General features: G+C 42.5%; 4 protein-coding genes and 2 pseudogenes across 4 annotated transcripts; 2 read left to right on the forward strand and 4 right to left on the reverse strand.

Moving 5' to 3' along the window:
• The first annotated feature begins 18,941 nt into the window (after positions 1-18,941).
• On the forward strand, positions 18,942-111,107 carry PSTPIP2 (proline-serine-threonine phosphatase interacting protein 2). Its single transcript, XM_012440789.2, has 15 exons — positions 18,942-19,046; positions 52,666-52,766; positions 70,459-70,536; positions 77,873-77,907; positions 84,941-85,047; positions 90,654-90,716; positions 94,653-94,751; positions 95,327-95,372; positions 96,334-96,413; positions 100,541-100,639; positions 102,529-102,625; positions 102,748-102,829; positions 103,905-103,939; positions 105,887-105,944; positions 109,190-111,107. The coding sequence occupies exons 1-14, from the start codon at positions 19,014-19,016 to the stop codon at positions 105,934-105,936; spliced, it is 1,005 nt and encodes a 334-aa protein (XP_012296212.1). The 5' UTR covers positions 18,942-19,013; the 3' UTR covers positions 105,937-105,944; positions 109,190-111,107.
• LOC105709013 (methylosome protein WDR77-like) lies at positions 23,534-25,657 on the forward strand (annotated as a pseudogene).
• LOC105709014 (small ribosomal subunit protein eS26-like) lies at positions 45,536-45,862 on the reverse strand. Its single transcript, XM_012440791.2, has one exon. It carries the CDS (start codon positions 45,860-45,862, stop codon positions 45,536-45,538), a length of 327 nt encoding a protein of 108 aa, XP_012296214.1.
• On the reverse strand, positions 62,143-64,278 carry LOC105709011 (RNA polymerase-associated protein LEO1-like). Its single transcript, XM_064378980.1, is given in 1 exon segment — positions 62,143-64,278. A coding segment is annotated over 1 exon segment (2,001 nt). The 3' UTR covers positions 62,143-62,277.
• On the reverse strand, positions 65,648-67,643 carry LOC105708977 (U3 small nucleolar RNA-associated protein 18 homolog; annotated as a pseudogene).
• LOC135276088 (heterogeneous nuclear ribonucleoprotein A1-like) lies at positions 82,846-83,451 on the reverse strand. The gene has a single exon (XM_064379464.1). The coding sequence runs from the start codon at positions 83,449-83,451 to the stop codon at positions 82,897-82,899; it is 555 nt and encodes a 184-aa protein (XP_064235534.1). The 3' UTR covers positions 82,846-82,896.
• Positions 111,108-112,635: the final 1,528 nt, after the last annotated feature.

Genomic DNA, 112,635 nt, shown 5'->3' on the forward strand with positions numbered 1-112,635 from the left:
ACTTGTATAGTTACTGTAGGCAGGAAAATAATAGGACAGCTAAAATTCTCAGGGAAATGAAAAAATTGCTAGGAACAAAAGCTGAGAAGATAGAATGCATAGGATAATGAAAACGTGGCAATATTTATTTTGTTTTGAGACAGGATCTCCATCTCTCACCCAGGCTGGAGTGCAGTGGTGTGATCTCAGCTCACTACAGCCTCTGCCAGCCAGGTTCAATCAATTCTCCCACCTCAGCTTCCTGAGTAGTTGGGGTTACAGGCACATACCACCATGCCCAGCCAATGTTTGTGTTTTTCGTAGCGTGAGGGTCTTAACCATATTGTCCAGGTTGGTGATGAACTCCTGGGCCCAAGTGATCCTCCTGCCTTGGTCTCCCAAAGTGCTGGGATTACAGGTGTGAGCTACCACACCCGGCCATCTTTTAATATTTTAACAGCTACTTTATTTCTTCTGTTATTAGCTTTTCATAGCCTTTGTTCATTGTTAATTTTTGTTTTTTTTACTGATTTATAAAGGCTTTTGTCTGTAAGGGTCATGTGTGATCATGTTCTGAAGTATTTTTCCTAAGATTCCTCTTCCCTTGCCATTTTATTTTGTTGATGAGGATTTGCTATATTGAAACTTCATTTTTATCCATCTCTCTGCCTCCATTAAGTCAAAATATATGTATATAGGCTCCAATATCTTTGGTAGTAAAGGGGGAGTTCTCAAAGTACTCAGTTAAGTCCTTTTCAGTATTTAGAACACTGAACTTGATAGCAACTTGTCATTTCTGATCTTGACTCTTGCTTTATAGCTATATGACTTGAGAATCATTTCTGGATCTGATTTTCCTTTTCTGGAATAAGAAAGTTACTTTTAGTTAGAAGGTTCTGCACATTTTGATTTTTTTTTTTTTTTTTTTTTTTTTTTTTTTGAGATGGAGTTTTGCTCTTGTTGTCTGGGCTGGAGTGCAATGGTGTGATCTCAGCTCACCACAACCTCCACTTTCTAGCTTCAAGTGATTCTCCTGTCTCAGCCTCCTGAATAGCTGGGATTACAGTCATGTGCCACCATGCCTGGTTAATTTTCTATTTTTAGTAGAGATGGGGTTTCTCCATGTTGGTCAGGCTGGTCTTGAACTCCTCACCTCAGCTGATCCACCTGCCTCGGCCTCCCAAAGTGCTGGGATTACAGGCGTGAGCCACCGCACCTGGCCATTTTGATCTTAATAGTTATCTTCCTTAACATGTCCTATATTAAGACTTCCCTATGCTTCCCTTGTTTTAGGCCAGTACAACCTCATTTTCCTGTGTTTTTTGCTTGCTCTCTACTATCTTACACATTCATGGTTTAGGGCCTACTTCAAGTGTCATCTGGAGGTGTACAGTGACAGGCCATATACAGCTAGTGGCATACAGTGGAACTGTTGGAGCATTTTATACCTAGTGTCAGCAGTGATTCCTGCTTTGGAGAAAAATACTTCGAGTGGCTAATGGATTAGAATTAATTTATTACTGGGACTATGTATTGTTTATTTGTTGACTGGATCTCCTGGCCCACTCCTGGCACATAATAACTCAAATGAAGATAACCATGTTTGTCCTTTATAAATCAAATTTCAAATATTAACTACTGGTCTGGTCTGATGTGACCTTTTTTTTTTTTTTTTTTTTTGAGATGGAGTTTTGCTTTCGTCGAGGCTGTAGTGTAATGGTGCAATCTCAGCTCACTATAACCTCCTCCTGCCTCCCGAGTTCAAGTGATTCTCCCGTCTCAGCCTCCTGAGTAGCTGTGATTACAAGTGTGCACCATCCTGCCTGGCTAATTTTTGTATTTTTAGTAGGAATGGATTCACCCTGTTGGCCAGGCTGGTCTTGAACTCTTGACCTCTGGTGATCCACCCGCCTCGGCCTCCCGAAGTGCTGGGATTACAGGCATGAGCCACTGTGCCTGGCCGACCCTGACTCTTAAAAAAAAAGTTGTGCTGGAAGACTTCAAGAGCTCCCCTAAAACTGTATAGCTCTTTCCCTGGTGCCTTTGCTGAACTATAGAGTCTAGCCCTTTCTGTTAAAGTAGTGAACCATGAGATTCAAATACCTGCTTTTTACTAAGTACTTAGAGACTAATGACTTAGGAGCCCTTATAGGCACCTGGCTGTTTTTATCAGGCGGGCCTAAATACACTGCCAAGTGGCCCTTCTGTGTGGCAACCAAATGGCTGCCATAAAATTGTGTGTCTGTATGCATTTGTCTTATCACTGAGTGGGTGGTGAACATTTGAGAAATAAGGCACTTGATCTTTGAAATGTGAAGTTTTATGGCTTTCAGACTTGTGTTTTAAAAACTTAACTATGAGGTCTTGTCTTTTTCACTCTCCTGAAAATCTCTTAGTGTCTCAGCTATATGGTCTGTGATTGCAAGAATATTAAGCATATCTGAAGTAGTACTTAGTTCAGCTATTAATTGAGCATCATCTGTGAGATGAACACTTAAAAAGGATTCAAAGATGAGTAAGACACAAAAGGACTCTATCAGTAACTTACCTGAGTAAGGAGGGAGAACAAAAGACCAGTTCATCATGACTTGTAAATACTGTATAATTACTACACAGAAATACAACTAAGATGGAATAACCACTACAAAGTGCCATTTGCATTAAAAGATCTATGTTTAATGGTAGAACTAGAAAAGAACTTACGGAGCAATTGACCTTTGGCAAGAGTTACAAGGCTGTGGGACTTTTGACTGACTTTATGAAAATACTCAGATGTAAAGAAAAGTTGAAAGAATAGTACAAATAATACCCATTTACCCATCATCAGCATATACCACTTGTTAATATTTTGGTGCATTTTCTTTCTTATTTTTCTAGTGAATCATTTGAGAATAAGCTGTAGACGTCTTGACACTTCATCTCAAAAATTTCATCGTAGCCAGGCATGGTGGCTCACGCCTATAATCCCAACACTTTGGGAGGCCAAGGCAGGTGAATCTTATGAGGTCAGGAGTTCGAGACTAGCCTGGCCAACATGGCAAAACCCCGTGTCTACTAAAAAATACAAAAATTAGCTGGGTGTGGTGGTGCACACCTGTAATCCTAGCTACTCCAGAGGCCAAGGCAGGATAATCACTTGAACTCGGGAGGCGGAGGAGGTTGCAGGAAGCCGAGATTGCGCTATTGCATACTCCAGCCTGGATGAGAAGAGTGAAACTCTGTCTCAAAAAAAACACAAAAAACAAAAAACTGTTAACAAAGTATAAGTGTCTTTCCCTTTCAAGGCACACAGGTAGTACAGGTAGTATTCTTAATCTTAGCATATAGGGGTCGGGTGCAGTGGCTCACACCAGTAATCCTAGCACTTTGGGAGGCAGGTGGACCACTAGAGGTCAGGAGTTCGAGACCAGCCTGACCAATATAGTGAAACCCCGTCCCTACTAAAAATACAAAAAATTTTGTATTTTTACAAAATATGTGGTGATGGGCGCCTATATTCCCAGCTACTCAGGAGGCTGAGGCAGGAGAATTGCTTGAACCTGGAGGGTGGAGGTTGCAGTGAGCTTCATACCACTGCACTCCAGCCTAAGAGAAAGAGCGAAACCCCATCTCAAAAAACAAAGTTACGGTCTCCTTTATTCTAGCCTGGGTAACAAAATGAGACCCCCATCTCAAAAAAGAAAAATAAAAGTTCAGTCTCTTGTTTCCTAAGAGTAAAGGCATTCTTCTAAATAACCGCAATACCATTATTATATCTAATAAAATTAATTCAACAATATGCAGTTCATGTATTTCTCCAATTGTATCCCAAGCATTTTTTTTTTTTTTTTTTTTTTTTTTAGATAGTGTCCTGCTAAGTTGCCCACGTTAGCCTCAAACTCCTGGGATAAAGCAATTCTCCCACCTCCCACAGAGTAGTTGGGACTACAAGCATGTGCTACTGTCCCTGGCACCACTGCATCTGGCTTCCGAGAATCTTTTATAATGGTTACTTTTTTAAAACCAAATCCAAGCCACGTTTACCTATGACATTGACTTTGTGTGTTTTAGTTTCCTTAAGTACAGATCTTTGAATACCCCATTCATTGTCTTTTGTTGGCTTTTGTTTCCATGACTGAATTTTGTGAGGAGTTGACTAGTCCTACACATCACATTTTGAATTTGATTAGAGATTCAGATTCAAGATAAACATTTTTGGTAGGGACACATGTGACAAGATACATTTTTTTCTGTAATTTTAATAAGCATTCTTTAGTGTAATACTTTGGGATTATGTGAATATCTTGTTCCCCAAACACATTTTACTGAATGGTATAGGACATACTAGATCCTTCCTGAAGAAGTTTTAACATTGGGAGTTATAAAATGGTGATTTTACAATTCTTTTCTACATTTACTAGCTGCATTCTTCTCTCAAAAGCGTTTTTGTTTTTTTTTTTAAGACAGGGTCTTGCTCTGTCATTCATGCTGGAGTGCAGTGGTGTAATCTCAGCTCGCTGCAACTGCCTCTTAGGTTCAAGCAATTCTCCTGCCTCAGCCTCCTGAGTAGCTGGGATTACAGGCGCACGCCACCACGCCAAGCTAATTTTCGTATTTTTAGTAGAGATGGGGTTTCACCATGTTGACCAGGCTGGTCTCGAATTCCTGACCTCAGGTGATCGACCTGCCTCGGCCTCCCAGATTGCTAGGATTACAGGCGTGAGTCATCGCACCTGGCCAACAGGAAAGCTTTCTTATATCAGTGTGGACTCACAGATTTTTTAAAAATTTAATGTATTATAGCATCGATTAGATTTTGACAGAGAATGAAGGTCAAGGGCGTTAAAGGTTGACCTAGCTACATACACAAAGGAATGAAAGTCGTTTATTTTGGGAACAGTGACTTCACCTGCTTGCAGCATATGGATTATATGTGTTAAAAGAAAAACTTTTTAGACAAATTTAACAGTTTAATTGAGCAAAGAACAATTCTCGAAGTGGACAATCTCACCAGGACCAGAACAGGTTCAGAGCAACTCCAGTGCTGCTGCATGGTCACAGACTATGGCAGAAGAAGGAAAATGATGTAACAAAATGGAAGTGAGGCACAGAAGGAGCTAGATTGATTGCAGCTGGCATATGCCTATTTGAATACAATTTGAACAGTTGGCTGCCTGTGACTGCTTGATGCATGGCTACTGTGACTGAAACTCATCTACTTGTTACAAGAGTAGGTTATTAATCTGTTTACACATCCAGTTAAGTTACAATTCATTATGTATGGAGAAACGTTTAGGTCAAACTGAAGTATGAAGGCAGCTTTAGCCTAAACAATTTCACAATTATCCTCTTGGTCAACCTCTTGAAACTGACATTTCTCAAAATTGAGATGTTGACCAAAACTTTAGGCATTGATGTCACTGTGTCACCATTGTAAATGTACTTATTTGGTCTCAAATCCCACTGGGAAAGAGCAAGAACAGTGGGCTTTGTAAGGGGGGTACAAGGATTTGTGTTCCCACCTTACAAAGTTGGCTTTCTGTTTTGTAAAGTTCAGAGCAGGTGAGACTTCCTTATGTTGGAATCTCCTGTTTTCAGGAGCCAAAACAACAACAAAAACCCCTGATCTGCTTTGGGATATATCTGCCTCCTTTAAAGTTTCCGTTGGATTACATCACATTTAGCATGAGTTACTTCATTTTGGCTTGGTCTGGTGTCTTAGGACACCGTGCATGAGCTCAGTCCAAAACAATGGCCTCCTGTAATTTTGTTTAACAATTCTCTCCTTTTGGTCAGGTTCTCACTTAGGTGACAGCGTGACTAAAACACAGGGCTTTTAGTGCCACTCCCAGTTACCATCATTTTGGGTTTCCAATCTCAGCACATTATTTATAGGTTACAGTGTTCTTGGGGTCACGCATTTCTTTGAACTCATTTTCTCGTTCCAGTCAAAGACCATTTGAAATTCTATGAATGGCTACACGCAAACATTTAAAACTTTTGGGAGAATACAGCACACCAGGGAGACAACTATTGTGACTATCAGAAGGATGATACCAAGAATTTGCAGTATGCTCCTTAACCAGGGGCCCCATGAACCAAAGCAAGTAAAATCAAATAGATCAAAGAATGAGCCAAACAAAGAGTCCACTCATTTTAACCAAGCTGGCTATTTGTTAATCCTCTGCAATCAAGTCTCTATAATGCGTGATGTATTCATCCACGTGCAACAAGAAGTGTTACCAACTGCACAGATTCTTCCCTGTTCAGCTAGTAGGTGGTCTAGAGCAATTCTGTTATCTAGTACAACTTTATTTTTTCCCTAACCACTAGACTACTAGGGATCTAGTACAACTTATTATTTTATTTATTTATTTATTTATTTATTTATTTATTTATTTATTTATTTTTGAGATGGAGTCTCGCTCTGTCATCCAGGCTGGAATGTAGTGGTGTGATCTTGGCTCACTGCAACCTCTCTGCCTCCCCGGTTCAAGTAATTCTCCTGTCTCAGCCTTCTGAGTTGCTGGGACTACAGGCACATGCCACCATGCCTGGCTAATTTTTGTATTTTTAGTAAAGATGGTGTTTCATCTTGTTGGTCAGGCTGGTCTCAAATTCCTGACCTCAGGTGATCCACCTGCCTCGGCCTCCCAAAGTGCTGGGATTACAGGTGTGAGCCACTGCGCTCAGCCTTTATTTTATTTTTGAGACAGGACAGTAATCTGTAGCCCAAGCTGGAGGGTAGTGGTGCAATCATAGTTAACTGCAGCCTCAGTCTCCTGGGCTCAAGTGATCCTCCTGCCTCAGCCTCCCAAAGTGTTGGGAATACAGGCATGTGCCATCGTGTCAGGCTATTTTTTTTTTTCAATTTTTAGCAGAGATAAGTTCTTGCTATGTTGTCCAGGTTGGCCTGGAACTCCTGGACTCAAGTGATCTTCCCATCTCAGCCTCCCAAAGTGTTTGGATTACAGGCATGAGCCACTGTTCCTGGCCTAGTACAACTTTAGCAAGAGAATTTAAAGAAGTGTGTTGTGTAAACAAAGCATAGCTGTTGCAGTAGCATTTGCTATAGAGCCTATTATAAATGATACATTTTAAATCATAGCCTCATTTATACTTACTCCAAGCCATGGGAAAAGGGACCTAGCGAATAATGCCCATACAGAATGGTGAAGGCCTCCTGACAATGTCCTCTTTAACCTATGATGTAGATTAAGTGGACCAATGTGGTATTTCTGACTGACGATGGGACAACAAAGATATCATTAACATCCATCAAGGCATAAAGCTGCCCATGTGTAAAGCTGGCTGCAAAATTTTCCACAAATAAAAGTATACCCTGGCCAGGTGCAGTGGCTCACGCTTGTAATCCTAGCACTTTGGGAGGCCGAGGTGGGTGGATCACCTGAGGTCGGGAGTTTGAGACCAGCCTGACCAACTTGAAGAAACCTTGTCTCTACTAAAAATACAAAATTAGCCAAGTGTGGTGGCACATACCTGTAATCCCAGCTACTAGGGAGGCTAGGGCAGGAGAATCGCTTGAACCCAGGAGGCAGAGGTTGCGGTGAGCCGAGATTGCGCCACTGCACTCCAGCCTAGGCAACAAGAGTGAAACTCCATCTGAAAAAAAAAAAGTATACCTCATGGGGTGCACAAGACCCTTTTTCCAATTCAATTGTTCATAGAGGCATAAGCAAGAAAAAAAAATTGAGAGCTAAGAGTCACATGATGGCAGAGAAGTTCTAATTTGTGATCTTGGGAAAGCTGTCCACATCTAGAATGTCATCTGTCTCTGGGGAGAAACTTACCTAGTTAGCTTTACTTTAAGGCGTCCTTTGGGTGTACAGTTCTAAGAGTCTGAAGGCCCCTCTAAGTTGTGAGATTACAGATCTAGGGTTTGAGGTCCTGAAGTTTGGCTGCAGTGTGTTTGGCAAGGGAAGTCTTTCTCTAATGGTTTCTGGAAGACCCAATGTCCAGGTTCTAGCTCATAAAGAGTTTACTTGTTCTCAGGTGATGGATTATGAAAAGCTTCCTTCATGTAGTAAAAATACACCCTCAAAATGCATTAAAGCCTTGCAATATCTAGTTTTGTTAGAGTTCAGGAGCTGAAGATACACGAGTTTCTATTATTAGGGGCATAGGTCTTCCAGTGACTATTTCATAAGGGGTCAACTTATGTTTTCCATGGGAAATGGATCTGATTGTAATCAATCTGCAATATCTTTGACTAAAGCAATCCAGTTGATTCAGTTAGCTTTGTATAGTGCTTTTGTTTTATTTTATCTATTTACTTTTTTTTCCTCTTTTTTTGCAACCGAGTCTCTCTATCACCCAGGCTGGAATGCAATGGTGCAATCTTGGTTCACTGCAACCGCTGCCTCCTGAGCTCAAGTGATTCTCCTGCCTTAGCCTCCCAGGGAGCTGGGATTACAGGTGCCTGCTACTGGGCCTGGCTAATTTTTGTATTTTTAGTAGAGACCGGGTTTTGCCATGTAGGCCAAGCTAGTCTTGAACTCCTGACCTCAGGTAATCTGCCTGCCTTGGCCTCCCAAACTGCTGGGATTACAGGTGTGAGCTACTGTGCCTGGCCTATTTGTTTACTTTTTTTGAAGACGGACTCTTTCTCTGTTGCCCAGGCTGGAGTACAGTAGTGCAATCTCAGCTCGCTGCAATCTCCGCCTCCCAGGTTCAAGCAATTCTCCTGCCTCAGCCTCCCAAGTAGCTGGGATTTACAAGTGCACACCACCTTGCCCGGCTAATTTTTGTATTTTAGTAGAGATGGAGTTTCGTCATGTTGGCCAGGCTGGTCTTGAACTCCTGACCTCAAGTGATCCACCTGTCTCAGCCTCCCAAAGTGCTGTTATTTACAGGTGTGAGTCACCATGCCTGGCCTATATAGTGCTTTTATATCTGTAATACTTCATCTAGCTGTTTCGAAGCTTGTCCAGTGAAACAAGTATCTTTGTCCCTGGTGATCTCTCTGGACATGCCCATGAAGGAAAGATATTTCCTAATAACCCTTTAGCTACGGTTATAGCATCAGCCTTTTTGCATGGGAAAGCAGAAAACAACCAGAAAACATGCTCTGAAAATGGCAATTAAATGAAATCCCTCTGTAAATGTTCAGGTAGCCCATCAGGTAGCAGAAATGTACCTGAAATTTCGATTGTCTTTCCAAGATTCTGGGATGGATGTGACAAACCAAATATTGGTCATAAATCATTTTAGCAATTTAGGACAGTCACCACACACAAACACACACACTCATTATTTGGATTATTTTATCCCTTCCATGATGATCCACCGATTGCAGAGCTTTTAATAATGGAAGCATTAAAGTCTCAGGAAAGACCAGGTGGCCATCTAGGCTCTCCATGAGTCCATGCTTAACACTGGATTTATATCTTCTTTTAAAAAATTTAAAAATATTTTGTACAGATTGGGTCTCACGATGTTGCCCTGGCTGGCCTTCATTGATTCTCCCACCTTGACCTCCCAAAGCACTAGGATTACAGGAATGAGCCATCATATCTGGCCTGCATCCTCCTAAATACCAATTTTGTTTCTCTAATTCAGGTGCATAGCACTATTTATTAAATGGGCTATCGTAAGTAATATGACTTGGACCATGAAGTTCATTCAAATTGCATATATAAACAATTTCAGTTCTGGCTAATTTGGCATGAAAATAGAGCAAATTATTATCTTGATATTCAATTAGTTTTTATCCCTGAGACCTCGATCACACTGGGGTCACCACCTGAGATGTCGATTACCACCTGCAGAGGTCTGTCCTGCAGACCCTCACTCAACGACTGGATGAAAGAATATACTCTCACACTTAGTACTGTGATTTGAGTGGACTAGGGATGGTTATCAACTGCTTTCAGAGGGTGATTGCAGCTAACTGACAGCCACTTGCTGCTTCTCCTCACATTTATTCAGTACGGATTTAATAACAGAGGTTCTTTTTTTTTTTTTTTGATTTGGAGTCTCACACTGTCTCCCAGGTTGTAGTGCAGTGGCGTGACCTCAGCTCACTGAAATCTCTGCCTCCTGAGTTCAAGCAATTCTCCTGCCTCAGCCTCCTGAGTAGGTGGGATTACAGGCATGTGCCACTACACCCAGCTAATTTTTTTTGCATTTTTAGTAGAGACAGGGTTTCACCTTGTTGGCCAGGATGGTCTCGATCTCCTAACCCTGTGATCTGCCTACCTCGGCCTCCCAAAGTGCTGGGATTACAGGTGTGCGGTGCCCAGCCAATAACAGAGGTTCTAAGTCAACATGCTTGTGGATAGATAACATGGTTTAAAGAGTGGTTTTACTAATGATTAAAGCTTTTGGTTCTGGGGCCCAGAGTAAACACCATTAATGGGTAATTCCCCTTTGACCTCCCCCTGAGAGGACCATCCAGCACAAAGTTTACATGAGCAAACAAATTAGAGTAGAGACAAAGAAATGTGGGGTAAACAGACCTAACTGGGGAAGTTTTTATTGTCCCTATCTTTTACACTAAGTTAAGGTAATGGACTGGGTGCCTTCAGGCTGTTCCATTAAAACCTCTGGCCTTCCAAAAGGTTTGAGACTATAATCTATAACTTTCCCTAATAGTTCCCTAATATTTTGCCAGCCACCCTGAGTGAATCTCAACATATCCTGCTTGTATTATCAGTTTTATAAACCAGGCAGTTTCTTCATTAGAGTTCTGAGACTTCTTATCCAGTCAAAATAATATGATCCTAAAGTTACTGGAAACCTGTCTTCAGGAGTGTTTGTCAGGGTCCATTCCATCCTTTCCATGAATCTCCTTGAAGACACACTTTAGGATTTTACTTGCTTGCAAAGAGGTTTTAGAAAATGCATTGAAATTAAGCACTTAACTGGGGAAATGACTTAAAATGGTCACGGTAAAGACACAGTTGACAAAGAAATTTGGTTATTTCTGTGCCTGCAATAATTTAATTACCATAATTACATGATAATATACCAAGAAATATCAGAATTTTAGAAATCTCATATAATTTTGAAATATATATAACAACATATCCATAAAAATGTAACTCAAGGTCAAACATCATTCCTTGTCAGTGCTTCCTAGGTTATTTATTTATTATATATTATGTATTTATTTTTTGAGACGGAGTTTCACTCTTGTTGCCTAGACTAGAATGCAATGGTGAGATCTCAGCTCAGTGCAACCTCCACCTCCCAGGTTCAAGCAATTCTCCGGCCTTAGCCTCCTGAGTAGCTGGGATTACAGGCATGAGCCACCATGCCTGGCTAATTTTGTATTTTTAGTAGAGATGGGGTTTCTCCGTGCTTGGCAGGCTGGTCTTGAACTCCCAACCTTAGGTGATCCACCTTCCTCAGCCTCCCAAAGTGCTGGCATTACGGTCATGAGCCACCGCACCCAGCTCACCAGAGAATTTCTAAGAGGCATGGCTAGTTCACTGGACCAGGGCATTCTGACGAGAGTCTGAGTTCCTCCCCAAAGCAAAACCTGGACTCCAGCTGGCAGTGTTAATGCTGTGCGTGGCTGACCACTGATGGGCAAGAGGAGACACAGCAGTGCCTCACAGATCTGAGTTGCAAGGGAATCTCCATTCAGACCCAGAGGTGGCGTCTGGGCTAGGTAGGAACTCCTGCCACTTGTTGGTGACGTGGCCCTACATAGGGCTCCGAGATTAGGTTATAAAAATAATACGGCCTCTGTCTGAGTTTCTTTCTCTCTCAGTCAGATCCCTTGCTCTGAGGAAGGCAGGTTGCCATGTTGTGAGCAGTTTTATGACAAAGTCCATGACACTGTGACGTTTACCTAAGGCAAACAGCCAGCAAGCGGCTGGCTGACAACCACAGGAGTTAGCTAGAAGTGGATTCTCCAGTTCCTGGTGGGGCTCGGGCTTACTGCAGCCACCGACAGCCTGCTTACCACTTCATGAGAGGCCCTGAGCCAGACTCACCCAAGTCTAAAATCCCTAGCCCTGAGAAACTGTGGGTGATAATAAATGTTTCTTGTTTTAAGCTGCAACTTTGAAGTAATGTATTTTGCAGCAATAGGTAATGAATACGCATTGCGTGGGATGATTTCTTACCTTTTGAAGTCAGCAAGTCCCTGTAACTATGAGGTAGCTCGGACTGCTCCGAGGTTCTTCCAAGTCACATCTGTGTTGCACTGATCCTGGATGGGGAAGGGCTTTTAAGCAAAACAGGCAATGGAAAAAATGACAGAGGACGTAAATAGACAGGATTGCATAAACATGAAAACTGGGCCCCCAGAAATCTGATTAAATAAAAATTAATGTAGTTCACTTAAATCAATGTTTATTGAGCACCTATGATGTGCTAGGTAGCGTGCTAGGCTGTGAAACACAGAATGAGACATGTTTGCAACAAAAATGGCAAACTGGTTAAAAAAAATTAAAAAAACCAAGACTTTCTTTTTCTTTTTTTTTTTTTTTTTGAGCCAGAGTCTTGCTCTGTCACCAGGCTGGAGGGCAGTGGTGCAATCTCAGCTCTCTGCATCTTCCACCTCCCAGGTTCAAGGAATTCTCCTGCCTCAACCTCCCAAGTAGCTGGGATTACAGGCATGTATCACCACACCCAGCTAATTTTTGTTATTTTAGTAGAGATGGGGTTTCACCATGTTGGCCAGGCTGGTCTCGAACTCTTGACCTTGTGATTCACCCACCTTGGCCTCCCAAAGTACTGGAATTATAGGCGTGAGCCACTGCACCCGGCCAAAAAAAAAAAAGATCACCGAACAGAATAAGAGCCTTTAACCGAAAGAAAAAAAAAAACACTTTTGGCTGGTCCAATGGTAGTGGATTATCAGAATTTATTAACATTAGTGTCACTAAAGTTGATGTATAGTCCCCCACTGCTAAATTTGACTGGCTTTAAAAAAGAAAAAAAAAAAAGAAAAATCTAACAAAACTTCTATAGATAAATGGGCAAAGGACAAAGACAATTCCCAAAAGATGGCACAGCCTCAAAAAACAAGCATATGAAAATCCTGATGGAATAGTGATTAAAACCATGCAAATTAAAGCATAATGAGAGTGTTTCCATGATCATATAACAAGGATCATGGATGGTGTTATCCAGTGTTTCTGAAAAGGCAGGGATACCGCTCTACACTACTGAGAGTATAGACTGATACAACTTTTGAGGAAAACTATTTGGCAGTGTATTTCAAGAACCTAAAAAATGTTTATATTCTTTAACCTGTAATTCCACTATGAGTAATTTTTCTTCTTGAGACAAAGTCTCATGTTATCGCCCAGGCTGGAGTGCAGTGGCATGATCTTGGCTCACTGCAACCTGTGCCTCCCAGGTTCAAGCAATTCTTCTGCCTCAGCCTTCTGGGTAGCTGGGATTACAGGCACCTGCCACCATGCCTAGCTAATTTTTGTATTTTTAGTAGAGGTGGAGTTTCATCATGTTGGCTAGGCTGGTCTTGAACTGCTGACCTCAAATGATCCACCCACCTCGGCCTTCCAAAGTGCTGGGATTACAGGTGTGAACCACCACCCCTGGCCTCCACTATGAGTAATTTTAAAAATGATTTACATAAAAGATGTTTATCACAGTAATAGTTCCAAAATCATTAGGGAAATGCTAAGTACATACTGGTATATCACTTGATGGGAAATCATGCAAACATTAAAAATGATATTGATGAGTCTTTTTTTTTTTTGGAGACGGAGTTTCGCTCTTGTTACCCAGGCTGGAGTGCAATGGCGTGATCTTGGCTCACTGCAACCTCCACCTCCTGGGTTCAGGCAATTCTCCTGCCTCAGCCTCCTGAGTAGCTGGGATTACAGGCATGTGCCACCATGCCCAGCTAATTTTCTGTATTTTTAGTAGAGACGGGGTTTCACCATGTTGACCAGGATGGTCTCGATCTCTTGACCTTGTGATCCACCTGCCTCGGCCTCCCAAAGTGCTGGGATTACAGGCATGAGCCACTGCGCCCGGCCCTGATGAGTCTTTTTTCATTTCTTCGGGTTTATAATAAACTACAGAGTATAAATTCTAAGGCCAAAAAGGGCATGGGATGAAACTTAGGGTTCTCTTCCTCCTCTCAGGCCCCAGACTGAACCAACACTTCCGTTCAAAATGTGTGTGTGTGTGTGTGTGTGTGTGTGTGTGTGTGTGTCTTCTCCTCATTTTAGTGGCAGCTTATTTTGCCTTTTGTTTTTCACTTATTAATATATGTGAGTAATTTTTTTTCTCGAGACAAAGTCTCACTCTGTCGTCCAGGCTGGAGTGCAGTGGCGGGATCTTGGCTCACTGCAACCTGCGCCTCCCAGGTTCAAGCAATTGTTTCATATCAATAGGCAAAGAACTTCCTCATTTTTTATGCTTGAATATGATTTCATTGGATCAGTATATGACAATATATTGAGCTAGGACTCCCTGGATAGACATTAATTATTTCAAGTCTTTTGCCAAAATAACCACACTGCCGTGCATAGCTGTATCATATTTTACTTTGCATACATGAGAATATATTTGAAGGGGAAGTTTTTTGACATGGACAAAAGGTAAGGGCATTTTACATTTTGATGACATGGCCAAATTTCTCTTCACAGAGATGTTATGTTATATGTTATGTTATGTTGTTATGTTATTGAGACAGAATCTTGCTCTGTCACCAGGCTGGAGTGCAGTGGTGCAATCTTGGCTTACTGCAACCTCCACCTCCCAGGCTCAAGTGATTCTCCTGCCTCAGCCTCCTGAGTAGCTGGGATTACAGGCACTACGCCACCACCGCCCAGCTAATTTTTGTATTTTTTTTTTTTTGAGACGGAGTTTCGCTCTTGTTACCCAGGCTGGAGTGCAATGGCGCGATCTCGGCTCACCACAACCTCTGTCTCCTGGGTTCAGGCAATTCTCCTGCCTCAGCCTCCTGAGTAGCTGGGATTACAGGCACGCGCCACCGTGCCCAGCTAATTTTTTGTATTTTTACTAGAGACGAGATTTCTCCATGTTGGCCAGGCTAGTCTCAAACTCCTGACCTCAAGTGATCCGCCCACCTCAGTCTCCCAAAGTGCTGGGATCACAGGCATGAGCTACCCAACGTGGCCCTTCATAGAGATTTCCAATTTTTTTTCTTTTTATGAGATGAAGTTTTGCTCTTGTTGCCCAGGCTGGAATGCAATAGTGTGATCTCGGCTCACTTCAACCTCTGCCTTCTGGGTTCAAGCAATTCTCCTTTTTGAGCCCCCCAAGTACCTGGGATTACAGGCATGCACCACCATGCCTGGCTAATTTTGTATTTTTTAGTAAAGATGGGGTTTCTCCATGTTGGTCAGGCTGGTCTCGAACTCCCAAACTCAGGTGATCCGCCAGCCTTGGCCTCCCAAAGTGTGGGGTTATAGGCATGAGCCACCATGTCTGGCCATCAGATTTTCAATTTTTACATGCAAGATTGCTTATAAAGTGGCCAGCCCTAGATGCTATCAAACTTTTTGTTAGGAAATACATATTTTGTGACTTTAGAAAATACTTATGAAATATTAAGTTAAAAAAGCAAGACTCAAAGTTTTACATACAGTAAGAACTTACTCATGCAAATATGTTTTTATTTTTTTCTTCTTTCTTTCTAAAGAAGAAAAATATATGTTTTTGAAAGAGATTATGCCAAAATATTCACAGTGATTATCTTAAATGCATTATTCGCCTTAAATGTATTAAATGATTTCATTATTTCAGAATTGCTATAGTACTATTGTTTGACTTTGTTAGTGTCTTAGTATGTTTTCTGTTGCTTATTACAGAGTATCTGACATTGGGTAGTTTATACAGGAAAATAATTTGTTTCTCACAGTTATAAAGGCTGAAGTCCAAGATTGTGGAGCTGTATTTGTGGGGGCCTTCTTGCTGGTAGGGACTCTGTGGCACAGGGCATAACATGGCAAGGGGTTGATTGTGCTATCTCAGGCCTCTCTTACACTTCTTTTTTTTTTTGAGATGATGTCTCACTCTGCCCAGGCTGGAGTGCAGTGGCATAATCTTGGCTCACTGCAGACTCCACCTCTTGAATTCAAGCGGTTCTTCTGTCTCAGCCTCCTGAATAGCTGGTACTACAGGCGTGTGCCACCACACCCAGATAATTTTGCATTTTTAATAGAGATGGGGTTTCATCATGTTGGCCTGGCTGGTCTTGAACTTCTGACCTCAAGTGATCCACCCGCCTCAGCCTCCCAAAGTGCTGGGATTACAGGTGTGAGCCACTGCGCCCAGCCATCTCTTCTTCTTCTTATAAAGCCACCAGTTTCATTCCCTGATTACTCATTCATCCATGAATGAGACTAGTGGCCTTCGTGACCCCATCACCTCTTAAAGACCCGACCTCTCTCAGTACTGTCACGTTTCAGATTAAGTTTCAACAAGAATTTTTGGAGGGGGCAATATTCAAACCATAGAAGTTAGTAAAATATCATAAATAGGTTATAGTACCTCGGATATAACACACATTTTGTTTGTCTTTTTACTCACCATACCTGCCCGAAAGATGAACTTGATAAATGTTTGAGGAATGAAGAATTATTTTCCAGCAGCGCGGATGACCATTTGCAGTTTAAAATTTTGCCACCAGATGGCGGAAGAGGGATAAAATTCGGGGAGCGTAGGGTTATGAGTCACGAGAATCAAGCGCAATGTACTGTGAAAGCTTGTGAAACGTTCTAGTAACTTTAAAATAATACGTGTAGCAGGGCGCAGTGGCTCACGACTGTAATCCCAGCACTTTGGGAGGCCGAGGCGGGTGGATCACCTGAGGTCAGGAGTTGAGACCAGCCTGACCAATATGGTGAAGAGACAGGTGACCCTGTCTCTACTAAAATTACAAAAATTAGCAGGGTGTGGTGGCGTGTGCCTGTAGTCACAGCTACTCAGGAGGCTGAGGCAGGAGAATCGCTTGAACACGGGAGGCGGAGGTTGCAGTGAGCTGAGATCATGTCACTGCACTCCATCCTGGGCGACAGAGCAAGACTCTGTCTCAAAATAATAATAATAATAAATTTATTAAAAAGTAAAATGTGTGAACAATCTTGTATGTTCTTCACATGTACCCCAAAACCTAAAATGCAATAAAAAAAGAAAAAAAAATTAAAATGTGTGAATTAGAATTGTATCGAAACTATTTTTCCTAAAACTTCTAAGAAAAACCTTAGTGGTGTCTTCAGCTCTCCTGCTTCTATGTCTCCAGTTAGTGCTATTTCTTACCCCCTGCAGTTAAGCCTAGCTTCCTGGTGCCTACCTTGGCTTCTGCTACCCCTTCACAGTTCTGCCAGGCTTCTTTGCCTTCCTTCTGACTTCACTGCTTTGAAAGGATGTGAGCAAGTAGGTAAATGGACGCATCCCTTGGAGAGACCCAGGGCTGGAGGCTACCTGTCCGTCTTTGCAGTTGTGGATGACTTCACTGGCGGGAGTTCATCTGAGTGGGGCTGGGGCAGTGTTACGGAGCAGAGCTTGTATCAGGTGCTTCCCGTCACTCCGGCAAGTGCCCTTTCACTGTCTGCGCCCAGCTAGAACCTGCTCCAGGGGTGAATGCTTGCTTCTCCAGGCTGGGCTGCTGCCAGTCTTGGCACCCTTGATGTTTATCCTCACCTCCTTGAGCACCTATTCTTCGGCCCAGGATGGATCGGTCCCAGGAAGAACTCTGTCTTTGCTTCTGTTTAGAAGGCAGAGCTCTATCTGACCTTGAGCTATTCATCTCTTAAATAAACTGTGATCTTGGGCAAGTCATTCAACCTCTCTGGGCCTCAGGTTGGGCTCCAGGCCCGTCGCACCAGGCAGTACTTTGTCACAGGGCCCTGCATTACTGTTCAAAGTAATGACGGCTGGGCGCGGTGGCTCATGCGTCTGGGCTCCTCACTCTGGGAGGCCGAGGCGAGCGGATCACCTGAGGTTGGGAGACCAGCCTGACCAACACGGAGAAACTAAAGTTAGCCGGGCATGGTGTTGGGCACCTGTAATCCCAGCTACTCGCGAGGCTGAGGCAGGAGAATCGCTTGAACACAGGAGGCGGAGGTTGCAGTGAGCGGAGATGGCACCATTGCACTCCAGCCTGGGCGAAAAGAGTGAAACTCTCTCTCAAAAGAAAGGAAAGAAAGAAAGAGAGAGAGAGAAAGAAAGAAAAGAAAAGAGGAATGGCAAAAACCGCAGTTACTTTTGTACCAATCTAATACAATGCAGAGACGGGTCTGACTCGCCCTTGGATTATATTTGTGAGGGTGCAAGAGTGAAGGGAGAAGAAGGAAGCTCGGGCCCCTCCTGCTGGGGTGGAATGGGCAGGAAAGGGTCTTGTCTCTGAGAATGGGAAGGGAGTCATAGAGCAGCTGAGCTCCTGGAGGTCCTGTAAGGACCCCATCAAGTGACTAGAGTCAAGAAGAAACAGCAGCAATGACCTCTCCATGACATTTTAGACTTAAACGTGACCCAGTCATTGAAAACACCTGCAACAACAAAAAGTGAAACGTGCCTCAGGGCCTGATTTGCAACAGGTGCTGGTGGAGCAGCCATGACTCCAAGGCGTCTACCCCTTTAGCGATTGCGGGCGTAGTGGGCCCGCAGGCTTTCTGGAGCTTACACCGGGTCCTCGCGACCACCATCTGATCAGATCCCTTCCATCACCCCGCAAAGCCTGGATTTCCTTCGGTCCAGGGGGCCTTGTGGGCAGGAACCCAAGTCAGGACCAGCTATTTCCGATCCCCAAAGGCTTCCAGGAGGAGGCAGCTAGCTTCGGGCTGATATATTGCTCTTGGCCTGACACTGCGGGGCTTTAAGTGGGCCTGCGTCCCGGCGCGGGCTACAGCCCCTGGCCCGGTGAGAGCGGCGGGTCCCGCCCAGGTCCGGCAAGTGGAGCGCAGAGCGCCGACGGCGGCCGTCGCAATCGGGAGTGGTTTAGGACCCGGGGGCGGCTTCCCTGCGCGAGTGTGGAACGCAGAAGTTGAGGCTGCGGGGCCGCGGGCAGTGGCAGTCAGGCCTCCCCGCGCGGCGCCATCTGCGGCCCGGCTCTCCTCCGCGCCCCGACTCGTGCCGCGATGACGCGCTCACTGTTCAAGGGAAACTTTTGGGTAAGTCGCGCGGCCGACAGCGGCTCGCGGGGCTCCGGACCCGGCGCGGGCGGGAAGTCAGCGCGGCGGGCGGGCGCCCCAGCTCCGGCGACACTCAGTGACCCGGCGCCGGGGGGCTCGGCGGAGCGCGCCCGTGACGGGATCGGGGCCCCAGTCCCGCTGCTCGAGGGGCAGACCCGGAGCGGACGCCGGGCTGCTGTTCCCTCTTTGTCCCGACCCGCTACCCCTGCGAGTCCCAGAGGCTCGGACTCCGGGGCCCACCCTCTGCCGCCCGCGCGGTCAGCAGCGCGTGCCCCTGAGGACGCAGAGAGCCGAGACACCTTAGAGTGAGAACATCAACCCCTCACCTCACAGGCAAAACGGAGACCCCAAGGGAGGCGAGACCCGTCCGGCAAGAGTCTCTGCCGGCCCCTAGAGCTGAGCCCTGAGAGGATTTGGGGGGACCTGAGGTGGGGGCTTGTGAGTTTCACCGGGTTGGCAGCAGTAGCTGCCCCCCTAACGCCGCCCCCCGCCCCCTCCACGGGATCGTCTTTTCCTGGAAACGTGCGGCGTCGAGGGCTTCCCTTTGCTGAAGCTTGCCCTGTCTGACAGCCCTGTTTCCTGAGCCCTCTCCCCAGGCCATTGCCTCGGCCCATCCGTCCAGAACCCACAGCGGGGGCTGATGGTGTTGGAGACCCTATATGCTGGAGGGGTACTACAGCCCGGTAGGGCCAGCCCAGTCTGGAGGGAACAGGTCTGCCTGTCCCCCTCCTCTCACTCCCCAGGGGCCCCTCAAGATCCATGCCCCCTCATTCAGAGGAGTTGTCCTCATCCCTTTAAGACAGGAGCAAGAGGCCTCAAGGTTGACTGCAGCTGCCAAGGGGACCGGACTCCTTATGGGGCTCCTGCTTGCCCCGCAGGTAGCTTCACAGCTGCCTAGATGGTTCCTCTACCCGACGTGGGCTGCAGTATGGAGAAACCTGGCTGGGGACCTTAGGAGCACAGTTTAGACTCTGCCTATGAGTCCATTCACTGGAGTTTGTGAGGTTCTCCTGGGGCACTGCTCACCCTAGGGTGCAGGCTGTCAGGAGCCTCACAGAGGAACCAAGGGTGCCACAGCTGGCTCTCATAGGAGGCCTGGGAGTTTTTCAGGTAGAATGGAGGACTATGGGGTCCCATGCCAGGCTCTATATAATACAAACTGGAGAATGAGATGTTCCTTATTTCTTCCCCAGAAATAAGGAAGTCAGCAGAGGAACTGGTTTGTGGAGAGAGAAGGAGGAGGAAGACGTGATATTAACCGTATTTACATCAGGCACAGTGGCCTGTAATCCCAGCACTTTGGGAGGCTGAGCTAGGAGGATCGCTCAAGGCCAAGAGTTCGAGACCACCTTGGGCAACATAGCGAGACCACTGTCTCTACAAAAAAAAAAAAATCTTAAAAATTAGCTGGGCATGGTGGCATGTGCCTGTAGATACAGCTACTTGGGAGGCTGAGGCAAGAGGATTGCTTGAGGCCAGGAGTTTAGGTTGCAGTGAGCTATGATCATATCACACTGCACTCCAGCCTAGACGACAGAGTGAAAGCTTGTCTCAAAAACAAACAAACACACAAACAAACCGAACGAAACAACACATTCCTTAGTATTTAGCCATAGTTGTTGCACTGGCAAGGCCAAGGCCAGGAGGGTGCTAAGCCCCCACCAGCCTCTGCCCCTCAAGCACCATGCCAGGGATGCTGGATATGGGGTGGTCTTAGCAGAGAGGGTGACAGGGTGAAGACGGGGTTCCAGGCCGCAGAGTTTGAAGTATTTTAATATCTTCACAGCCAGTACAAACATGTCAGTGAGTACTCTCTAATGTCTGGTGGGTGACATGCTGGGTTTGAGGGGCTGATGGAGATGGCCCCACCCCTTGGGAAGGATGTCCAGTTTTGAGAGCTCATGGAACAGCATGAAGCCTCTGAGGTGGGCTGTCTGGGTTCGAATCCAGTTCTGCCCCTTACTAGCTAGGTGACCCTGGGCAGCCTGCTTCCATCTGCAGGCCTGTTGTTCCATGCATAAAAATAGGGATAATATCTGGGAGTGGTGGCTCATGCCTGTAATCCCAGCACTTTGGGAGGACGAAGTGGGCGGATCATGAGGTCAGGAGTTCGAGACCAGCCTAACCAACATGGAGAAACTGCATCTTTACTAAAAATACAAAAATTAGCCGGATGTGGTGGTGGGCGCCTGTAATCCCAGCTACTCGGGAGGCTGAGGCAGGAGAATCACTTGAACCCGGGAGGTGGAGGTTGCAGTGACCCGAGATCATACTACTGCACTACAGCCTGGGTGACAGAGTGAGACTCTGTCTCAAAAAAAAAAAAAAAAAATGGGGATAATAACAGTGTCTACTCCATAGAACTGTTGTGAGGATTAAACTTGAGAGTTCAGTACAGTGCCTGACACACAGAGAGCACCCGTAGTTGCCAGCTATTATTATCAGCAGCAGAGATGATAAGTAAAAGAAGTGAGTGATGGTTATTCAAAGAGAAAGTGAAGAGATTGGAAGACCACAAAGAAGCATTCTTAGTGAATGCCTCTGTTGATGGAGGAGGAGAAATGGGACAGAGAAATAGAGGAAGGGATGAAGGGATACATCCAGGAAAGAGCCATCACAGGTCCAAGAGAGGGACATTCCAAGCAAGGTGAGAGGACTATGGTCAAACATGTTTGTACATGTTCCTGAAAAGGTATGAGTCAACACACATTTCATAAATACATGTGTTTGTTTTTTTTTTTTGAGACAGAGTCTCACTCTATCACCCAGGCTGGAGTGCAGTGGCACGATCTTGGCTTACTGCAACCTCTGCCTCCCAGGTTCAAGCGATTCTCCTGCCTCAGCCTCCCGAGTAGCTGGGATTACAGGCATGTGTCACCATGACTGGGCTAATTTTTTTGTATTTTTTTAGTACAGCCAGGGTTTCACAGTGCTGGCCAGTCTGGTCTTGAACTCCTGACCTCGTGATCCGCCCACCTTGGCCTCCCAAAGTGCTGGGATTGCAGGCATGAGCCACCACATCCGGCCAAATAAATGTATTTAAATGCTCCATGAAAATGTTTATTTAAATAAACCTTCAATGAATCTGCTTCAATCTGTTTAAAATTGGGATTGGAGCTGGCATGCACCTGTAGTCCCAGGTACTGAGGAGGCTGAGGCAGTAGGATTGCTTGAGGCCAGCTTGGGCAACATAGCAAGACCCTTTCTCTAAAACATTTAAAAATACATGAATAGGCCGGGCGCGGTGGTTCACGGCTGTAATCCCAGCACTTTGGGAGACCGAGGCGGGTGGATCACGAGGTCAAGAGATCGAGACCATCCTGGTCAACATCGTGAAACCCCGTCTCTACTAAAAATACAAAAAATTAGCTGGGCATGGTGGCGCATGCCTGTAATCCCAGCTACTCGGGAGGCTGAGGCAGGAAGAATTGCCCTGAACCCAGGAGGCGGAGGTTGTGGTGAGCCGAGATCACGCCATTGCACTCCAGCCTGGGTAACAAGAGCAAAACTCTGTTTCAAAAAAGAAAAAAAAAAAAAATACATGAATAAAACTGGGATCAGCCCTGGATGAATTTGCATGCTATTGGTACACACCTGTGTGTTGTTTCTCTCCCTCTCTTCCCTGTGTATACCTCCTCTGTGGCGCTTTGGTTAAGCAGTGCTGTATAATTTTTCTTGATTAACTTTGATTGTACCTTGTCTGAATAAGACAGTGATGATGGTTTCTACAGATCCAGGGAAACAGCCAGGCCACAATGAGAAAAATTCCAGTTTTGGGGACCGTCAGACAGCAGTATCCTTCAGATATGGGCGTGTACAGGCGACAGTAGAACCTGTTCTGGAAGGGGTGGATGAAAGCAGTGTTTTCTCACCCCTGGGGATTTCCAGGCTCCTCACTTGGGTGTGAGGTCCAAATCGTCCCTGAACCCCCTGTAGATACTTATTCTTCCTGGGCCTTCCTGATTCCCAAGGCTCTTGGTGTAGACTGGCTTCCAGTTGCTGTTTCAGCAACCTTGTTCCGGTAGTGGGCAGGGCCTCTCTCTGCCTGGAGATTGACTAGGGTGAGTCTTGGGGCTGTCTGAACTGGCTAATTGCTCTGCTGTCAACACAGGGCTGTCTCTCTTATCCAAACCTTTGACCAGATTGGAATCTTGTCATTCTGGAGCCTTAGCAGAGATGTTGCATCTGGCTTTGCTCAATGGCTTTTCTCTACAGCTTTTCTCTATTCAGTCATCTCTTGGTATCTGCAGGGGATTGGTTCTAGGACTCCCTTGCAGGTACCAAAATTCATGGACACTCAAGTCCTTTCTTTTCTTTTTTCTTTTTCAATGTAGAGATCAGGTCTTGCTGTGTTGGCCAGGCTGGTTTCAACTCCTGGCCTCAAGCTATCCTCTTGCCTGGGCCTCCCAAAGTGCTGGGCCTGGCCTCAGGTTCTTTCTATAAAATGGTGTAGTATTGAGCACCACATGGGGTTTGCTGCTGGAGCTGAGTCTCCGGCCGGTGTCCAGTTTGATTTTGAGTCTAGGTTGGAGTCGGAACCGTGGAGGTGCGAGGAAACCCCGCCTCCCCTAGCGCCCCCGGCGGCCCGGGAGTGGAACCTTCCCCCTAATGCGCCCTCTTGCATGGAAAGGCAGTTGGAGGCTGCGTGGTACTGGTCCGATGGGGCGCTTCTCCTCGGGGCCTCCAGCCTGAGTGGCCGCTGCTGGGCCGGCTCCCCCTGGCTTTTTAAGGACCCTGTGCCGCCCCCAACAAAGGCTTCTGCTCCGCCAGAGTTCAAAACGGAGGCTAGAGTGGCTGACCTCACTTGGGTTGGGGAGAGAGATATTGTAGTGGCCTCTGATTCAGGTGCTGTTGAATTGTGGGAACTGGATGAGAATGAGACACATTGTCAGCAAGTTCTGCAAGTGTGAGCATGATGACATTGTGTCTACAGTCAGTGTCCTGAGCTCTGGCACACAGGCCGTCAGTGTAGCAAAGACTTCTGCATCAAGGTTTGGGACCTTGCTCAGCAGATGGTACTGAATTCATACTGAGCTCATGCTGCGCAGGTCACCTGTGTTGCTGCTTCTCCCCACGAGGATTCTATGTTTCTTTCATACAGTGAGGACAATAAAATTTTATTTGGGATACCCGCTGTCCCAAGCCAGCATCACAGATTGGCTGCAGTGCCTCTGGCTGCCTTCCTACCTCACTGGCTTGGCATCCTCAGCAAAGTGAAGTCTTTGTCTTTGGTGATGAAAATGGGATTGTCTCCCTTGTCGACACCAAGAGTATAAGCTGTGTCCCGAGCTCAGCTGTACATTCCTGGTGTGTCACTGGGCTGTCCTCCCCACACAGTGTTCCTTTCCTGGCCTATCTCAGTGAAGACTGCTCACTTGCTGTGCTGCTCAACCCTTTCTGAGGTGTCTAGAAGGGGAGCCCACAGAGACTTTGTGAGAGATGCTACTTGGTCCCCGCTCAATCACTCGCTGCTTACCGCAATAGGCTGGGACCATCAGGTCGTCCACCATGTTGTGCCCACAGAACTTCTCCCAGCCCCTGGACCTGCGAGTGTTGCTGAATAGATTGGATTTAAGACAAAAAGCAAGTCCCCCATGAGTGTCCACTTCTTTGCCCTGCCCCCTCAACTTGTGAGTCAACACAGGAACCTTCTATAGTATGCTGATACTAGGTCTCTGCCATTAATAGGCATCGTCTCTCAGCCTGAGGGAGGCTGGATTCTGGGATCCTGTAGTTACAGGGAGGAAAAGCTTTCTTAAAAATGGAATGTACGTGCGTCTGAGCGTGTGTGTAGAGCTGTAGTTTTTGGTGGTGGCAGGAAGAAAAAAATCCATCCTACATCTTCCCTAAGCACTGCTTCTCCCTCTCCCCCAAAAACAGTTGACAAAAGGATTTTATGCTTCCCATGTAGCTGTCTATGAGGAATTGGCCATGTCTGGGTGGGTTATGGATGTGGGCATCCCTTGGTTCTTGGACGCAGCTCTTATGCTACTCATAGAGATGGGATTGATTTTATTTTTTTATAGTGGTTAACTCACTATTTTGAGAAATGCTTCCAGTCACAAAAATCCAGCCCAGTTCACTTTGAGGAAGAAGCAGGACTTGGTATGGTTTTACACAACTCCTTGCCATTAAACTGAATCAGAAATCCATTTTCTGGCTGAATAAAAAGTTTGGCTTGCCTGTGTAATGCCCACTGCCATCCCTCCAGCTTTCCAGTGGTGGGGCGTATATTAGAAAGGAGTGTTTTTCTGTCATAGATGCCATGGGGGAAAGTTTGGGGATGAAGGAAAGCTTAAAGGCATTTCAAGTTAGAAGACTGACACAGACTATTGAGAAATCTTTGCCACTTTTCCCACCCCAAAATAGCCTGGGGCCTGACATCTTCTGCCCTGGGCCCCTTTCTCTTGATGTGAAAAGTCTGAATGCAATATTTATAGACTTTTAAGGTTTTAAAATCCAGCATCAGGAAGAAAATCAGAAATACTGGTTGGTGAAATAAAGAGTTTAGGCATTGTTGGCCTTTTTTGAAAAAATAAATAAATAAATAAATAAAATGATGTAGTATTTGCAGGCAACCTGCATACATCTTCTTGTATACTTTTTTTTTTTTGAGACAGAGTATTGCTCTGTCTCCCATGCTGGAGTGCAGTGGCCCGATCTCAGCTCACTGCAACCTCAACTTCCGGGTTCAAGTGATTCTCCTGCCTCAGCTTCCCAAGTAGCTGGGACTACAGGCGTGTGCCACCACACCCAGCTAATTTTTATATTTTTAGTAGAGACAGGGTTTCACCATGTTGGCCAGGATGATCTGACCTTGTGATCCACCTGCCTTGGCCTCCCAAACTGCTGGGATTACAGGCACGAGCCATCATGTCCTGCCCCTGTATACTTTAAATAATCTCCAGATTGCCTGTAATACCTAATACAATGTTAATGCTATGTAAATAGTTATTTACACTGTATTTTTTATTTGTATTTTTAATTGTTAGGTTATTTTTTAATTTTTGGTATTTTTCATCTGTACTTGGTTGACTCCATGGATACAGATATGAAGAGCTGACTGTACAGTGCTCTAGATAAATATAGGAGGCTACTTTAAAAAAAATAAGGAATGCAGGTTAATACAACAGATTCTCCATGCTGACCCCATAGTGTATTTTGTACAATGTTAGGCTGCAATTTTTAAATACTCTCTTGGATTTTATGAAAAGAAAAACTTCAGACTAGTTAAATTTAGCAGAGTTTATCTGAGCAAAGAAACTATTCATGAATCAGGCAGCACCCTGAACCAGTAAAGGTTCAGAGAGCTCCACCCAGGAAAGGTGGACAGGCAGTACTTAGAGACAGAAAAAGGAGGTGACACAGAAATAGCCTGATTGGTTACAGCCGGGTGGTTGCCTTATTTGGACTTGTCTGGGCAGTCTGCAGCCTGGGATTGGCTGAAAGCTCAGCTGTTATGATTGACAGAGACCTAGCTACTTGTTACAAGAATATACTCTTAGTTAGGTTACAGTTTGTTTACACACTAAGTTAGGTTGTAGCTTGCTATTTATGGAGGCAGCTTTAGGCCAAATTTAATTTGATAATCTGGTCCCTAGAAACACACCAGGAGGGCTACGTCCTATTGTCTTGCCTAGTGGCAAAAGGCAAGATAGAGTCATGAACAATTACCCACTCTCCCATACATTCTTCCCAGAGCAGCTGGAGGGAGCTAGCTTTAAAATAATTGCCAAAAACCTTTTATCTTGTTTATCTTGAACATTTAATAAGAGAGCCATAGGACTTGTCTGTTAAAGAAAATAAAAAATTCTATTATAATACATAAACATGTGACATGAATTCATTGGTAAGATTTTAAAAAAGAAATACATAAAAAATGCATTAAATGGCCAGGTGTGGTGGCTTACACCTGTAATCCCAGCACTTTGGGAGGCCAAGGCGGGTGGATCACCTGAGGTCAGGAGTTTGAGACTAGCCTGGCTAACATAGTGAAATCTTGTGTCTACTAAAAATACAAAAATTAGCTGGGCATGGTGGTGGATGCCTCTAATCCCAGCCAATCAGGAGGCTAAGGCAGGAGAATCACTTGAACCTGGGAGGCAGAGGTTGCAGTAAACTGAGATTGTGCCACTGCACTCCAGCCTGGGCAAGAGTGAGACTCCATCTCAACAACAACAACAAAAAAAAGTGGATCCTTCAAGTATCTATTTCTGGAAACTCAAGACAGAACTCATCATTGCCCAGCCATTTTACCACGTTTCTCTAATAAGATCACTCTTTCCTTTTCTGCAGTGATAATTTCATGCCTTTTCCACTCAAGCCTCCATTCCCTCCCACAGTCTCACTGTGTTTTGGTGATCTTGCCTCTACTCCATTGAGAAACCAGACAGCAGGGCTGGGCATGGTGGCTCACACCTGTAATCCCAGCACTTTGAGAGACTGAGGCAGGTGGATGACTTGAGGTCAGCAGTTCTACACCAGCCTGGTCATCATGGTAAAACCCCATCTCTACTAAAAAGAAAATACAAAAATTAGCCAGGTATGGTGACGTGTGCCTGTAGTCCCAGCTATTTGGGAGGCTGAAGCAGGAGAATCACTTGAATTTGGGAGGTGGTGGTTGCAGTGAGCTGAGATTGCACCACTGCACTCCAGCCTGGGCAACAGAGTGAGACTCTGTCTCAAAAAGAAAGAAAGAAAGAGAAAGAAAAAAGAAACCAGAGCAGCTGGTGAAAGCTTACTTACCTTCTGTATAAGTAGGATTCAGTTTGGCTGCAAGTAAAAGAAAAAAACCCAAGACAACAGTGGCCTAGACAAGGAAGAGGTTTATTTCTCTCTCATCTACAAGCCCCTAGTTGATCATGCCAGAGCTGGCATGGCTGCCCTTGGGGTGAGGACCCACACTTCTGCCTGCTTACTCCAGTGGTAATTCAATGACTGGCATATGACAGATTCTCAGTAATACCTGCTGAATGCCTGAAAAAGACATTAACCAAGAGGAGGAAAAACTTTTGATATGTAGAACCAGGATGATTTCCTAACGACAGGGCATAGTCTCAGTGCTCCCAATATCTAAGGGTGCTAGTTTCACTCTATCAGTCATAGCTATTGTCTTTTTTTCCTGCTCATTTAATAAGCAAAACTTGGTGCCGTATTCAATTTTCATTTGCGTTTTTATCACCAGGGAGAGTGCACATTTGGTTATTTTCTTACATTTCCTCTTTTACCAATTTTTTTTTCTTCCTTGTGCTTTGCTTATAAATTTATATGTGTATTTAAAAATATATATTCTTGTATATATACAAATATATGTGTGTGTGTATGTGTGTGTGCGTAATTCACACGTTCTAACATCCAGTATAGGCATGACACAAAGAGAGGCAATCCTCAGGCCCTCAAGGTTTTATGCTGGACATTCCTGGGTTTGATTTCCAGTTCAGCTTCTTTCAGGATGAGGAATGTGTGTGTCCTTGTTCAAATTGCTCAGTTTTTCTAAGCTTTGCATCCTCATCTATAAGATGATATATGTATATGGATTTTGAAAACACTTTATACAATCAAGTTTATCGATCTGATGTTTTGTGATTTCATCTATTATACATCAAGGTTTTCTACAGCCTGAGTTTTACTCAATATGTGTCTTTCGATTGAGGGCTGTGGCTCATGACTGTAATCTCAGCATTTTGGGAGGCCAAGGTGGAAAAATTGCTTGAGTCCAGGAGTTCAAGACCAGCCTGGACAATATAGTGAGACACTGTCTCTACAAAAAATTGTTAAAAATTAGCCAAGCATGTTGGCGAATACCTGTGATCTCAGATACTCAGGAGGCTGAGGCAGAAGGATCACTTGAGTCCATGCGGTTGAAGCTGCAGTGAGCCATGATTGCACCACTGCACTGCAACCTGGATGACAGAGCAAGACTCTGTCTCACTAAAAAATTTGTCTTTTGAGTATGAGGGCTTATGTATTCTGACATTTACAGAAGTCAGAGACCTGTGTGGACCTGCAAAATGAGGAGAAAGTGGATTTCTGCCCTCAGGGTCCTGCATTCTTGTTAAGGAAGCAAACAAAGATATAGGACACTGCTGGGAAACAGATCGACCTACTCTCTTTCAGTCTAAAAAGAGTGCTTTGCCAGGGCAGGATTCTGGGACAAGTCTGACTGGGTGGGTGCAATGGGGTCCCAGTCCTTGAAGAATGCTAAAATGGCACCAGGTATGCAACAAGATGGGGAAATCGTTGTTTCCAGAATACCTCTCAGGGAGGGGATGGTGTGGCACTGGGCTGGAAGGAAGACGAATAAGCTGCTCAGGGCAGGGAGACTGAGACCCCATCCCTGCCTGAAGTGTATGCCCTCTAAGGGGCAGGAGCCTAACTAACTTCTGAGCTTAGTTGTGCGGAGTGAGGCATGCAAACTGAACTGCAAGGGAAAGCTGTCTTTATGGCATGTCTTCTCTACACTTGCCCTTTAGTGCTCGGTCTCTGCTTCTATTTGAACATTACTATTTAAAGAATAGCTGTTGGAAGTGATAGTTTCATAAGTGGCCATAAATATTCGAAAACCCTAGAAATATGGGCATCTAAGTCCCTTCACTGCTCCAAACCTTGGTGGCCCCCACTCTTAGAACCTGCTCTGAGTCCTTATTACCAAATACAGATATTGTTTTTTCTGTCCCAGGAGATCCAGATCCTGCCCTATAAGACCTGAGCTAAGGATTCCAAAAGACCTAAGCTTTCAGGAATAAAAAGTATTAACTCAGGCCTTTGTCAGCGTTTCCACAGATGGCCAGATCTGGGCACTGTTGATTTGTCCTGTGGGCTGTCTGTCTCAAGCTCAGGCTTCCTCATCTACCTGTCTTATGTTAGGGCCTAACTATTTAATCACCTGTCCACAAGGTCCAGTGGTTGACCTTGACTGTGACCAGCCACAGCCCAGGGCCACTGCCTTGGCTGGCAGGCCTCTCCCTGGCTGACACAGACTGGTACTGCCTTCCCTGGGCAGTGTGGGCAGGAAGTTTGTGGATAAGGGACCTTGATGCTCCTGCCAGGTCCCCTGAATCTCCATCTCATCTGCTCCCTTTGACTTAGAACTATTATTTCTCAGTGCAAAGCAGCGTCATTTGGCTCATAAAATTTACGTATAATTTTTTTTTCTTTTGGTGAAATGGAGTCTTGCTCCCTCGTCCAGGCTGGAGTACAGTGACGTGATCTTGGCTCCCTGCAACCCCTGCCTCCCAGGTTCAAATGATTCTCCTGCCTCAGCCTCCAGAGTAGCTGGGATTACAGACATGTGCTACCACACCTGGCTAATTTTTGCATTTTTAGTAGAGATGGGATTTATATCATGTTGGCCAGTTTGGTCTTGAGCTCCTGACCTCAAGTGATCTGCCCACCTTGCCCTCCCAAAGTGCTGGGATTATAGGTGTGTGCTACCGTGCCTGTCCTCACGTATGATTTTTCTTAATATGTATCTATTGGTGCATTCCGTATCTCTTATCTGCTAACCACTGACTGTTAGTCATCTCTGCTGTTTTTTACATGTCATTGTCAATTAGTAATGTAATACTGATGTCAGAGATAGAGTACCATAGACTACAAGGCACCTGCCTGTGAGCGCATGGCCCTTCCCTGCAGAAACTAAGTGGAAAGGACCAAGACCAAAGGGCTCAGCAAGTTATCATAGAAGCCTGTCTGCTCTCAGAGGGCAAAGAAACTAGTCCTCTGGGTGGAGCTTCAGATGGGGATACTGGAAGCCTGGAAAGACTAGCTACCACCCTCCCCCACCATGTAAAGTCTGAGTGTACAAAGACTGCAGCCATTTAGAGGGAATTGTGATTGATTCTGAGAGACCAGGAAATGGAGAGGGAAAGGCCACCAGCCAATGGCAGCCACAGCCCTCCTACCCTTGCCAGGAGTCATTTGGGGTCTACATGCTACTGTACTCAGACTAAATGAGTGACTTGCCCAAAGACACCCAGCTAACCACTCTGGACTTGAGCTTCCTGTTGTGTGGTGAGGATAATGATATCTGGCAAGCCGAATTTTAGGACTACAATGTGTTTCAAATGATAAAGTAAGTCATAGTTGTGTTAAGGAGGTGGAATTGTGGGCAATGTGTTAGTATGTCCACAGAATAGTATCTTCACAGTTGAATTAATTTTTAGAAATTTAGATAATGAATGAAAATGATGAGTGGAAATCACTTTCAAAAATTTAAAGGATTGTAGTGAAATACCATAGTGAAATAGAGTCTGTAATCCCTAGAAATTATGATTTCAAACAAGCACTAGGAAAGATATTTGAAATATGATAATATTATAAAGATATTTAAATGATGATTTAAAACAAACACCAGGAAAGGCACAAATATTAAGTTTAAAAGAAAGTTACTACAACAATTTGGAAAATAAAACCTCATATTTATTTATTTATTTAATTACTTATTTATAAGAGACAGAGTTTCGCTCTTATTTTATTTTATTTCTATGTATTTATTTGCAAGAGACGGAGTTTCACTCCTGTTGCCCAGGCTGGAGTGCAATGGCACAATCTCGGCTCACCCCAACCTCTGCCTCTGGGGTTCAAGCAATTCTTCTGCCTCAGTCTCCCAAGTAGCTGGGATTACAGGCATGCACTACCATGCCTGGCTAATTTTTTTTTTTTTTTTTTTTTTTGTATTTTTAGTAGAGATGGGATTTCACCATGTTGGTCAGGCTGGTCTCAAACTCCTGACCTCAGGTGATCCACCTGCCTTGGCCTCCCAAAGTGCTCCTATTACAAGCGTGAGTCACCGCCCCTAGGCTAGACCTAATTTTTATTAAAAAAAAAAAAATAAAGACAGTCATATGTCACTAGGAAAATGTCTGAGGGTTACATAGCAAATATTAACTGTTGTTTTCTCTGGAATTTTAAACAATTAGAAAAATATTATTTTCTTTTTGCTTATCTATACTTAAAACTTTTCTATAATAAAATAAATATAACTTTTAAAATAAAGAATTAAGACCCAGCGTGGTGGCTCACGCCTGTAATCCCAGCACTTTGGGAAGCTGAGGTGGGCAGATCACTTGAGGTCAGGAGTTCCAGACCAGCCTGGCCAACATGGCGAAACTGTGTCTTTACTAAGAATACAAAAATTAGTTGGGCATGGTCGGGGGGCATCTGTAATCCCAGCTACTCAGTAGGCTGAGGCAGGAGAATTGCTTGATCCTGGGAGGCAGAGGTTGTAGTGAGCCAAGATAGTACCACTCCACTCCAGTCTGGGTGACAGAGTGAGACTCTGTCTTGAAAAAAAAAAAAAAGGACCAGCCTGGCCATCATGTTGAAACCCTGTCTCCACTAAAAATATAAGAATTAGCTGGGTGTGGTGGTGTGTGGCTGTAATCCCAGCTACTCAGGAGGCTGAGGCAGGGCAATCGTTTGAACTGGGGAGGTGGAGGGTGCAGTGAGCCTAGAACATACCACTACACTCCAACCTGGGCGACAGAGGGAGACCCTGTCTCAAAAAAAGAAAAAAAAAAAAAAAAAAGAATTAGGAGGATTTTCCCCATAAAGTATTAAAAGAAGAGCAAGTATATCTGTTCAGACCATAGAATAAAAACCAAACCTGCACTTTGTACCCAAACCCAGATGGAAGTGGACCAGCCTCCCAGGCAGTGTCCTGGGTCCTGGGTCCTGGCCACCTGCCTGTGACAAGGCCACAACCTTTTCCTTGAGGGCACAGAGGGTCCCACCCTGCTGGTGACAGACCTGCCTACTGAAAATTATCCTGCAGGTAGGCCTTTCCTCAGCACCCCCACCTTTAAGCAGAGAACTCCCTGTGAATTCCATGAGCCATTTGTTTTTCATTTTTATTGGTACCTTAAAAAAGTAGGAATGTAACACATGCTTGTTGTAAAATAACAAAACAATACAGATGTACATATAGAGTAAAAAACTATAAAAGTCCCTCTTTTAGCCTTCACATCCCAACCTCCAGGGATAAATTACTCATAGAAAAAGTTGTTTTTTTTTTTAATTAACATTAAACATTTTCAATTAACTTGCAATTTCTTGGGATAAAGAGGTTAGCCAAGGTTTCCCAGTAGCAGTTGTGAAATGCATCCCAGCTTTTACTTCTGCAGGGATGTGGTTAGGTCTTCGAAGTTATATGATGTCATAAGCCTTCAAGATTTGTTACACTTTGCTTATCTGGCTCAACTAGAGGATAGGTCAAAATTGTATTGTGGTAGGAATGTGACATAGTAGTCAAAAGCTGTTTGGAATTTCTATGGGTTGGACCCAAACATTGTACGGAGTGAGAAGGAACACAAGTCAGCTGGTGAAGCAATGTTGGACATTCCCCTGGGTTTGACCTAGTTCAAGTTCCTAGCTCCTAGTTCTATATTTGCTTTTGACAGTAGTGGCAGCACATTTGTTGTTTGTCCTGGCTTGCTGTCTTGGCTTTGCTATTTAGGCTGCTGAGGTTTGGTGTCTCTGTTCCTCTGGTCCCATATTTGGGGACCTAGTTCCAGTTTTGAGTATAGCCACTTCCTGGCACTTGCCTGCCTCCCCGTTCCTGTCTTGGGCATGCCTGTGGTCCTCAGGGAATGCCATAATCAGGAGAAGACCTGTGGGGTCTACATTTCACACTTCTTGGACACATCACTGATTTCACCCTGTAATATGATGCATCACTAATTTTACCCTGTGATAGATGTGGTGGTTCACCACTAAGGGATAGCCAACAGAACTTCAACTTGTTTTTTATTAACTGGAAAAGTCTGAACATTAGCTTTAGTAAAATGCTCAGAAGTGGTTGAATGTTTATAAATTAAACACCTTCAATTACCAGATTTTCTCTTTCAATGGAATTGTGAATTGAATTTCTCATGTCCCCAGGGGTTTGGGGTTTTTCTGTGACTTGGATCATGTTGATGTTTAGATAGGTAATGTTGGACGTTAATCAACTTTCTGAACATTGAAATCTACTAACTCTTTTGCCTTCTGCATTAAATTTCCAGGGATAATGGTCTTTCAAAAAGCCATGACCTCAACATACATAATAGAAAATAACCTGTGTTGTTTTCAGTTTTATGTTCAATTTTTTTTTTCTTGAGACAGGGTCTTGCTCTGTCACCCAGGCTGGAGTACAAAGGTCATGATCTTGGCTTACTGCAACCTCCACCTCCCGGGCTCAAGCAATTCTCCCACCTCAGCCTCCTGTGTAGCTGGAATTACAGACACGCATCACTGCACCCAGCTAATTTTGTGTTTTTGGTAGAAACAAGGTTTCACCATGTTGCCCAGCCTGGTCTTGAACTCCTGTCCTCAAATGATCCTCCTGCCTTGGCCTCCCAAAGTGTTAGGATTACAGGTATGAGCCACTGCATTTGGCCTTATGTTCAATTTTTGTTGTATGAATCCAAACAGGCCAGGTGTGGTGGCTCACGCCTGTAATCCCAGCTCTTTGGGAGGCTGAGGCAGGTGGATCACCTGAGGTCAGGAGTTCGAGACCAGCCTGGCCAACATGGTGAAACCCTGTCTCTACTAAAAATACAAAAAATTAGCTGGGTGTGGTGGTGGGTGCTTGTAATCCCAGCTACATGAGAGGCTGAGGCAGGAGAATGGCTTGAACCTAGGAGGTGGAGGGTGCAGTTAGCCGAGATCGTGCCACTGCACTCCAGCCTGAGCGACAGAGTAAGACTCCATCTCAAAGAAAAAAAAAAAGAATCCAAACAGTTCAAATAGAGAGGTTGTCACTAGTACATGTATAATGTGTCCCTTTCTTTTCTTTGCAGTTACCTATAATAGACCTGTACATGAACAAGTATGGGCTCATTTATAATGGGCTCATATTTGTAACTTTCATTTTTCTCCTAACAATATGTTGTATCTTATTATGTTTTATTCTGATATCTGTTTAGTTTTCCATCATGTGATTGTACATAATTTATGTAAATGACCTTTATTGCTGAATATTTAGGTTGATTCCAATTCTTTGTTACTGTCATTTTAATGTATTTTATGTTTTGAGAAAGGGTCTCATTCCGTCGCTTAAGCTGGAGTGTGTTGTGCAATGATAGCTCACTGCGGCCTCGACCTCCCACCTTAGCATTTCAGGTTGCTGGGACCACAGGTGCATGCCACCATGCCTGGCAAATTTTAAAAATTTTTTGTAGAGGGGGGTTTTGCCATGTTTCCTAAGCTTGTGTTGAACTCCTGGGCTTAAGTGACCCACCCACACTGGCCTCCCAAAGTGTTGGAATTATGGGCATGCGTGAACCACTGTACTTGGCCAATTTTTGATTATTATGATGCTGCACTGAACATCCTGGTGTGTGAATCTTTCCACTTTTGTGTAGTTATTCTGTAAGATAAACTCACTATCAAAGGCTATACATACTTAAAATTTTAATGCATAGTCCTAATTTCCTCCTCAAAAGGTTATGCCAATGTTCAATACTGCCAGGAGAATTTGACAGTAACTTGCCAACTTGGAAATTTTCAACCTTTCCTAATTTGATGAGTGAAAAATTATATCCTGTTTGTTTGCATATATTTGATTATTAATATTTATTCTCTTATTTAAACATTGCTTATTGGCTGTTTGTTTTTCTTTTTAGGGTGTTGCCTGTTTATATCTCTTACCCACTTGACAAAATTTGTTGTTCATTTTTTTGCGTTTGTTTTTTGAGACAACATAACTCTCTGTTGCCAGGATGGAGTGCAGTGGCGTGATCTTGGCTCACTGCAACCTCCGCCTCCTGGTTCAAGTGATTCTCGTCCTTAGCCTCTCGAGTAGATAGTATCACAGGCATGCGCTACCACACCCAGCTAATTTTTGTATTTTTAGTAGAGATGAAGTTTCACCAGGTTGGCCAAGATGGTCTCCATCTCCTGACCTCGTGATTCACTCACCTCGGCCCCCAAAGTGCTGGGATTAAAGGCGTAAGCCACCTCGCCCCGCCGGTTGTTCATTTTTATGGGATTGATTTTTAGGGCTATTTATGCACATTAATCTTTGATTAAATATTATTGCTCTTTTCCCCCCTATTTGTCATGTCTTTTTATATGGTTTGAATGTCTTTATTTTTAACTTTTATTTTAAGTTCAGGGGTACAAGTGCAGGTTTGTTACATAGGTAACAAACTTGTGTCATGGGGGTTTTTGTATAGAGTATTTCATCACTCAGGTATTAAGTCTAGTACCCATTAGTCATTTCTTGTGATCATCTCTCTCCTCCCACTCTCCACCCTCCAAAAGGCCCTAGTGTTGCTCCCCTTTACGTGTCCATGTGTTCTTATCATTTAGCTCCCACTTGTAAACGAGAACATATGGTATTTGATTTTCTGTTCTTGTGTTAGTTGGCCATTATGTTGAATTTCAATGTTTTTCATTAAAGAAATTTAGATTTACTCTTGTAAATGTATTAGAAAGAATTCCTATATGCTCTTCACTTGGATTCCTCAAAAGTTAACAATTATTTTTAATTCTCTCCCTCTCTCTCTTCACACAAACACACACACACACACACACACACACACTTTTTTTGGAACCATTTGGAAGTAAAGAAGTAGGCATTATTTCCCTTTATCCACAAACATTTCAATGTGTATTTTCTAAATATAAGAATTTTTTTTTTTTTTTTTGGAGATGGAGTCTCACTTTGTCGCTTAGGCTGGAGTGCAGTGGCATGATCTTGGCTCACTGCAACCTCCGCCTCCCGGGTTCAAGCAGTTCTCCTGCCTCATCCTCCTGAGTAGCTGGGATTACAAGCGTGCACCACCACGCCTGGCTAATTTTTGTATTTTTAGTAGAGACGAGGTTTCACCATGTTGGTAAGACTGCTCTCAAACTCCTGACCTTGTGATCTGCCCGTCTCAGCCTCCCAAAGTGTTGGGATTACAGGCATGAGCCACCACGCCTGGCCAATATAAGGATATTTTCTTATTACACAATCACAATACAATGACAAATTAGGAAATGACATGAATATAATTCTATTAGCTAATATGTAGACCCTACTCAAATTTCCCCAGTTGTTCCAATAATTTCCTTTCCAGCCAAAGAAGAAAACATTTTCCATTCAGGATTCCACGTGGCGTTTAGCTGCCAGGTCCCCTCCGTCTGTTTTAACCTGGAATAGTTCCTCAGTCTCTTTACAACCTTAGCATTTTTGAAGAGTACAGGAGAGTTACTTTGTAGGATGTGCCCCGATCTGAGTTTGCCTGTTTCCTGATGATTAGATTCAGGCCATATGTTTTGGCAGGAACATGGCAGTGTTCCTCATGTCCCTTTGACATCTCTCCCTCTGCATTACACCCTTCCCAGGTAGCCACTGATCTGCTTTCTGTCACTATAGATCAGTTACCTTTTCTAGAATTTGTATAATTGGAACACAGTAGGTACTTTTGTTTGCTTGGCTTCTTTCACTTATACTTATTTTGAGATTTATGTATGTTGATGTATGTATTAATAGCTTATTCCTTTCTATTAGTGAATAGTATTCTGTTTTATGGACATATCACTGTTTATCCATAGACTTGTTTTGTTTTGTTTTGTTTTGTATTGAGACAGGGTCTCACTCTGTCGCCCAGGCTGGAGTGCAGTGGCACAATCACAGCTTATCACAACTTCCACCTCCTGGCTCAAGCCATCCTCCTACCTCAGCCTCCTGAGTAGCTGGGACTATAAGCCTGTGCCATCATGCCTGGCTAATTTTTATATTTTTTGTAGAGGTAGGGTTTAGCCACATTGCCCAAGCTGGTCTTGAATGCCTGGACTCAAGCGATCTGCCTGCCTCGGCCTCCTAGAGTGCTGGGATAACAGGTGTGACCCATCATGGTCAGCCTGGACTTATTAATGGACATTTGGGTTGTTTCAAGTATTTGGCTATTACAAATTGAGCTGCTATGAATGTTCATGTATAAATCTTTGTATGGTGGTTTTCTAAATCTATCTATATAATAAAACTGGCATTTTTATTTATAGATTTTCTAAATCTATCTATATAATAAAACTCTCCTCTTCCCACCATGTTAGCCTGGGTTCATGGATTCTTATTTTATTTAATGCATTATAATATGTTACCATCTTTTTTTTTTTTTTTTTTTTTGAGATGTAGTCTCACTCTGTTACCCAGGCTGGAGTACAATGGCATGATCTCAGCTCACTGCAACCTCTGCCTCCTGGTGAATCAAACTATTCTCCTGCCTCAGCCTCCCAAGTAACTGGGATTACAGGTGTGCGCCACCATGCCCGGCTAATTTTTGTATTTTTAGCATAGAATAGGTTTTACCATGTTGGTTGGGCTGGTCTTGAACTCCTGACCTCAAGTGATCTGCCCACCTTGGCCTCAAAGTGCTGGGATTACAGGCATGAGCCACCATGCCCGACCATTACCATCATTATAATCTTGATGTCCAAATTGTCCTAGATTTGGACAGTGGGGAGCTCTTTTAAACTGGATCCTGTTTCCTTTTGATATATCCTCGTCATTCTTTGAGCACTTCCTTGCTAACTGGCACAAGATGTTACAGACTTAGTAGGTAATTTTCCTGCCCCAGTTCTGGAATCTGCCATTTCTCCAAAAAGTCCTGGTTCCATTAAGCAGTGAATAATATTTAGAAACTAAGATTTGTACTCTAGGTAAGCTCACTGCCATTTGTATGTTTCCAGGATTTCCCAACAGACAGAGCTAGGATATACGTTTATGCATAATGATACCTCCAATTCCATTTCAACGTCATAGGGTTTATTCTAGACTTCCCTCACTTGTAGTTTTCATTCCCTTCTCATGGTGTGCTGGCAGATGTTTAACACTGGCTGTCCAGTGGATAAAAAGCCTGATAGGCAATATTTGCCAGCATTCATGGTATAAAAGCTCCCTTCCAATGGTCAGTTTCAAGCTGACATTAATGAATGGAGAATTAGAAAGAGATGTGTAATAATTGGTTCTCACTAAGTAAGCCAGCTCTAGCATGCCACTGTTCCTTTCTCTATGAGAAACCTGTCTCCCATTATCCACAATAAGCAGTTTCAGAATTGCCAACCATACTATTGTGAAAAGCAAGCTAGAGTTCAATATTTGTACTTATTTTTTTTTTTATCTTTGGCTAGGAGTACATAGTCAAAATACTGTGACGAAAATCACTTAGGTTGGCTGGGCACAGTGGCAGATCATTTAAATTTAAAAAGAAATCCCAAAATTTTGATTTTAACTGGGATTGGTTTATTTTATTTTATTTTAATTTTTTAATTTTTTTAAGAGGTGGGGTCTCACTGTGTTGCCTAGGCTGGAATGCAGTGGCTATTCACAGGCCTGATCCCACTACTGATCAGCACGGGAGTTTTAACCTGCTCTGTTTCTGAGCTGAGCCACTTCACCCCTCCTTAGGCAATCTGGTGGTCCCCCGCTCCTGGGAGGTCACCATATTGATGCCGAACTTAGTGTAGACACCCGATTGGCATAGCACACTACAGCCCAGAACTCCTGGACTCAAGCGATCCTTCAGTCTCAGCCTCCCGAGTGGCTGGGACTACAGGCATGCACCACAGCGCCTGGCTAACTAGGATTGTTTTAACTTTCTAGATTTATTTGGGTAGAATTGAATCTTTCCAACGTTGGATTTTTCCATCTTCATCTAGGACCTTATTTCTAGGCTGTATTGAGGCCTTCCTCTGTGTTCTTCGGCAATGTTTGGTAGTATTGCTTCAAAAGACTCATTTCTAGGCTGCTCCGCCTATGGAGTAGCCATTCTTTTATTCCTTTACTTTCCTAATAAACTTGTTTTCACTTAAAAAAAAAAAGACTTATTTCTAGGCATTTTCAAGATTTTCTTGATATTTTGAATAGGATCTTTGTCTTTTAAATTACGTTTTAAAAGGTTCTTGTTGACATATAAGAAGGCTGTTGCTTTTTTGTGTATTTTGTTCCCAGTTTTTCACTTTAATCTCTGGTTTTCTAAGTAGGTGCTTGTATTAACAATTTCTGATATTTTGGTCTCTGTCTGTAGTGAGAAGTTGGGAAAGGCATTGCCCAGGAAGTGGAGGGCATTTAGAGGGCCTCAGAGCTGTGCTGACCCTTTTTTTCTTTAACTTTTTACTGTGAAAACTTTGAAGACTGCTGGGGACAGTGCCCTTTGCTGTTCTGGTTTTCATGCCCATGTTAGGCGCCTGATACGGGGTGGAGTCCTCGAATCATCTGCGGCCTTGGCACAAATGTCAGAACCAGCTGCTCTGCTTCCTCCTGGAGTGGGGCAGGCCACTGGCTGGGTTCCCAGCGACCTCCAAACACCCTGCTGATTTCTCTGAGGCAGCTCCAGTTTCAGCCCCTGCTGATGGAGAACTTGGGGTTTAAGTTCTAGGATTTTGTTGGAAAAGTTTGTATACTTCCTTCTTTGTCTTGTCTAGGCTGGAATACTGTCTTCTGACCTTTGTCTATCTAGTCCTGTCTGCTTTTTCTATTACAGAAATTCCTACAAATCTCTGGTTTCCTCACTGGGCTGTTTCTTGTTTTCTGTTGTTGCTGTGGATTATGCGTTATTTCAGTGTGGCTTGGGAACAGATGTGGGATAAACAAAAGAGTTTGAGTTGCCATTAAGGAATGGAGGTAGGGAGAAAGACTTCAGATTATAAACACAGTATAAGTATATTGTAGAAAGTTTAGAAAATGTAGAAAAGTGCTAAGAAGAAAATTACTTTCAGTATTTGGTACGTATTCTTCTAATCTTTATTTATTTTTCTAATGTGTTCTTGGGTTGCACACTTCCTCAGTTTCTACTTTCACTTAACTTATTTTGAATCGAGTGAAGTTGCCTTTTTAAATGACCTGCTGACTCTAGAGTAGGGACATTTAGACACGTGAAAATGTCAAGTGTGGATCTAGCCTACATGACGCTGAGGATTTTCAAGGGTTGTAGGAAGCGAGGTGGGCAGATTGTGGGTTTGTAGAATATCACTGAAGCAGGAACCGGGGTGGAATTTCATGCTGGTCTGCGCTTTTCACTACTATTATTTAAGAAGGTTGAAGGACACAACCATTATAGTGACTTTGACCTTAGGAGAACATAACTCAACATACTGATGTGCTGACAGTCATTTTCATATCTATTGCTAAGCTGTATCTGACACTTCTCTACCTGCTTCCCAGATGACAACACACACATTTTTGAATAATAGGCTACGTTTATTTCACTATTGTTTGCTTTCAGTGAAAAAATTCACATGATCCAAACACATCCTTTTTTGCTAACGTGCCTGGTCTTGAAAAATTCAAATGTGTCTTCCTTCATTCTTTTAATTCTTGAAGCAGTTGACAAACTCAAAGTACGTGATCTCCTTTAATCCTTTCAACAATCCTCATTTTACAGTCTAGTAAATTAACAGTAATAGAGATTGAGCCTTTAGCTCAAAGTCACATAGCATGTGAATAGTAGAATCGGCACTCAAATTGAAGTGTGGCATGAAAGCCTGGGTGTTTTCCATCTAGAATTGCAAGGAAATGGACTAATGGACAAAAAGCTAGATACGGTCCTTGCCCTCAAATAAGAGAACCTAAGTAGTAGAGTGGTTTAGAAATTCAGAGTATTGTCTGTTTGAAAATGCAGATTTTGAGCCTCAAAGGCCTGTCCTTTATAGGAAGATAATAATGATACCTATGTCATATGATTGTGGTAAGGATTCAACAAGATATTCCATGCAAAATACTTGATATGCTATTTGGCACACAGCAAGTACTCAATGTATATTAGACAGAATTTTTTTATTTTAATTTTTTTTTTGAGGCAGAGTCTCCCTCTGTTGCCCAGACTGGAGTGCAGCGGCGTGATCTTGGCTCACCACAACTTCTACCTCCTGGGTTCAAGTGATTCTCCTGTCTCAGCCCCCCAAATAGCTGGGACTACAGGAGTGCATCACCATGCCAGGCTAATTTTTGTATTTTTAGTAGAGATGGGGTTTCACTATGTTGGCCAGACTGGTCTTGAACTCCTGACCCCATGATCCGCCTGCTTTGGCCTCCCAAAGTGTTGGGGTTACAGGCATAAGCCACTGCACCTGGCCCTAGACATAATTATTAATATTAATTAATAATAATTAATCCATATATGCAGAATTTGATGCATTTGGTTTTATCTCATAGGGTGGTAAGTAAATAGGAAAGAAAGATCAAGGTGGCAGCATAGGGAGGTAAAATGAACTTCCTGGTCTTTATCCCATCTGCTATTGTCTTATAGCTGTTAATAAATAACTGAGAGATTTGGATCATATTGTTAGTTGAGAGTTACAAATTTTCATAGCAGTTGGAAGCAGTGATAGGGGAAGCGGATAAGGAAGGCTTCCTAGTGTCGTTTCCTCCACCTGTAAAACATAGAAAGAGCTCCTGTCTCACTGTGTTTATGGAACATGTTGTGGTTCTTGAATGCAAAGTGCAGCACACTTACATACCCTATGCCCAGGCACCAAACAAACTGCAGCCTTTGTATGAAATGCAAAGTAACTGGCCTCCTTCCTGTTCTAGTGGGGCTCTCTGGGCTTCCCAAAGCCATCATTGCCAATTTGCATGTTTTGCTCAAGATGGGAGGTTTTTAAAATGAAATGCAAACCATGGAGGGTCTTCTCTGGCCTCTTCTTTGCACTCTGAGAGTCATTCTCTCACCTCCCCATTCCGTAGTGTTCTTTATTTTCACAGACCTGCATCCTGCTTTCTTCTTCTTGGAAGCTCCTCTAGGCAGGAACCATGATGGTTCTTTGTCTTTTGTATTTTTTTTTTTTTTTTTTGAGATGGAGTTTTGCTCGTTACCCAGGCTGGAGTGCAATGGCGCGATCTCGGCTCACTACAACCTTCGCCTCCTGGGTTCAGGCAATTCTCCTGCCTCAGCCTCCTGAGTAGCTGGGATTACAGGCACGTGCCACCATGCCCAGCTAATTTTTTGTATTTTTAGTAGAGATGGGGTTTCACCATGTTGACCAGGATGGTCTCGATCTCTTGACCTCATGATCCACCCGCCTCGGCCTCCCAAAGTGCTGGGATTACAGGCGTGAGCCACGGCGCCCGGCTGTCTTTTGTATTTTGTATGGCCACAGTTGTCAAACTGGATTCCAGTCACTTGGAAGGCATATAGAAAGGCAGAGAGTGGGCCGGGCACGGTGGCTCACACCTGTAATCCCAGCACTTTGGGAGGCTGAGGCAGGCAGATCACCTGAGATTGGGAGCTCAAGACCAGCCTGACCAACATGGTGGAACCTCGTCTCTAGTAAAAAAACAAAATTAGCCAGGCGGGCTGGCACATGCCTGTAATCCCAGCTACTCAGGAGGCTGAGGCAGGAGAATTGCTTGAACTCGGGAGGAAGAGGTTTCGGTGAGCTGAGATTGCACCATTGCACTCCAGCCTGGGCAATGAGTGAAACTCCACCTCAAGAAAAAAAAAAGGTGAAGAGTGTCATGCCCCACCCGAGGTTCAGAATTAGCAGGTCTGGGTTGGGACTGAGGGGTCTGCATGTTTAACAAGCTGCCTGAGTGATTCTAGCCTAGTGGTCCCTGGAGCCCAAGTCTATAGAGACTGTATAGCAGACATCATGATAGGAGTGGGCTGGAGATGCAGCACAGAACTAGGTGTGTGATGCTCAGCAGTGGTGCCTGTCATCCTGATGGTGGCTTTGGAGACTGCAGGTGCTGTTTGCCTCCCCTCTACTCCCTACACTTCTGCCCAGAGGCCATGGCAGGATAGAAGAGGTAGAAAAGGAGCATAGAAATAAGTTCTCAGAGGCCTGCAGAATGGATTGAGTAGAGGCTTTCCCCGCCAACAGATTTATGCAGTTATTCCAGAGCCGTTTGTTGGAATGACTGCCATTTTCCCATTGAATAACTTTGACAACTTTGTTGAAAGTCAGTTGACCATATATAAGTGAGGTCAACTGACTTTCAACAAAGAACAGAATAGAATCCAGAAATATAGTGACCATATATAAGGATTCTATTTCTGGATTCTATTCTGTTCTATTGGTCTATTTGTCTATCCTCTGAGAGGTACCATACTGTTTCAATCACCATAACTTCAAAAAAAGTTGTTTTCTTTTTGTTGTTGTTGCTGAGGTAGGTTCTTGCTCTGTCGTCCAGGCTGGAGTGCAGTGGTGCAAAGCTCACTGCAGCCTCAACCTCCTGGGCTCAAGTGATTCTCCGGCTTCAGCCTCCTGAGTAGCTGGGACTACAGATGTGGGTGTGCACCACCACACCTGGGTCGAGAAGAATTTCAAAGTCAGGTGGTATGAGTCCTCTAGCTTTGTTCTTCTTTAAATTATTTTTTTCTTTTCATTTTTTTTTATTGCATTTTAGGTTTTGGAGTAAATGTGAAGAACGTGCAAGATTGTTGCATAGGTACACACATGGCAGTATGATTTGCTGCCTTCCTCCCCATCACCTATACTCCCATGCTATCTCTCCCCAACTCCCCACTCCCTGCTGTCCCTCCCCTATTTCCCCTCAACAGATCCCAGTGTGTGATGCTCCCCTCCCTGTGTGCATATGTTCTCATTGTTCAACACCTGCCTACGAGTGAGAACATGCGGTGTTTGATTTTCTGTTCTTGTGTCAGTTTGCTGAGAATGATGGTTTCCAGGTTCATCCATGTCCCTACAAAGGACATGAACTCATCATTTTTTATGGCTGCATAGTATTCCATGGTGTATATGTGCCACATTTTCCCTGTCCAGTCTATCATCGATGGGCATTTGGGTTGGTTCCAGGTCTTTGCTATTGTAAACTGTGCTGCGATGAACATTCGTGTGCATGTGTCCTTATAGTAGAACGATTTATAATCCTTTGGATATATACACAGTAATGGGATTGCTGGGTCAAATGGAATTTCTATTTCTAGGTCCTTGAGGAATCGCCACACTGTCTTCCACACTGGTTGAACTAATTTACACTCCCACCAACAGTGTAAAAGTGTTCCTATTTTTCCACATCCTCTCCAGCATCTGTTGTCTCCAGATTTTTTAATGATCGCCATTCTAACTGGTGTGAGATGGTATCTCAATGTAGTTTTGATTTGCATTTCTCTAATGACCAGGAATGATGAGCATTTTTTCATATGTTTGTTGGTCTCATGTATGTCTTCTTTTGTAAAGTGTCTGTTCATATCCTTCGCTCACTTTTGAATGGGCTTGTTTGTTTTTTTATTGTAAATCCATTTTAGTTTGTTGTAAATTCTGGATATCAGCCCTTTGTCAGATGGGTAGATTGCAAAAATTTTTTCACATTCTGTTGGTTGCCGATTCACTCTAATGACTGTTTCTTTTGCTGTGCAGAAGCTCTGGAGTTTGATTAGGTCCCATTTGTCTATTTTGGCTTTTGTTGCCAATGCTTTTGGTGTTTTGGTCATGAAGTCCTCATAGGCAATATCAAGTACGATTTCCATTTTATTTTTCTCCAGAGAATAGTTGTCTTCAATCTTTTACTCAGCTCCTTACATGGGTTTTGGTGGGGGTCATGGGGCAGCACCCGCAGGTCTAAATCGGGGTGGGGGTATTCGATCCTTGCGGGCTTCATGAGATCGATTCCTGACTACTTTGCTGTGAATTGCACAACTCACACGGTAATGTAGCTTCACATAGAGCTTGGAAAGTACATAGGCATCAAAGACGCTCGCTTCAGAAATATCCCTGACTGTTGCAGTCTCCATTATGTTTCGAATGATGAATTTCTTAATGGTCTTGTCCTTGGGCACACATCGGGCACAGTTCATGCAGCGAATAGGCTGAACACGGCCGTGGCCCTTTTTGGCACGACCGTTGTTCCTTCTTTTCTTTGTCATCTTGGAAGCTCACCGCAAAGAAAGAACTTTTTCTTTTGCCTATTCTAGGTCCTTTATAATTCCTTATACATTTTAGGCTTAACTTGCAAATTTCTACAGAAAAGACTTTTGGGATTTTGATGGAACTGTGTTAGATCTATACATCAATTTGGGGAAACTGGTATTTTAACAATATTCAGTCCTTCAATCCACAAGCATGGTATATATCTACCTTTATTTAGGTCTTCTTCCATTTTTTTTTTCGTGGTACTTTTTTGTTGTTTTCAGTGAAGAAATCTTGCAAAACTTCTTGTGTTATCCTTGTATAGTTTATCTTTTTCATGCCATTATAAATAAATGTTTACATTTTTTCTTTCCTTTTTTGCCAATGGTATATAGAAATACTATAGATTTTTGTATATTGACCTTGTTTCCTGTAACCTTGTTAAACTTACTAGTTTTAGTAATTCTTTTGTAAACTTCTTAGAATTTTCTATGTCCATAATCATATTGTCTGCAAATAAGGCAGTTTTACTTTTTCCTTTCCAATATGTATGTTGTTTACTTCTTTTTCTTGCCTAACACTGGCTAGGACATTCAGTGTGTTGAATAGAAGTAGTGAGAGCAGTCATCCTTGCCTTGTTCCTGATCTTAGAAAGGAAGTACTCAGTCTTTCACCATTAAGTAGATGATGATACTGTTTTGTAGATACTATTTGTCAGATTGAGGACATTCCATTCTCTTAATAATTGGTTGATTTTCTATTGTGAGTTGGTATTGAGGTCTTTCATATACTTTTTCTGCATCTATTAAGATGATTATACGACATTTCTTATATTTTTCTGTTAATATGGTGAGTTATATTAATTGCCTTTCTTGAACTCCTGACCTCAGGTGATCCACCCACCTCGGCCTCCCAAAGTGCTAGGATTACAGGCATGAGCCACTGTGCCTGGCCCTATTAATTGCCTTTCAAAAGTTAAACTAGGCTGGGCACAGTGGCTCATGCCTGTAATCCCAGCACTTTGGGAGGCCAAGGTGGGTGGATCAGTTGAGGTCCAGCCTGGCCAACATGGTGAAACCCCATCTCCACTAAAAAAATACAAAAATTAACTAGGTGTGGTGGCAAGTGCCTGTAATCCCAGCTACTTGGAGGCTGAGGCAGGACAATTGCTTGAACCCGGGAGGCATAGATTGCAGTGAGCTGAGATCACCCCACTGCACTCCAGCCTGGGCAACAGACCCAGACTCTGACTCAAAAAAAAAAAATTTACCTTGGGTTATTGAGCTACCACTTGATCATAATGTGTTATACTTTTTGGCAAATGCTTTTTTAAAATTATACTTTAAGTTCTGGGGTACATGTGCAGGTTTGTTACATAGGTATACGTGTCCCATGGTGGTTTGCTGCATCCATCCCCCATCATCTACATTAGGTTTTTCTCCTAATGTTAGCCGACCCCAATCCCCCCACCCCCTGCTATCCCTCCCCTGGTTCCCCCACCCCCCAACAGGCCCTGGTGTGTGATGTTGCCCTCCTTGTGTCCATGTGTTCTCATTGTTCAACACCCACTTATGAGTGAGAACATGTGGTGTTGGGTTTTCTATTCTTGTGTCAGTTTGCTGAGAATGATGGTTTTCAGCTTCATCCATGTCCCTGGAAAGGACATGAACGCTTCCTTTTTTTATGGCTGCATAGTAATCCATGGTGTATATGTGCCACATTTTCTTTATCTAGTCTATCATTGATGGGCGTTTGGGTTGGTTCCAAGTCTTTACTATTGTAAACAATGCCTCAATAAACATACATGTACATGTGTCTTTATAATTGAATGTTTTATAATCCTTTGGGTATATACCCAGTAATGGAATTGCTTAGTCAAATGGTATTTCTGTTTCTAGAAGGAATTGCCACACTGTCTTCCACAATGGTTGAACTAATTTGCACCCCCACCAACGGTATAAAAGCATTTCTATTTCTCCACATCCTCTCCAGCATCTGTTGTCTCCTGATTTTTTAATGATCACCTTTCTAAGTGGAGTGAGATAGTTGAGATACTTCTCAATGTGGTTTTGATTTGCATTTTTCTAATGAACAGTGATGATGAGCTTTTTTCATGTTTGTTGACTGCATAAATGTCTTCTCTTGAGAAGTGTCTTCTCAAAAGACATTTCTTTGCCCACTTTTTGATGGGGTTGTTTTTCTTGTAAATTTGTTTAAGTTCTTTGTAGATTCTGAATATTAGCCGTTTGTCAGATGGGTAAATTGCAAACATTTTTTCCCATTCTGTTGGTTGCGGTTTCACTCTAATGATAGTTTTTTTTTGCTGTGCAGAAGCTCTTAATTAGATCCCATTTGTCTATTTTGGCTTTTGTTGCCATTGCTTTTGGTGTTTTAGTCATAAAGTCCTTGTTTGGCAAATGTTTTTATATCTCTGCTTATGAGAGATATTTTTCTGTAATTTTTTAAAAACAATGCCCTTATCTTTTTTTGGTAACAGGGTTATGCTACTCTCATAAAACGAGTTCAGAAGTATTTTTCTATTTTCTGAAAGGCTTTGAGTGCAATTAGTGTTACTTTTTTCCTTAAATGTTTGATAGACTTCAACAGTGAATTCATCTGAGTCTCATGTTTTCTTTGTGGGAAAGTGTTAAATTATGTATTCAATTTCTTTAAAGATACAGGGCTATTCATATATCTGTTTTTTATGTCAATTTTGGTAATTTGTGTCCTTCAAAGATGTTTCATCATAATTCATAATATTCCCTTATTTTAACATCTGTAGAATATTCATTGAAATCTGTATTAATGTTCCCTCTTTCATCCTGATAGTGGTAATTTGTGTTTTCCCTATCTATCTTGTTTTTTGGTCAATTTAGCTGTGGGCTTATTGGTTTTATTAAACTTTTCAAAGGATGAGTTTTTGGTTTTATTAATTTTCTCTATTTGTACATTTCTATTTCATTGTGTTCTACTGTTTTTATTTCCTTTCTTCTATTTACTACAGATTTAATTTGTTCTTCTCTTTCTAATTATGAAAGTGAAAACTTAGCTCATTAATTTTAAAACCATTGTTTCTTTTCTTATATAAGCATTTATAGCTATAAGTTTCCCTGTTTTGCCGTATCTCACATATTTCGTTTTTTTTTTTTAATTTTTGCTATCAATTGGTTTGAAATATTTTCCAATTTCTCAGGTGAGTGCTAGCAGTTTTATATTTTATTTTATTTTAGATGGAGTCTCACTCTGTCGCCAGGCTGGAGTGCAGTGGCACCATCTCAGCTCACTGCAACCTCCACCTCCTGGGTACAAGCGATTCTCCTACCTCAGCCTCCTGAGTAGCTGGGACTACCGGCACGCACCACCACACCCAACTAATTTTTGTATTTTTAGTAGAGATGGGGTTTCACCATGTTGACCAGGATGATCTTGAATTCCTGGCCTCACGTGATCTGCCTCCCTTGGCCTCCCATAATACTGGGATTACAGGCATGAGCCACTGTGCCTGGCCAGTGCTAGTAGTTTTAAAAGACTCAATTTAAATTTTATTTATTTTCATCTCTGATGACCCTAACCTGTCATCCCTTGTCTACTGCATTCATTACATATTTTCTCTGTATAGTCTTCAATACTAGTTTCTGATTTTCCTTGTGCACACATTTATTTTATGTATATGTCTTTTACTAACTCTCTAAATGAATGGTAGGAACCGATTGCAGGAACTCTATCTTATGCTGGCTTTGTAAACTTTTAGTACTTCATATTAGTTGATATGTAATTAACAGACATTTCTCAAACACGGTTAATATGGAAACTACTGTGGATGGTAGTTTGGGCATAATCCAGATACCCTTCAAGGAGTTAATTGATTTTTTAAAAGATGTTAACTCATGATACAAAATAGTCCATGCTAGAGGACGTCTTGGTGTATCGTGCAGCCCTTTTTCTTGCCTGGCCCTCCTATTTTTATTTTTGTCAGTCAACTTACCACCCGTGTTCTCTGAGTACCATAGGCAGGAGTTTGCAGACCAAGTCCTCCAGCACTTTGAATATGCCCTTCAGCACTTTTTGTTTTCTTCTGGGGGTTTCCTTTCTTGGTTGCGTCTGCAGTCCAGCCACTCCTCTCAGGCAGCAATTCTGGTTTTTTAAGGGCTGGCAGCTGGGAGGTCTGTGGCTTTGGTTTGTGTTTCCAGGAAACCCTGGCCCGGTTCCACCCGTGCTGTCCCACTCAAAGAGCTTCCACATCCTTAATTAAGAAAAAGGGGCTGGGTATGGTGGCTCATGCCTGTAATCCCAGCACTTTGGGAGACTGAAGCGGGAGGATCACTTGAGCTCAGAAGTTTGAGACCAGCCTGGGCAACACAGCAAATCCTCACCTCTACTAAAAAAGAAAAAAAAAAAAAAATAGCCAAGTATGGTGGTGTGCCTATAGTCCCAGCTACTTGGGAGGCTAAGGCAAGAGGATTGCTTGAGCCCAAGAGATCGAGGCTGCAGTGAGCGGTGTTCATGCCAGTGCACTCCAGCCTGGGTGACAGAGTGAGGTCCTGTCTCAAAATTAAAAAAGAAAGAAAGAAAGAAAACAGGAAGCCCAGTGTCCTCCTCTGGGAAGAGCAAAGACTTTTGTCTACAAACCAGTTTTGACACTGACCATTTGGGACTCTTTCATTGATCACTCAGGAATCTGTTCATTGTCTGTTCTGATACATCTGGCAGCAAGCACAAGAGGCCTTTTCATTCGGTAGAATTTTACTGTAGGCCTTTGATGTGAATGATATTAAGATAGATTTTTTTTGGGGTGGGTGTGAGGGAGTTCAAGACTTGAAAGAAGCTGCGAGCACTTGCAGTAGAGTTGGGGCAGAAAGGTATTCACAGTCATGATAGCGAACAACAAATTCAGATGCTGGGGACTCTGAGAATCTAGAGAAGGGAGAACTGGGGCTGCTCAGAGAAGACTTCCAGAAAACCTGGGAATTGGGGGTCTAGATCTGGATTCAGGAGAGGATAATGTAAGCATCCTCTTAGAGCTGCTACTAGCGCTGCATTTCAGGGGCAGTTAGATGCCTTCCTGGCTAAGACAGAGGGGTATGTATCGAGGAGACCAGTGCACAAGTGAAGCTTTGGTGGAAGCTGCTTGGGCTTTCTAAGATTTGCTCAAACATCAGTCACAAAGCATAGAATTAAACATTTCTAACTTAGATTCATAACCTGTGAAAATTATGATGCTTTTATAGGTCCGTTTAAAAAGTGCAAGGCAACATGGCTTGTTAGGTTGCCAAGTTGAAATCAGCCCCAGGCCCCTGTCCTGCTGGGTCTTTCTGGGACTGCTGTCTGCTCAACTAGGCCATCATAAGTGGCAGCAAATGGAAGAGAGAAATTCTGCTTTTCTGGTATCCACGGCTGGGTAGAGAGGTATCTTTAGAAACCCCTCATCCCATACAGAGCCATACTTCCTTCTGCAAACGGGCTGGGAAGGACTGGTTTACCTTGGCTAGGATGGGGTGGATGAGTTCAAAACTCCCCAGGGCACACCCAGAGGCCAGCTAGCCAACCTCTCAGGGACTATAGTCTGAAACAGACAACCCACTGTATGCATTCGGGGGTAGAAACTAGGGAACCAGCCTCCTTAGTGGACACTTTGGAGTGTTATTTAGTATACTGATTTGTTGGTTTGGGGCCTTGTTGGTTTGATTTTTAAAATGTACTGCGTCTGAGGCTATTGATTTGGGGGACTTAGCCTGCTCCCTCCAACCTTGGAGAGGACAGTAGAATAAAATACAAATAAACTGCTAATTAAAAATTTTGGCCAAGCATGGTGGCTCATGCCCAGCACTTTGGGAAGCCAAGGCAGGCAGATTGCTTGAGGTCAGGAGTTCAAGACCAGACTGGGCAACATGGAGAGACCCTATCTCTACTAAAAATACAAAAAATAAGCCAGGCCTGATTTTGGGCTTGAGTAGAGGATCCATAGAGAGGCCTCGGCCCAGCCAGCTCCCTCACCCATGTGCCTTTGATTCATCTGTTACTTCCAGTTTTGTGGCCCTTCAGTCTCATCAGTTACAAAACTCTTTCACAGCTACATGTGTTTCTACTTCTTTCATTGTTCTTCTTGGCTACCTGTGTCTTGGAGGTAAAGTGTTACCGAACTGAACTTGGGTTTGCTCACTCGGCACAGCAAAGCCAAACACTGACACAAAGGTTTGCAGTTACAGAAAGAAAGGCATTTATTGCAGGGTGCCAAGCAAGGAGAAGGGACATGATGGCTTACAGGCAAGAGTTTTTAAAGGTAGGAATGAGTGGGGATTCCAAAGTGAGTTAGGGACTGAGGAATTTCTGGAACTTCCTCATCCGTTTTCTGGTTCCAATCTGTCAAAGGTCAGCATGAGTGTGATCAGCATTTGTCATCGAATGAGAGTCCTGGTTTCTGAAAAACAACTCAAGGATGTATATAAGATGTTATCTTTGTTTTTATAGGGAACCAAATATCTTGTGACCATGGCTTACTTGGGTGGCTATAGTTGAAGTTATTGAAGTTATTATTATCTTCTTATTTAGTGGATTATTCATTCAGTTTCCTAATTTCTGGTTGCAGGGCTAGGCTAGATGCCTGGAATTTTCCTTGAAGGAATTGAAACATGTTCCTTTATCTCCATGGTAAGGGTGGAGCAGCCTGACAGGCTCCTAAGGTGGGGTCCCTGCGCCATCTCAAAGTGAGTCAGCAACGTTCCATTGCTGGCTTCCCACCTTTTCTGCCCCATCTTCTAGCTGGCCTTGGGGCTGCCTTCCATTCCTTTCCTGGTCTGACCCCATGTTGTCTTTTCCCCAGAGTGCAGACATCCTCAGCACCATCGGCTACGACAGCATCATCCAGCATCTGAACAATGGCCGCAAGAACTGCAAAGAATTTGAAGACTTTCTAAAAGAAAGGTACGATGCTCTGTCCTCTCTGAAGAGGTCAAGAGGGGGGCCAAGATGTCCCCACACGGACAAGGAACAATGTCCTATTTTTCATTTGTGTTTGATGCTCTGAAGACCCTCTACTCTAGGTTATGGAATGACACCTGAGAAGTATATGATACTTCTGTCCTGAAGTTCTTAGAAACCAATTTGGCACATAAGATTTATGATGAAACTGTGAACAAATTGTAGTAAGAAACAAAATATACTTAGTAGTGTGTTAGAAATAACACCGAAAGACCCCATGGGAGGAGACTGCTGAGGGTTGGCAAAGAAGAAAAGGAGAGGAAAGGAAAGAGGAAGGAGAGAGGGAGAGAGGGAGGAAGGGAGGGAGGGAAGGGAAGAAAGGAAGAAGAAAATAAAGAGAGGGGGTGGCTTCATGGAGGAGCAGGTCCTTGCGGTGGCCCTCAGAGGGTGAGGTGGATTTGACAGGTGAAGAAGTACCTGGATATCTGGGAGAACAGCAAGCTTGAGGTGCGAATCACATGGCCCAAGTGGTTAGAGGGAGGCAGATTCCAGCTCAGAGACCAGGAGGATGAGGAGCCATGGGAAAGCTGTGGAGCTGATCACAAAGCTCCTGGGGGTGCCAGGGCATGGTGATCCATGGGTAACTGGCATGGTTCACAGGATTTTCTTTTCTTCTTCTTTTTAAAAATGGATAAGACTTTTTTTCTTTAAAGAAACTTAGTTTTGTGGAAACTTATTCTCCTAGAATATTCCATTTTACAGAGGTTCTAGATGAAGGAATATAAGAGGATTTGGAGCCAAAGATCAGGATCCTTGCCAAGATGAATCTTAATTAATTTGAAAATTAATGAACAGGTTCTATTTGTAAGGCAGTAAGTGAAAGGCTCAGAACCGAGAGATACAGACATCAAAGCATTTTCCATCAACTCTCCCTTTCTACTCAAGAGAAGATTAGGTAATGATCAAACTTACTCACACTGGTTGCCCGGCCCTTGGTTGGTGAGGCCTGTCTCCTTGAGTCATCCCAAAGATCCAGAGGACCTGGAGGCCTGAGGAGGGGCGAACCGAGAGAGGCTTGGCCACTGTCAGCACCGTGAAGCTGGCTGCTGCTCCTCCCCCTTTAAGGAAGCAGCTCCCTTCTTTTCTACCCAAGATGGTTGACAGTGTTGACCCTCAGTTAAAAAGTGTGACCTGCTTTTTACAAACACTGGTGGGGAGCTTCTTCCCTCCTTCAGCAGTGCTAGGATAGAGTTTCATAAGCATGAAGGATCTAGAGATTGCAGAAGACTCTGCTTTTTTTCTGTTCCTCCCCCAGTTATGGCTTTTATAAATTTCCTCCTGGGAATCAAATGGCCTTGGAATACATCTGCAGAAGTGGCCTTGGAGTACATCTGGGAAGGAAGTGCCTGTTGGCTCAGAGCACCCAGCACTGCCTGCCTCGCAGGACCATCCAAGGGTCCCCTGACACAGTGGGGTTTGTCTAAATCAGTGGCTTCCGTACTTTTTTGAATGTGACCCTCAATAAAAAATACATTTTATGCAGCCACTCAGTACACACATGCATAAACAAAACAATGAAACAGGACTACCCTGTTATTTTATCCAATTGTATTTAATTTAAAAATGCTAGTCTTCCAGCTATCCAGATGGCTGAAGTTGGGGGATCACTTAGCCCAGGATTTCAAGGTTGCAATGAGCTATGATTGCACCACTGCACTCTAGCCTGGGTAACAGAGTGAGATCCTGTCTCTAGGAAAAAAAAATGCTGGTCATAATCTACTGAATTGATTTATGGCTCAAATGAGTTGTGACCCACAGTTGAAAAACACTAGTCCAAATAGAACCCCCGAAGCTACGATCTGACTTTCATTTTTTTTTTTGAGACGGAGTGTTACTTTGTTGCTCAGGCTGGAGTGCAGTGGTGCGATCTTGGCTCACTGCAACCTTTGCCTCCCAGGTTCAAGCAATTTTCCTGCCTCAGCCTCCTGAGTAGCTGGGATTACAGGCGCATGTCACCACACCCAGCTAAGTTTTGTATTTTTAGTAGAGACAGGGTTTTACCATGTTGGTCAGGCTGGTCTCAATCTCCTGACCTTGTGATCTTCCTGCCTCAGCCTCCCAAAGTGCTGGGATTATAGGAATTAGCCATCGTGCCTGGCCTAAGATCTCATTTTTAAAAATGATTCACAAAAATACATAAGAGGAGGAGCTATAGGGAGAATAAAAACTATTGATTATTTATATTGTATTTCTGGTATGGTTCTCTTTTCCTCCCGGGGTTTTATAGCAGAAAGAAGTCAGTCTCATGTTTTCCAGTTTTGGGGAAGAATCTGCAGACATTAGATCAGAGTGTCAGATAGGCACGCCCTGGGTGTTGGGATGCAGCCCCCGAGCGTGTGGCCTGCTTGGCTTTGGCCTTCGTTCCTTGTGGCACGCTTGCAGGAAGGAAGCTGCTGTCATTGAGCCTGTGTGTTTGTTCCTCCACTGCGTCCTGTTCAAGGGTAATTCATGTGCAGAAGGACAGTCCTCTAGGTGTGGTGGCCCAGGTTTCCTCTTGTTCCGGTGGGCGCAGGATGCTTTTGGGAACTGGGACCCCGTCGGCTGTGTTTGTGCCATAATCTAATATGACTGAAACATCCTCCTTGAGTTTTAAACATTATTTGACTGAGTTGTCATAAATTATATGTAGAACCCTGGGATATTTGTGGTTCTTAGAAATGAAAGGCAAATACACACAAATACAGGGACAGAGATAACAGACTGTCATATGTAATAATTATTTTTGAACAACCACTTCTTGTCCAATGTCATACATGATTTATTATTTTGAGTTCATCAAATTTAATACACATACATTTATAAAACTTTTACATGGTACATGGCTAAACATGCCCTATATCGAATGGAGTACTTTTAAGACTTTCCAAAAGTGTCAAAGTTTTACCATGGGCCTCTTGAATTTCTGGCAGTTTAACCTGCCCAGAAAGCGGCAAGGGTAAGGGGGAGATACTGTACCTCCTGGTGAGCTCCCTCCCCCTGCTCTTCCCTGGATGGAACCCAGCACTGCGCTCCTCTGTGCCACATTTTACCTCCATTACGGAAACTAGGAAATAGCCTTTTCCTTGGCTGTACCTAGAGAGATTGCAGTAAATTCATCTGCACTCATGTGGGGATGGACAGAACGATCACTCCAGTGCAAGGAGCCACTCCACGTGCTGCCCTGGAGGGGCAGGAAGGCTGCTTTTCTTACTACCTATAGGGCAGATCCTTGCATCCAGGGCAGACATATAAAAATAAGGTCATGCTGGGCTCAGTGGCTCACACCTGTAATCCTAGCACTTTGGGAGGCCGAGGCAGGTGGATCACCTGAGGTCAGAGTTCGAGACCAGCCTGGGCAACATGGTGAAACCCCATCTCTACTAAAACTACAAAAAATTAGCCAGGTGTGGTGGCACATGCCTATAGTCCCAGCTACTTGGGAGGCTGAGGTGTGAGAATTGCTTGAACCCAGGAGGCAGAGGTTGCAGTGAGCCAAGATTGTACCATTGCACTCCAGCCTGGGCAACAGAGTGAGACTCGGTCTCAAAATAATAATAATAATAATAATAATAATAAGTTTAGCTCAGAGGGTAGCTAGAGGTGATTAAATGAGATTATATAATAGCTGCAGTTTATTGAAGGCTTGCTAGATACATAGGGCAGATTCCAGGGTCCAACTTTCCTAGATTTGAAACCATATTACCCCTTATTACTTGTCTGATGTTAGGCAAATTCCATAATCTCTCTGAACCTGTTTCTTCAATTGTAACATAAGGATGAGAAAAGTTATACAGCGTTATTGTAACAATTGTTACAAATTAATAATTGTTAACAATTGTTAATAACTACTATGATTAATTGTTATAATTGTTAATATTATAACATATTAACTGTAAGTTACAAAACAGAGTAACAAAGACTCCATCAGTAAATTGGTAAATTGTAAATTTATTTAGTTTACCCTTCTCTCAGCTGGAAGAGCATAACAGTAATAGCGGTGATACTGGCAACCACAGCCAACATCTGAATAGCTACATAATATAACCATAACATTGAGGCTTACACGTCCCTTTGGCTCTTACATTGGCTTCACAAGGTTTCTTTGCACAGAAGTGTAGCTTTGTAGATGAGGTTTAAGTAATTTACCAGGGGAATCTAGAAAGTGACAGAAGCCAGAATGGCTCCGGTGGGTGGTGAGGATGGGGATCTCACACAACTCCTGTGTTTATGACTCATCAACACTGGCAAAAGGGCTGGTGGGTATCTGGGGAGATGGGCTACTTCCCAGTACAGACACACTCTCCTTCTCTTTTCTGTCTGTTTACACAGTCTCACTCATTATACCCACTCTCTCTATTTCAGTCAGATAGATTTATTGGTGAGCACGCTTTGGATGTCTCTGCCTGTATCTTTACTTGAGTATTTCCTTACCTAGAAAGTCCTCCTTTTTCCTTGATGCCTAAGTAAATTCTCTGCATCTTTCCAAGTCCCGGTAAAATTTTCTTCTTGTTTTTCTCCTTCCCTCCCCTCCCTTCTGTCTCCTCTCCTCTCCTCTCCTCTCCTCTCCTCTCCTTTCTTCTCCTCTCCTCTCCTCTCCTCTCCTCTCCTCTCCTCTCCTCTCCTTTCTTCTCCTCTCCTCTCCTCTTCTCAGCCAGGTGGGAGTACAGTGGTGCGATCTCAGCTCATTTCAACCCCCACCTCCTGGGTTCAGACAATTCTCATACCTCAGCCTCCCAAGAAGCTGGGATTACAGGCATGTGCCACCACATCCAGCTAATTTGTGTATTTTCAGTAGAGATGGGGTTTCTCCATATTGGTCAGGCTGGTCTTGAACTCCTGGTCTCAGGTGATCCGGCCCCCCTCAGCCTCCCAAAGTGCTGGGATTACAGGTGTGAGCCACTGTGCCTGGCCTTATTGCTCTTTAAAGGAAATATTTTACATAGAACTTTAGTCTGAAGTCTTTCAACTGGTTAACAATTAAAATGAAGCCATCTTGTCCCTGGTAGCCCAAGCCCATGGACTCTCCCACCTTCAGATCCCCAGATGTGGCCAAATGTAATATAATGAGCTCCTGATATGAGCAGGAAATGAGAACTATAAAATTAAAGTTAATATAAAATTAAGATTAACATTAAGGTTAATCAGCTGATTATATTACTAGCTGCTGTTTATTGAAGGCTTACTCTATGCAAGCTACAATGTGTTTTTTTTTTCTTTCTTTCTTTTTTTTTTTTTTGAGATACAGTCTTGCTCTGTCACCCAGGCTAGAGTGTAGTGGTGTGATCTTGGCTCACTACAACCTCTGCCTCCTGGGTTCAAGTGATTATCCTGCCTCAGCCTCCCAAGTAGCTGGGATCACAGGTGCCCACCACCATACCTGGCTAATTTTTGTATTTTTAGTAGAGACAGGGTTTCACCGTCTTGGCCAGGCTTGTCTCAAACTCCTGACCTCGAGATCCACCCACCTCAGCCTCCCAAAGTGCTAGGATTACAGGCGTTAGCCACCATGCCCAGCCTACAATGTGTTTTGTATCAATTATTTAATTCTCATAAAAACCCTGTATGGTAAGTTTTCTCATCCTTATCTTATAATTGAAGTAATTGAGGTTCAGAGAGGTTATAGAACTTGCCTAAGGTCAGACAGCAAATAAGTGGTAGATATGGTTTCAAACCTAGAAAATGTGGGTCCTGGAATCTGTGCTATTAATCACTACACTATGCCCAGTACAGTGGCTGGTATACAATACATAGCAGGCAAATGGTACCCACTGACCTTAGGCGAGTTCCATAACCATTACTAATATTGTTATATTAGGTGTAGAAGGCAAGTAGGGAATATATCATTAGCTTCTGTTTACAAATAGGAACAGTGAAGTTTAGTAAGCTTTAAATGACTTGCCCAAGATTACAATATCAGTAAGTGATAAAGCCAGGTACGGTATCTGATGTTTTTTCCACTTTATTTAATGGTACCTTCATGTCTGATGGTTTTTCCACTTTATTTAATGGTCTCCTGAGAAGGTTGGGTATATTCTACGAAGGACAATAGAAACTTGGCAGCCAAGTCAATTCTCTTAATTGTGTGTTGCAATGGGGTCCTGAGTAGGGAGGAGGGAAGCATGCTTTTGGAACCGCTTTATGCCCAGAATTCTTTGCCACATGTAGAACAGCAGCTACACCTGTGCTCTGGGGAATCCACAGCCCCAGTGCCTCGGGACTCTGTACTCTTCCCCATAAGCTACTGTACGTCCCATGATAAACCTGCCCTGGTTACAGCTCTGTTTCCGGGACCCTCACTGTGGTTGGCTGTTTCTCAGGACAGCTTTAAGAAGGACAGATTGACAGGTGGGAATGACAGATTTCTTTGTGCATTAGCTGGCCACGTCACAGTCAAGCCATTATGTACTATATTAGTTTTTTAGGGATGTTGAAACAAATTGCCTCTAACTGAATGGCTTTAAATAACAGAATTTATTCTCTCACAATTCCATAGGCCAGAAGTCCCAAATCAAGATGTTGTCAGAATCATGCTGTTTTGAAGTCTTTAGTGGAGAAAGTGTCCCATTCCTTTCTCTTGGTCTTTGGTGTCATCAGCAATCCTTGGCATGTCCTGCCTTGCAGCTGCGTAACTCCCATGTCTTCCTCTGTCATACTGTGGTGTCCTTTCCCTGTCTTCACATTGTCTTTTTTTTTTTTTGACACGGAATCTCACTCTGTTGCCCAGGCTGGAGTTCAGTGGCACCATCTCGGCTCACTGCAACCTCAAGCAATTCTCCTGCCTCAGCCTCCCGAGTAGCTGGGACTACAGATGTGTGCCACCACATCCAACTGATTTTTGTATTTTTGGTAGAGACCATGTTTCACCATGTTGACCAGGCTGGTCCTGAACTCCTGACCTCAGGTGATCCACCTGCCTTGGCCTCCCAAAGTGCTGGGATTATAGGCGTGAGTCACCACACCCAGCCCACATCATCTTCTTATAAGGACACCAGTCATACTGGATTAAGAGTCCACCCTACTCCAGTATGACCTTATCTCAATGATTACATATACAATGACCCTATTTCCAAATAAGGTCACCATCTAAGATGCTGGGGGTTGGGACTTTGGGAGGAACACCTGTGCCCAAAAGAATATACTGGAAGCTAAGAGTGACATCAGAAATAGAGTAGTGGGATGGGAGTTCAGACACCTGGACAGCCTTCTAATCCTGGCTTCCTCACTAACCAGCGCTGATATTATTCAAGGCCTTAGAATTTACTAGGTTCCAGTTTCCTTAGCCATAAAATTTGGATTGTACGAGATGTTCTATGAGAGCCCCTTGGATATAATAACATGAATCTTTCCAAGGAACTTATCATTCAGTTGAGGTGCTGTGAATGGCATATCCAGTAAAATTGAGCAAAATATTTAAGTGTCAGGTTTTATGGCAAAAGGATTTCATCTTATCCATTCACTCTGATTTTGGGGCTACTTGTCGTACTAGATTGAGGATCATCCTGAGGCTGCTTTCAAGCCTGATGGAAAAGGCCATATCTGATGATGTTTGTCATGCGTTGTTTTTCTTTTCTTTTTTGAGATGAAGTTTCCCTATTGTTGCCTAAGCAAGAGTGCAATGGTGTGATCTCGGTTCACTGCAACCTCTGTCTCCCAGGTTCAAGCAATTCTCCTGCCTCAGCCTCCTGAGTAGCTGGGATTACAGGCACATGCCACCACGCCAGCTAATTTTTTGTATTTTTAATAGAAACGGGTTCATCATGTTAGCCAGGCTGGTCTCTAACTCCTGACCTCAGGTGATCCCCCTGCCTTAGCCTCCCAAAGTGCTGGGATTACAGGTATGAGCTACTGCACCTGGCTCTTCTCTTCTTTTCTTTTTTCTCTCTTTTTCTTTCCTTTCTCTCTCTCCCTCTCTTTCCTTTTCTTTCTTTTTTCTATTTTCTTTCTTCTCTTTCTTTCTCTTTCTCCTTCCTTCCTTTTTTCCTCCCTCCCTTCCCTCCCTCCCTCTCTCTCTCCCCATCCTTCTTTCTCTTTCTTCTTCCTTCCATTTTTCCTTCCTTTCTTTTTTCCTTCTTTCCTTTTTTCCTTCCTTCCTTCCCTCCCTCCCTCTCTCCCTTTCTTTCTTCTTTCTCTCTTTTTCTTTCTCCTTCCTTCCTTTTTTCCTTCCTTCCTTCCCTCCCTCCCTTTCTTTCTCTTTCTCTCACTCTCTTTTTTCTTTCTCTTTCTCTCTCCCTTTCTTTCTTTCTGTCTTATCTCTTTCTTTTTCTTTTCTTTCTTTCTTTCTTTCTTTTTTTTTTTTTGAGATACAGTTTTGCTCTGTTGCTCAGGCTAGAGTGCAGTGGCATGAACATGGCTCACTGCAGCCTTGACCTCCCAGGCTCAAATGATCCTCCTGCTTCAGCCTCCACCACCAAGTAGCTGGGACTACAGGTGTGTGCCACCATGCCCAGCTAATTTTTGTGTATTTCATAGAGACAGGTTTTGCCATCTTGTCCAGGCTGGTCTCAAACTCCTGAGCTCAAGCAATCCACTTGCCTCAGGCTGCCAAAGTGCTGGGATTACAAGTGTGAGCCATGACGCCTGGCCTGTCATGGGCTGTTGAAAGGAAAATGGCAGATAGATTATTCCTGGTCTGGGAGTTTGGATAGAAGAGAGGTAAAGGGAGCTGAGGTTTTTAAGGAAAGCTTGTGAAATGTAGCCAGCTAAGTGCTAAGAGGTATGGTATTTCCTCTTCTGTTTCTTGTACTATTTTGTACATTTTCGTCTAAGTCCTTGTTCCATGATAGTAAACTAAAATATTGCTTTGCATCTGTCTCCTCTGCTAGATTATGAGCTCCATTAGGCAGGTCTCATATTTCAGTTATCTCCGCGTTCTTAGCACCTGGTACGATGCCTAGCACATTGTGGATGTTCAATAAATGACAAATTGATGATCAGACGAGATAGGAAATTCAGATAGGTGGTAGGAGGGTGATCTAGGTAATGGCCTACTTATTCAAGCTTGATTTCTGTGATGTTCTCGTAATTCCCTCATTGCCTGCCTGGACCCACTGCTTCCCATTTACTGGGGAAACACCCTCTCAACCCCAGTGGTCGTTCCCTGGTTTCATGAGGCTGAGACTCTAGTTTCACTTCCATTAAAGCTGCTTGTTTTCTCCAAAAAGCACACCGTGATGCTTGCTGGAACTCATTACTTCCCAGGTTCTAGGAGAACATCTTGTGTCATGCGGAACAAGATGTTGCCTACGGTATGTTTAGATTCACGATAGCTTCCTCTTAGAAGAAAGAGACCGAGTGAGTGACTTCTTGTTCTGGAAACAACAAAATATTCTTTTTTTTTTTTTTTGCTTTTAGATTTTTTATTACAATTAAAATTACACAAAAGCAAATCAATTCATTTCAATCAAAATAACTCATGTTTACATATTTATAATAATCTGTACAATAAAATATATAAAACGTTTTCACATTTCATACTTCAATCATCTTCTTCTTCCTCTTCATCACTGATCACGTACTTCTTATGCTTTTTATTTGCTTTATCATCATCTTCTGCTTTTCTCTTTCCAGAAGGTTCACCTTCCTCATCACTCGTAAGTTTCTTTGCTTTGAGTAATCTTTGAGCCTTGTCTTCTTCTGATCCCTCATCACTGTCTGATGAATAGATTCTGGCTCGTTCCTCTCGAATGCCCCCTTTATATCGGTTTTTAATGGCAGCCCAGCTGATGGACTCCTTGCCTTCCTCCTCCTCATCGTATCAATCAGGTTCCAGGTAACTGGCGCTCAGCCCCCTCTGGTGCTGTTTCTCTCTCATTCGGCACTGCTGAGATTCCCTACGTATGGAAGCCCTCAAACGTTCTTCTTCTTTCTTAATCATTTCTATGCGTTGGCATTCAGGGTCACGGCCAGCCATTGGCAAGATTCTAATCTTCTGTGTCTTTGAACATCTATCTGCAAGTGACAGAGTCATCTTTCTATGTGTGGCACTGTCTGTAGAGTGAGGTCTGAAGGTGAGTTTCGTTTTAAAGACGGCTTGTCCCTGTAGACCAGTACTTTGTCTTATAAAAAGATGATTGTGGTTGCCCTGCAGTGGGGCTTTGTACACATCAAACACTTCATTGCCTAAATGCAGGGACATGCTTCCATCTGACCACTTGACTATCCGAGCATTGCTTTCTTTAATTTCATTTCCTTCTTCATCCCGGCGTATCCTCCATCTTATAGTATTTTCTACCTTTAATTTTAACCTGGTTCTACCTTCTTCATCCAGCATTTCTTCATCTTCAAATTCATCTTCATAATACTGAGGATCAAAAGGTCTGGGCTCTACACTGAGAAAGTTGGGCAGTTTAACAAAATATAAGTCATTTCCTAAATCAGTGTTTACTTTGGGTATTTCTACTTCTGTTCTGGTCTCAGGAATTGGCTCCTCTTCCTGTTGATCCTGAGGCAATCCATTTTCATCAACAGGCTGTCCTGGAGTAGGTGGCTTGTCTTCTCCATCACTCCCTGAAGAGATATCATCTGCACCTCCAAATAGATTCATGGTTCCACCATTATCTTTTGGCACCTCAGTGTCGCTATCTGCTTCTGAATCAGATGCAATTGCATTCTTGCGTTTCATTCGTAAAACTTCATCTTCACTATCACTGCCTCTTGCAGATTCTGATTTATGGTCCTGTTCCTCTTCATCATCTGAATGCCTGTGTTCTTCATCTGAGACCTGTGGCCTTTCATCATCAGAATTTTGCATTTTCTCCTCATCAGACAGCTGTGGTTGTTCTTCATCATCGGAATTCTGTTTGTCATCATCATTATCAGAAGCTACCTGCTGTTCATCATCAGAATTAGCCTTTTCCTCCTCAGATAGCTGTTGTCTCTCATCATCGGAAAGCTGAGGCCTCTCCTCGTCATCTGTGTTCTGCATTTTCTCATCATCATCAGAATTCTGCAGCTTATCTTCATCAGATCCTTGTGCTCTCTCCTCATCATCAGAATTTTGTATTTTTTCATCATCTGACTGGTCACTTTTATCTTCTCTGCCCCATTTTTCATCATCTGAATGTGCTTTTTCAGAACCTTCTGCTTCTGAGTGATGGCTCCCTCCATCAGATCTGTGGCCTTCATCTTCATCATCATTAGGGGCTTCTGATCCACTGTGCTGATCTACATCTGAGGGGTCATTGTCCTCATGGTCAGATCACTCAGAAGCTTCTGATCTATTGTCTGATCTTTCAGAATGATTATCACTGCCACTATGATGAGAAGCTCCCTCATCCTCACTGTCATCTCCAAACAGTTCCTTATTACTTGGTTGTCTTGAATCACCTCTTTCATCCTGATCACTTTCACTTCCAGAGGCATTACTGCCAGAGGCAGCATTCTCTTGATCAGAATCTGAGTGAGATCCAGAATCAGAATCTTTACACTCAGCTTCGCTGTCGGCGTCGCTCCCGAAGAGATCCTCCATATCCGCCATTGTCGTTCACGTCTCACAACAAAATATTCTAAAGAAATCTTAATGGATAGAGGATAAAAGGATAAAATGCCTGTATATTATATATTTTTTAAAAATGAAAATGGCCTGAATGTCTTTTTACATGGAAAAATATTAAATGTTCATTGTAGCATGTTATAAATTCTTACATAGATATAGTGAACAGAGATTCAGAAAGATAGAAATAGTTGCTAGGAAGTTAAGATGCATCTTTTTCTATAACTAGAGTCAGCTTCAGGTGCACTTTATATTGTCAGAAGCTGGAAAAAACTTTAGGAGTTGAAGAATAGAGGCCTGAGAAGAAACAGAATTCTTGCTCAAACTGTAGTACTGAGCACTGTCTAAGATCAGAAAGGCAGGAAGGAAAAATCACTTGTATGGTCTCAGAGCAGTAGATGGGGCTGCCCACAGTACCAGGAGCAGATGAAACCAAATCCCTCAACAACCATGCAAATTGACCTCTGCCAGAAAAGGAGGGAAGGAAAGAATGAAGAAAGATATCAAGGCAAAAGCAACTAAAGAACCAGAGCCCATAACTCAAGAAAAGACAAAGCCAATCCAACATCTGGATGACTGATCCCAAGTTGAAAATTTACCCAAAGGAATAGTGGAAGTATTCAGAGATATAATACAGGAAAAATGACATGAAAGGAAGGACTAAATAGATCTGAAGGGCACACTATGAACCAGGAAACTCTGATACACAGTAATCAATACTGATTATGATTATATAAGGATCAATGTCAACACACATCCTGGCTAAGTTATTGAATTAAATAAAGAATTCTTCAAGTATCCAGGAAGGAAAAAACAAGTTGTCTATACAGAAATAATCAGGGGAAATTTGGGATGGCCCCAGGCTTCTGTATGATGACAGAAGCCAGTGGAACAAGTTCAGCTAAGTTCTGAGGAAACATTTAAGAACATTCAGTACACCAGTGAGGTTGTCAGTCCAATATAAAGGCCACAGGTAAATAGTCTCAAATATAAAAGAACTCAGGGAATACTGAGCCCCTTCCTACCCTTGAGGTATTTTGGCAAAATATTATGTAGTGAGAAAATTTAGTCAAGCAAGAAATGAATCTAAATTAAAACATTCAGGATGAATAATTATGGTAACAGGACAATTATTGAGCCTCAAATTCATTTTAATACATAGTTCAGACTAAACAACTTGAGGAAATATGATTGGAGAACGGAATACGTTACACACAAATGAAACAAGACGTCAACAACCCTGAGGAGGTGGAAGTACAACAGTGCTCATTATCTAACACCACGGCATGCTGTCGCACATCTAAAATGCTCAAAAACAGAAACAAATTGTTAAAATGTTTTAATATCACTACCCTCTTACTTTTTTTTCAAACAAAAGCTGCCACATGTTTATTAAGATACTAGTGGCTCTTAAGCACAGCTGGCTCTATAAGTCATTTTCCATATATTATCACATATTCGGGAAAGTCTCTGGGATGATATATCAAGACAGGCTTCTCTTGTGACTCAACTGGACGTCAGTCTCTTTAGAGGTCTGAGTAATGGTGCAACCTATACATCAGGGCCTTGCCTTTTTCATTCCCCAAGGCAAAGTATCCACTTTTGGGAGAAAAATCCATGGTATGAATGTGAGAAGTATTCTTCTTTTTAATGACTGGGAAGTTTGAAAATACTGTACAGGAAGGAAGATGAATCAATCTGACTGCTTCTTTCATTTTTTTTCTGAAGCAATTGCCAATATTTCTGTAGAAGGATTGAAGGTCAGAGAAGTAACACCTGTAACCAATTTCATTATAGCTTTTACTGGCTTTGGGTTTGTTTCCTGGAGACAAGAATCTTGATTGTATATATTTACCACTCTGCAATTAGAACTACAAGCAACATTCTGTCCTTTCCTAGATGTGGCAATGCTTAATCCATATAAACTGCCTTCATTAGCAAATCTGTTAAAGCACTTCCTTGAGTTCACATCCCAAACATAAACTTCTCCATCCCCTGAAGAGGCGTATACTTTCTTACTATCTGAAGAGAACGTGGATGCTGCAACCCTTCCATTAATTTTCATGCTTCCAATCAGTTCTTTGGTCTTCACTGAGAGCAAATGCAAATGCCCAGCAATGCCATTTAAGAGGAAGAAGGATCCATCTGGGGAGTTCAAAGCTCCTCACTATCTTCTTTCAAAGCTCTCACCTGATACACAAGAATTAACTTTCCAGCTAGCATGTCATAGACATAAAGAGCCTTGCTGTGGGTACTTGTGGCTAAAACTTCTTCCCCATTAGCACTAAAACAAGCCTTAAAGATGGGGAATCGGCCGGGCATAGTGGCTTATGCCTGTAATCCCAGCAGTTTGGGAGGCTGAGGGGGGCAGATCACAAGGTCAAGAGATTGAGACCATCCTGGCCAACGTGGTGAAACCCCCTCTCTACTAAAAATACAAAAATTAGCTGGGCATGCTGGGGCGCGCCTGTAGTTGCAGCCACTCGGGAAGCGGAGTTTGCAGTGAGCTGAGATCGTGCCGCTGGACTCCAGCCTAGCCACAGAGCAAGACTCCGTCTCAAAAAAAAAAAAAAAAGGGGTGGGGAGACATTTCTCCAAATAGATAATCTGGATTTTAGGATTTGTTTTTTCCATCAACCTGAAATAGTAATCTAGCGACCACCACAATCTGTGCACAAGGGTGGAACTGTGCAGATGAGATCCGAGCCGCAGTAGGATGTTCAGCATGAACATGCTGGCAGATTTTCAAGATTCCTCTTGGCAGAGAAGCTGATGCGGATATGCAATTCCCAGTCCTTTGCGACAAATCATCTCATCCTGTTCACTTTCATCAGCTGAAGACATTTTCCGCCTATGAGTCTCTGCCCAGGCAGGTACTCCTCCCATGGCATGCTGGAATACTTCTTTAAGTCTCGTTTTAAGGTTGTCTTTTGAAAGTTCACTTTCGCTAGCATTTTTCATCCTATTTTTCCAAAACCGATTGTGTCAACCATTTCCTCATCTTCATCCGCCCACACTGTCTTCTTTTGAGGTGGAAAATTACCTTTTGCTTCATTCTCTACTTCGGAGTCACCCGAGTCTTTATGTCCTTGAACCCGCGGGCCCTGCACACGCCGCAGCAGCGCGTCCTCGTGGTCCTCGACGTCGCTGAAGACCAGCTCCTCCAGGCTCCGCTCCACCGCCGCTTCCTTCTCCTCCAGCGTCAGGCAGTTCCGTTGCCTGAGCCGTCTCTCCTCCTCCTCTGCCGTGCTCGGCTGGGATGAAGGTGCAGCCTTTTGGGGTGGCCCGCCCAGCCCTGCTCCTGCTTTCCAGCCCGGCCTCGTTCGGGGCTTCCGCTTCGACTTCGCCCCAGTTCAGCTCCTCAGTCCCGGTGGCATCGTTAGGTTTCTTTTCCTTCTTTTCTTTTTCTTCTTCTTTTTCTTTTTTTTGAGAAAGCCTGTTGCCCAGGCTGGAATGCAGTGGTGCAATCTCGGCTCACTGCAACCTCCACCTTCCAGGTTTAAGCAATTCTCCCACCTCAGCCTCCCAGGAAGACAGGCAGGCGCCAGCACGCCTGGCTAATTTTTGTATGTTTAGTGGAGGCGAGGAGTTTCATCATGTTGGTCAGGATGGTCTCGAACTCCTGACCTCAGGTGATCCACCCGCCTCGGTCTCCCAAAGTGCTGGGATTACAGGAGTGAGCCACTGTGCCCGGACATGTGGTCTTATTCTTTAAAAATTATTTGTTGCATGTATCTGTTCATCCATTCTATTTATATACCTGCAGAAAGAAATCCCCGTTACAGTCATCACCAAATGTTAATACTAGTTAGTTTTAGTTGGTGGAAGTTTGGGCTGTTTTCTTCTTTGTACTTCTCCTTCCTATCATAGCATCCTTGAACTCCCAGGTTTAATTGACCCTCTTGCCCCAGCCTCCCCTAGTAGCTGGGGAGGTACAGGTATGCACCTGGACAGGTACGCACCACCACACCCGGCTCATTTTATTTATGTATTTATTTAATTTTGTAGACTCGAAGTCTTGCTATGTTGCCCAGGCTGCTCTTGAAATCCTGGCCTCAAGCAATCCTCCCACCTTGGCTTCCCAAAGTGCTGGGATTACAGGCATGAGCCGCAGCACCCATGCCCAGCCTGTACTTTTCTTCATGCTTATTTTCGAGTAATGAGAATGTATGATTTTAATAAAATGAATAAAATAGTTATTTTGAAAAGACAAATGACAGAATGGGAGAAACTTTGTAACATGTGTAAGAATAAATTGTATATACATAAAGAACTTCTATCAAGTAATAAGAATAAGGCAAAATATTCAGTTAAGAAATTGGATGACAACTTACAGAAGAAGAAATGCAAATAAACAATAAACATATAAAATGATGCACAACCACCCTAGAAATCAGGGAAGTGCAAATTAAAAAAGAGATTCTTCTTTTTTTTCAACCTCCCTCTCACACTGGTAACAATTTTAAAAGATTATTTATATGCACTGTGGGTCAGCATTTCTGTAAATGGGAGCTCCTATACACTTTTTGTGGAAGCATAAATTGACAAGGCTTTTTTGGAGGCCACTTTGGCAATAGTTTTCAAAAATTTAAAATGCATTATTTCCCTGACCTAGTAAGTTCACTTTCTCAGAACTCTTAGAAAAGCACTCTCAAGCCAGTTGCTATGGTTCACACCTGTAATCCCAGCACTTTGGGAGGCTGAGGCAGGTGGATAACCTGAGGTCAGGAGTTCAAGACTAGCTTGGCCAACATGGTGAAGCCCCATCTCTACGAAAAATACAAAAATTAGCCAGGTGTGGTGGCGCATGCCTGTAGTCCCGCCTATGTGGGAGACTGAGGCAGTAGAATTGCTTGAACCTGGGAGGCAGAGGTTGCTGTGCACCAAGATCGCGCCACTGCACTCCCTGGGTGGTAGAGTAAGACACTCTCAGAGATGCTCATCGATATATGTCCACGGATGTTCAGATGTTTATTTAGTTTTTTTTTTCTTTTTTTTGTGGTAGGGCAAACTGGAACTAATTCAGGAGACTTTGTACTATAGATGTAAAGACATGTAAATACAGAGAAAAGGGACTGGAACGCTAACTACAAATCTTGGCAGGGGCTTCCCCTGGGGAGAGCGGTGGAGCTGGAAGAGAGTGGGAAGGTGCTGGCTTGTTTTAGACTATCTACTTTTGTGGTGTTGCAGTCTTTTACTGTGAGGATATATTCATTTATTACTTATATAATTTTTTAAAATCTGAAGAAAAAAGTTGGGTAGATGAGCCCAAATCACTCCATCCTAATCGTATAGTTTAGATAAGGCTGGGCTGGGACAAGAAGTGAAGATGTGACAAAACCAGTGGGGAGAAGGGAAAGGGGAAGGAGGATGTTTAGTGCTGAGACTGACCCTGCAATGCCGAGTAACAATCAGTGTTTTTATAGGGCGTGCTGACTGCAGAGTTTCTATCCTGAAATCCTCCTTCCTTTGGTACAGTTTAGTTGCATATTTGAATTGCCTATGAATGAAGAACTCTATAGCATGATAAAGGGCACTCTTAAAAAAGATGGAAGAGCGCTGGACATTTCTTATTCCACTTAAACAAATGTTTAGTTTTGCTGTAATGTTCACATAATGTCCACGTTAGGGACTTCCAACTGGAGAAGACCACTGTAGAGATGAGGGCCACCGATTTTTTTCTTTTTTTTGAGATGGAGTTTCACTCTGTCATCCAGGCTGGAGTGCAGTGGTGTGATCTGAGCTCACTGCAACTTTTGCCTCTGGGGTTCAAGCAATTCTCCTGCGTCAGTGTCCCTAGTAGCTGGGACTACAGACATGCACCACCATGCCCAGCTAATTTTTGTATTTTTAAAAAAATTTTTGGTAGAGACAGAGTTTCACCATATTGGCCAGGCTGGTCTCCAACTCCTGACCTTGTGATCTGCCTGCCTCGACCTCCCAGAGTGCTGGGATTACAGGCATGAGCCACTGTGCCCGGCCCTGGGCCACCGATCTTTTTTCAGTTGTTCCCCATCGTAGAGGCAGTCTTGCATTTTAGAGACTGTTGTTGAATCTGAGCTTCTATGGTCACAGGTGCAGTTTGCTTTCCAGGGGAGGGTCATTGTGTCTTAAGGAAGAGTTAGCTCTGAGAAGGACCCATAACCCTCTCTTCTATTCCCTTAGGGCAGCAATTGAAGAGAGATATGGCAGAGATCTGCTCAGCCTCTCTAAGAAGAAGCCATGTGGACAATCTGAAATCAAGTACGTACCAAGTTTTTTTCTGGTTTTCAGGTTGGTTAATAATGCCTCGTAGCCCCCTCGATTCAGCAGACAGAATTACCAGGAGGTTGAAGTGTGCTGGCTGAAAAAAAAATATTTTTTTGGGAAATGAGATCTCACTATTTTGTCCAGGCTGGGCTCAAACTCAAGATCCTCAGTCAGGTTCAGTGGCTCATGCCTGTAACCCTAGCACTTTGGGAGACTGAGGCAGGTGAATTGCTTGAGCCCAGGAGTTTAAGACCAGCCTTGGCAAGTTGGCAAAACCCCACCCCTACTAAAAATAGAAAAATTAGCTGGATGTGGTGACCCATGCCTGTAGTTTTAGCTACTTGGGAGACTGAGGTGGGAGAATCATTTTAGCCCAGAAGGTAGAGGTTGCAGTAAGTCGAGATCATGCCACTCCATTCCAGCCTGGGTGTCAGAGCAATATTCTGTCTCAAAAAAAAAAAAATCCCTGTGCCTCAGCTGCCCGAGTCACTGGAACTGTAGGTGCATGTCATTATACTTGGCCTGAAATAAACTGTTTTGTGGTTTTCTTATTTTCAATTGTGAAAAATCTAGACAAGCAGAAAAATGGCTAAAATGGACTGAAGCCACAACCTGTTATTAATACCTTCTAAGTTTTCTTGAAGTCTTTTTATATGTACACTTTTTCATAGATAGGGTTATGTTATATATATTTATACTAGAAATTTAATAGAAGGGCTTCTTATTTGTGTGTGTGTGTATTGTATGTGTGTGTGTTTTAGAAGCAAGAGAAGACAAAAGGAAGGGCAATGTCCTATTTGCCCCCATTAGGACCTCTGAGGGGACACAGACCTCTCGGCATCTCTGCAAGTGTTGATAGCAGAGATGCCCAGAGGTCTGTGTTGATATTATTTTATAGTATCTATTGTATGTAAAATACCTAAAAAATTATATATATGTAAAATTATGTATAAAATATAAAACTATACATATATTTTTTGGTTTGTGATAACTATAGGAGATTTGCATCATTAAAAAACTTTTAAGTTTAGGGGTACATGTGCAAATTTGTTATATAGGTGAACATATATTATGGGGATTTGTTGTACATATTATTTCATCACCCAGGTATTAAGCCCAGTACCCATTAGTTATTTTTCCTGATCCTCTTCCTCCTCCCACCTGCCACCCTCTGATAGGCCCCAGTGTGTGTTGTTCCCCTCTATGTGTCCATGTGTTCTCATCATTTAGCCCCCAGTTATAAGTGAGAACATGTAGTATTTGGTTTTCTATTCCTGTTTTAGTTTGCTAAGGATAATAGCCTCCAGCTCCATCCATGTCCCCATGAAGGACATGATCTCATTCTTTTTGTATGGCTGCACAGTATTCTATGGTGTAGATGTACCACGTTTTCTTTATCCAGTCTATTATTGATGGCCATTTAGGTCAATTCCATGTCTTCTTCGCATCATTTTATAATGGTCACCACCCACGTATGATTTCTGTATCATGATTTTTTTTTTTATTTTTCAGTCATTCATTGAATACTTTGAGGATACAGAAATGACCAGGACATGATGCCTACTTTGGGAATACACTCCCTCTTTTTTTTTTTTGAGATAGAGTCTTGCTCTGTTGCCCAAATGGAGTGCAATTGCATGATCTCGGCCTACTGCAACTTCCGTCTCCTGGGTTCAAACAATTCTCCTGCCTCAGCCTCCTGAGTAGCTGTGGTTACAGGCACGTGCCACCATGCCCGGCTAATTTTTTGTATTTTTAGTAGAGACAGGGTTTCACTATGTTGGTCAGACTGGTCTTAAACTCCTGACCTTAATTGATCTGCCCACCTCAGCCTCCCAAAGTGCTGGGATTATAGGCATAAGCCACCGTGCCTGGCCCAAATTTTCAGTTCTAATGTTGACCATTGTCACAGAGATGTCATTGTATGTAGGCTCTGGCAGTAATGGATTTTAAAAATGTCAGTGCATATTGATCTTTCCAATTCTAATTTAACTTTATAGGGCTTTACGTAATGTTTATGTTTGTATTTCTTTCCTCTTATATTGAAGACCTGACAATATTAGTATAATTATTTGCCTTATTTGGTAATATGTATATAAAATCATTTAAAAATAATATCAATATTGCTACTAACAATAAAGCTTTTGAATAAAGCTTAAGATTTCTTTGCAGTTCCTTTTGATCTTAGACCATAGTAGGGCACTTAAACATTTATTTTCTCTGTAGGATCATTAACCAGTTTTACTGATAGATAAGTTTATTTACTTCAGTTTGTTTTAAATTATAGGGATTGTTTTCTTTTTCCTTTTCATTTAGTTTTATGTTTTTTGAATATGTAAAACATTTGCATGTCCAAGGGTCCAGACTACATCAACTTAGACAAGTTTCACTGTAATTCAGGAATGATTTAGAACATTTTATGGAAGATAAGTGGGCCAGATGACCAAAAAACACTTGTTTGTTTATGAAGAAAACTTAAGCTATTGGCAGTATACCCAAAAACTTTTGAGGTGATATGATGGAAAATGGCCATATTCTCTCTACTACTTCTTGCAAAAGATATTTAGCAGAATAAATCTGACCCGGAATGATATTTCTTATTTCCTTACATATTTAACGTTTGCCCTGTTACTTGGTAAATTCAGAGGGACTGTAACACAGTCTTTTCTGTGGCTTGATAAAAGCCCATCAGTTTCTTCTAAGAGTATACCTCTGAGTATACCTCAGAGAGGAAGTGGCAGTAAGATATAAGAACTGGAACTGTTTCCAAGGCTAAAATGAAGCTCTGTTTAGGTGACTTGTTTTTGTCACCCCATGACATGATCTTCAGGAAGATGTTCTAGAGGACAGTGGATGATTTTGCTTATCCAGGGGACTAGCTAGGATTTTTCACCTCATTGGCTACCCTGAGAGGCTGAAGCCTATGATGGGACCTGTTAGGGCTTAAGGCCAATGCGCTTTTTAAAAGCGTGATAGAATAGTTTCCTTTTCCACAGTGGAGGAGAACACCATGGAGAAGAGAGGGTGAATGATGCTAGGCCGCCATTCCCATGGTTCAGATTTCACACCTGGATTGTCATTTTGTCCCAAATCGGAGGAACGGCAATGAAATGATGATGTGATAACAAAACTGATGACAAATGACATGAAGATGGGGCTGGTCTTTTGGGGCCCTTCAGTCAGTCACTTGTGATGGGAGAAAAAATTTTAAAATTGAGACAGACAGTGTAGCTGTAAGACTGACCTTTCAACCCTATGACTCACTATAGGGAAAGAATTCCAGTTATATCTCCTATCATACCTGTCTTTCTTTTTCCATTATTTGAAGACAAACGAGCATCACTGAAGAGTGGATTTATTAATTCCAGTTGACCATTGGTGCATTTGTTTGAATATGGACACTTTTAATTTTTATTTTATTTTGGAGATGGAAGTCTCGCTCTGTTGCCCAGGCAGGAGTGCTGTGGTGCAGTCTTGGCTCACTGCAACCTCTGCTTCTGGGGTTCAAGCAGTTCTTGTGCTTCAACTTCTCAAGTAGCTGGGATTATAGGCACATGGCACCACATCTGGGTAATTTTTGTATTTTTAGTGGAGAAGGGGTTGCACCATGTTGGCCAGGCTGGTCTTGAAATTCTGACCTCAAGTGATCCTCCCACTTTGGTTTCCTGAAGTGCTGGGATTACTGGCATAAGCCATTGCACCCGGCCTGGATATGGACAGTGTTATAATGTGTTGTACTCTTTGAAAAATTGTATATAAGATGGGTAAAGTGAATGGAGAATGTGCAGTTAAGCTGTGCTGCTTAATGTATTTGTAATAAGTGGTGCAAATGTTCATACGAGGAAAGGCAGAGAGAAATAAGAACATTTGTTTTGAGATAAATAGAGTGGGAAAGGTGAGGTAGCTGAAAGAAGGGGACAGTTGGAAAATACAGGGCCTTTAATTTCTAGAATAGCAGAATTTGCCATATATACATACATATATGTATATAATGATGCATTATGTTATGCAGCTGTGGTAGGGGACCATAAGTTTACAAAATCCCAACCCTCTTTGGGTAGGTGGGATTTGGAGCTCAAAATTACCAAATTTCATCAGAGTGGTCTGAAGAATCCTAAGCAAAAAATTTAGTTTAGAGTGGTCCTGGGTGTCAGCAGAAGCAATAAATAGCAGAAATAGTCATGCAAAGACTGTAGATACTAGAAATAATGATCCAAAAAACAAGTACATATAGTATGTTTAAAGAAAAGAGTGGGGCCGGGCGTGGTGGCTCAAGCCTGTAATCCCAGCACTTTGGGAGGCCGAGGCGGGTGGATCACGAGGTCAAGAGATCGAGACCATCCTGGTCAACATGGTGAAACCCTGTCTCTACTAATACAAAAAATTAGCTGGGCATGGTGGCGCGTGCCTGTAATCCCAGCTACTCAGGAGGCTGAGGCAGGAGAATTGCCTGAACCCAGGAGGCGGAGGTTGCGGTGAGCCGAGATCGCGCCATTGCACTCCAGCCTGGGTAACAAGAGGGAAACTCCGTCTCAAAAAAAAAAAAAAAGAAAGAAAAGAGTGAATTAAGAGCATGAGTAGGGTGACTTTCAGAGCTATCCAAGAAATTTTGAAAGGGAATCAGATAGAACTTATATAAATAAAATATAAAATACTTAAGAATTCAGTAGATGTGCCGGGCGCGGTGGCTCACGCCTGTTATCCCAGCACTTTGGGAGGCCGAGGCGGGTGGATCACGAGGTCAAGAGATCGAGACCATCCTGGTCAACATGGTGAAACCCGTCTCTACTAAAAATACAAAAAATTAGCTGGGCATGGTGGCGTGTGCCTGTAATCCCAGCTACTCAGGAGGCTGAGGTAGGAGAATTGCCTGAACCCAGGAGGCGGAGGTTGCGGTGAGCCGAGATCGTGCCATTGCACTCCAGCCTGGGCAACAAGAGCGAAACTCCGTCTCAAAAAAAAAAAAAAAAAAAAAAAGAATTCAGTAGATGAGATGCATTAAGTAACACATTAACTATAATCGAAGAGGGAATTCAAAAAGTAGAAATGAGAAAAAACACAAGGGGCTAGGTACAAGGTTTGGGGAAACGTTTGTTGGTCAAAGGATACAAAATTTCAGTTAGGAGGAATAAGTTCAGGAGACCTATTGTACAACATGATGACTATAATAATAACAATGTATTATATTATTGAAAACCACTAAGAGAGTAGATTTTAAGTGTTTTCACCACAAAAAGTGGTAAGTACACCAGGTAATACATATGTAACTTAGCTCTGTTGAGCCATTCCACAATGTACATATTTCAAAACATTATTTTGTACATGATAAACATATACAATTTTTTTTTGTCAAGTAAATAAATACATTTCAAAAAAAGAAAAGAAATTATCTGGAATTCACCATATAAAAAAATCAGAGGCTAAAAGTAAAGAAAAATTAAAAGACATGGAGAATAGAATGAGGTCAATGCACACCTAATTAGAGTTCCAGAAGAGAGAATAGAAACAATGAGAAGAAATTTTTAAAGCAACAGAGCTTGACAATTTTCTAGAATTGATGGGAGCCATAAATCTTCAGATTCAGGAAGCAAAATAAATCCTAAGAATGATAAATTAAAAGGAATTCACAAATACACAAGAATGGTCAAACTGAGTAAGATCCAAGTTAATCAACAAGTCCTAAAGGCATCCAGAAAGAATGATTACCTATTAAGGAACATTTATTAGAGCAACAACTGATTTTTTCAACAGCAATGATGAAGCCAGAGACTGCAGAATCGTATCCTTAAAGTACTGAGAGGAAATAACTATCAACCTGGAATTTGTATTCCTGGAAAAATTATTTTTCAAGAAAGAAGAAAAAAAAAGATGTAATCACACAAAAAATTAGAGTTAACTATGAGCAGATCTTCGATAAAGGAACTTCTAAAAAATATACTTCAGGAAGAAGGAAAATAATCCAGGATAAAAAGTCTGAAATGCAAGAAGGAATAGTGAGCAAAGAATATAGCACATGTGGATAAATCTAAATAGTTTATAAATAAATGGTATTAATATCAACTTGGGTGATTTAAAAAAAAAGATGGAGCCAAAATATTGGACATTAAAAGCTTATAACTTATTAGGAAGGATAATCAGAGTTCAAACATTCTTAGGTATTTTATTGCTGAGGATAAGTTAAATATTAACCTTGAGTAAGCAGATTCTTCCCGTCAAGCCACCAGATGAGAATAGAGCCTGGCCAATAGCTTGATTGCAGCCTGTGATGCTCTAAGCACAGAATCCAGCTAAACCCTATTCAGACTGGCAATCTACAGAACTGTGACATAATAAATGTGTATTGTTTATGCTGCTATGTTTGTCATGCAGCAGTAGAAAAATGGATACAGCCTGGTGCGGTGGCTCATGCCTTTAATCCCAGCACTTTGAGAGGCTGAGACCAGCCTGACCAACATGGAGAACCCCATCTCTACTAAAAATGCAAAATGAGCCAGGCGTGGTGGCTCATGCCTGTAATCCCAGCTACTCGGGAGGCTGAGGCAGGAGAATCACTTGAACTGGGAAGCGGAGGTTGTGGTGAGCCAAGATCACGCCACCTGGGCAACAAGAGCAAGATCCAGCCTGGGCAACAAGAGCAAAACTCTGTCTCAAAAAAAAAAAGAAAGAAAGAAAAATAGATACAATTTGTTTAATGTTTGTTTCCTACATTAAACTCTGAGGTCTGGGACAAGGTCTGTATTGTACAATTGATTTACTAATATCTGACACAATGCCTGGTCTGTGGTTTATGATCAATAAATATATGATGATTGACTAAATGAATGAAAAAGGAGGCAATCAGTAGTATGTTTGAACTTTTCCTTTGTTGCCTTATATTCATATTTTGAATTGCTGTACTTTGTTAATTAATTTATTTATTTTGAGATGGAGTCTTGCTCTGTTGCTCAGCCTGGAGTGCAGTGGTGTAATCTTGGCTTGCTGCAACCTCCGCCTCATGGGTTCAAGTGATTCTCCTGCCTCAGCCTCCTTGCCATACTTTAAAGAATCACTGAGAAAAGGATCATAACTCCTATACTATCATCAGAGAAAATGAAACACAAAGAGTTTTGGCATCTTGCTCTCCCCAAGTGAACAGTGAAGAATTTCTGAGATTGAAGAAAACTGGACTTAAGTAGCCTTGGTCTTTTTCTATCTTCTCTAGCTCATGGGCAAAAATTGGTCTGTAGGTTCTAAGTTAAGATATGGGCAGAGAGAAGCATGCAAAGGCATCACAATAAGATTGTGCAGAGAATTTCCAGAACTGAAATTACATATGTGCTTATTTTTTTAGCACCCTGAAGCGGGCCCTTGAAGTCTTCAAACAGCGTAAGTGATTTTTTAAAAAAATGTATTCATTGCCCTTGGAAAGCTCTGTGTCTGTCATCAAAGGTGTGTTTTAATTGAACAGCAGTTTCATATTGGGTAAAAAAAACTTAGAGCAACTCCTAAGATGAGACAAAGCTCGAAATGAACTGGAGACCCTGCGCACCTGCACATCATGATGTGTGTTTGCCTCACTTAGAGAGGTGCTTCTCAAACTTGCATAAGCATCAGAATCACCTGGAGGGCTTGTTATTGGCACAGATTCCTGGGACCCATCCCCAGAGTTTCTGATTCAGGAAGTCTGGAATGGGGCCTAAGAGTCTGCGTGTCTCTTGTATTCCCAAGTGATGCTGAGACCACTGGTCCATGGACCGTGCTGAGAATGGCTGCTTCAGAGGATAGTCTATACTTCTCAGGTCTAACTCAAAGACACTGTCACCCAAGAGCTCCTCCACACCCCCACCTGCCTCAGCCAGACTGTCTACAACCTGACCCCTTGCATGTTCTTATTCTCAGTCTAGTTTCCTTCTCCCAGAGCCACCTCTGCAGGGCTTCAGGCTTTGGGACTGTGTTGTGAGTGTCTTGCCATTTCGCCCAGATCACCAGACATTTGTATCCAGAATAAACTTAATTACAGTAAGCATCAAAGGAAGCACTGTCTCGGTTCCCTCACCTCCTACTCTAATCTGCCTGTAGCCCCACTACTCACCTGGAACTGCCCTCTCCAAGAACACAAGCAACCTTTGGGTTACTAAGTTTAGGGGACAATTTGGGGCTTCTTTTAGCCTGACTTTCAAAAGCATTCAGCACCGTTGTTCATTTCTTTTTTCTGGAAACCTGCATCCCTTCTGAATCCCTTGGATTCTTCTTGCTTCTCTGGCTACTTATCTGTCCCTTTCCATATTACAGATCCTCAGAGCTTGGTTCTATCCCTTCTCTTCTCAGTCTGCCTAGAAAAACTCATCCTTGTCCCTGGCATCAGCTATCGCCTTGACATAGAAAGTGTACAGATCTATGTTTTCAGTCCAGAACTTTCTAAGCACCAGACCTTACATCCTGTTGCCTACTTAATGTTTCTTCTTGAGTGTGTCAAAGGCACTTTAAATTCAAAATGTTTGCAACTGAGCTCATGATCTTCCAGGCTGATTGCCTAAGGAAGTTTGAGAACTGTTTATTTTTATTTTTTTTTAAAGTCAGGGCCTCACTCTGTCACCCAGGCTGGAGTGCTGCACATTCACAGCTCACTGCAGCCTCAAACTCCCAGGGTTAAGTGATCTTCCAGCCTCAGCCTCTTGAGTAGCTGGGACCACAGCTGGTAGCAGGTGGTAGCATGCATCACCATGTCTGGCTAATTTTTTACTTTTCATAGAGATGGAGTCTCATTATATTGCCCCAACCGGTCTTGACCTCCTGGGCTCAAGTCATCCTCCAGCCTTGGCCTATCAAAGTGCTAAGATTACTGGTATGAGACACTGCACTTGGCCATTGAGATCTGTCTTTTTAGAACCACATCCTGTTGTCTCCTTAAGAAGTCTTATTTATTTATTCATTTCTCTCCAGGGTCAGGATGCTATGTCCTAGAAATGATCCCTTTTGACCAGTTGCGGTGGCTCACACCTGTAATCCTAGCGCTTTGGGAGGCCAAGGTGGGCAGATCAGCTGAAGTCAGGAGTTGAGACTAGCCTGGCCACCATGGGGAAACCATATCTCTACTAAAAATACAAAAGTTAGCCGGGCATGGTGGCGTGTGCCTATATTCCCAGCTACTCTGGAGGCTGAGGCATGAGAATCACTAGAACCTGGGAGGCAGAAGTTATAGTGAGCTGAGATCTTGCCACTGCACCCCAGCATGGATGACAAAGTGAGACTGTTTAAAAAAAAAAAAAAAGAAACAATTCCTTCTTCACTCCTCTCCTTCAGCCTTTTAAGAGGAGAACCCAGTGGGAGGTAGTTCCCTCCTGTTTTGGATTTATTTTCTTGTTTGGAATAGGGTATTCTGATTTTATCACACTTCTTGAGAGTGATGAAGGCTAATTTAGAAAGGAAATAGAAAGCCTTTGGAAATACTGATGTCAGAATTGTCAGAGTTCATCTCTGTTGGGGTGAAGTTCTATTTCTCTTCATCTTTTTGAGGCTAAGGAGTCATTTTCTTTCTGTGTTGGTCATCTCTGCTTTTCTTGAGTAGGTAATTATTTATTTGGTATGAGTCTGGAGGGAAATGGAAGACATAAGTCATCGTAGTGCCCGCAGCATCCTTTCTTAATTTCTCACTTCTCATTTCCACTTTGTGGCCTTTGGTTACAACTGTAACTTGGAATTCAGCCAATAGATTTCTATTTAGTTCCTATTATCTGAATGTGATGACAAGCAGAAGTTGGGCGATCCAGGGTGAATCCCTGGCACATTGGTTTTCAAGGGGTCCTATCCAGTGCTAATGTTCTTTAGGTCTGTTACTCAGAATCCACCTCTAAAGCTTTCTATTTCTCAGAATACCTGGTGCTTCTAAGCTAAGGATTTTAACATAACATAGTATGTCTAATGCATGCTTAAAGTGTTTCTGTAGCTAGTTGAGTAGTTCTGGACGTTTGTACATGTTAGCTAAATATTCATTTTAACTTTTTCAAAGAAGGTATCTTCTTCCCTCTGTAACTCATCAATTAATACGTTTCTCAAGGTAGAGACAGTATCTTTTCATGTTCCTTTTATGCACTGTAAGGCCAAGCATGGTGTGGTGCAAGGTCAAACCTCAGCATAGGCTGGGTCTCCTAAACATTTTTTTTGGCTTTACTTTACTTGTTTTCTTTTTTTCTAAAAAAAAAAAGTTTTATTTTCTTATTATTAAAATAACATATATTTATCTCAAAAATCCAACAGAGACAACTAACTGTAAAGAAGATAGTAAGCACTGGAATTTTCACTTCTCAGTGATTGTCTCCAGACATTTTAATGCAATTAAACATATATACATATAATATATATGTATTTATTCATATACATAAATAGAATTATACCATGGCAGAGGTCTACAGTTTCTGGGATGGGGCCAGATATGCTTTTATATTGTTTTTAAAATGAAAATGATCATTTTAAAATCATGTTAGTAGTTTGGTGTATATCTTTCCAGACTTTCCTCTGTGCATTTACAACTCTCCCTCTTTTAATTGTAGATGCACATATACATAGAGATATGAATAAGTTTTTATGCTGTTATACTATACATATCTCTCTATAGTTTGCTTTTTTACTTAGCAATATATCATAGACAACTTTTCATTTCAATTCATATAGATCTGCCTCATTCTTTTACATTAAAAAAATTTTGTTTCTAAAAAATGCCAAATTTCCTCCAGAAATGTTGTGCTTCTTTCCCCCCTTCAACAGTGCTGTTTTTCCCCATGCTTGCCAATATCAAGAATTTTGTGCTTTAAAAATTTTGCCCAACTGGGCACAGTGGCTCATGCCTGTAATCCCAGAACTTTGGGAAGCTGAGGCGGGCAGATCATGAGGTCAGGAGTTTGAGACCAGCCTGGCTAACATAGTGGAACCCCGTCTCTACTAAAAATACAAAAATTAGCCCGGTGTGGTGGCACACACCTGTAGTCCCAGCTACAGAATCGCTTGAACCCAGGAGGTGGAGGTTGCAGTGAGCTGAGACCATGCCATTGCACTCCAGCCTAGGTGATAGAGTGAGACTCTGTCTCAAAAAAAAAATTTTTTTTTTTTGCCCAACTGAAAGGTTTGCATTTTAAAGTTTTGCATTTTTTCAATAGTTTTAAGGCTGGATATATTTTCAAATGTTTATTGGCCATTTAGCCACTCTCTTTTGAATTTCATGTTCTTTAACTGTTTTTTTTAATACTGGAATACATATTTTTATTTTGATTTGTGGAAGCTCTTTTGATATAGCTATTTTCTCTTTGTTATATAAATTGCAAATAGGTTTTCAATTTGTCATGTATCTTTTTTTGAAGAGAATTAAATAGTTTGTTGATTACACTTGATAATGAATGATACACAAGCTTCATTCCCATCTATAATTTTATCTGTTACCATTATTCAATTTAGATATATTGCATAGGCTGTTCCAGCAATCATTTTTATAACCAATAATTTCATGATTTTGCTTGGGTAATCCCTTTTAATGGTGAACTTCACGTCACAACAGTAACTATCAGTTCAATTACACCAAGGTTTCTGAAGACAATGGCTTCTCCACCCAAGCAGGTTTTATGTAAATTCCAAATAGAACCTGGCATCACCCTGAAGGAATTCTAACTTCACGCTGTTGTGGAAATTTACCAAGATGGCTTTAGAGTAGACTAACTTTACACAGCACATTTTAAAAAAAGACATTTATTCAGTATCACGATCAGACTATTACATTTAGCAATCAACAGCATGGGTGCAAAAATAAAATCTACATGAAAACCCTTTGTTGGACTGCTTTACACTTTCCACAGAACAGAAACTAAAACAACCTGTAACACAATTAGTCACAAATACAGTCCTCGATTTTTTTGTTCATACACATAAGTATTTGTCTAAAACATGTCTTCTTGGACTGGGCATGGTGGCTTCTAGCACTTTGGGAGGCCAAGGTGGGCTGATCACGAGATCAGGAGATTGAGACCATCCTGGCCAACATGGTGAAACCCCGTCTTTACTAAAATACAAAATATTGGCCAGGCATGGTGGCACTCACCTGTAGTCCCAGCTACTCAGGAGGCTGAGGCAAGGGAATCACTTGAACTCAGGAGGTGGAGGTGGCAGTGAGATGAGATTGTACCACTGCACCCCAGCCTGGGTGACAGAGCAAGACTCCGTCTGAAACAAAACAAAACAACAAAAAAACAAAACAAAACAAAACATGCCTTCTTTGTAGGAGCTAGGCCTTGCCACCACTGTGCTTGGCTGAGTTCACAAATCCGCTATAACCTGTAGCTTCCCTGTCACTTCTCTGGCTCTCCTCTCCTGCTAAGCTTTGTTTCCTAATTAAAATCTTCTGCCACTGCCATAGCTACTGCTGCTACTGGAACCGCCATAGCCTCCTTGGTTTCGTGGTTTGGCAAAGTACTGGTCTCTACCACTATAGGGGCCGAAGCATCTGCCTCCAAAGTTTCCTCCCTTCATGGGACCAAAATTTGAAGACTGATTGTTGCAATGGTCAAAATAATTGTAGCTTCCACCATCTCCAAAATTGCTTCCATTATTACCAAATCCATTAAAGCCATCCTCACTGCCACCATATCCACCTGCACCACAGCTGTCACCAAAGCCACCATGACCACAGAAGTTTCCTCCACGACCAAAGTTGTCATTCCCACTGAAACCACCTCCACGACCACCACCAAAGTTTCCAGAACCACTTGGACCTCTTTGGCTGGATGAAGCACTAGCCAGCTCTCGCTTTGACAGGGCTTTCCTAACTTCACAGCTGTGGCCATTCACAGTATGGTATTTCTGAATGACAGTCTTATCCACGGAGTCATGGTCATTAAAGGTTACAAAGGCAAAGCCCCTTTTCTTGCCACTGCCTCGGTCAGTCATGATTTCAATCACTTCAAATTTTCCATATTGTTCAAAATAATCTCTTAAGTGATGTTCTTCAGTGTCTTCTTTAATGCCACCAAACAAATATCTTTTTCACAGTTAAGTGGGCACCTGGTCTTTGAGAATCCTCTCTTGAGACAAGTCTCTTTGGTTCCACAACTCTTCCATCCACTTTGTGTGGCCTTGCATTCATGGCTGCATCCACCTCCTCCACAGTGGCATAGGTGACGAACTCACAGCCTCTGAAGTGCTTAGTGTTTGGATTTCTCATCACCACACAGTCTGTAGCATTCCTCGTTGCTCAGAATGGCTTCTCAGGCTCTCATCAGTTGTTTTAAAGCTCAACCCTCCAATGAAGAGCCTCCTCAGCTGGTCGGGCTCTTTAGGAGACTGATTTAGATATGACAGCAGGGAGAAGAGAGACTTTAACAATGCTTCTTCAGCAGTGTCCACGGGCAGAAAGGGCTGTCATGTAGCTTTTAACCTTCTTCAAGGTTGTTTTAATACCCACAAGTTTAAATAGTTTTCTTAGATCAATCTGACCATTTTTCAGTCTTTCTAGCTTTATCTGTCAGTCTTTCTAGCTTTAATGCCATGCTTTGATGTTTTCTTAGAACAAGTAAAAAGTTTATTTTTTTCTGTTACAAAGGCAGGCCATGCTCCTTGCAAAGATCTTAAAAGATAAAAGGAAAAAATTACCAATAATCTTTCTACCCAGAGATAACTATTGGTAGCCAAAATTCTGGCATATGACCTTTCTTATAAATGTTCAGGCTCATGAGATGTTAGAGATGGAAGGAAACTTAGATGTCATCTACAGAGAATGAAGAATCAAATTTGAAACTGTGGTGGCTTTGGTAATGTCTCCTAGGATGTAACCTTCATGAAATGGGGCTTCGGCTGCTTTTCTCCCTAGTCCTAGGCACCCTAGGTTAGTAATAGTTAGTGCTAGGAGGCTAAGCTAAAGATTTTCTAGCTTTGGCCAAGTGCGGTGGCTCACACCTGTAATCCTAGCACTTTGGAAGGCCAAGGCGGGCAGATTGCCTGAGCTTAGGAGTTCGAAATCAGTCTGGGCAACACGGTGAAACCCAGTGTCTCCTAAAAATACAAAAAAAATTAGCTGGGCATGGTGGCGTGCACCCGTAGTCCCAGCTATTCAGGAGGCTGAGGCAGGAGAATTTCTTTAATCCGGGAGGCGGAGGTTGCAGCAAGCCAAGATCACACCACTGCATTCCAGCCTGGGTGACAGAGAGAGAGTCCATCTCCAAAAAAGAAGAAAAAAAATTTTCTAGCTTTGATCTTGGCGGCCAGGGCAATGCTGGACATGTGGAGGGGTTCAATAAATGTTGGTGACCAAATGAAGTGATGTTGATTTTACCACTTACTCCAGTATTTTATATATACATATTTATTTATTTTGTATGATTTTATATATTTGAATTCAGACATATGTAGACCTTGATTTTTAAAAAAATTTTTTTTGCAGAAGTAGACAATGTGGCACAATGTCATATTCAGCTTGCACAGAGTTTAAGAGAAGAGGCCAGGAAGATGGAAGAATTCAGGGAAAAGCAAAAACTACAACGAAAAAAGGTTGGATTCGCGTATGTGTTCAGATGTTTCCTTTCCTCCTATAGAAAACCGCAGGCTTGCTTGTTCGTTATACTCCTCAGCTCAGCTCCCACCGTCATGCAACCGTGACCTGAGAAATTATTTTCTGGAGTCCCCATGTGGGGACTCAGTCCAGATGGCTATCTGCATTTCTACACCCCAGGCCAGTGCCCTTTTTTAAAGTTCTTGTAGGACTCAGGGGTCCAGCTTGCATTCCTCCTCTTTTCAGATCTGCTGCCACTATTCAGACTATGAATGGAAAGGGGGAACCCTCTGACTTCAATAGAATCTAGAACATCCCAGCTGGAGGGCTCCCAAGGCACACTCCTCATCCTGAACAAGGCAATAAGGGAAGGGAGAAGTATGGAAGAGACTCCCACTCCCCCTGAAGACCATAATGTAGTCCAACTACCCTACTGTACAAATGGGAAAACTGAAGCCCTGGGAATTCCAAGTCCTTTTGTCTTCAAAGCAGCTATACATAGGCTCTTTTTGATTCATGGGATTTACTGTGACCAACTACATGGAAGAAGTAGGGTGAACAAGAGTTAATAAAACTGGCAAATGTTTGGGATCAAGAAAAGAAGTCCAGGCTTATATCAAGGTATTAGACTAGACTACCCACAACTCTATTCTCTCTCTCTTTTTTTTTTTTGAGATGGAGTTTTGCTCTTGTTGCCCCAGTTGGAGTGCAATGGCACCATCTTTGCTCACTGCAACCTCTGCATCCTGGGTTCAAGCAATTCTCCTCTCTCAGCCTCCCGAGTAGCTGGGATTACAGGCGCGCACCACCACGCCTGGCTAATTTTTTTGTATTTTTAGTAGAAACAAGGTTTCACCGTATTACCCAGGCTGGTCTCAAACTCCAGGTGATCGGCCCGCCTTGGCCTCCCAAAGTGCTGGAATTATAGGCGTCAGCCGCTGTGCCTGGCCAACTCCATTTTCTTCTATTTTGTTCCTGAAAGACTGGATATTCAGGCTGACCCTGAAGCCATATAGGGCTCTTAAGGAATTTTTTTCTGTGAATAGTCTTTAAGACTGGAACCCAGGTCTCACATGGGAGACCAGCTTTTCTCTATCTGGCAGCCAAAGATGTCTACCCTGGTCTCACGGCACAGCTCTGCATGACTTTTGGTGACCTCTTTCACCCTTCCCGGGGGTCCCATTGGAAACCTTTCCTTATCCCAAGCCTGAGCTTGCTGTCTGCAATGAGCGTATCAGACAAAAGCCTGCTGTTAAGGCTGATTCTATCCTGACCTCAGTCTCAGCAACTTTGCCTGTGGCTGTAAGTTGGAGTCTAGGTCCATCTTCCCCGGCAGCCACTGGCATCTACGGTGGGTGGCAGCATCCTAAGAGCCTGCCTGCCTTGCCCCTACTGCTGTTTCACCAGCTGCTTTCAGCCCACTACTGCCTCCTCCATCTCACAATCGTGCTGTGCCTTTTGCCAGGAAGGAAGGATGGAAATGAACATGGGAATATCCTGTCAAGTGCTTTGACATACTCTAAAGCTTGATTTCTCAGGTCAGAGGAGTGCCTCTGACCTGAATCCTTTTTCAGAGCAGAAATTGCATGCATGCATATTAAACCCACTGGCTGGTCAGACCCTTATGGCTGACATAGCCAGGATTGCCTGCCTCTCTAGGGGAATTACAATTTTTCAGAATTAAAAACGTCTTAGACAACCAGAGTCTATGCACACGTGATTTCCCCTCAGAGGAGAGGAGAATCATTTTCTTGCATGTTTTAAGTGCCCTTGGTAGCCCTAGTCCTTTCATGGAGAGTTTTGTTAATTTTGCAAGACTTCTGAAACTTCCTCATCCTAATAAGCTACAGAGACCAAATTATTTTAAGCTAGAAGAACCTGCTCTGAACTCTGTGAAGCAATAGTGTAAGTTGCCTGTGCTCAGTCCCCTGCCGCCCTCTAAGTTCCGTTTATTCTGTGTGCACTCTACAGTGGGAAAAACCTGCAAAACTTTCTTTGAGAAATCCAAAGTTTATTAATAAAATTGTAATTAACTTATGTCAAAATGAACTCTGGGTTTTACTACTTCCGTATTTAGCTAGTTTTTTTTTTTTTTTTTTTTTTTTTTTTAAACAAAATTATAAAACTTTGGGAGACATGTGCCAATGCTAACTTCTCATTTTTCACTGGTCAGACCCATGCTTTGGTCTTTCACTTCTTGGAAGTTAAGCCATTTCTACTTAAGGAAAGCTATCGGTTTTTTTTTTTAATTTATTTAAGTAAATGAGGGTGCAGGAGGTACAGGTCCTGGAAGGGCTGGTCAGAAGTTCAAGGTGTGCTCCCTCGAAACTAATGTTTTATGAAGATGGTGACCAAGACATACACACAGTCATCCTTCTCTCACTAAGCACGAGGGCAGGGCCGGACAGACAGACCTGACCCAGGAATCATGGTAAAGTGTGATGTGCCTTGCATGATGCAGGAGAAGAAGATGCCGTCTGAACACACAGTGGGGACACTTAATGTCATCTGGGGGCTAGGGAAAACCTCCTGGAAGAAGGAAATTGATGCTAAAACCAGTGGGGTGAAAGGCTGTATAGAGGAGTGAGACTCTCACCCAGGGGGTTTTCAGGGTAGGGAGGGGTCTTAGGAGCCATTCTTAGTGATCTTGATGCTTGAGGGTCCATGAGGTTTCTTCCCCAGTCCATAAATGTCCTTAGTGTGACAATGACAACACATGATCAGTTGCTCTATCCTTTGGTGCTCATATGGTTTTGTCACCTCAGCTAAGATCAGGATGGTCATGGGAGAGTTTTGTGCTGCCTGTGTGGAAAGCTATCTCCAAACAGAGGAACCTCTGTGGTTTCAAAGGCTATGCTTCCAGTTTTTAGAATACAGCTTAAGGCTGGGCATGGTGGCTCATGACTGTAATCCTAGCAATTTGCTGAGGTGAGTGGATCACTTGAGGTCAGGAGTTTGAAACCAGCCTGGCAAACATGGCAAAACCCCATCTCTATTAAAAATATGAAAATTATCCAGGTGTGATGGCACACGCCTGTAATCCCAGCTACTTGGGAAGCTGAGGCAGGAGACTCACTTGAACCCAGGGTTGGGGGTAGGCAGAGATCATGCCACTGTACTTCAGCCTGGGCAACAGAGTGAGACTCTGTCTCAAAAAAATAAAAAATAAAAATAAAAAATAGAATACAGCTTGAGTGTGAGTAGACAGAAAAACGGGCCATGAAGCAGCTATTCTAATAATTCCTCTCAGTGTTATAGGGCTCACTTGCAAATCTCTTCTTCCTTTCCCCTCCTCTTGCTTTTCCCCACCCTATGGCAGAGATGACTGTGTTTTTGCATTCCTCTGTGTTACCAGCAATAAAACACAATCACATTTCCATTGGATTTGGTCTGAGCAGAAAGTCTGAGTCCCAGAAGAGACACTACCCTGAGGAGCTCTGAAAGGGCACCTTTGGCTCACTGGGTTCACCACAAATAGATCACCCTATAAGTGAACATGGACACAAGGACGCATAAATCCAGGTAGTGTAACAGACAGAGCTGGACCTGATGTCTCTGCCACAACTCATGAGTGACCTTGAGCAAAGCATCCCACCTCTTGGGCCCCAGGGTCCATGCCTGTCAGGTTAGGGAGGTGGATGGGTGCTTTCTAGATTCCTGCCAAGTTTCAAAGGCCAGAAATCCATGAAGGCAGAGGGAGGAATGATAGGGGGTGAACAGGCTTGGCTGGTGGTAGAATGTTGCAGCCACCTGAGAGGTGCTTGAAGCAAGTGTTACGTAGAACTCACAGGTAAGATGGCCTAGCTGGGGCCACAAAATATAATATAGTAGCAGCTCCTCACTGCAAGAGTGGCCGTATGTATATCCAGTCTAGAAAAGATCTTGGAATAGACCAACATTGCTAACCGAGCTGCTCTGTGTAGCCTGGGAAAATTGGGAACCATTATTAAATAAATAAACCCAGCTTCTCCTCCTGGCAGAGGGCCACAGTCATACATGTGGACCGCGGGTTCCTGCCTGCAGTGCCAGGGCTTTGCCATGTGTCTTTCCATGTCAGGATCCTCTCGGAACTTTGTCTGTTCTCTGTGTCTCTATTCTCTTCGCCATTAACAGGCGAATGACCAGCTCCTGGCACCTCACTTTCACCTGGACTGGAAGATGACTGCTGGATTCTCTGAGGGCTCCTTTGAGGCTCCTCCAAGGGAATTTCATATACTCCACAAAGCTCATATTTGAAGTGAGACTATTCTCAACATTCCATCCAGAGATCTTCAAAATTCATCTAACAATGTTTGTGCGTTATGGCAGCAGACAAAAACTTAAGTTTTGTGTGTCTGGAAGGAACTACATTTGAATTTTATTTTCAATATTGTATCATTTTTGCACAAAGTGTCATTGCTCATCTTGAATTATTGCATCTTTTAGTTGTTTACAGTTTGGTTTTATAGAGCTATCATAAGGATAATGAGAATCTAGAGTAATAATGAGAAACAAGGGCACTGGAGTCAGGGTTCCTGGGTTCAAATTTCAGCTATTACTTGCTGATTGTGTAACTTTGGGGTTCGCTAATCAACTTCAGTACCATCAGGAAAATGGGAATGATAGTACTCACACGGTTGTGATGCATGAAAACTGCTTAACTTGTAAATGCTTGATAAATGGAAGCTACTATGATGATGTCTGGGAAGTACATCTTTATTATTAACACCATTATTTAGGCTAACAAAGTATTAACATCACAGCCACAATATAGAGTTTACTCCCAAGTGAGGCATTTACCTCACTTGGATGGGGTATAAAGAGTAGCAGGGTCAGGCGAGGTGGCTCACGCCTATAATCCCAGCACTTTGGGAGGCCAAGGCGGGTGGATCACCTGATGTCGGGAGTTCGAGACCAGCCTGGCTAACATGGTGAAACCCCGTCTCTACTAAAAATACAAAAATTAGCCGGGTGTGGTGGTACAGGCCTGTAGTCTTAGCTACTTGGGAGGCTGAATTGAAGCAAGAGAATCACTTGAACCCGGGAGTTGGAGATTGCAGTCAACTGAGATCACGTCATTGCATTCCAGCCTAGGTGACAGAGTGAGACTGTCTTAAAAATAAATAAATAAAAGAGTAGAAGAACACCTTCTTTTAGTTGTCCTACAAACTCTTGTTTTCTTCATATTGACCGGGCACCCTGATGGTCATGGATGTGTCACTGATGGGCTGCAGAAGCGAATGTTTACAAGTACTGAATTTAACTGGGGTGATGTATACTTACAGAACAAAGACCCCCTTTAAAATGTAAATGGCACTTTAACAAAAGTTTTAAAATTCCTTTTTGAAACCAAAGTTCCTTGAGTCCAGATTGTATGACGAGACTGCTCTAAGGTGATCAGTGAGCCTCCAAGGTGTCTGAAAGTTCAGGCTTTGGTGTTTGACTGCATAAGTTCAAAGATGGGCCTCACTATTAGCTAAGAATAAGACTTTGGGCTAATTGTTTGGTCTCTCTTTTCTGAAGTTTGTGAAATGTGGGTAATCATTTTGAACACTTAACCCTCAAGATAAGCTGGTACTGATAATGATTTCTGTTTTTATTAATAGTGCTTATGATCTCTTTACAGACAGAGCTTGTAATGGATGCCATCCATAAACAAAAGAGCTTGCAATTCAAGAAAACCATGGATGTGAGTCACATTTTATTGTCTTTTTTGGGATAATGGTGACATTTTCTGAAATCCTGTGCTGTGTATGAGCATATTGCTACTCAAATAACATTTCAAAAATGTTATTATTTATTAGTACAGTGCCTTAGAGAAAACAGCCTTAAATGGTTTGGGTTTTCTTTTTTGTTGTTATGCATATTATTGCATAACCCAGAGATTAAGGTCAGCACCCAGTAGTTATCTTTTCTGCTCCTCTTCCTCCTCTCACCCTTCCTCTCAAGGAGAACCCAGTGTCTGTTATTTCCTTTTTTATATTCATAAGTTCTTATCATTTAGCTTTCACTTTTAAGTGAGAACACATGGTATTTGGTTTTCTGTGTCTGCGTTAGTTTGCTAAGGATGATAGCCTCCAGCTCTATCCATGTTTCCTCAAAAGACATGATTTCATCCTTTTTTATGGCTGCATAGTATTCCATGCTGTATATGTACCACATATTCTTTATCCAGACTGTCATTGATGGGCATTTAGGTTGATTCCGTGTCTTTGCTATTGTGAACAGTGCTGCAGTAAACATTAATGTGCATGTGTCTTTATGGTAGAATGCTTTATATTCCTCTGGGTCTATACCCAGTAATGGGATTGCTGGGTCAAATGGTAGTTCTACTTATAGATCTTTGAGGAATCTCCATACTGCTTTCCACAATGGTTGAACTAATTTACACTCCCACCAACAACATATAAGGTTTCTCTTTTTTTAAGGCCTTGGAAAGATTGAAAGTGACACTAGATAGTGGAAATATAATGGGGTTATCTTCCTGGTAACCTGGGAAAATATAGCAAGTCAGTTTAAATATTTTAGGCCAAGATACGAAAGCATATGAAGTGTACAATACCCTTTATCTTGTTGAATTTGCAATTTTACCTTGTTACTATTTTGAATCTTGATTGCTTACCTATTTTATTGAATGATCCCTTTCTGTCTTAAGATATCTGAAAATTATAAAAACCTTTCCTTTAAGTAATTTATTTAAAAAATGCTTGGCAAGACAGAGATCAGACAAGTTGCTAGAAATCTCTCTCTAGCTTTTATGAATCTGTTGACTCTGGATACAACAAACTCTGTTATTAGAACATAGATGACTCCATCTTGATACAGAAGTATCATCATGACATTCTATGGGTAGGACGTAATAGGGAAGTGTCACCAGTGTTGATAGCATATGTAATCTGTTCTGCTGCATTCTTTTTCTCTTTGATGCAGAAATCCCTCAAAAGCAATTGATAAATAGGGAATGATGTCAGTGTAATACAGAAATTGTGTTGGTTGATAGATGACTTTTCCCAGACCTTTTATATTTTAAACAATCTGGGGCAAGCTTTTTTATAATTAAAGAGAAAGGCTTATCAAAATAGAACTTTCCGGCCGGTTACGGTGGCTCACTCTTGTAATCCCAGCACTTTGGGAGGCTGAGGCGGGCGGATCACCTGAAGGCAGGAGTTCGAGGCCGACCTGGCCAATGTGGTAAAACCCCATCTCTACTAAAAATACATGGTGGCATGTGCCTGTAATCCCAGTTATTTGGGTGACTGAGGCAAGAGAATTGCTTGAACCGAGGAGGCAGAGGTTGCAGTGGGCCGAGATTGCACCACTGCCCTCCAACTTGGGTGACAGAGCAGGACTACATCTCAAAAAAAAAAAAAAAAGATATATATATATATATATATACACACACACACACACACACATATATGTGAACATATATGACTCCATATAAGTATATAACTTTCTTACCTATTTCTTTTACACATCTGTAGAGCCATTATCACCCATATCAGTGTTATAATTTTTGCTTCAACTGTCAAAAATAATTTAGAAAATTCAGAGAAGAAAGAAAGATTATTATATTTGTCCCTTCTTTTTTTTGCTTGCCATGTTTGTTTTTTCCTTCAAATATTCCAGGGTTTCTTAGTTTCCTTTTGTTCAGAACTTCCTGTCACTTCAGGAGAGACCTGCAAGTGACAAATACTCTTAATTATTTCAACTGAAAATGTCTTGATTTCCCTGTCATTTTAAAATCTAATTTTTAAAAATTGTAATAAAATACATATAACATTTACCATCTCTATTATTTAAAAAACTTTAATTCTAGTTATCTCATTTTTTTCTTTTTTTAGTTGACATGTAATAATTGTACAAATTTATGAGATACAGAATGATATTTCATTATGTGTATATAATGCGTAATGATCAAATCAGGGTAATTAACATAATCACCACCTCAAACATTTATCATTTCTTTGTATTGTGAATATTTAATATCCTCTCTTCTAGCTTTTGGAAAATACAAAATAAATTACATCAAATGGTTAACCATTTTCACCATATAGCGCTTCAGATCACCAAAAGGCATTTCTCCTGTCTAGCCATAATTTCGTGTCTGTTAACCAAATTCCCCCCACTTCCCTCATCCCTGTCCCAACTTCTGATACCGTAATTCTACTGTCTACTTCTATAAGTTCAATTATTTTTTTGCTCCTACATATGAATGAGAACATGTGGTATTTATCTATCTGTGCCTGATTTACTTCGCTTAACATAATGTCTTCCAGGCTTATCCATGTTGCTACTGATGACAGGATTTCATTCTTTTTATGGTGGAATAGTATTCCATTGTGTATATATGCCATTTTTTTTTTTTATCTATTTATCTGTTGATGTACATTTAGGCTGATTCCACATTTGTCTACTGCAAATAGTGCTTCAATAAACATGGGGGTGCAAGTATCCCTTTGATATACTGATTTCCTTTCCTTGGGTTAAATACCTGGTAGTGGGACTGCTAGATCATATAGTAGTTCTATTTATAGTGTTTTGAGAAATCTCCATATGGTTCTTCATAGTGGCTGTACTAATTGACATTCCCACCAACGGTGTGAAGAGCTCCTTTATCTCTAAATCCTTGTCAACATTTGTTATTTTTTGTCTTTTTGATAACAGCCATCCTAACTGGGGTGAGATGGTATCTCATTGTGGTTTGGTTTTGAGTTGTAGATCTCTGATGATTAGTGATGTTGAGCATTAAAAAATATATTTGTTTACCAGTTGTATGTCTTCTTTTGAGAAATGTCTACTCAGATCCATTGCCCATTTTTAAATCCAATTGTTTGTTTTTTTCTTTGCTGTTGAGTTGTTTGAGTTTCTTGTGTATTCTGGATTGTCAGTCTCTGATGAATAATTTGCATATTTTCTCCCATTGTAACCACTGTAAGTGTTCAATTGAGTGGTATTAAATACATTTATAAAATTGTGTAACTGGGCATAGTGGCTCAAGCTTGTAATCCCAGCACTTTTGGGAGGCTGAGGTGAACAGGTCACCTGAAGTCAGGAGTTTGAGACCAGCCTGGCCAACGTAGTGAAACCCCGTGTCTACTACAAGCGACCCTCCTAGCTCAGCCTCCCAAGTAGCTGGGACCACAGGTGTGTGCCACCATGCCTAGCTAAGTTTTGTATTTTTTGTAGAGATGGGGTTTCATCACATTGCCCAGGCCAGTCTTGAACTCCCGAGTTCAAGCAATCTACGCACCTCAGCCTCTGAAAGTGTTGGAATTATCGGCATGAGCCATGGTGCCCGGCCTTAATTTTGTCTATTTCAAATTCCATCTTTTGTATCAGTTCATTTTTAAAGCTCATGTATTTTGTGTTGCCAAATAGGAGTTATTACTTCCTTGATCAGGTTGCCACTATTACATAATTTGAAAAAGGGCTAGAGAGAGAGGGTGAGCTTTCAAAGATTGATAAGAAAGAGCATTTGCCCTCTGGGAGCCCATGGCTTAGTGACAATCAGAGTGGTAATCAGAGGGCCCTGTCCATGCTGGACTTCCTGCACCAAGGGGGCTGCATTTCAGAGTTACATTCAGCTCATTTGTTTTGGTCCTCTTTATTCATAATGGCAAAGGCAAAGAAGAACTATGAGCAGAAATGCCGGGACAAAGATGAGGCAGAACAGGCCGTCAACCGGAGTGCCAACCTGGTAAACCAGAAGCAACAGGAAAAGGTACCTGGGAGGGCTGACAACCTGAAAAATGCGAGATTTACCTCCATCAGGCTAGAGCCAATTATGAATCTTCATAAGAAGTGAACCTGTACCCTAAACCCAGGAGTATCTTCCTTCACGTTTTAGGGTCTTCTGAACCTGAAAAACCACTGCCACATTTTTGGGTTTGGGGCAAGAGCGATAGAAGCATGGTCATGAAGGAAGGAGTGGGGGTGATAAGAGGTTGGAGGAGTTTCACAGTTTTTTTCATTTTTCTTAAAAGACTCAGCTCATGTATTCTTTGTAGTCAGGCTGCCTTTTGCTTGGGTGGATTACAAATTTAACTTTGTAAAATCTAGATATAAGATTTCTGCAACCAGAGGGTGGAGTGTGTCTTTAGGAAGACACTAGGCAAGATGCTTTATGGATATTTTCCAAGATGGGTAAGATTGCAGGGCACGTTGAATGATTTGCTCACGAGGGAAACGTACACAGGACTTGCACTAGAGCTGGTTTCTCCATAGTTACTGCTTTTCAATTTGTTTTGCCTAGCATTCCTCAACACTTGCTCTTTTTTTATTTGTTTGTTTTCACAGCTTTTTGTGAAACTGGCAACTTCAAAAACTGCAGTTGAGGACTCAGGTGAGGAGGTAGTTCCTACGAATGGGGGAGGGTTGCTGGCGGGGTTTACATTATTGTAAATGTGCCCCTGAGAAAGGGAGTTTTATATACCTTAAAGAGAGCACATATGGATATACAGCAGAATTAGCGAGATATCAGGCGGGGAAAGGGAGGAAAGAAGGGAGAGAGGAAGGAAGGGAGGAAAGGAAAGAAGAGGAGAGAGGAAGGGAGGGTGTATTAGAATCCCAGAAGGTGGGAGGAAGCTATGAGGCGGCCGTTTCTGGCCGCTGTCTGGTTAGATCTTGCTGCCTTACATGGGAATGAGTGGTGGCGGTGGAGTCATGTGATAGCGGCTTTGTAATCAGGTGCTTCCTCTGATATACTGGGGCATCTACGTAAAAGCCCATTTCAGCCCTGGTAGCCCTTATCTATTGTGAAACAGCCAAGCTTCGAGGCCTTATTATCACTGAAATCTAAGACCCAAACCAGGCATTTGCAAAAGTTTTTAATTTTCAGAATATCTTGCAGGAAATATCCCTCATAACTGTGGTTATGTAAGATCTTCTAAATTAGAAACTAAAGTGACTTTGTGCCCCTTTAGGGCCCAGGGTAGTTCTCTTCTCTGCATCCTTCATCAGACAATTCTGAAAATGAAAAGTGATGGGAAATGTTGAGGTGGAATGAGACAAAGAAAACTCTGGCTGAGGTTTCTTATCAGCTTTCACTTCTCCTTCCTTAGAACATTTCTTTTTCAATGTTTGGTCCAGTGTTTAAAAAGAAAGTGATACCCTCCTTTGCCTGCTTCACAAAATATGATGAGGGTGAGAGATGCAATAACTCCCAATGCTCAGAGTCCTGGGGGCCTTGTAAGCTCAGCACAACTCGAATGAGTTTCTGTTGCCATCTCAGATGAGCCTGTGGATGTATTTGGGAGCCACCTTCCTGTCTAGTTTCTGACCCAGGTCTCTCCCTTCTATTTCAGACAAAGCATACATGCTGCATGTCAGCACCCTGGATAAGGTCCGAGAAGAGTGGCAGAGTGAGCACATCAAGGCCTGTGAGGTACGCCGAGGGTAACCCAGAAGCTGCTGCGGGGGGATGGGGGTGAGGAGGATGGGAGATGGGAGGGTAGGGAGTAGGGGGTGAGTTGTCTGCCCAGAACCTGGAGAGTCTACTTTTGTAGAAATGATCTGTCCCGATTCTCAGAGAGTTACAGAGCTTGAGGGCAAATTAGAAAGCAAAAATTTGGCTGGACCTGGTGGCTCACGCCTGTAATCCCAGCACTTTGGCAGGCCAAGGCGGGTGGATTACCTGAGGTCAGGAGTTCAAGCCCAGAACCTGGAGAGTCTACTTTTGTAGAAATGATCTGTCCCGATTCTCAGAGAGTTACAGAGCTTGAGGGCAAATTAGAAAGCAAAAATTTGGCTGGACCTGGTGGCTCACGCCTGTAATCCCAGCACTTTGGCAGGCCAAGGCGGGTGGATTACCTGAGGTCAGGAGTTCAAGATCAGCCTGACCAACATGGTGAAACCCCATCTCTACTAAAAATACAAAAATTAGCCCGGCATGGTGGCACACACCTGTAATCCCAGCTACTCGAGAGTCTGAGGCAGAAGAATTTCTTGAACCCGGGAGGGGGAGGTTGCAGTGAGCTGAAATTGTGCCATTGCACTCCAGCCTGGGCGACAGAGCAAGACTCTGTCTCCAGAAAAAAAAAAAAAAGAAAGAAATCAGAAATCTAAGTGAAGAATGGAAGGAACTGGAATAGTTTTTCCCAAACCTTGTTTGCCTTGTTCCCATCCTGGCCATGCTGTCCAACTCTTCAAAGCTTTAGTCTAATGTTGGGTTAGCACAGGCATAGAATAGCTGAATCAGGGAATGGCTGATTAAGTAATTACCTTTGGAGAGCCTGGCCTGTACTCGACAGGTTCTAAAGGGAATGCTGACAGCAAGTAAGCAGGCTTTGGAGGTTTGTTTAGTTTTTGTTTGAGTCTGGGTCTCACTCTATCACCCAGACTGGAGTGCAGTGGCATGATCAGAGCTCACTGCAGCCTTAAACTGCTGAACTTAAATGAAGTAGATGGGACTACAGGTGTGCACCACCATGCCTTGTTAATTATTTATTATTTATTTTATTTTTTAAAGAGACAGGGTCTTGCTGTGTTGCCCAGGCTGGTCTCAAGCAATCCTTCCACCTTGGCCTCCTGAGTTGTTGGGATTAGAGGCATGAGCCACTGTGCCTGGCTGGAGGTTTTATTTTTTAACTATCCTCATACCTTCAATTTTACCATTGCTCCCCTGCATTTGCTGCAAATGACCTCACAATTTCCAAGAGAAAATTAAAAAAACATAACTTGGAAGCTTTTCAAAGCAACTTAAGTTTCTGTCACCCTGCCTACACATTTTCTTCCAGTGGTTCTCAAAGTGAGGTCCTGTGACCGTTAGCATCAGCATCATCTGGGAACTTGTTAGAAATGCAGGTTATCAGACCAACCCCAGAGCTACTGAATCAGAAACTCTGGGGGTAGAGCCCAGCAATCTCTGTGTTTATAAGCCTTCCAAGTGATTCTGATGCGAATTCAAGTATGAGAATCATTGACAGACACGCTTGCCCCACTCCTTTTTCCCTCTTTGCATGGAAAAGGGGCTATTCCTCATTCAAGGTCTTTCTCATTCAGCTAGCCTTTCCCCACCTTCTTGGGCATACAGAACTTGTGAATTTCTGTTTTCTTGTACACAGACTCAGCTCTCTCCTAGCTTAAAAACTCACCAGTTTGGCTGGGCACAGTGGCTCACGCCTGTAATCCCAGCACTTTGGGAGGCCAAGGTAGGCAGATCACCTGAGGTCAGGAGTTCAAGACCAGCCTGGCCAACATAGTGAAACCCTGTCTCTATTAAAAATATAAAAATTAGTCAGGCGTGGTGGTGGCACCTGTAATCTCAGCTACTTGGGAGGCTGAGGTGGGAGAATCACTTGAACCTGGGAGTTGGAGTTTGCAGTGAGCGTAGATTGTGCCACTGCACTCTAGCCTGGGCAACAGAGTGAGACTCCTTCTCAAAAAAAAAAAAAAAAAAGCAAAAAACAAAACCAGCAGTTCTTGCTTTCTATCTATGACCCCTACTAACTCCACCCTTCTTCACAGCCACGCTTTTTGAAGGAGTTGTCTCCAAGTCCATTTTATCCTGTCTGCCCCAGCCTGTGCCATATGGGATTTGCTTCCCTGCAGCTGCTCTCTTGGAGGGCACCAGCAATCCCTTGATACAAGGGCCAGTGGGGCTTTGCAGTTTCTAATCTTATTTGACCTGTCTTTGTTATCTGATACTGTGGTTCATTATGCTTCTCTTAAAACACTGTTTTCTGTTTTACCTCTTTAATTCCACACTCTTAGTGGAAAGCCTGGAATGAGGCCATTTTAAAATAAGATTTTAAAAACATGTAAATCAATATCATATATGTTTTATGGATACATATATAGTGTAAAAACCTGCATAAAGTCTGGGTGGGGTGGCTGATGCCTGTAATCCCAGACCTTTTGGAGGCTTTGCGGGCGGATTGCTTGAGCTCAGGAGTTCGAGACCAGCCTGGGCAACACAGCAAAATTTTGTCTCTAAAAAGAAATACAAAAATTAGCTGGGCATGGTGGCAGAGGCTACTTGGGAACCTGTAATTACCTTTGGAGAGCCTGGCCTGGCAGGAGAATTGCTTGAGCCTGTGAGTTTGAGGCTACAGTGAACCATGAGTGCACCATGAGCGCTCCAGCCTGGGTGACATAGTGAGACCCTGTCTCAAAACAAAACAAAATAAAAAATAAAACAAAACAAAACAATGAAACAACCCCTTCCTCACTAAAAAAACTGCATAGGAATGATACAATTCAGAATAATGGCTATCTGGGGAAGGAGGAAGGTGATAGAAACTGGGTAAATCACACAGGGGGTTTTACAGAATCTGAAACAAATGTGGCCAAAGTTTTTCACAAAGCTAGGTAGTTGGTATGTAGGTATTTACTATACTGCTCTCTGATTCTATATGAAATATTCCATAATGAAAAGAATGTAATACTATTAAATTATTATACTATGTTATGTAGATATTAAAAATTTGGAAGTGAAATAATGCATTTACTTCAAAATACTCCAGAGAATAGGGTCAGATGGTAGAGATATAGATAAAACAGAATTGGTTGTGAGCTGATAAATGTTTAACTGGTGATGAGCACATAGAGATTCATCATACTGTCTGTACCTCTCTATTCTTGTATATGTTTGAAGTTTTATTTTATAACAAGTTTTAAAATGTAGCAAACTTTAAAAGGCATTCAAAATTTTATGGTTTTGAATAAAATCTATAGTATTGTATATAAAATTGAATCAGAAACTGTGGGGGTAGAGCCCAGCAATCTCCATGCTTATAAACCTTCCAAGTGATTCTGATGTGAATTCAAGTATGAGAACTACTTGTAGCCATGCCTGTCCCCACCCCTTTCTCCTCATAGAGTGGAAAAAAGGCTGTGGTATATAAAATTCATTCATTGTTAAAAATAACTATGGTATTCAAGATTTTTAAAATACACTGATATATCACTGTTGATATACCACTGTTGAATAGAATACTATGTGCTTTGTAGAATAACTTAATTTTTCTAAAGGTGATATTTGTTTATTTCCAAAAAACTATATCTCAGGCAATGACTTTTATTTTAACCTTTTTATTAAGGAAAAACAATTAAACATACACAAAGATAGAAGACGAATGCACAGCTTCCCATGTACTCATCAACCAGCATCAACAGTTATGACCATCTTGCCAGTCAAAAGCATTCATCCCAGGGTGGAAGGGGCAGCATTTTGAATCTGAGGCTCTGGCAGGCTGCTCAGGTAGAGATGATGTTAGATAGATGGAAATGTCAGTAAGAACTCAATTAGAACATTGGTATCTGGGATCATCATTATTTTTTAACCATCAAAACTATTTCCAAGCCTGTGTGTGTTACTATGATTTTAGGACTTGTTTGGATTCTTTGTGGTATGAGTTTATGAGCATCCTCAGTGGTAGGGGAGAAGTCTTCTAAATTGGACAATAAGTTTACAGATAACTGAAGGTTGACACTGTTTCTTAAATCACAGGCAGCCTAAATGAACGGCCCCTTTCCTTGCATATCTATGTACATGTAGCTATTTTTCTGTAGGTGTTTGAGGCTCAAGAATGTGAACGAATAAACTTCTTCCGGAATGCATTGTGGTTACATGTGAATCAGCTGTCACAACAATGTGTCACCAGTGATGAAGTAAGTCAGAGGCATCCACTGAGGATTGTCCTGTGCATGTTGGATACTTTAGAGTAGGAGGAACTGTAGATGTTGATTGGTTCACCACCCCTACTTCACCCCTGGTCAGGTAAGGTGACTTGCCTAAGGCCATACAGTGAGTTGCTAGAAGGACCCAGATAACATGTGACCAACATGACTCTTGGCTCATTTGCCACCATGATTTTCTCATTAAGAGATTCACGGCTGGGAGCGATGACTCACTTCTGTAATCCCAGAACTTTGGGAGGCTGAGGCTGGTGGATCACCTGAGGTCAGGAGTTCGAGACCAGCCTGGCCAACATGGTGAAACCCCGTCTCTACTAAAAATGCAAAAATTATCAGGGCATGGTCGTGCACCCCTGTAATCCCAGCCACTTGGGAGGCTGAGGTGGTAGAATTGTTTGAACCTAGGAGGCGGAGGCTACAGTGAGCTGAGATTGCACCATTGCACTCCAGCCTGGGTGACAGAGCAAGACTTCAAAAAAAAAAAAAGAAAAGAAAAGAAATTAATTCAGAGTTAGGGCACAAAAGAAAATTCAGAGTTGGGGCAGGAGAGCAGATAGAACCCAAATAGAGTTTCATGTATAAAAGACAGATGTTACAACATGTATGTGCATCCCAGACACAGCTTCATTTTGGAATGGGGTCACTCCAGGACAGCACCAAGTACTAGGAGATTGACCCTTGCCCAGGCTAATGATTGCTTCAGGGCCCAGACTTACCTCAACAACATTCCCTGGTCCGTTATCCGGGCTTAACCTGTACACAGCATTGGTAATGGGCTCCCCAGGTCTCAGAGGCATCAAATCAAGTTATTACAACCTTCTTTACTAAGGTGTAGCTGCTCCAGATGAGACATTCACTTTAGAAGAACAACTAAACACCCAGAAAATCAATAGGATTGAATGAAAAACTCTTTAAGTAATTGTCTTTGCATATGTGTGTGGCATTGGTCTTGTGCCACAGGACTTGATATCTAGTTTTTGGTTCCATCAGTATTTTAAAAAAATTTCAGCCAAGGCGGGGCATGGTGGCTCACGCTTGTAATCTCAACACTTTAGAAGGCCGAGGTGGGCAAATCACCTGAGGTCAAGAGTTCAAGACCAGCCTGGCCAACAGAGTGAAATCTGTCTCTACTAAAAATACAAAAATTAGCCGGGCGTGGTGGCGCTTGCCTGTAATCCCAGCTACTCAGGGGTCCGAGATAGGAGACTCACTTGAACCCGGGAGGCGGAGGGTGCAGTGAGCCAAGATCACACCACTGCACTCCAGTCCAGGTGACGTAGTGAGACTCTGTCTAAATGACAACAACAAAATTCAGCCAAGGTTTTTGTCCTGCCATAAAAATACCTTTTCTGTCATCTTTAAGAAATTGATAGCAGATATGCATCAGAGAAAAAGCTCTAATCTGAATCTGGGACTTTGGAATGTGTTCTTTTTTCTTTCACAAGAAAATTTGAAAGAGTCAGCTTTTTATCAAACCCATGCTTTTTTGTTTGTTTGTTTTTGAGATAGAGTCTCACACTGTCTCCTGGGCTGTAGTGCAATGGTACGATCTCGGCTCACCGCAACCTCCGCCTCCCGGGTTCAAGCAATTCTCCTGCCTCAGCCTCCTGAGTAGCTGGGATTACAGGCACCCGCCACCACGCCCGGCTAATTTTTTGTATTTTTAGTAGAGACAGGGGTTTCACTATGTTGGCCAAGCTGGTCTCGAACTCCTGACCTTGTGAACCGCCGCCTCAGCCCCACAAAGTGCTGGGATTATATGTGTGAGCCACTGCACCCGACCTCAAACCCATGTTTTTAAGGAGCTGTATCACAATTATCTTCAACATACCTTACCTATTAATTGACCTTCTTTTTATTAGATGTACGAAAAAGTCCGAAAGAGTTTAGAAATGTGCAGCATTCAGAAGGACATTGAATACTTTGTGAATCAACGCAAAACTGGACAGATTCCACCAGGTGAATGGGGCGGTGGGGTGGGGAGTGTTATTTGCACAATTCTATTAGTCTTTCTTGTTAGATGTCCTTAAGGACGAAAGACGCCTGCCTCTTCATGTCCTGTTTCTTGGTGACTCTCCTAGCACCCATCATGTATGAGAATTTCTACTCACCCCAGAGGAATGCAGCCCCACCAGGAAAGGCTACAGGGCCTAATTTGGCAAGGTAATAACCAGCTGCCTTTCACATGAAGAAAAATACTTTTTGCAAACATTGTTATCATGAGTGTTCTAAGATTTGTTAGAACTGGAGCATATCTACTACTGCATATGCTTAATGAGGCTGCTTGCTTTTTGGAAATAGCATTTTTAGGACAAATGTTAAGTGAATTTTAATAGTCATAATTCAGGGAGGAGCATATCATGCTTGAACTTGATCATTATTATTCATGTATGAATCCTTTACTTTTCTTACAGCCTGTAGAAAGCAGGAGTCAGCAAACTATGGCCCCTGGGAGTTAAGAATAGTCTTGACATTTTTAAATGGCTGGAAGAAAGTTGAGAGGATACTATTTTGTGACATGTAGTGTTCCTCTGTGAAGTTTTATGGGCACACAGGCACCTTCATTCACTGAGGTTTTGTATGTGACTGCTTTGCCACTAAAGTTGAGTAGAGTTGCAAGAGAGACAGTATGTGGCCAGCAAAGTCTAAATCATTCACTACTCAGACCTTTACTCAAAAAGTTTGTTGCCATTCATGGAAAGGATCCTGGGGTAAGAGACATTTTTATTTGACATAGTCAGCTTACAGTCTAAGCTTTTGAATTTTCAGTCCAGTTTTATTAAAGACAGGGAGTGCCTGGGAAGGATTGCATGATCATTATCAACATTTAAGCATGCCAGGCACAGTTCAAAACAGTTAGTGTGAATTAACTGACTTAATCCCCACAACAAGGTAGGAGCTGTTTATACTTCCTATTTTACTTTTGAGGATGTGGATGTTCAAGGCAATCAGGAAGTCTTTCCCACACAGATGAGGTTTTAATCCTGCCAGTTCAGGTTGTGGGGATAAGGCTCTGTGCTCCTAATCACTATGCATCCTGCCTTGTGGTATAATACAGTGTCTGCAACTTAGATTTCCATAGGTCAGTGCTACAGATCATTTGCTTCAGGTGAGCTTTCTTGACCGTCCAGTGCAGAAACAAGTTGTGATTAGAGTACAATAGGCTTGTAGCAAGAAGTAAAAAATTATTAAAAAAACAAGAACTTATCTAAAAGACTTTGGTTTTCATTTCTTACAGGAGAGGACCCCTCCCAATTCCTAAAAGCTCACCAGGTATGCCACTAATAAAGGTCTTTTGAAATTTTTATATTGAAAGGCAGGTGGATCACTTGAAGGCAGGAGTTCGAGACCAGCCTGGCCAACATGGTGAAACCCCATCTCCACTAAAATACAAAAATTAGCCAGGTGTGGTGGCTTGGGCCTGTATTCCCAGCTACTCAGGAGGCTAAGGCACGGGAATTGTTTGAACCTGGGAGACAGAGGTTGCAGTGAGCCAAGACTGCACCACTGCACTCCAGCCTGGGTGGCAGAGTGAGATTGTCTCAATAATAATAATAATAATAATAATAATAAAGAAAGAAAAAAGGAAGAAATTCTTATATATATATTTAATTAAATATCTAGAACTTTGAAATAAAGGAAATGAAAGGATTAAATAGAATCAAATTCCCAAGAGAATGATCCTATATTAGAATCTTACTATAACACTACTAGTCATGGAGTGGAATATGATAATTGGTGGTCTATTTTATAGCTTATCCAAGATAATTCAGTTACTTAAATACCAAAAGAAACTTACTGCAAGCAAATCTTACCTAAAAGATTATTTCAACTTGAACTGTGAGAACAGCAGAACTGACATAGTTATCCTTGAATTACACAGAAATATAATTTATAGAAGGCATGGATGTCAAGAAACATGTCACTTAATACTATCTATTTTGTACACTACCCATAATGAGACCTTTCGCTCATCACTGTAGTCTCTTTCTTTCTTTGAACTCCTCTGGAAGGAGTACACATGTTAGCACTTACTAGTTGTGTGGGATGTGAGGGCAATCTGGCTGAGACATCTGTCAGCCCGTCCATTGCCAGGATTGATTCAGCTGATGTGGTTGGCTAGGTGGGTGTCCCTTTCCTCCTTCACCGGTCCAGGTATGTCCCTCCTGAAGCTATGCGCTCAAAGAGGACAACCATTCCTGATCGAGGAGGGCCAGTCTTCGGTCAAAGTATACTAGTAGCTGCATTCCCCTGCAGCTACTCCAAACAAGTTCTCATTAGTTGTATGCCTTGGATAATAATAAGATCCAGAGGGCAGACATTTTGTCTTCTGTATCACTCACAACACCTAACACAGTTCTGAGTACATAGTAGGTGTTCAACATATATTTATTATTTGAGTAAAGAAAAGGTACACCTATCCATGTTCAAGAGAATGAGTGTATGAGTCTGTTTTCATGCTACTGATGAAGATATACCCGAGACTGGGAAGAAAAAGAGGCTTAACTGAACTTACAGTTCCACATGGCTGGGAAGGCCTCAGAATCATGGCGGGAGATGAAAGGCACTTCTTACATGGTGGCAGCAAGAGAAAATGAAGAAGTTGCAAAAGCAGAGACCACTGATAAAACCATCAGATCTCGTGAGATTTATTCACTACCATGAGAACAGTATGGGGGAAACTGCCCCCATGATTCAGATTATCTCCCACCAGGTCCTTCCCATGGGAATTATGGAGATACAATTCAAGGTGAGATTTAGGTGGGGACACAAAGCCAAACCTTTTCAATGAGGGACGAGGACAACTGACGCTGCACGTAACAGCTCACTAAAAACTTAGTGATGGAAAAAAGTGTAGTGGCTGAAATTATATCTTTGAACAATGTGAAGATTTAAGGTATTTTATTTCTTGTTGTTCTATAATTACCACTTGGTAATGTAGGATGCTATTTCTGTCTATTTTTAAAGATGATTTTTCTGTGGGTACTACATCTAAGCATGGCTGAAAGAGGGCAAAGGAGTCAGAATAGTGATTTCCAGAATGTCCACTGGTTTGGAGTCGTGACTACCATTTATAGTTCTTATTGGCAGATCTATTTTCTCCTTATAAAAGGGTAGTCACCAGAATCTCTAAGTGGAATGCCCTGGCTTGAAAAGGGCTGCAATCTTACTATGAAAAAATTGATGTTACTGTTGTTTTCTGTGTTCTGCCTTCTGCAGATGATCCCGATTACGCTTTGGTTAATGACTACAGTTTGCTCTATCAGTAACATCAATGGTAAGAACCTTTTCACATAATCGAGTTGCATGTAGACTGGTGATTGTGCTATTGAAGGCTTTGACGCTTCTTTATAGTACCACCACAAACTAGCAAGGCCTTGCATAGGCAGGCACACTGGCCAGCATGTTGTCCCTTCAGGACGCCTCTCTGGATCCCACAGCTGGAAGCAGACTGCAGACCCTTCCATACCTATTTGAATGAGGCTATTTTTCCTTCATTGATTATTCTGTAGTAACTCTTTATCTACTTTTTTTTTTTTAATTTTGAGGCAGAGTCTCACTCTGTCACCCAGGCTGGAGTGCAGTGTTGTGATTTCGGCTCACTGCAATCTCCGCCTCCCGGGTTCAAGTGATCCTCCCACCTCAGCCTCTTGAGTAGCTAGGATTACAGGCACACACCACCACACCCAGCTAATATTTTTTGTATTTTTGGTGGAGACAGGGCTTCACCATGTTGGCCAGGCTGGTCTTGAACTCCTGACCTCAAGTGCTCTGCCCACCTCAGCCTCCCAAAGTGCTGGGATTACAGGCGTAAGCCACCATGCCTGGCTCTCTTTATCTGCTCTTATTAAGCTCTTTTATAGCTATTACACACCTGCATGCATTTAAGCCAGTGCTCACCAACAAAACACATCATCCTCATTGTTAAAGGAATTTAGACTTTAGTTTACTTCCCCACCACCTAAAAGAGGGAAAATCAAATAAAAAGAAGTGCAAATGATACCACACTCACTATGCACACAAGGTCATCATAGAGATCATCCTGCAGATTATTAACGCTCTGAACAAGCAAACCACGAGGATTCTTAGAAGAGAACTGAACACTGCTAAGCCAACTGTGGCTGCAAAGATGACTGCATGGTGACTCTTTTTCTTAGGCACTCAGGGGCTTGCAACATTCTCCAAGTCAAAATCATTCTTCACAGATGTGAAGAAATAACTCAGAAGCCAAGGTAGTGATACTAAAAGAAACTCTTCATAAAGTATCATTCTTTTACCCCAATGGGCTTGTCTTGGGATAAAAGAATTATATAGGTATACATGAGCAAAGAAAAGGTCTGAAGAGATATATTTCTAAAGAGGTAGTATTTTTCCTTTCTGTTTACCCTGTTTTCGAATTTGTCTGCAATGAAAATGTGTTACTTCTTGGACCAAAAACCGTTTTGAGAGTTGATCTGCTTACATCTTCTGATCTCAGCATGGACTGAGTTACACATCTGAACTACACATCTTCACATTTCCTGTTAGTTGTATGCCCTGGATAACAGTATCAGAAGACAAAGTGGCAGGCAGTGGGTGGGTGAGATGCCAGAAGTCAACAGAGAAAGGCAACAGCCTCTCTCTCACCCTTCCTGGTTTGGTGTTGGTTGTATATACTGCCCTTTATGGACCTAAACAGGTTTTAACAGTGCTCCAGGGTGATTTCCTATGGTGTTCATACCACCAAAGTGAGCACATCAAACATTGTTTGTTTTCAGTCCTCTAAAAACACCTACTTTGTGACTTATAGGCAACTAGCTATCTAGAGCAGATACCAACTTGTCCTAATTACATAAAAATAATGGGCTAATGACCCAAGAGTGGCTCATGCCTGTAATCCCAGCACTTTGGGAGGCTGAGGCAGGTGGATCACTTGAGACCAGCCTAGCAAACATGGTGAAACCCCATCTCTACTAAAACAATGAAAAAAAATACAAAAAATTAGCCAGTCATGGTGGCAGGCATCTATAGCCCCAGCTACTTGGGACACAGAGGGAGGATAATTGCTTGAACCTGGGAGGTGGAAGTTGCAGTGAGCTGAGATCACGCCACTGCACTCCAGCCTGGGCGATAGAGCAAGACTCTGTCTCAAAAAAACAAAAACGAAATAATCAGCTAGTTTATATTATATTTGAACATAAGTCCTTAAATTGCTTAATATATTTAAGTAACTTTGCTGTAAAAGATATGGAAATTGAAGACATAAAGTACCCTGTTCTCTAACTATATATAACTTTCTGACCTACAAATCTACAAATAAATTATAGTCTTTGCAATTCATCATCATTTCTTCTTCATTTCATAAGCCTCCCTCTTTCTCACAGAAAGGGGCAAAGCCCTAGTTAGAGGCAGAGTGGAAACCTGGTAAATCAATGACTTGGATTTCAGAGGTGGCACCTGCTCTCTGGAGTACTGTGTAGATGATGGGCAGGCCATTGGCAGTCCTAAGTGTTTCTGTTTATTTTTTACCACTTTCTTTTCTGTCCTTACTTGTTTGGGTAAATAATATATTCTAATAGCTTAATGGTACCACTTGACCCAACAACTCGAGTTCCTCAGAGTCTAAGAGTGTGATGTTTGAATGCAAGATGCTAGTGCCAACACATGCACATGAGTTATATCATTTCACTGGAGTTCACTGGAGTCTGTGCCTATTCAATGAGTTGAAGTTCAACATATATATCAATTTCAGAAAATTTTAGAGAAGGGAGTATACAACACATTCATATTCAGTATACAACATATACTGAAAATTTTAAAGGAAGGAAGCTAATGTAGTGAATAACGTACTAAGCAGCTTATCACAACAATTAAAATAGTTTGAATGAACTTTTGGAATAGAAATTTAAACAGGGTCCCAGCATGGTGGCTCACACGTGTAATTCTACTGTTTTGGGAGGCCAAGGCAGGCAGATAACCTGAGGTCAGGAGTTTGAGACCAGCCTGGCCAACACAGTGAAACCCTGTCTCTACTAAAGATACAAAAATTAGCCAGTTGTGGTGGCAGGCGCCTATAATCCTAGCTACTGCTAGGAGACTGAGGCAGGAGAATCACTTGAACCTGGGAGGCGGAGGCTGCAGTGAGCTGAGATTGTGCCACTGCACTCCAGCCAGAGTAACACAGCGAGACTCTGTCTAAAAAAAAAAAAAAAAAAATTAAATAGGAAGATTTAGAAATTTGTTATTTGTTTTGTAGTTGTTGATTTTAGCTGCTATTCCTGTTTTTAATTCTAGCATGTTTAGGTAAAGATAGATTGAAAATTTCAAATTAAAAATATGTATAAAATGCAAATGTATGTATTATTTACCATAAAGCAATGGCGTTATCATCACATTCCATTTCTCATTGCTTGGAATACCCATTCCTCCCATTTATTTTCCTTGGCTTGCACTCTTATTCTTGTCGAATATACTCTCAAGGTAGAAGCAAGTGTTGACAAGCACCGTTCATTCAAATGAAATTTCTTTGTTATTTTCTTTCAGAAACCAGAGCTTTTTCCGGCTAGTGCTTCTATGACATGGAAAGAGCACCCAGAGCAGCAGAATCTATAGCCACGTTATGTCAGTCACGAAGACTTTGAAGTGAACCCTTACTATAATTTTTTGATATTTTAAATTTATGTTAGACATTTAGGACAACTTAAGCAAGTAGAGTTCTGCAGTTTTTTGACGTTTACAAATTGCCCCATTCTGAAGAATTATTTCTTTCCCAGTTAGTCACTCAGGTTGTGAATGAATTAGCTTTTCAACATGGGAAGTATGGAATTCACTTCTGGATTTAGAGTGTCCACTTAAGGAGAGAGGTGGCAGCAGAGGATTCTGAGCCACCGACTGCAGTAGTAGCTCCTTTGGCTTTGGGCAGCCTGGCTGTGGGGTTGCCACAGTGATGCACAGCCTCAGTGGTGCAAGATTTTAAATTACCTTCCTTTTTGGCTGTAAGACTTAGAAGCCACCTGATCACACTTTCTCATTTTACAGATGAGGAAACAAAACCTAGAAGTGTGAAATTAATTTCCTTACAGTTTTTCCAGCTGATTAGGGACAGAACCAAAACTAGAGCCCAAGCCCAACCCACATCACTATTCTTCTAACCCTTCCTGAAGTTGTGATGCTCATGCTGAAATTTAAGATGCCAAATATTTTTGCCAGCACTTTTTCAACTGGGAAAACCACCAGGGTTTAAATATCAGATTTATTTTTATGTGGATCACTGTGTGTACTGAACTACAGAGCATGATATTTAATCTAATTCAAGGAGCCACTGATTGTAAAACATGTCATTATTTTATGTTGCACTAAGGCGGGGTCGAGGAGTTGCCAATAAAGTTGTGACAGATCATTGATGGTCAAGCCCATTTGAATTTAAGATGCTAAAGAATGAAAAAAAGTACATTCTAGAATCAATGAAATACAGTATTTTGATTCCATTCCTCGAGATAATTTTAGGGTTACAAAACCAATCCTCAATTTTGGGTCTTCACAGAGAATCTTTCCCTTGCTAGACCCCAGAATTTTAAATATGTCCAAATTACACTTTTACAAACATTTGAGTCTTCCTTTTTCACTCACAAACAACAGGAAGGTCATGTACCTTTTGCACAACATTTGTGCACGGTGAGAAATTGTACCTTTTCATTATTGGCAAGTTAAAATAGCACTATCAGTTATTCAGTATTACAGAGAGCAAATAGTTTCCTCTCCTGCTCTGTGCAGTAGCTTTTCTAGAATTATGGACAAATTGATCAAAAGAAGATTGATTATTCCATCACCTTTTCTTCTTTTTTTTTTTTGAGATGGAGTCTTGCTCTTGGCCAGGCTGGAGTACAATGGCACAATCTCAGCTCACTGTAACCTCCGCCTCCTGGGTTCAACCGATTCTCCTGCCTCAGCCTCCCAAGTAGCTGGGATTACAGGCACACGCCACTGCACCATGCTAAGTTTTTGTATTTTTAGTAGAGATGGGGTTTCACCATGTTGGTCAGGTTAGTCTCGAACTCCTGACCTCAGATGATCTACCCTCCTTGGCCTCCCAAAGTGCTGGGATTACAGGCCTGAGCCACCATGCCTGGTCTATTTCCCCACCTTTCATGTAAGGTGCTGCTGAACATGACATCTTCTTGTCATGACAGGAAACTTGCATCAGTTGGATATCCTTTTGAGAAACTGAAGTTTGCAAAGGGCCAAACTTCCCCAAACTGAACGGGCTCAGGAAATTTTCCTTCACACTCAGAACATTCTGTTTTTAAGCATATTATTTATTGTTGGCAGTTCCTCAGGGATTTCCTTTTTCTCTGTATTGGTCAGTGTAGTTGATGTAAAACTGTTTTGTGGATGAAAAATAATTTTATTTTATTGCTCTTTTAGTTTGATAGGTTAAATAAAGGTTCTTGGTAATTTGGGATTTGTTTCGTGTTTTTGTGTTGACCATATCTCTCTTCCAAGCTTTATTTGATCTCTTGCCATATTTGTGATTGTTAGGCTTCAAAAAGACAAACTGCTGGTCAGGGAAGCCAAATGGAGATGATGCCAAACTACTTTTTATTAATCTTTCAGAGGCCAACTGCAATGTTACTTCCTCTGGGAGACACCATCTCTGCCTTCAGACTAGGTTGGATCCAACTAGTGTATCTCTCCTACCCCTCCATTTTCCTTGTTCTAATATGATTCGCCCTTGAAATTAATTGTTCAAGGCTAGGTGTGGTGGTGCACACCTGTAATCCCAGCACTTTTGGAGGCTGAGGCAGGTGGATCATTTGAGGTCGGGAGTTTGTGACCAGCCTGACTAACATGGTGAAACCTGTCTCTACTAAAAAAAAAAAATAGCTGGTGTGGTGGTGCATGCCTGTAATCCAAGCTACTTGGGAGGCTGAGATAGGAGAATCACTTGTACCTGGGAGGTGGAGGTTGCAGTGAGCCGAGATCGCGCCATTGCACTCCAGCCTGGGCAACAAGAGCAAAAACTCCATCTTAAAAAGAAAAAAAATTGATTGTTCAAAGTCTGTCTTCCTTTTTAGATGGAAACCCCAATGGTAGCAGGGCCCTTGTCTATCCATTCTCCTGCTGTTTCTCCAGCACCTGGCACATAGTAGTGACCACGAAAGAATTAGTGCAACCATTGTGGAAGACAGTGTGGTGCTTCCTCAAGGACCTAGAAATAGAAATTCCATTTGACCAGCAATCCCATTACTGTGTATATACCCAAAGGATTATAAATCATTCTATTATAAAGACACATGCACACGTATGTTCATCGTGGCACTGTTTACAATAGCAAAGACCTGGAACCAACCCAAATGCCCATCGATGATAGACTGGACAAGGAAAATGTGGCACATATGCACCATGGAATACTATGCAGCCATAAAAATGATGCGTTCTTGTCCTTTGTATGGACATGGATGAATCTGGAAACCATCATTCTCAGCAAACTGACACAAGAACAGAAAATCAAACACCGCACGTTCTCACTCATAGGTGGGTGTTGAACAATGAGAACACATGGGCACAGGAAGGGGAGCACCACACACTGGGATCTGTTATGGGGGGTCAAGGGAGGGACAGTGGGAAGGTGGGGAGGTCGGGAAGGGATAACATGGGAGAAATGCCAGATGTGGGTGACGGGGGGATGGAGGCAGCAAACCACATTGCCATGTGTGTACCTATGCAACAATGCTGCATGATCTGCATATGTACCCCAGAACCTAAAGTACAATTAAAAAAAAAAAAAGAATTAGTGGCCCATAAGAAAACATAGCTAGAGAAACAACCACTTGAAAGAGAAATAAGGAGTGCAAAGTGAGTGAAGCCAGTCAAACAAGTACGTGTGCTAAGTTCAGTAAATGGGAGCTATTCTGTAGACTTGGTGTATTAATTTGGGTTCCATCAGAAGCAGACCCTGAGATAAGGATTTGTGTAGAAGTACATTTTCT

This window comes from Aotus nancymaae, unplaced genomic scaffold, assembly GCF_030222135.1.
Source record: "Aotus nancymaae isolate 86718 unplaced genomic scaffold, 86718_ANA_hifiasm-v0.15.2.pri h1tg000020l, whole genome shotgun sequence".
NCBI classification, from domain to species: domain Eukaryota; kingdom Metazoa; phylum Chordata; class Mammalia; order Primates; family Aotidae; genus Aotus; species Aotus nancymaae.

What these genes read in the sequence shown, in the direction of transcription:
- PSTPIP2 (XM_012440789.2), top strand. Translation starts at nt 19,014, where the DNA reads ATGACGCGCTCACTGTTCAAGGGAAACTTTTGG. An exon ending in AACTGCAGTTGAGGACTCAG is followed by an intron (nt 95,373 to 96,333) that starts GTGAGGAGGTAG and finishes CTTCTATTTCAG; the next exon opens with ACAAAGCATACATGCTGCAT. An exon ending in AATTCCTAAAAGCTCACCAG is followed by an intron (nt 103,940 to 105,886) that starts GTATGCCACTAA and finishes TGCCTTCTGCAG; the next exon opens with ATGATCCCGATTACGCTTTG.
- LOC105709014 (XM_012440791.2), bottom strand. Translation starts at nt 45,862, where the DNA reads ATGACAAAGAAAAGAAGGAACAACGGTCGTGCCAAAAAGGGCCACGGC.
- LOC135276088 (XM_064379464.1), bottom strand. Translation starts at nt 83,451, where the DNA reads ATGACTGACCGAGGCAGTGGCAAGAAAAGGGGCTTTGCCTTTGTAACC.